The 121,417-nt window shown below is 42.5% G+C and overlaps 2 protein-coding genes and 40 non-coding genes across 43 annotated transcripts; 24 read left to right on the top strand and 18 right to left on the bottom strand.

Moving 5' to 3' along the window:
- The first annotated feature begins 1,780 nt into the window (after positions 1–1,780).
- Positions 1,781–26,009, top strand: LOC117395267 (DELTA-stichotoxin-Hcr4a-like). 2 transcript variants are annotated; one of them, XM_059006383.1, is made up of 4 exons: positions 1,781–1,873; positions 21,256–21,413; positions 24,412–24,462; positions 25,161–26,009. In XM_059006383.1, the coding sequence occupies exons 2-4, from the start codon at positions 21,277–21,279 to the stop codon at positions 25,582–25,584; spliced, it is 612 nt and encodes a 203-aa protein (XP_058862366.1). In that variant the 5' UTR covers positions 1,781–1,873; positions 21,256–21,276; the 3' UTR covers positions 25,585–26,009. The 2 variants fall into 2 exon arrangements, with proteins under 2 accessions (XP_058862366.1, XP_034771958.1); XM_034916067.2 differs by lacking the exon at positions 24,412–24,462.
- A 12,183-nt stretch (positions 26,010–38,192) lies between these two features.
- Positions 38,193–38,408, top strand: LOC131703314 (small nucleolar RNA U3). Its single transcript, XR_009309778.1, has one exon. It is a non-coding gene; the product is annotated as a small nucleolar RNA U3 (small nucleolar RNA).
- Positions 38,409–39,087: 679 nt separating this feature from the next.
- trnal-cag (transfer RNA leucine (anticodon CAG)) lies at positions 39,088–39,169 on the top strand. The gene has a single exon. It is a non-coding gene; the product is annotated as a tRNA-Leu (tRNA).
- A 298-nt stretch (positions 39,170–39,467) lies between these two features.
- trnai-aau (transfer RNA isoleucine (anticodon AAU)) lies at positions 39,468–39,541 on the top strand. The gene has a single exon. It is a non-coding gene; the product is annotated as a tRNA-Ile (tRNA).
- A 170-nt stretch (positions 39,542–39,711) lies between these two features.
- On the bottom strand, positions 39,712–39,788 carry trnas-uga (transfer RNA serine (anticodon UGA)). The gene has a single exon. It is a non-coding gene; the product is annotated as a tRNA-Ser (tRNA).
- Positions 39,789–40,399: 611 nt separating this feature from the next.
- Positions 40,400–40,481, top strand: trnal-cag (transfer RNA leucine (anticodon CAG)). Its single transcript has one exon. It is a non-coding gene; the product is annotated as a tRNA-Leu (tRNA).
- A 298-nt stretch (positions 40,482–40,779) lies between these two features.
- trnai-aau (transfer RNA isoleucine (anticodon AAU)) lies at positions 40,780–40,853 on the top strand. Its single transcript has one exon. It is a non-coding gene; the product is annotated as a tRNA-Ile (tRNA).
- Positions 40,854–41,023: 170 nt separating this feature from the next.
- On the bottom strand, positions 41,024–41,105 carry trnal-uaa (transfer RNA leucine (anticodon UAA)). The gene has a single exon. It is a non-coding gene; the product is annotated as a tRNA-Leu (tRNA).
- Positions 41,106–42,180: 1,075 nt separating this feature from the next.
- Positions 42,181–42,386, top strand: LOC131703599 (small nucleolar RNA U3). The gene has a single exon (XR_009310038.1). It is a non-coding gene; the product is annotated as a small nucleolar RNA U3 (small nucleolar RNA).
- A 716-nt stretch (positions 42,387–43,102) lies between these two features.
- On the bottom strand, positions 43,103–43,213 carry trnal-caa (transfer RNA leucine (anticodon CAA)). The gene is made up of 2 exons: positions 43,176–43,213; positions 43,103–43,148 (listed from the first exon to the last, which is right to left on the bottom strand). It is a non-coding gene; the product is annotated as a tRNA-Leu (tRNA).
- A 341-nt stretch (positions 43,214–43,554) lies between these two features.
- Positions 43,555–43,627, bottom strand: trnak-cuu (transfer RNA lysine (anticodon CUU)). The gene has a single exon. It is a non-coding gene; the product is annotated as a tRNA-Lys (tRNA).
- Positions 43,628–45,038: 1,411 nt separating this feature from the next.
- On the top strand, positions 45,039–45,244 carry LOC131703574 (small nucleolar RNA U3). The gene has a single exon (XR_009310014.1). It is a non-coding gene; the product is annotated as a small nucleolar RNA U3 (small nucleolar RNA).
- Positions 45,245–45,960: 716 nt separating this feature from the next.
- Positions 45,961–46,071, bottom strand: trnal-caa (transfer RNA leucine (anticodon CAA)). The gene is made up of 2 exons: positions 46,034–46,071; positions 45,961–46,006 (listed from the first exon to the last, which is right to left on the bottom strand). It is a non-coding gene; the product is annotated as a tRNA-Leu (tRNA).
- A 347-nt stretch (positions 46,072–46,418) lies between these two features.
- trnak-cuu (transfer RNA lysine (anticodon CUU)) lies at positions 46,419–46,491 on the bottom strand. Its single transcript has one exon. It is a non-coding gene; the product is annotated as a tRNA-Lys (tRNA).
- Positions 46,492–47,902: 1,411 nt separating this feature from the next.
- On the top strand, positions 47,903–48,108 carry LOC131703528 (small nucleolar RNA U3). The gene has a single exon (XR_009309969.1). It is a non-coding gene; the product is annotated as a small nucleolar RNA U3 (small nucleolar RNA).
- A 716-nt stretch (positions 48,109–48,824) lies between these two features.
- Positions 48,825–48,935, bottom strand: trnal-caa (transfer RNA leucine (anticodon CAA)). Its single transcript has 2 exons — positions 48,898–48,935; positions 48,825–48,870 (listed from the first exon to the last, which is right to left on the bottom strand). It is a non-coding gene; the product is annotated as a tRNA-Leu (tRNA).
- A 347-nt stretch (positions 48,936–49,282) lies between these two features.
- Positions 49,283–49,355, bottom strand: trnak-cuu (transfer RNA lysine (anticodon CUU)). The gene has a single exon. It is a non-coding gene; the product is annotated as a tRNA-Lys (tRNA).
- Positions 49,356–50,764: 1,409 nt separating this feature from the next.
- On the top strand, positions 50,765–50,970 carry LOC131703584 (small nucleolar RNA U3). Its single transcript, XR_009310023.1, has one exon. It is a non-coding gene; the product is annotated as a small nucleolar RNA U3 (small nucleolar RNA).
- Positions 50,971–51,686: 716 nt separating this feature from the next.
- On the bottom strand, positions 51,687–51,797 carry trnal-caa (transfer RNA leucine (anticodon CAA)). Its single transcript has 2 exons — positions 51,760–51,797; positions 51,687–51,732 (listed from the first exon to the last, which is right to left on the bottom strand). It is a non-coding gene; the product is annotated as a tRNA-Leu (tRNA).
- A 347-nt stretch (positions 51,798–52,144) lies between these two features.
- Positions 52,145–52,217, bottom strand: trnak-cuu (transfer RNA lysine (anticodon CUU)). Its single transcript has one exon. It is a non-coding gene; the product is annotated as a tRNA-Lys (tRNA).
- Positions 52,218–53,626: 1,409 nt separating this feature from the next.
- On the top strand, positions 53,627–53,832 carry LOC131703585 (small nucleolar RNA U3). The gene has a single exon (XR_009310024.1). It is a non-coding gene; the product is annotated as a small nucleolar RNA U3 (small nucleolar RNA).
- Positions 53,833–54,548: 716 nt separating this feature from the next.
- Positions 54,549–54,659, bottom strand: trnal-caa (transfer RNA leucine (anticodon CAA)). The gene is made up of 2 exons: positions 54,622–54,659; positions 54,549–54,594 (listed from the first exon to the last, which is right to left on the bottom strand). It is a non-coding gene; the product is annotated as a tRNA-Leu (tRNA).
- A 347-nt stretch (positions 54,660–55,006) lies between these two features.
- trnak-cuu (transfer RNA lysine (anticodon CUU)) lies at positions 55,007–55,079 on the bottom strand. The gene has a single exon. It is a non-coding gene; the product is annotated as a tRNA-Lys (tRNA).
- An 8,626-nt stretch (positions 55,080–63,705) lies between these two features.
- LOC131703600 (small nucleolar RNA U3) lies at positions 63,706–63,911 on the top strand. Its single transcript, XR_009310039.1, has one exon. It is a non-coding gene; the product is annotated as a small nucleolar RNA U3 (small nucleolar RNA).
- A 716-nt stretch (positions 63,912–64,627) lies between these two features.
- trnal-caa (transfer RNA leucine (anticodon CAA)) lies at positions 64,628–64,738 on the bottom strand. The gene is made up of 2 exons: positions 64,701–64,738; positions 64,628–64,673 (listed from the first exon to the last, which is right to left on the bottom strand). It is a non-coding gene; the product is annotated as a tRNA-Leu (tRNA).
- Positions 64,739–65,085: 347 nt separating this feature from the next.
- Positions 65,086–65,158, bottom strand: trnak-cuu (transfer RNA lysine (anticodon CUU)). Its single transcript has one exon. It is a non-coding gene; the product is annotated as a tRNA-Lys (tRNA).
- A 2,824-nt stretch (positions 65,159–67,982) lies between these two features.
- LOC131703597 (small nucleolar RNA U3) lies at positions 67,983–68,188 on the top strand. The gene has a single exon (XR_009310036.1). It is a non-coding gene; the product is annotated as a small nucleolar RNA U3 (small nucleolar RNA).
- Positions 68,189–69,343: 1,155 nt separating this feature from the next.
- trnak-cuu (transfer RNA lysine (anticodon CUU)) lies at positions 69,344–69,416 on the bottom strand. The gene has a single exon. It is a non-coding gene; the product is annotated as a tRNA-Lys (tRNA).
- A 2,823-nt stretch (positions 69,417–72,239) lies between these two features.
- Positions 72,240–72,445, top strand: LOC131703575 (small nucleolar RNA U3). Its single transcript, XR_009310015.1, has one exon. It is a non-coding gene; the product is annotated as a small nucleolar RNA U3 (small nucleolar RNA).
- Positions 72,446–77,403: 4,958 nt separating this feature from the next.
- LOC117395653 (small nucleolar RNA U3) lies at positions 77,404–77,619 on the top strand. The gene has a single exon (XR_004543586.3). It is a non-coding gene; the product is annotated as a small nucleolar RNA U3 (small nucleolar RNA).
- A 678-nt stretch (positions 77,620–78,297) lies between these two features.
- Positions 78,298–78,379, top strand: trnal-cag (transfer RNA leucine (anticodon CAG)). The gene has a single exon. It is a non-coding gene; the product is annotated as a tRNA-Leu (tRNA).
- Positions 78,380–78,677: 298 nt separating this feature from the next.
- Positions 78,678–78,751, top strand: trnai-aau (transfer RNA isoleucine (anticodon AAU)). The gene has a single exon. It is a non-coding gene; the product is annotated as a tRNA-Ile (tRNA).
- Positions 78,752–78,921: 170 nt separating this feature from the next.
- Positions 78,922–79,003, bottom strand: trnas-aga (transfer RNA serine (anticodon AGA)). Its single transcript has one exon. It is a non-coding gene; the product is annotated as a tRNA-Ser (tRNA).
- Positions 79,004–81,153: 2,150 nt separating this feature from the next.
- On the top strand, positions 81,154–81,369 carry LOC117970637 (small nucleolar RNA U3). Its single transcript, XR_009309879.1, has one exon. It is a non-coding gene; the product is annotated as a small nucleolar RNA U3 (small nucleolar RNA).
- Positions 81,370–82,047: 678 nt separating this feature from the next.
- trnal-cag (transfer RNA leucine (anticodon CAG)) lies at positions 82,048–82,129 on the top strand. Its single transcript has one exon. It is a non-coding gene; the product is annotated as a tRNA-Leu (tRNA).
- Positions 82,130–82,427: 298 nt separating this feature from the next.
- trnai-aau (transfer RNA isoleucine (anticodon AAU)) lies at positions 82,428–82,501 on the top strand. Its single transcript has one exon. It is a non-coding gene; the product is annotated as a tRNA-Ile (tRNA).
- Positions 82,502–82,671: 170 nt separating this feature from the next.
- On the bottom strand, positions 82,672–82,753 carry trnas-aga (transfer RNA serine (anticodon AGA)). Its single transcript has one exon. It is a non-coding gene; the product is annotated as a tRNA-Ser (tRNA).
- A 2,150-nt stretch (positions 82,754–84,903) lies between these two features.
- LOC117965275 (small nucleolar RNA U3) lies at positions 84,904–85,119 on the top strand. The gene has a single exon (XR_004661403.2). It is a non-coding gene; the product is annotated as a small nucleolar RNA U3 (small nucleolar RNA).
- A 678-nt stretch (positions 85,120–85,797) lies between these two features.
- On the top strand, positions 85,798–85,879 carry trnal-cag (transfer RNA leucine (anticodon CAG)). The gene has a single exon. It is a non-coding gene; the product is annotated as a tRNA-Leu (tRNA).
- Positions 85,880–86,177: 298 nt separating this feature from the next.
- trnai-aau (transfer RNA isoleucine (anticodon AAU)) lies at positions 86,178–86,251 on the top strand. The gene has a single exon. It is a non-coding gene; the product is annotated as a tRNA-Ile (tRNA).
- Positions 86,252–86,415: 164 nt separating this feature from the next.
- On the bottom strand, positions 86,416–86,497 carry trnas-uga (transfer RNA serine (anticodon UGA)). Its single transcript has one exon. It is a non-coding gene; the product is annotated as a tRNA-Ser (tRNA).
- A 21,994-nt stretch (positions 86,498–108,491) lies between these two features.
- On the top strand, positions 108,492–109,082 carry LOC131703127 (zona pellucida sperm-binding protein 2-like). Its single transcript, XM_059005993.1, has 3 exons — positions 108,492–108,591; positions 108,672–108,861; positions 108,950–109,082. The coding sequence occupies exons 1-3, from the start codon at positions 108,576–108,578 to the stop codon at positions 109,080–109,082; spliced, it is 339 nt and encodes a 112-aa protein (XP_058861976.1). The 5' UTR covers positions 108,492–108,575.
- The last annotated feature ends 12,335 nt before the right edge of the window (positions 109,083–121,417 follow it).

Genomic DNA, 121,417 nt, shown 5'->3' on the forward strand with positions numbered 1-121,417 from the left:
TCTGTACTCTGGTTTACAGTGCAGAACTATCATGAAATGGAAAAAAAAAACATTTCTTTCTAAAGAAGCCAACTCTTGGTAAGAATCAATGTTAAGTGAATTTATCATTTATATTGTTGTTTTTCCCCTGCGCAATGTGATGTTTAGCTGCAATACGTTTTGATAAATCTTTTTTTTTTTCATGTAGAATGTTTTGATGCCAGCAGAGCTGTTTTTATGATGACATTAAATGTGTAGCTAAACCAGGATAGCTGGCTGTATATATATATATATATATATATATATATATATATATATATATATATATATATATTTTTTTTTCTCGTTACTTTAAATGGACAGTCAGCTTGTCCAAGTATCACCCTACCTGCCATAACATAGCGTTTTATTATAGCATAGTGGCTGTGTATTTGCATCTATAGTGACCCGGCCTTTGCACCAGGCAGCACCAGGACGTCTGCGACCGGTTTCCCCCGCCTGAAGTACTGTACTACTTCCTATCATCGATTTATACAGACAAAAGAATATTAGAATTGAGTGAGAAACTGTGTGCTAAACTCGTTCAAAGCAGGAGTCACAGTGTCAGCACCAGTCACAGTGTCAGCACCAGTCCCAGCAGTATCAGCACCAGTCTTACCAGTCAGCAGCAGTTACCAGTCCCAGCAGTGTAAGGCAACTTAAGTAGCAGTGAACCAAATGCAAGTCAATAAAGGTATGAACCCATCTACTTATTAATATTGATGTTATATTCTTGTCCTTTTAAAATCACATTTCTGACAGTGTGAATATGGTCATTTTAGGTTGCTGTGGTTTTGCTGGGAGACAATTAGTTAATTAATTCCAGACTTAATTATTCCAGACTTTGTTTTCACTGCCTTTTGTTAATAAAAGATGATGTTGCTGCTAACAGGTCCCTCTTTAGTCTTTACATGTTTATTTGCACATTGTATGTTTGCTCGTACATATGTGTGCTCATACAAACGTTTACAAGACACTAGGCTTAAGCCTATGTTGGTTTGATGTCATACCAAGTTGAGTGGCTTACAGTGAGGGGGGGGGGCCCTAAAAGGCTAGAAATGGCCCTGACTACTGTAGGTATCAGTCGGGGGCCTGGTTGCAGTTAATAGTAACCACCCTGCATATAGTCTTAGGGAGAGCAATGTGGCTGCTTGCTGATGGCAAATCTCATTTAGAAGTAGTCTGCTCCTGTATGTTGCACTGGAATCAGAGATTGAGGAAAATAATGTATTGAAACTTCTATTTTATTTGTATTTAAAATATAAGATATACAGCAGGCCTACATATTGAGATGCTTGGAACAGAGCTCTCTCACCACTCACAGTACACTCTGCTTTACCACGTGTTCAGATTCCAGAACATTAAGAAAGATTTTGTAAATATTAATGTTATATTTTACTGTAGCTGTATTTTACTATAATCGTGTTTTCCTGTAACTGTTTGCCTTTCATTGACTGCTTTATGGGCTGGCTGGTCACTGTTCAGTTACTTCTATTTTCTACGATCACTCACGGATCCAATGTGTTACTCACTGGGAATGTAGTTATATAGTTTGTATAACAATACTGCAACGGTTCTTTGCAAACCACTTGTATTTGACCTAATGTTTAATAATTTACCTGTACTGCTTGTGGCACTTACATTTATCCACATCATTTCTTAGAAGATGAAGTTCTTAATCTGGTGTAGCCTGAGTAAATTTACACGCCCAAATACCAGGGTTATCTTCCTCTGCCGCACCCCTCGCTTGTGTAACAGTATAAAGCTGACAGTTTTGCTTCACATTTTACTTGGCTCTGCACACCTGGACTGCGCTGACATCCTCCTAGTTCCAGCTCCTGCTTCCAAAGTACAGGTTAGAAATCTGTTGGGTTTACAACCTAAACTTTGTAATGTTCATTTTAAAACACTATAATAATGAATTGTAATGCGTATAGTGCTGCAGACTAGCAGTTCACTTTGATCTGTAGCTGATTAAAATATGTGATTGTGGGTCTGTGGGTTCAGAAAGGAAGAGGAAAGTGGACTGAGTGTCTTTGTTAAGCAAACAAACAAAACAAAAACAAAACAATCTGAATGCATAACAAGTCTCGGTGAATTTAAGCTCCAGGTTTGGTTTGCTGTATTCTGCTACTGCTCTCAATTCTAACTATTTTCAGTATCTGTACTTGATTTTACTCCCGTATTCACAGTTTTTGTAATTGCTCTGATTTGAAATCATTCTTATCCATTTATTGCACTGACTACTTGCACTTAATGAAATTTACTCTTATAAGCAAATCTTTTTACTGTACGGTTAACTGCTGTTAGTCAAAATCGCTCTCAAACGTAATTATTTACTGTATTTCTTCTTATTTGAATTGGCTCCTTTTTATACTAACTTTATTGTATTTAAAACTGCTCTTATCTCTAATGTGATATTTTGTAACAATTGTAAGTCACCCTGGATAAGGGCGTCTGTTAAGAAATAAATTAATTAACAACAACAACAACAACAACAATAATAATAATAATAATAATAATAATAATAATAATAATACTCAGTGAACAGGCTACATTATGTTCAATTCCATTATAAGGCACTGTGGAAGGGTGATGGGTAATTCACTGACACTGGGGAGACAGAAAGGTGAACTTGAAACACCGCAAAGGTGCCCAGTTTTATTGAGGGTGGGTGCTTCCACATTTTAGCCCGCAGAGGGCGCTGTTGAGCATAGTCTGTCTACCAAGATGGCAGACAGAACCACAGCAATACCAGAGGCGGTACAAAGATCAAGTGCAGGTGAAAGGATAAAGGAAAATAAAACACAGTAATCAAACTACAAATAAAAGGTGCTGCACTCGGCAGCGTTTCCCCAACCGTCGCTACCCGCACGGCCTGGGTCTCCGTCCTACACTCGCTGCTCCCTCAGCCTGCTGTAAAACTACTTATGGGGTCTGCCCAAGGTTTATCCGCTACCACTACTTTTGTTTTATTTTCTTTTGGGATTTCTTTCCCAGGTTTTTCTTTCTCCCGACCGTTCTCGGTCCTGGACCAGAGCTTCCGCATGCTCAGTACATCTTAGAAGGGCAGAGCTGAGGGAACAGCAGAATGTTATTTTATAGTGCCAGCAGTCCCCCCAAGACCCGCCTCTCAGAGAGAGGGAAAGCCCACACACCCTCTCTCCCACCTCTCCATGTCATTGCCATGACCAACAGACGGATATTGAACAGCTGCTGCCCTCTTCCTGCAGCACTATGAATACACCAGAAGAGTCAGCATAGATCCGCTTTATTGTTTACATTTTGTGTTGCTTTTCAAATGGATAGAATATAAATATATAAGTTATTAAAGAGTGCAGTCTCGAACAGTTCAATGAACATCAATCTGCACCAGATCAATCTAAACCAGATCAATCTGCACCAGATCAATCTGCACCAGATCAGCAGTGTGGAGTAGTGGTTTGGGCTCTTGACTCTTGCCCGGAGGGTCGTGGGTTGAATCCCCGGTGGGGGACACTGCTGCTGTACCCTTGAGCAAGGTACATTACCTTGATTGCTCCAGTAAAAAACCCAACTGTATAAATGGGTAATTGTATGTAAAAATAAAGTGATATCTTGTAACAATTGTAAGTCGCCCTGGATAAGGGCGTCGGCTAAGAAATAAATAATAAGAATAATAATAATAATAATAATCAATCTGCACCAGGGATCTCCAACCCTGCTCCCGGAGAGCCTCTATCCTGCAGGTTTTCTGGGTGTCTTTAATGGCTAAAGATCTGGAACACCTGTTAATATGACTGATTAAGCCAATAATTGGTGCAATTAAGTAACTTTGAGCTCGGTTGAAACGAAAACCTGAAGACCCAGTAGCTCTCCAGGACCAGAGTTGGAGACCCTTGATCTACACCATTCAATGTCAGGGTTTAAATAAACTCAGAAAAACACCTGGTTTCAAGAAATGCTAATTACCACAGTGTGACAGGATGAACGCAGTGTGATGTAAAATAACAGACTCCAGTCCTTTTTCCAATTAAGTGCTTGGGTTTTATTTCCTGCAAACAGGTTACCAAAACGCACTAAAAAATAATAGAGACAAATAAACAATAGGGAAGCCGGGGTACACAACGATGTGTAACCCGACAAAATAAAGAGAAACGGGGGTTGCAGTCCCAAATAAACAAACAACAAAACAGTCCGTCTTCCTTTTGTAATCCGGGGGGTAATAAAACCAGCACTTCCGGGTTGTCGCTCCTCCGGCGTAATCCTGGAGCGTCCCGTTAGTGCTCTAAAATACAAAAATAGATGGGTTAGCAGGTAAGTCCACACAACAAAGACGACCCGTCTTCCAAATCCCTTCCTCTGTTTCCCTGCTCATTTCTCGCTCTCTCGCTCTCTCTCACACGCACTGTACCTTGCCAGAAGGAACAGAACCCTGGGCCACGCCCCCCTTTTGTACGCTCCATCCTGACCCCATTGGTCAGCGAGGGCAACCGCCGTCAACCAATACATGATTGCCACCGTGCTTCCCGACCGGGTCGATGACGTTGCACACTGCAGCTCCGCCCCCTTTCCAGGTGGCCGACTTCCACCTCCCCTGGGGATGTCTGCTCCTCCTCCCTAGCGCCCTCACCGGTCAGGAGGGAGATCTAAAACAAGAGTTCATTCTCTCTTTGTCACATATCCCACTGCTCAGAGTGGAGCCGAAGGAACACTCAGCCAAATCTACCATTCCCATTACTCCCCCCTCCCGGGAAAAATAATCCGCATTTTGGTGATCTTTCCCTGCACGATGTACCATATGATACATATAAGGTTGCAATGCCGAATACCACCGAGTTATTCGAGCACTGCTATCCTTCATGGTGCTTAACCATCTGAGTGGGGCGTGGTCCGTGACCAGATCAAATGAATGTCCCAGTAAGTAATATCTGAGGGAGTGGGTAGCCCATTTAATGGCCAGGCACTCTTTCTCCACAACCGAGTAATTGTGCTCCCGAGGAAGCATTTTTTTACTGATGTAGAGAATGGGGTGCTCCACCCCATTAACTTTCTGAGACAAGACCGCCCCCAAACCAACCTCTGACGCGTCGGTATGGAGGAAGAATCTCTTGCTAAAATCTGGCGATATTTGCGCAGGAGCCTGGCACAGTTTTTGTTTAATGGTCTCAAACGCTCCCTGACACTCCGCTGACCACTTAACTAAATTTGGCGCACATTTCTTAGTGAGGTCTACCAAGGGATTGACCATGGTGGCATACTCGGGGATAAAGCGGCGGTAATAACCAGCCAATCCCAATAGTGACCTCACCTGGGACTTGGTTTTGGGGACTGCCGCATCCACCAAAGACTGGACCTTGGTGGCCACGGGTTTCACCCGTCCGTTTCCCATGATAAATCCTAGGTACTGGGTCTCTAATTTAGCAAACGCACATTTCCTTAGGTTGGCTGTCAGCCGGGCCGCCCTTAGAGACTGAAAGATGGCTGTGAGTCGACTTACATGCTCTCTCCAGGTGGAGCTATATATAACCACATCGTCAATATACGCTGCTGCATACTCACGATGGGGATGTAACATTTCGTCCATCAGTCTCTGAAAGGCGGTGGGCGCACCATGTAGCCCAAACGGCATGGTTTTAAAATGGAACAGTCCGTCCGGAGTTGAAAATGCTGTTTTCTCACGTGAATTACGGGTCAAACGGATTTGCCAATATCCCTTCGTCAGGTCGAGAGTTGAGATAAACCTGGCCATCCCCAGTCGGTCAAAGAGTTTGTCGATCCGAGGCATGGGGTAGGCGTCGAACTTGGCGATAACATGGACCTTTCGAAAGTCAACACAGAAACGATTAGTGCCGTCCTTCTTAGCCACTATAACGATGGGACTGCACCACTCGCTTCTGGAAGGCTCAATGACCCCAAGTTCAAGCATCACCCTCACCTCGTTCTGGACGCCACTCCGCCGGCTTTCTGGGATCCGGTAGGGCCTCTCCCGAACAGTGATCCCTGGCGGAGTAATAACAGCATATTAGGTAAGGTTAGTTCTGCCGGGCACGTCAGAAAACACATCCCCAAATTTCCAAACTTACGCAATTCCACCTGCGGATCCAGAAGTAACTGTTCCCCCAATTCCATCTCGCCTGGGGCTATGAATAAGACCTACCTTGCCTTCCAGGGCTTTAATAAGTTGACATGGTAAATTTCCGTTTTATTACGGCGATCGGGCAGCCTAATTTCATAATTTACTAGTCCTACGGCCCGTATCACCTCATATGGCCCCTGCCATTTAGCACACAGTTTCGACTCCAATGACGGAAGAAGCAGCATTACTTTATCTCCTGGCCGAAAGGTTCGAATTTGTGGATTAGTATTGTAATGCTGCTGTTGCCGATGTTGAGCCGATCTAAGATTGTCTTGAGCCAAGCGACCAATTAAATCAAGATGATCCCGTAGTAGGAGCACATGCTGCACTACATTTTTAGAGTAGCTTTTGTGTTCTTCCCAACCTTCTCTCAACAGGTTGAGGATGCCCCATGGCTGCCAGCCATATAACAACTCAAAGGGGGAAAATCCCATTGAGCTCTGAGGCACCTCTCTCACGGCGAAGAGTAGGTAAGGAAGAAGAGTAGCCCAATGTTTCTGCTCCTGACTCACAAACCGTCTCAACATTTGCTTCAATGTTTGGTTAAAACGCTCCACTAGACCGTCCGTTTGGGGATGATAAACAGACGTCCTGATGGGACGTATCTTTAGAATTTTGTACACCTGCTGTAGCGTTTTGGACAAAAAGTTCGTTCCGTGATCAGTTAATATTTCTTTGGGATCCCTACTCTAGCCATAATCTGACTCAATTCTTTCGCAATTGCAGTGGCACTAGTGGACCGCAAAGGAACTGCTTCCGGGTACCGCGTTGCATAATCCACCATCACTAATATGTGCGTGTACCCAGAATCAGAAGGCAGCACTGGCCCAACTATGTCCATTGCAACACGTTCGAAGGGAGTGGAGACAATAGGCAGTGGGACCAAAGTGGCGGGGCGCACTCGACCCGGCGCTACTCTCTGGCATACCGGGCAGGTAGCTACATATTTCGCCACCTCGGTGTACAGCCTACCCAATAAAATCGAGCCAGTTTTCGGTCCCTCATTTTGTCAACACCAAGGTATCCTGCAAAGGGAACGTTATGCGCCAGCCTCATGACGTCTGGTCGACAGGACGGGGGAACCATCAACTGTTTGACAGGCTGTCCTGTGCCCGGGGCTAGATTTACCCTATATAGCAAGTGCCCCTCTACATCAAAGTGGGGATATAACAGCATCCCGATGCCGTCAACATCCTTACCCTCAATAGACCGAACCTGTTCCCAAGCGTGCACCAGTGTGGGGTTGTTGTTCTGCTCCCACACTAGGTCCGCGCTTGAGGCCCACACGTCCGGGATATTGACAGGGGCTGTCGTTTGGGACCATCAAACCCTTCCCCCGCCAGGCCCCAACCATGTCGGATCAATGTGCCTTCCCACTTTTCCCTCCGTCTCTCCTTGTGTGTTTTCCTAGGACGAAAAAGTGGAGAAAACAGTCCTGCATGGAAAGAAAAAATGGTGCCAATTACTTCCATTCCCCGGGGGTCTGCCGTGTCTACACATGTGGTCGAGGCTGCCAATGCTTTTACTAAATCCTTATATTGCGGCCAGTCTCGACCCAGAATAATCGGGTGTGGTAACTTTTCGGCCACCCCCACTACCAGGTGGCGCTTTATCGGACCTACCGATAGATATACTTTTAGGGTGGGGTATGTCGCCGTATCTCCATGGGTTGGTTTTTCCTACCTCTTGTGAGCTCTGTGAGGGGTGTAGCGTGAGTGGGGAACTGTGGTATAAACCTCCTATAATACCCCGCTAACCCCAGAAATGCTCAAACCTGTTTGAGTTTTGGGCCGAGGGTAACTGTGAAGGACCTCCACCTTCTTTTCTTGTGGCTTCAGCCAGCCCTGCCCCATAGTATACCCCAGTTACTGTGTTTCGGAGAAGGCTAACCTACATTTCTTTGAGTTAGCTGTCAATCCGGCCTCACGTATGGAGTCCAGTACTGCCTGAAGCTTTTGTAGGTGAGTCTGCCAGTCATCACTAAAGATCACGAAAAGCAGCAGGGGCTCTGAAGACCAGAATGCAGAACCACAAACTCAAATAAGCCGTCCGTGGTGGCAAACGCCGTTTTTTCGAAGGAGCTTGGGGACAACCGTACCTGCCAGTATCCCTTAGTTAAATCCAGGGTAGAGATATAGTGGGCGGTCCCCAACCGCTCCATTAGCTCATCCACCCGGGGCATGGGATAAGCATAAAATTTAGATACCACATTCAGTTTCCTGACTATGCAAAATCGAACTGAACCATCTGGTTTATCCACCATGACCACCGGGCTGCACCACTCACTGCGTGACTCCCGGATAACCCCCAAGTCCAGCATTTTACACACCTCATTGCGCATGACTTCCCGTCTAGCCTCTGGTAACCTAATGTACCTTTGCTGTACCTTTACTCCCGGTTCGGTCTCGATCCGGTGCTGGAAGAGGTGTGTTGACCCTGGGAGGTCTGAAAAGACTGCTCCGTTACCCTGTATCAGCCTATCCAGCTCGGCCTGCTGCTGTTTATTCAGTTGGCCGCCGGTGGCTACAGTCAGGGAACCCCCGGGTCGTGCCTCACTTCCAGGTCAGGTTGTCTGAAAAAAAAAACAGTCCCGGTCTTTCCAGGGTTTTAAAAGGTTAATATGATATATTTGATAAGGCTTATGCCTCCCTGGTTGATGTACCTTGTAATTAACTGGGCCTACCTTTTCTACAATTTCTACCGGTCCCCTCCATTGTGCCAGAAACTTATAGGGATTGGATGGGATGAGCACCAATACCCTGTCGCCCACCTGAAATTCACGAGCGCGGGCTCCTTTGTTATATTGACGCTGTTGTGCTCCCTGCACTTCCTGGAGATTGCTGGACACCAGATCTGCCATCTCTGCTAGCCTACCCCGCAGTAAGGTTATATCTTCAGGAACCGCTTGTCCCCTAGTTGGATCCGCCTCCCATGCTTCACGTAGCACATCCAGAAGTCCTCTGGGCTGTTGCCCAAACACAAGCTCGAATGGGCTAAACCCAGTGGACGCCTGTGGAACTTCGCAATAGGCAAACATGAGGTAAGGTAGAAAGACATCCCATTCCAGCGATTGGTTAACAGTGACCCTCCGTAACATCTGCTTCAACGTTTGGTTAAAACGTTCCACCAACCCATCAGTTTGTGGGTGGTAAACGGAAGTGCGTAAACTTTTAACCTTCAGGAGGGCACAGAGCTTTTTAAACACCAGAGACATAAAAGGGGTGCCCTGGTCGGTCAGGACCTCCTTGGGTAACCCCACCCTACAAAAAATATGTAACAAGGACTGTGCTATAACTTTGGCCGAGGTGTTCCGTAACGGTACCACCTCGGGGTAGTGTGTGGAATAGTCTACCATGACCAACACATGCTTAAAACCAGACTTAGTTTTAGGAAGGGGCCCTATTAGATCTATCCCAATCCTCTCAAATGGGACCTCTATGATCGGCATGGGGATTAGCGGGGCTTTAGGCGGTTTCTTGCCGGTCACACGCTGACACTCGGGGCATGCCACGCAAAAGTCAGCCACATCACGCCACACCCCTAACCAGTAAAACCTGTGCAGAATCCTAGCCCTCGTTTTATCTGTTCCCAAATGTCCCCCAAGTAAGTGTACATGTGCCAGGTTTAATACAGTTTTCCGCAGATTTCTCCCGTCCTTCCCTTTCTGAGACCTAGTTTTCTTTTCGCCAGTAGGTGGCATTATAACCTCATTATGGAAAGAAAAAAGCTCCCTCTCTGGTTCAGGATTCTGAAGTGAGGTGGTTGGTTGGAGATCATCCATTTCTACCTCTTGACTTGGGCTTGAGGTAGAATGTTGGGGCACCTCCACCTGCCCCAGTAACCCTGCCCCTACCCTAACCAACTCTAAAAACTGCGGACAGTTCTTTCCTATAATCATTGCAACTGGTAGGCTAGGAACTACGCCAACTTTCACTAAAAAATTTTGGCCTGCTATCTCTACCCTGATTACTACTGTGGGGTAAGGCTTAATGTTACCATGGATACATCGGATATACACATCCTTACTCTCCTGCGTATACCTCTCCAAGGGTACTAGGTCCCTTGTGACTAATGTTTCTGAACTACCAGAGTCTATCAAAGCAACCACATCTTGACCCTCCACCCGCACTGAAACAATTAAGGGATCAGTACTCACCGGGCTGGTTTGGAGACAGGGGATGCTTTTTCTGGAGATTTCTTCCTGCACTGTCTGGTGATATGTCCGGTAGTGCCGCATCTAAAACACCTGATGGCTTCCCTGTAGTCTGAGGTAGCGACAGGTTGACCCTGCTTTCCCAGATATTGCCTTCGAGGTCTCTGCGGCTCTCTCTGGAGATCACCTCGGGGTGACTCTTTCGGGGTCAGGTTGGAGGGCTGCTTGGGTGCCGTGGTCACTCTTCCCTTGGACTGGCTGATCCGGCTGTACCAAAGCCTGCACAGCGGTATAGTGTTCCAATGTGGCCATGGTGGCATCTAAAGTACTGGGGTCTGCTTCACCCACTCGTTCCCTTGCTACAGCGGGAAGGCTCCGGACAATCTTATCCATCAGCAGTAAATCAACAACCCGTCCCGCTGGGTTGAGTTCTGGGTGAAGCCACTTCTTTGCCAGGTGTAGCAGGTCAAACAACTGGGAGCGACCAGGACATTCAGGGTAGTAATGCCACTCATAAAACCGCCAGGCTCAGACCACCATGGTCACCCCCAGTCTGGCCAGGATCTCCGTCTTCAGCTTGGGATAGTCGCAAGCAGCTTCTCGGTCCAGATCAAAATAGGCTTTCTGCGCCTCCCCACAGAGGAACGGAGCTAGGATGGTTGCCCACTCCGCTTTTGGCCAGCTCTCTCGTTCAGCGGTACGCTCAAAAACCGTCAGGTAGCTTTCCATATCATCTTCTGGTGTCATTTTAGTTAGCACCTGGTTAGGTCCAGTAGGTCGATAAGACCCTATTTACTTCAGAATAATGTCCTGGAATTGTAGCTGCTGTTGCTGCATGGCTGCTAACAAATGATCTACAGTAGTGGCTAGTTCCCCTGGCCCTACTACTGCTGGGCCGACTGCTCCCTCTGTCCCCGGGATGTCTTTCCATGACATTGGGGTTAACGGGGAACATGCTGGCTGGCTGGCTGGTTGGCTTGATTCTCTGTGTGACATGCCCCACTTCTGGCACCACTTGTGGGCGTGTGGGTGCACACAGACGAAGCAGACAGTAATTTCCAATCCAAGTTTGTTTATTAAACTTCACAAAAGTAAAAAAAAAATAAACTCGCTTACTTCACAAAAGAAAATAGCATCCTGGTTGCGAGATGAGATGTAAACAAAATAAACAGTTCAAACAGGATTTGTTTAACAAAAAAACAACAATGTAAACTAACTGGACAGTTAACCACATCCAGTTGAATTAATTGGTTCCTGGGTTTTACCAGGTTGTTTGTTGGCTTCAGCTCGTCTCCAGCATGTGAAAACCAGCAGTGTCTCTTTCCTCGTTGCTGTATTCCCTTCCAACAGCACCAGCCCAGGAAAGAAGATTTCAGTCGCAAAGGCAGTTTGTAAGCTTCTGTTTTATATTCCCATTCAGTCTTGGTTGTAGATAAGCTCACACTGCTCACTGGTTGGAAGCCAACCTTGACTGGATGTGATGGCTTTCTTTTAAAGGGTGCTGATTCTCTGGTAATTGTACGGTTACAGGCTACAGGTGAGGGGCAATTAAGGCTAATGCGAATTAACCATGTTACAACCTTGATCCCCTACCTAACCTCACCTGCAGCTTGTTTACCCGTTAACTCCTTGACGTCATGGCAGGCAAATATGCTGACCACAGGTCTATCATTGTGTTATCTGCAACACCTGTGGGCTTGTTCCTAGCCTGCCATGAACGCCTCCTGCTGGTGAACCTGTGAGCTGGCTCACAAAACGTATCATGATTCTTTGATCTGGAATTGTGTTCACATTTTCATTTTCTGTGATTTTGTTTTGAAATCTCTGTTTATAATATTTGATTAAATCCATTAGACCTGAGTGTTGCGTTTCTGTTGTGCATCAGTGTGTATATATATATATATATATATATATATATATATATATATATATATATATATATATATATACAGACGTGCTCAAATTTGTTAGTACCCCTCCACAAAAAACGAAGAATGCACAATTTTCTCTGAAATAACTTGAAACTGACAAAAGTAATTGGCATCCACCATTGTTTATTCCATATTTAATAGAAATCAGACTTTGCTTTTGATTTTTTATTCAACATTATATTGTAAATAAGAAAACAAATGAAAATGGCATGGACAAAAATGATGAGACCGCTAACCTAATATTTTGTTGCACAACCTTTAGAGGCAATCACTGCAATCAAACGTTTTCTGTAGCTCTCAATGAGACTTCTGCACCTGTTAACAGGTAGTTTGGCACACTCTTCCTGAGCAAACTGCTCCAGCTGTCTCAGGTTTGATGGGTGCCTTCCCCAGACTGCAAGATTCAGCTCTTTCCATAGATGTTCGATAAGATTCAGATCAGGACTCATAGAAGGCCACTTTAGAATAGTTCAATGTTTTGTTCTTATCCATTCTTGGGTGCTTTTAGCTGTGTGTTTTGGGTCATTATCCTGTTGGAGGACCCATGACCTGCGACTGAGACAGAGCTTTCTGACACTGGGCAGTACATTTAGCTCCAGAATGCCTTGATAGTCTTGAGATTTCATTGTGCCCTGCACAGATTCAAGGCACCCTGTGTCAGGCGCAGCAAAGCAGCCCCAAAACATAACTGAGCCTCCTCCATGTTTCACTGTAGGTATGGTGTTCTTTTCTTTGAAAGCTTAATTTTTTCGTCTGTGAACATAGAGCTAATGTGATTTGCCAAAAAGCTCCAGTTTTGACTCATCTGTCCAAAGGACATTCTCCCAGAAGGATTGTGGCTTGTCAACATGCATTTTAGCAAATTCCAGTCCGGCTTTTTTATGTTTTTCTGTCAAAAGTGGGTCTTCTTCCATGGAGCCCACTTTCACTCAAAAAGTGACGGATGGTGCGATCAGAAACTGACGTACCTTCACCTTGGAGTTCAGCTTGTATCTCTTTGAAAGTTATCCTTGGTTCTTTTTCTACCATTTGCACTATCCTTCTGTTCACTCTGGGGTCGATTTTCCTCTTGCGGCCACGCCCAGGGAAGTTGGCTACAGTTCCATGGACCTTAAACTTCTTAAATAATATTTGCAACTGTTGTCACAGGAACATCAAGCTGCTTGGAGATGGTCTTGTAGCCTTTACCTTTACCATGCTTGTCTATTATTTTCTTTCTGATCTCCTCAGACAACTCTCTCCTTTGCTTTCTCTGGTCCATGTTCAGTGTGGTGCACACAATGATACCAAACAGCACAGTGACTACTTTTCTCCATTTAAATAGGCTGAATGACTGATTACAAGATTGGAGACATGTGTGATACTAATTAAAGAAACTATTTAGTTTGAAATATCACTATAATCCAATTATTTATTATCTTTTCTAAGGGGTACCAACAAATGTGTCCAGGCCATTTTAGAATATCTTTGTAGAATAAACAATAATTCATCTCTTTTCACAGCTTCTTTGCTTTATTCTATGACATATCAAAGGCATGCAAGTATACATGATAAAATAGCTTTTAATTTCATCACTTTTCAGGAGGAATGAAGCATTATTTCAATGAGCTGTAAGGGTACCAACAAATTTGAGCACGTCTGTATATATATATATATATATATATATATATATATATATATATATATATATATATATATATATATATATACACACTGATGCACAAAAGAAACGCAACACATATTTCTCAGTCAGCCTTGGTCTATCAAAACTGCAGTATACTGTGATACAGCACAATTAAGCAGGTTGGTGATTCCCAGTCCTTACATAAAATATGCCTTTACCATTAACAGAATGCATTATGCTACATGTATTATTTTACTGAACTAATATGAAATCACGGAAACATCATAACTTATAACTAGGCTTGTATTTTCTATTTTTTTTTTTACCAAATCGATGATTAATAGCGACGTTTATTTTTGAAAGAATTTACCGTTTTTTCCGATCTTTATTTTTCAATTCAAGCAGAGCATGAGTGAAATCGACCTTTATGCTTAAACGGTGAGTCATATAGCATTCGTTTGTGCTATGTTTGTACCGGTTTGTGCCGTTGAAACGAACGTTTTTGCAATTATTTTTTTCTGAGATATTAACTGTATTTTTAGGGTAGTGATGTCAGTATCGTTTGTGCTATGTTTGTGCCGGTTTGTGCCGTTCAAACAAACGTTTTTGCTATTATTGTTAATGAGATATTAGCAATATATTTTAAGGCGAGTGACGTCACTGAGCCCCCTTAAAATAACGGAATTCAACCAAACTTGTCCCATTCGTTTGTGCCGTTGAATCTAACGTTAGTGCAACTATGGTTTTTAATGATTACTTTGTAGGGGAGTTATATTGTCAACAACACACGAGAAATACATATGCATGTATGTGTTTGTTTGTACAGATGTTGGTATACCACCGCAAAATAGAATAGGCTACTTGATGCATTTCATCATACAGAATTATCCCAAAATGCAACAAAACAAGCTTTGGTGTGGTGAAATGTATTCTAAAATGAATCGCTAATTTGGAAACACGTCAGAATGTGATAAGTATTTCAATACTGCATCCCATCTAGCCTATTGCTCATTGTACCTGCCTTTTAGTTTGCAGTTGTGTTAAAAAGTCAAATCATCTATTGCTTTTGCTCTGCTGCTGCTAATAATGACCTTTACGGACAAATAATTGAAAGAGCGCCACTGTGATGATTTATTTAGTTGCAGGAAACCACGCAACTGTACGAGCATAAAGTTTATTAAAAATGAAGTGATTGGTAATGGCTGCGATTACAACAGAAACAAAAATAGTCAAACCTCTGTCTCGTTGCCAAACGTTTGTTTATTTATTTATTTATTTATTTTTAATCGAATTGATATCATCATCATGGGGAAAATATGCTCTTCTTCTTCTTCTTCTTCTTCTTCTTCTTCTTCTTCTTCTTCTTCTTATTATTATTATTACAGAAAAAATAAGTATTTGAATAAAAACGTTTGGCACATAACTCTCAGCCACAGGCAATTGTTTATGTTTGCCAATCTAAATACTCTAACTTTATATTTTCAGTTTTTATCTATTTCCTCTGCATTTTATAAACATGTCCCTTTTCAATAAATACAATTTATTTTCTGCTATATGCATACATTCAATTAAACCTTGAAAGTGCTGAAAACATTCCTTTATTTATTACACACTGTTCAATAATATGCATTTTCAATTGGCATTTAACTTTCAATGTGACATGGTTCCATTAATCGGCTGCCTTTATACTAATATAGATGGTAAAGGAATACTGCAGCTACCGGCATCAGCTCTAACCGAGGAGTTTAAGTGCACCAAGGTCAGACTGGAAATGACATTAGTAGAGTCACGCGACAAATGTGTAAGGGAGGCAGCACCTGTGCTGAAAACTGGAAGAAAGTGGGTGGCAAAGAAAGCTGTGGAGGACGCAAAGGCTGCCCTTCGAATTGGTGATATCATGGGGCAAGTTCAGCATGGAAGAGGGGGTCTTGGTCTCAGTTCAGCTCCTCCTACATGGCACAAGGCAGCCCCAGCTCAATGGAGGAAGATGGTAGTCAACAAGGTGCAAAAGCAGGAGGAGAGGATGAGGTGTATAAAGGCCATTTCCCAGGCCAAGCAGGGAGAACGGATGAGATGGGAGAGTGTGGAACAACGCAAGATTGGCTGGCAAGACCTATGGTCAATGGAACAGAGCAGGATCAATTTCCTCATCAAGTCAACATATGATGTTCTCCCATCACCACAGAATCTAAACCTCTGGGTAGGAGAGAATCCCTCATGTCCTTTGTGTTCATCACCTGCAACATTAAGGCACATTTTGACAGGATGTAAGGTGGCTCTTAGCCAAGGATGGTTTATTTGGTGCCATGACCATGTGCTGCAATGTTTGGCCTTAGCATTGGAAGACAAGCGTAACATGACCAATAAGTTGCCACCTGTTCCATCAAAACATTACACACAAAAGACAACATTCCTCCGCCCAGGAGAGCAACCACCAAGAAAAGGTGTTAAAACCAATCCTCACCCAGGACAACTGGAAGCTGCTAGAGACTGGAAAATGCTGGCAGATGTTGGTCAACGGCTTATTTTTCCACCTGAGATTGCCACCACTAACCTTCGACCAGATATTGTCTTGTGGTCTGGATCAACACACCTTGTTCACCTGGTAGAGTGGTACTGCAATGGGAGGATGCTGTAGATGAGGCGTATGAGAGGAAGAAACTGTGGTACGCTCAACTAGCCACTGAAGCGGAACAGCAAGGATGGAAAATCTGGGTTTACCCAGTGGAGGTGGGTTGTCGAGGATTTGTGGCACACTCTACAACCCGGTTTCTCAGAGATGTCGGATTTGGTGGCCAAGAGTTGAAGAACTTATCTGAAGCAGCAGAGAGGAGCAGCAACTGACTGTGGTTGAGACGGATAGATACTGGCTGGGGATCTCAAGCACAATAGAAAGAAAGAAACGCTGATGTATGGGTAAGTAAGCTGGGCTGAGTTGAATGGGTGACGGAGGGGGTGATGCTGGGACACCAGAATCGCCGTCGAGCCCTCTTGAGGTGTCGTGGGCTAGTCGACGAAACACAGAGGATGGAAGGTGCCCACTTGAAGACCCCAGAGATGTACCCTACTTTCCTCAATCCAGACAGTTGTCATGCTGATGCACTGGGGAGACAGCACTGTGGTTGATCCCCGGAGCCAGCATCGCAGCTGTTGTGTGTGCTGATGCGCTAAGGAGGCAAAATAAGCTGATCCCTGGAGCCAGCATTACACTTCAGCCATCCACACCTGACAGAAGGATATCTTCATCATCATATGGAAGGAAGCGCAAATGGATGGAGATACCTAATGTGAACTAATGTGACCTATGGATCACGTTAGTTTACTGCAAAGCTACGACTTAGTTGGTGCTTATCCTGGCGAGAGCCGAGTTCAAATCAGCATGAAGTTTTAACATCTACTCTTGTGTAATTGAAATCAAAACAATAAATAAGGAATTCCCAGAAGGGGCAGACCTTTGAGTAATGCATTAAACACCTGTGAAAATGTGGTGCAGAGGCAGCCGAAGCAATCAAGTGCACACATTGAAAGTTAATCGAACTGTCCACCCTAACTAGTGAATACTAGGAGTTATAATATAGTGTACATGTTACATTTTATCATTTAATAAAAAGGGCTTCTGTTTTAATATTTGGTAGGTGTAGGTGTTCAACAGTTACAAAAGTAACTGAAAAATAGTACATTTTCTTACAGAATAAAACATACATTGTAAAACTGAGTTTTCATCTTCATGTCCTTCAGCCACGTGTTTGTGCTGCTGCTTGGTTCTTGCAGTAATTCAGATGAAAAGTGCCAAGTATTAAACAACACTTTATACACAATACAATGACAGAAACAGTACCTTCTGTAGTAGGACAAGCATTACAAAGGTTTATAAAGCCATACTAAAAAAGTACTACAGTACCACAGAAGTAGGCAATTTTCATAGCACTAGGAAAATTATTCTGAAAATTATTTTATGAAAAATAGTGTGGTGACGGTGACGGAGATGGACATTTTGCAAACGATAACCCATGATATACTATGTAAAATGTCCGCCCCTGCCACTGCCGCCACCGATTCTGAGGCAAAATAAGCTGATCCCTGGAGCCAGCATTACACTTCAGCCATCAACACCAGCCAGAAGGATATCTACATCATCAGATGGAAGGAAATGCAAATGGATGGAGACACGATGAATCACATTAGATTACTGTAAAGCTACGTCTTAGTTGGTGCTTATCTTGGCAAGAGCCGAGTTCAAATCAGCATGAAGTTTTAACATCTACTCTCATGTAATGGAAATCATAATATATAAGTGTGGCAAAGTGCCCCGCCCCTGTGTGCATTTGTGTGTTCTGTGTATGTATGTATGCGTGCGTATGTTAATGTTGGTGTATAGATTGGTACACGGGATATAAACGGGTCTGTGTTTCACGTGTATTTAGAAAGTGTATATTTGTATTTAGGCACGGGATTGCACATCACGCACGTGCATTTAAAATATAATGTGTGGCACGGGGTTGCACGTAATGAATTCACGTGCTGGGATTCAAGTGAATAATTAATTAGTAATTGAATCCCAGCACAAACAGTATAAATAGATGCACGTTTAGTCACTCGTGGTTAGGTGTTCGGTGAGTGGAGAACGGGATTGGAGACGGAGGTGAAGTAAAATAATAATAATAGTAAAAGTAATAGTTAACGTGTTTTCACTCACCGTGTTTGTTCGTCTGTCTGTCCTGCACCGTCTGTTTAGTGTTTAGTCGTTTTGTATGTCTGTTTATTTTGACGCAAGTGCTGTGTCCTGTTTTGTGCTGTTTACAACCCTTTTATTTGTTAATAAACGCTGAGTGCAGCCATTGCACTCAGCTCATCACAACCACTGTCTTTGTTTGAATTCCTTTCTGGTCTGACGCAACCCACTCTGGCCGTCTTTGTGACACGTGGTGTCAGAAGTGGGATAGCCACGCCTCCAAGCGTCAGACCAGGAGTGGTCTGGATTACAAAAAAAAAAAAAAAAAAAAAAAAAAAGAAATATATATATATATAAAGGATTACAAATATTGTTTTTGGGGGGAAAAAAAAAGAAGAAAAAAAGTCAAATGGCAGAAGACGCCATCAAACTGCGGGGCTGGTTCCTGGAGAATGCTGGGCTGGAGGCCCATTCTCTGCCCATAGTCGTCCGGGCCCTGTGGATGATGGACAGTGAGAGATGGGAGGCCTATCAGGAGGAACACACCCCAAACACCTTGGAGGAAGGTGTGGAGTTTGTCCTCAGCTACCTGGAGGCAACCATAAATGGAACAGCAGCCCAGGTAGCAGGACCACCAGCAGAGGAGTACCTGCTGTCCCCATCTCCACCAGCAGAGGGTGAGTACCTGCTGTCCCCATCTCCACCAGCAGAGGGTGAATGCCTGCTGGTTTTGCCTTCACAGCCCAAGCGGGAGGCAGAGACGGATAAAGAGGTGAAGGACAGGGAGGAGGAGTGCCGCCTAAGGACCAGGTATCCACGGCGATGTAACAAGCCATCGCCGGGGTGCCTCCTCTGCGACCAGGATCACCTGTTCGCCCACTGTCCCTTCCGCAGTTATGGGGAGGAGCCTGAGCGTCCACAGCCCAAGCGGGAGGAGCCTGAGCGTCCACAGCCCAAATGGGAGGAGCCTGAACGTCCTACACCTGAGTGGAAGGAGCCCGAACATCCTACGCCTGAGTGGGAGGAGCCCGAACATCCTACGCCTGAGTGGGAGGAGCCCGAACGTCCTACGCCTGAGTGGGAGGAGCCCGAACGTCCTACGCCTGAGTGGGGGGAGCCCGAATGTCCACAGCCCAAGAGGGGGGAGTCGGTGCATCCACAGCCCAAAAGGGAGGAGTCGGTGCGTCCACAGCCCAAAAGGGAGGAGTCGGTGCGTCCACAGCCCAAAAGGGAGGAGTCGGTGCGTCCACAGCCCAAAGGGAGGCAAGGTGGGGCTTCCACAGCCCTGGGACCCAAGCCACCAGCAGAGGGAAAATGCCTGCTGGTTCAGCCCCAAGAGCCAGAAGGGGAGGGGTTACAGGCTCAACCCCCTGAAAATTTTTGGGGGGGAGAAGGGCAGGATGCTGGTGTCCCCCAGCAGCCTCTATTCATGCTGCTGAAGGCAGCACGGCGCGCACATGCCCAGCCGCCACAGCAGAGGGAGCCAGCACCGCCAGGAGCAGAGGAGCTGGAGCTGCCTCTGCCTCCACCACCACCAGGAGCAGAGGAGCTGGAGCTGCCTCTGCCTCCACCACCACCAGGAGCAGAGGAAATGGAGCTGCCTCTGCCTCCACCACCGCCAGGAGCAGAGGAGCTGGAGCTGCCTCTGCCTCCACCACCGCCAGGAGCAGAGGAGCTGGAGCTGCCTCTGCTGCCCGTACCTCCGCAGGGAGTACGGTGGCCGGAGCCCCAGAAAGGGGAGCTGCCGGCCACGAAGAAGGGGGAGGAGGTCTGGAGACCACTTTCCCCAGCAGCAGTTTCGCTGCAGGAGTTCTTGTGGCCGGAGCCCCACAGGAGGGAGCTGCCGGCTACGAAGAAGGGGGAGGTCGGGGGACCACCCGCCCCCGCAGCTTTTTCGCTGCAGGACGGGACCAGCATGCTGTCAGCCGTGCCACTACCGGCAGGGGAGCTGACAGCATTTCCAGCCATGGGCCCACTGAAGCCTCCCTTCCCAGCCCGAGACTTTGGCCTGGACTGCTGGGTATTTAAGGGGGGAGGTGGCCGTTGAGGCCATGTGTGCTGCGCACAAGGGGGGGTATATGTGGCAAAGTGCCCCGCCCCTGTGTGCATTTGTGTGTTCTGTGTATGTATGTATGCGTGCGTATGTTAATGTTGGTGTATAGATTGGTACACGGGATATAAACGGGTCTGTGTTTCACGTATATTTAGAAAGTGTATATTTGTATTTAGGCACGGGATTGCACATCACGCACGTGCATTTAAAATATAATGTGTGGCACGGGGTTGCACGTAATGAATTCACGTGCTGGGATTCAAGTGAATAATTAATTAGTAATTGAATCCCAGCACAACAGTATAAATAGATGCACGTTTAGTCACTCGTGGTTGGGTGTTCGGTGAGTGGAGAACGGGATTGGAGACGGAGGTGAAGTAAAATAATAATAATAGTAAAAGTAATAGTTAACGTGTTTTCACTCACCGTGTTTGTTCGTCTGTCTGTCCTGCACCGTCTGTTTAGTGTTTAGTCGTTTTGTATGTCTGTTTATTTTGGCGCAAGTGCCGTGTCCTGTTTTGTGCTGTTTACAACCCTTTTATTTGTTAATAAACGCTGAGTGCAGCCATTGCACTCAGCTCATCACAACCACTGTCTTTGTTTGAATTCCTTTCTGGTCTGACGCAACCCACTCTGGCCGTCTTTGTGACAATAAGCTAATAAATTTGCATTTGTTTGAATTTTAGCACGAGTGATACAGCGTGAAGATGGCAGTGTCAGCAGCTATAGCTGGAGCCTCGTTGCTAGGAGTAACAGCAGAGCAAATCTCCAGAAATATACAGACAAACAGAAATGTTACTATTTCAATTCAAAACAACTGTGATTTCTCTCTAACAAACCCAAGGTAAGTGATCATAATCCTACTTTTTGTTGACACCGAAGGCTGTTTGGCATTTTATTTTTTTAATTTCACTGAAGAATTATTTTTATAATAATACAGAATTTTAAAAAAGCTGTTCTGCAGGGAAGCCAAATTGTTTTATTTGTCCTATAATTACACAGAATAAATAACATTGCTTGCTTTGAAAATGAAATCGGTCTATTCTTGGTAATGCATTCATTTGATACACAGTGGGATATATGCATGGAATCTTTAGAAATTAACAATTCTAGCTCAGAAGTACACAAACATGATACAAAACCAAACACTAACAAACCAGAAAAACAACATTAAACCTATACTATATCTGCACTGTAAGCTTTTGCTTAAGAAGTTCTGTTAGCAAATTGGATAAACTGAGGGTTCCTCTCTGTTGGAACTTAAGAACATGCACGAGTGAGAGGAAGCTATTCAGCACATATACAGGCGTCCAGTTCCTAGTAGCTAGTTGACTTTGTCGAATTGGGTATTGAAGGATCCAAGTGATTCAGCATCAAAAACATGACCACCAGTACAGGGAACCTGGATTATGAGCTGCGCTTCAGAGTATTCGTTAGTGTTAACTTTGTCAACTCCTTTTAAGATTTTATAGACTTCTTCCCATCTTCTAATTCCTCTAAACCATGATGGGATTAGTCTGCTTCTCTTCACTGAACTCTCTCCAGGGCCACAGTGTCCCTCAGGTACTGTGGTGACCAGAACTGGACACAGTCCTCTAAGTGAAAGCTCACTAGTGCATTATACAACCAAATCATAACCTCCTTTGATTTAGTCATTAGTCACATTTTGTAAAGCTGTCAACTACAATAATATCGATGTAGAGAAAATCTAAAGACTTCAGCTTTTTGAGTGATGTATTGGATTAGCAAATAACTGAATTTATAATGATGTGGGAGCAGACAAAGTTACGCACCTGTATTAATTTTCCCTATTGCCAGCATGCTCTGTACACAGGTACCATTTTTATAGGACTATTAAAGCACTTTGCATTTTGTTTTACTGAGTTTCATCACAATCAGGCCCATATAGTAGATTTAATTCAATCCTGCTAGATTAGCCAGCTGCAGTTTCATTTTTATTGCATTATTTAAAATAAATATGCTATATATTGAAACACATACATGTACTGCAACACAAAGACTGTGTTCTCTTAGACATGGCTGTATTGGGCTCTGCATTGCTTCAGTCTCTCAGGCTCCTGCTTGATTTGATAGGATGATATGCAAACTGTGAATCTACAAACCAATCCTGAATCGTTCTGTCCATCTATCCAATAGAATTGTGGATTGCATCTGTCCCCAGATCCTACAGCACTTCATCAATCAGTTCTCTGTTAAACCTGTAATCGAATGGCCCACCAGTACCTACAGTGCCGTGAAAAAGTATTTGCCCCCTGTCTGATTTTCTGCATTTTTGCACATTTTCCACATTGTATTTGGTCAGATTTTTTGTGGGTTGTAGTCGTATATAGAGGGAGTCTGAGAGAAAGAATGACACCAAAGTTTGGTGTTTCTTTCATTTGTTTGGTGTGCAAGGTAATCAAACATGCAATCTTAAGGTGTGAAAAAGTTATTGCCCCCCCTAGTTAACTCAACCCAATTAAAGGGATAATAAGGGTCAGCTGTTTGAGTACTTTGGTTAACAACCAGGCCTGATTAGGGCCAGCCCTGCCCAATATAAATCTGACTAACTTACCATCAGAGTGAAGTTGTTGATGCCTATCAGTCTGGAATGGGTTACAAAGCCATTTCTAAGGCTCTGGGGCTCCACCAAACCACAGTCAGAGCCATATTGTCCAAATTGAAAAAGTTTGGGACAGTAGTGAATCTTCCCAGGAGTGGCCGTCCTGCCAAAATCTCTCCAAGAGCAAGGCGTAAAATCGTCCAGGAAGTCATAAAGAACCCTAGAACAATATCCAGGGATTTGCAGGCCTCTCTCGCCTCGGCTGAGGTCAAGGTTCATGACTCCACCATCAGATAGACACTGGGCAAAAATGGGATTCATGGCAGAGTAGCAAGGCGGAAACCATTGCTCACTAAGAAGAACATGAATGCTCGTCTCAAGTTTGCCAAAAAGCACCTGGATGAGTTCTGGAACAATGTTCTATGGACAGATGAGTCAAAAGTGGAACTTTTTGGCTGACATGGGCCCCGTTATGTCTGGCGAAAACCAAACACTGCATTCCACAGTAAGAACCTCATACCAACGGTCAAGCATTGTGGTGGTAGTGTCATGGTTTGGGGATGCTTTGCTGCAGTTATTGCTGCTAAAGGTGGTGTAACCAGTTATTGAGTCTAAGGGGGTGATTACTTTTTCACACGGGGGCATTGGGTGTTTGTGGCAAAGTGGTTAGTAAGGGGAACAGGTGTAGCGGTGATGCGATGCAGGAGTGAACAGGCAGACAACGGTATACAGTGGAAAAATAGTGCTTTATTTATAATCCAGGTCTGGTGACCGTCAACTAATAAACCCCCGACTATACACACCAATGTGTAAAGCACGGGGATAACAAAACAGGGCACAGTCCCGAACAAAAAGGAACACACGGTCACCAGTCCTGGGTGAGTGCAGTCGTGCTGGTGCTTAGTGCAAACACAAGTATTTCGTGACGGTTAGTGCAGTGGTGCTCCGGATTGTGCTGACCCTCGGCGACAGCTCCGGAGATGTGCTCTAACTGTCTGGTGAAGTAAAACATAAACAATTACAACACAGACAAACACAACACAAAAACACGTAACACGTATCTCTCTTTTCTTTATTATTGAGAGCTCCTCTCTCAGTCCTTCTCTCTCTCTCTCGAGCTTTACCCAAACAAAGGAAAAGAACAGCGTTACCCTGGCCCCTATATGTAATCCCGCATGATATCTAGGTAAACGGTTGCAGCTGCCTTATTACTTGCAGCTGCCCCTCGTTTACCTGTCAAATCAATACGGTCTTACAACAGAGTCTCGCTTCCTTCCAGGCTGACCCACTTCCCGGCCCCGGAAACGAACTGTCAGGCCAGCCCTTCCAGGTACTTCTCCTCCATTTCTTTAGCGCCCTCACAGGTCAGGAGGAAGATTTATCACCAGAACTCATTGTATTTCTGTCACAGTGTTGCATAACTTTCTCTCTTTTATCTAATATTCAGTTTTGGTTGAAGATCTAATAACATTCAGTGTTAAAAATATGCAAAAATGCTGAAAATCAGACATCAAACAATTTTTCACAGCACTGTATGTTATGGGCGGGCATTGCTGCAACATACCTTGGAAATGTTGTTACAGTTTTAGTCCAATCAAATTGAATCAGTCATATTTAATACAAGGTCACTCACAGTAACAAGGCAGTTAATATTTAGTCAATGGTACCCATAATATTCCAGCAGCTTTATGCATACATTGCTTAAATAACTTTTTAAAAAGTGCTATTTATAACAAATTAAAGTTAAAAAAAGAAAAATCAGGTAACTAATAGGCATCCAGCAAAATCCAATCATTGCTTGTATCTTTGCTGGCACAGTGAGGACAGAAGTGTGCAGTTACTGTAAACAGCTTGGCCCATTCTTCCTGCCCATTCAGAAATGACTGTTACAGAATGTACCTTTGTTACGAGCTCAGGGTTCCCCAGTAAACAGGGACAGGTACACAGGTACTCTAGCAGTACAGGTCTTTGCTTGCTAGATACAGTTCCCTCGTATGATCATTGTAATGCTGTTCTTTTTTTCATCAGGATTTACACGTTCAGTGGATATAACGTAGATCCTCCTCAGCCAACCATCAAAGAAAAAACCACAGCCGTGTGTTCCTTCAGCAAAACCAGTGATACAGCATGTGGAAGTGTGGGTGTCTTAACCTACGATGTCATCAAGAACAATGATCCTGTCGAATGCATTGCCATGATGTTTTCTGTACCATATGATTACAATTTGTATGAAAACTGGTTCGCTATAGGGGCCATTAGTGTAGGAACGTCCTGTGATCATGCCTTATACAATCAAATGTATAACGAGGGGGGGAAGGGTTTCATCAGAAAACAAGCAACAGCTGGGCTCATAGAGTTTACTGGGGAAGCTGTTGAAATAAAAGCCACAATGTCTCCCGCCGGCAGGTCAGTAATGAAGGTTGAAGTGTGGAACAAACGTACACGTGATTGAGACATACTGTGCTTGCTTTTCAATGCCCTGATATTTGCATGCATGAAATCATTCTTCTCACCTATTGCAAAAAAAGTCATATAGTGAGCACTAGATGTGTTTTACTTTTTATACTGTATAAAAGCATTTTCAACATGTATAACAAACTATGGATTGTGTTGATGCTGTTGATATAAATGAACACTGTACTGTACGTACACTTCTAACCTATATGTTCACTTTTAGCCTGTATGTACACTTATAACATGTCCTTTATTGGACAACTTGAGGTGAGGTGGTATGTGTTTTTTTTTAGTAAACTCAGTAAAAGGCATTTTTCTTCCAAAGAGATGAACTCACTAAAATAACAATTGTACAATGCAAATGAATTTTCTACTTAGCTGCTAAGCCTATTTTCATGCAGTTCTTAGTTATTAAAGCTTGTATTAATAAAGCAATGTGTTTGTTTGATTGTTTCATATCTTTGGAGACAACTTCTAAAGGTGTGGTGGGGGGGAGTTAACTGTGTATAAAATAAGTCACCTTGTGAAGTTGTGTTCTCTATCATTTATAAATGGAGAGGTTGAGTAAACTTGAGGGTGGTTTGTATACTTATGGGAAGTGAACCACTATCTTCTATTATTATTTATTTCTTAACAAACGCCCTTATCCAGGGCGACTTACAGTTGTTACAAGATATCACATTATACATTATTTCACATTATACAGATATCACATTATTTTACATACAATTACCCATTTATACAGTTGGGTGTTTATTGGAGCAATTTAGGTAAAGTACCTTGCTCAAGGGTACAACAGCAGTGTCCCCCACTGGGGATTGAACCCACAACCTTCCAGTCAAGAGTCCAGAGCCCTAACCACTACTCCACACTGCTGCCACTGGTTTAAATTCTCGAAAGCTAGATCTCCAATTCCAGATGTGGACAATGTGCTGCTTTAAAATATGAAGAATCCATTGTGCATGTTGAAGTATCTGTAGCAACTGGAATAGAGCTGCATTCTGTATCAATATAATAAATACACGAATAAGTGGGGCAGTGTGAGGAGCTCAGGGCTGATCCTAAATACACGAATCAATGGGGCAGTGTGAGGAGCTCAGGGCTGATCCTAAATACACAAATCAATGGGACAGTGTGAGGAGCTCAGGGCTGATCATGTATAGATGTCTTTGCTCAGCAAGTCCATCTGAATGAAACAAATGGACAGCAGATTGTTCATCATGAGTTAAAGCAGCTGTGATCCCATTCACTGACAGGCAGGATTACCTTGTGGAGGGTTTTCCTGTCCTGTGTGGGAACTGGTTTGCAATGTGTGTCTTTAACCACTGTGTTCCTGGGAAGATTGTTTGCACACAGCCATCCACCCCAGCATGCAAATTTGGCCATATGGTGCTAGATTCTATTTTTTTTATCAGCAACCATAGATGCTGATAGTTTCTCACTGGGTCTGGACTACTCACATGACCATTGAGGTCGGCAGCCACATGCACACTGTGCGTACCATTGGTTTGCAAAAATTCAGCTTCATCAGTGTGTTGAAGCGAAACACACATTTTAAGCATATAGAATCATGCTGTTTATTTAGTGGTAGTAATGAACAAATGGGAGCAGATAAGTTTGGTTGAATCCTTGAAAAAGAGCAATAATCTCTCTTCTCAGAAGGATCAGAGGGGAAAAAATCAGTAAAAGCACCGAACCGTCTTTCTGGCACTAATGGCAGTGGAGTTTTAAGCACCGGAAATACATTGGTGACACTGAATGTTACTACTGCATGATCTGAATGCTGCTCCCCTTTTAAAGTTTAATTAGCATTTTCATTTTATCAGTGTTGTTCTTATATTCAAATTAATTATACATGTTTCTAATCATTAACACATAATTTCCAAGTTGTGTTATTATTATTATTATTATTATTATTATTATTATTATTATTATTATTATTATTATTATTATTATTATTAATGTTTTATTTTTTACTGCCTGTGTAGATTTCTCTCTGGGATTTTCAGCTGTGTTGAACTCAGGCAGTGCCCTTGGTTGTGCATGTCATCAGAACAACTTCAACTTTGAAGGCAGTGTATTTTAATGAGATATTTGGTCATTGTTAAGACATTCAAATACAACCACTTGGAATAAATCATTTTTTAGACATACTGGAGCTGCTTTAGAATTGTACCCAGAGCTGATGGGTTGTGCTGCTGGAACTGGATCACTTGTGAATGAAATTCCATTTTACATTCAGTGACATGCTCTCTTCAAAGGAAAAAAAACACTATCACATGGTAAAGCTAAAACCTATAGAGGATTATTTACTTCCCAATGTATGTTTTAATTACACTTCTAGACTGCCAGGTGCATTAAACGTGAAATAAAAAATGATTTTACATGAGGGACGTGTATGGAGAAAGAAAAGATCCACATGTTTAAAAAAAACTTCTAATATTTTTTATTTAGAAAAATGTTTGCATTTATAACAATCTGCCATTAATCAATTAGCATTGCCCCTTTATGCATGCCTTTAAAATCATTGCTCCAGCACTGGCTTATTGTTCAGCACAAACACCCAGAGGAATCTTAGAAGCAGAACAATTCAAGTTATTTACTATGGATTGAATTCATGAATTCTGATATGCGCCAGAAATGGGGATTTGGTTACTAATTAAGAATTAGACCAAATAACATTAAAATCATACACATTTTCATCCCTGAACCACTGCTTATCCAAGGCAGTGTAGCTTTCAGATTATAAAAATCCCTGCTGTGAGTTTCCTTGTTATGACAAAAGCACAAGTTGATAGGGAATGCTTCACAAAGCTCTGCTCAAAGCACTCATCTGTATGATAGGAAAGTAAAAGAACTTCTGCTCTCACCTGTTGACGTAACAGGCAGCCACTGCTCCACAATGTCACCACCATGTGATAGCATTGAGGATTCACACATTACTAAAAGCAACAGTAACATCTTTCATTTAGCTTCTCATGAAGAAATTGGTAATTGTCATAGTGTACAAACAATGGGAGCATATGTAACACTAGTGGATTATAGGGCAGCAGTGTGGAGTAGTGGTTAGGGCTCTGAACTCTTGACTGGAGGGTAGTACAAACTGCTGCTGTACCCTTGAGCAAGGTACTTTACCTAGATTGCTCCAGTAAAAACCCAACTGTATAATGGGTAATTGTATGTAAAAATAATGTGATATCTTGTAACAATTGTAAGTCGCCCTGGATAAGGGTGTCTGCTAAGAAATAAATAATAATAATAATAATAATAATAATAATAATAATAATAATAATAATAATAATAATAATATGTTACTACAATATTGTTCATTTGTCTCATTCAATCTCTAGCAGGGGAGGCCAATCAAGGCGCCGGAGGGCCACTCCACTGCAGAGGTGCCTTCAATGAAGCAAACATTTGTAACATTCCCCAAAGTTTCTAAACTTTTTTTTCTGTTGGTGGTCTGCTGGTGGTTAACATTAGCGACAGAGTGGAACGGCTACGAGAAGATTAGTTTGACTCTGGGGCGATGTGACAGAATGGCTGGGCTGTGACGTCAGGTCAGAAGCAGGAAGGAAACACACCAGTACTGCAGATCAAAGTAAATGATGCGGCGCGCCATTTATTCAAATACAAAAATAAATAAAAGGTTTAAACAAAAAGAAACTTGCTCACAGAGCACAAATAAATATTTTAAATAAAACAAATCACAAACACAAAATATAAATACAGGTCAGGCTGGGCAGTCGCTGTCACTGTTCCTGTATATTTTAAAGCTTGTTTTCTCTCTCCTCGCTCTCTCCAATCTCGCTCCTCATACACCCACCCCGAGGGTAGAGAGCTGCAGGCTCTTATGCAGGTGACCATCTCCCGATTATCAACAAAATTAATCACTTAATTAAATTCGGGAGATGGCCACTTGTCTTGCGTCCTTCTTGACACCACTACAATATTTGCAATTTTAGAAAACCCAATGTGTTGCTCATCAGTTAAAATCACACACATTTGCTGAATTGTGAAAAAAGATATTAAAAATAACTTTGTACCCCATTCAGATGGGCGCTTGTTTGTTTTCTGAGCTAAAATCATTTGCCAGCCCTGGCAAGCACAATGCACAGCGTATCACGTTTTAACGCGTACCGCAAAATATCACCACACCGGTAATTAGTTCAAGGGGTTTTCATTTAATTTCAAAACCCACAGCCTACTTTTAAATACATTCTTTTTTCAACATCAGTGAATTATTAAACAAAATAAAACCAAATGTAAAAATAACAACAGACACGTACTGTACAGAGCGATCTTTAGCAGATGCTGGAGAGGGGGGAGTTAGGCTACATGGATATTGTTTTTGATAGTGTAACGTGGGGTTGTCTATCACGGGACCTGGTTACAACCATCACGTCAGTGATAATAGGAAATAACCTTTTGTTTAAAGATATCCCCTAAACAGCAGTTTAAAAGAAACCTTAGCTTCACAACTCAACAGCTGTAAACAAAAAAAAAAACTCTTTATTGCAGCATGAAATCAAATTAAAACTTTGCTTTGTTTTTGTGTTACTGTTTTTTCACCAACAGCAATTATTTCCACTTGGGGAGAAAAGCTGGAAGTCTAAATTTGAACACTCAAGACTTTAACATTTCAAGCTACACATCGGTACTCAATCGGCACTTTCACTGCACAAAAAAGTCAATAGCAGTGTAAACAGTTTTTCTAGTACAATTAACACAGTATTTCTTTCATTTACTGTTTCATTTTAACACCTCTTTTTCTCTTTTTTAGAAAAAAATCGACACAAAAAACACTCTTTAGCTCAGTCCAATCCAGTGCCACAATCTGTCTTCAAAAAAAAAAAAAAAAGTTCACTGGAAAGGTCTGTTTTAGAATAGTGTTCAGTAGCACAGTTCGTTTTAAATAAAAAAAACAAGAAAATCAATAGCAGTTCTGTTGTAAGAAAAAATGAATAAAAAAAAAAATGTTTGCAGAAAATGTATGTTCTTCAATAAAGTACGTCAGAATGTACAATCTTACACAGTCCCGTTTCAAACAGTTCAAAAGGCAGTATTGAGAGGAACGGTAGTTCCTCGTACAAGTTAGAAAAACTTTGAAACTCTAAACAGCTCAGAGTTTAGCTGTTTTCATCATGTTGCAGCGGCAAAACTAAATCACTTAAAATTACCATCTGTACCAGTATCAAAAGTCTGAAACTTTCTTACCTCAAATGTGAAAAAAACGTACATACCTCTTATACACAATGAGATATAAGTCGTCAAACTAAGGTAAAATTGTTATTCTCCTTCCACTTCCGTCTACTTTTTAAGGGTGTGTAGCGTCTATTCAAACAGAAAAGCTAAATAACTGGACATCTACCAATCATGTGATTCCACATGTTGGTCAGCGTCAAAACAAACCAGGGTGTGCAGGCAGTTTGATATCTACACCATTTATATTAAACACATTATTTATGTTTTAAAACAGCACATATCGCAGGAGGGAAAAAAATACAGTGGATTGAACTTGCAACATGACGTGTTTGGTGAGCACACGACTTTAGCCGGCTGCGCCACTGCACAGTTGTTGAAATGCATTCATTTTTTAAGCTTACATCCAAGCCTGACCAGCTTTCGCTGAAAACACAAAGGAGCTACTCGATTCTAGAAATTTTCGATTTCCTGTTTGAAAATTTCTAGTTTCCTGTTTGTTTGGTAGATACCATATAATGGAATTTCACACAAGAGTGGCATGTAGCTTCCTTGTCTAAATCTCTGATCTCTGATAAATTGTAGTTCCTCGTTTAATTAAAAATAAATAAAGGAATAATTTATTTGGTAGAAATAAATAAATGATTTAAACAAATGCATTGAGGAATAAATACATTTAGAAATAAATATTTTAAAATAAATAAATGTAGAAATGAATACGTTTATATTATAAGTGTATAAATAAAGAGCAAAGAAAGTCACCGAGTTTGAAACATTTAATGGTAGCTACTGAGTCAACATTTACATAGTAACGTTTACAAACAATCTTTTAAAATGTAACAAACAAACAAGCAGACAAAACTGATTAAAACAAAACAAGTTTGAATGACAAATTCGGCAACATTGTCGAGTTTTGTAAACATTTAAAACTTGTATGCTTTGTTCATACAGTAATTAAACGGACTGTGTTGTATAGCGCTATGCTGACTTTGAAAAACTAAATGTTAAAAACAGAATTTAATGCAAGTGACAAAACCGTTTTTCTTTACACACACTAAATTATATATGCGCGCGCACGCAAGCATGCTCTCTCACACGCACACGCACACACACACGCACACGCACTCTGACACACACAAATGATCTGGTCCATGAGCAGAAAACTAGTTATTTTTTAAAGGCCAGCATGGGCAGCAGTGTGGAGTACTGGTTAAGGCTTTGGACTCTTGACCAGAGGTCGTGGTTCAATACCAGGTGGGGGACACTGCTGCTGTGCTAAAATAAATAATAATAATGGTACATCTTGTTACAGTTGCAATACTCGTGCTTTGTCTTTGTTGTGTAAAAACCTGTCCATATGCAGAAACTGCTTGTGCTGCATCCACAGAATTTGATGGAATTGACAAAAAACAGTGTGCAATTTTTGACATGTTTCGGAATCTGATTTCATACCTCAGGCAGAAATCAACAATATTTACATTTTTCACGGTAGGCAATCAAATACATGAAATCGTGAGTTTTCCGTGGCCTTATACAACGAGACACAAGTAATCCGTCGCTTGCAGCATCTATGGAGTAGCGGTTAAAGCACTTTGTTCTTGATTGGACGTTTGTGAGTTCAATCACATGTGGGGGACACATTGCTGCTTTATCTAGATTGGTCCAGTAAAACACCCGACTGTATAAATGGGTAATTGTATGTCACAATTGTAAGTTGGCCTGGATAAGTGTGCCTGCTAAAATAAAATAAAAAAATAATAATAATTGGTACTTGGATGGGAGACTGCCTGACAATACCAAATACTTCAAACTTTTCTTTGAAGTTTTACTTGTATTATTAACAAATATTAGATTCAACAGCAAAAATGAGCTGATTTACTTTTAATTTATTGAAATGGACCGCAAAGGGTATTAATCACTATTGAAATAATTGCATAAGAGAAGTTATAAATATATTTATTTCATGCCTCCACCGCTGTTTTAATTGCATTTGGATCATTCCAGACACCACCTGATATGTGAGTGCAACAAACTCAGCAATGCATTGATCATTAACACATTTTAAAAACACAAAACATCAGTCACAGCATGCATTATATTCAGGCCGGGACATTTCAATTTGATGTGAATTAGCAGATTGTAACATTAACAGAAGTGACATTACATTTGACTGTATTATGGCTACGTCTGTCTTCTTTTCATACATTTACACGTAAAACACAAGGCTGAAGTTGGCTTATTCGCCAGCTTATTATTTGCAAGCTTTTAAGTGCATAAATGTATTAGTCTATGTTGAAGAAGTAACCTTGCATTTAAAGGGTTAAATCACTTTGGGCTGCCGATTTCTCTGCCGGTACCTGACAAGGGGCAACCCCTCTGCAAGCCCCACTTATATTTAGCGCGGCCCAACGTGGTTTACTGGGGAAGAACAGCGGGCAAACATGCTACATATGCCAATCGCTCAGCTTCTTATTCGCTCTTTATGTATCTACATTGAATAAGTAGCCTTGCATTTAACGGGTTAAATCACATTGGGCCACCAATTTCTCTGCAGGTACCCAGTGAGGGGCACCCCCTCTGCAAGCTACACTTGTATTTAGATACATAAAGAGCAAATAAGAAGCTGAGCGATTGGCATATGCGGGAAGTGTACTCGCTGTTCTGCCCTAGTAAACCACGCTGAGCCAGGATAAATACAGGTGTAGCTTGCAGAGGGGGTGCCCCTCGCTGGGTATCTGCAGAGAAATTGGTGGCCCAACGTGATTTAACCCGTTAAATGCAAGGCTACTTATTCAATGTAGATACATAAAGAGCAAATAAGAAGCTGAGTGATTGGCATATGTAGCATGTTTGCCCGCTTCCCCAGTAAACCACGTTGGGCCGCGCTAAATATAAGTGGGGCTTGCAGAGGGGTTGCCCCTTGTCAGGTACGGCCAGAGAAATCAGCGGCCCAATGTGATTTAACTAGTTAAATTCAAGGCTACTTCTTCAAGGTAGACAAATACATTTATACACTAAAAGCCAGCGGATAAGAAGCTGAGCGAATGAGAAGCCAACTTCATCCTCGTCTGTAAAACCACAGACGTGTGAAACGTTTGTATGTAAATGGAATGTGTGTATAGTAAAAAAAGTGCTCTATTCCAAAACAGCAGTGTTTCTACCTCATTATACCTGGACTCTTGACCGGAAGGTTGTGGGTTCAATCACGGGTGAGGGACACTGCTGTTGTACCCTTGAGCAAGGTATTTTACCTAATATAGATAACCTGGATAAATTGGTAATTGTATGTAAACATAATGTGATATAATTGTGACTATTGTAAGTTGCCCTGGATAAGGGTGTCTGCTAAAAGATAAATAATAATAACTTAAATGCAATCTGTTGAACTATTTGCACTTGACTTGGTATTTGTATATTCTAAAATATAAGAATTTGCATTTGAATTTCAATTCATGGGAAAGCTTCAAAAATATTTCAATTTTAAACACTTTTCAATAATAATGCTCATAATAAAGTAGGGAGACTTCAGTATTGCTGGTAAAGTTGATCAACCTGAAAGATGCAAACTAAAGGACACTTTATAGAACTTCATGTTTATTAAACATAACAAACAAAACAAGTAAAAATAATAATTGTGCAATACACACATATATAAATATATATATATATATATATACAGTGCCTTGCGAAAGTATTCGGCCCCCTTGAACTTTGCGACCTTTTGCCACATTTCAGGCTTCAAACATAAAGATATGAAACTGTAATTTTTTGTGAAGAATCAACAACAAGTGGGACACAATCATGAAGTGGAACGAAATTTATTGGATATTTCAAACTTTTTTAATAAATAAAAAACTGAAAAATTGGGCGTGCAAAATTATTCTGCCCCTTTACTTTCAGTGCAGCAAACTCTCTCCAGAAGTTCAGTGAGGATCTCTGAATGATCCAATGTTGACCTAAATGACTAATGATGATAAATAGAATCCACCTGTGTGTAATCAAGTCTCCGTATAAATGCACCTGCACTGTGATAGTCTCAGAGGTCTGTTTAAAGCGCAGAGAGCATCATGAAGAACAAGGAACACACCAGGCAGGTCCGAGATACTGTTGTGGAGAAGTTTAAAGCCGGATTTGGATACAAAAAGATTTCCCAAGCTTTAAACATCCCAAGGAGCACTGTGCAAGCGATAATATTGAAATGGAAGGAGTATCAGACCACTGCAAATCTACCAAGACCTGGCAGTCCCTCTAAACTTTCAGCTCATACAAGGAGAAGACTGATCAGAGATGCAGCCAAGAGGACCATGATCACTCTGGATGAACGGCAGAGATCTACAGCTGAGGTGGGAGACTCTGTCCATAGGACAACAATCAGTCGTATACTGCACAAATCTGGCCTTTATGGAAGAGTGGCAAGAGGAAAGCCATTTCTTAAAGATATCCATAAAAAGTGTCGTTTACAGTTTGCCACAAGCCACCTGGGAGACACACCAAACATGTGGAAGAAGGTGCTCTGGTCAGATGAAACCAAAATCAAACTTTTTGGCAACAATGCAAAACGTTATGTTTGGCGTAAAAGCAACACAGCTCATCACCCTGAACACACCATCCCCACTGTCAAACATGGTGGTGGCAGCATCATGGTTTGGGCCTGCTTTTCTTCAGCAGGGACAGGGAAGATGGTTAAAATTGATGGGAAGATGGATGGAGCCAAATACAGGACCATTCTGGAAGAAAACCTGATGGAGTCTGCAAAAGACCTGAGACTGGGACGGAGATTTGTCTTCCAACAAGACAATGATCCAAAACATAAAGCAAAATCTACAATGGAATGGTTCACAAATAAACATATCCAGGTGTTAGAATGGCCAAGTCAAAGTCCAGACCTGAATCCAATCGAGAATCTGTGGAAAGAACTGAAAACTGCTGTTCACAAATGCTCTCCATCCAACCTCACTGAGCTCGAGCTGTTTTGCAAGGAGGAATGGGCAAAAATTTCATTCTCTCGATGTGCAAAACTGATAGAGACATACCCCAAGTGACTTACAGCTGTAATCGCAGCAAAAGGTGGCGCTACAAAGTATTAACTTAAGGGGGCTGAATAATTTTGCACGCCCAATTTTTCAGTTTTTTATTTGTTAAAAAAGTTTGAAATATCCAATGAATTTCGTTCCACTTCATGATTGTGTCCCACTTGTTGTTGATTCTTCACAAAAAATTAGAGTTTCATATCTTTATGTTTGAAGCCTAAAATGTGGCAAAAGGTCGCAAAGTTCAAGGGTGCCGAATACTTTCGCAAGGCACTGTATATATATATCATCATCATTTATGTCTGTTTTTCACAAACCTGGTCCTGCGGGGCCACTGTGTCTGCTGTTTGTGTTCCAACTGAGTTCTCATTTATTAAATTGATCCCCCAATAGAACTAACAATTAGTGACTTAATACAATGTTAGAAATAACTTGAAATATCCAACGCTTTTGGCTGCTTTCACAAACCCTGATCAGCACTAATCTTGGACTACCTTACCTGAGTTAACATTAGGTAGTCCTAGATTAGTGTTAATTGAGACCTGTGCAGCCAGCCATTACTACAAATAATTCAAATGCTCTGATTAGACATTTTATTCATTCAATTGAGGGTTGAATTCGTAATTTAAAGCTCAGTTGGAACACAAATCAACAAACACTGGGTCCTCAGGACCAAGATTGGGAAACACTGTTTTATGTAATTTGCATCCTATATTGGTACATACCTGTTAATTATTATGAACTACGTGATTACTGTGTTTATGATTATGTTGTTATTATATAAACTGCTTTCCTTGTATGTCACCTTGGATAAAGGCCTCTGCCAAATTCATGTTAATAAATTAACATTTGTTGTATGGGAAAGTATTTGAAGTCCATTTAGCACTTGTCAAATATTTAGTTTGGTAGTAAATGTATCACATTTGCATTTGTATTAAGCAAATTCGCAAGAACATTGACATTGTCACTGGTCTCATCAATTTCCTACTATCTGGAAAACACAAGTATGCTCAAAACCATAACCATCACATTCAACAAAGGAGTCACCCATACCTTTCAACATTTATGCTCAAAGTTTGAAATCATGGATAGAGTCTACATTGTTCGAGAGCAGTTCCCAGTCATTGGTGCTCATGCAATCACCATTCTCAAATGTCAGGGGCTGACTCTAAAAACAGTTATGATGGATCTTGGTAATTCCATTTTCTCCTATGGACAAAGTTTCATTGCACATTCCACAGTTACTTCCTTCCAGAATACTTCCATATTCTAGTGTGCTTGTTCAGAATATGCGTGAATCGTGAAAACGTCTTGCCAATATGTGAACAAAGCCAGCATTCACTTTATTGATCACCATGTGGATTAACCGATATTGGAACACAGATGATTGTGTTAAAGATGTTAATAGACTTTTAATGTACACGTTTTAGAGCTAAACGTTTGTTGAGACAGTTCAAGCGCTGTAGCAGTGTTTAACTATTTCCTGGATGTTTGCCTTTTGGTCTTACTCTGGAAAAAGTAATAATAATAATAAAAAGTAGGCAAAATCATTTTTTGAGAAACCGCATTTGGGAGAAAAACTAACAGTTTGGAAACACATTTGCAAAGGCATTGGATTCTATTGTGGTGTTTCCGAACTGTTGAACGTTTCTCATTACATGCAGGTTTACTGGCTTGACAAAAAGGCGATTGACGAAAAGAATGCGGCCTGGATAGCAAAATCGCGTCCAACTGAAATAGCTCAGTTGGGAGAGCGTTAGACTGTAACGGTCCCTGCTTCGATACCGGGTTTTTGTAAACAGCACGACTAGGGTTATTTGTTCTTAATTAATTTTTTGAATTAAAAAAAGCACACTTTTTCTTTAGTGTAATTGGAGGAAATAAAAACGTATTATAGTGCAATTTTCTAATGCGATAAAGAAAGGCAAAAAGCATCATCTCTGCGTGGGCTTGAAACACCAAAATTTCGATTAACAGCCGAACGTGCTAACCGATTATGGTGTTTTATTAGATAACACCCTGGGAGCTCAACAGAACAGTGTGTATGCATATTGCTAAAATGGAAACCAAATATACACGATTCAAATGGGAATCGTAATCAGATTTTAAGCACAAATTTGATAGACTTCACAGTGCAAAGGAGGAAGGCAGACAATGCAAATGAGGCAACTGGCTCCTACTTTTTAAATCATACGAGAAACTTGAACCCAATTAAGCTTTTAACCGCCTGCAGTTTGGAATGAGTTTGAAATGTTGTTGTAACACCTCACTGGGCAACAGCAATTGCATTATATGAAAGCTCCTGTTTATTTGTCAGTGGCACAGCTACCGGTGCCACTCAGAGTTGGAGGGAGACGGTCGGCCACTTGCCCATAAAACAATACTTTCCGGGATCATTTCTATAGTGATTTGCCAGCGAAATGCGTTTATAAAGTGTTTGGACTCGCTATCCACGAGGAAGAGTGAGAGTGTTCGTTTTTGAGCCTGAAGGAGACAGCGAGTGTTGTTTTTTGGCCAACTGCTCCCTGTTATTGATGACCGCTCCAGTGTTCCTTAGGGGGCTGGAGGAAGCGGACACGTTCTGAGTGGGTATCTTACCAAAAGGTACGCAAGACGAACTACAGTTGCAAAGCACTGCTGCTTTTTCGATGATTGATTAAAACTATCAATCTGACTGAAAACACGGATCACATTAATTGTGATCGGTTTGATACCAATAGGCTTACATGGCAGGTATTGTGTATAGACAATGTCATATACACAGAAATGAACACGGACAGTGTTTTTTTAATGGCTGACTCATTTTAATGTTCGAGAGATCTAGGTGTACTGGACAAATATACTGGATTTTTTACATGTCGTAATTGTGCCGCGTGTGATAATGCGTTTGAAACTAGAGATAATGTGAGATAATGTCTGTTAATGGCGGATAGTTTACAAATGTACTCAATTATGTTACAACTTTTGTGTCTACGAAACATATCTGTAACATTTATGTAATGCCTGTGTGGTTTTTTCATGAAGTTAATTTGCTAACAGACTGTTCTGATTTGTTTCTAACCGTGAAGCGATCGCTCTGTTTGCCATATATTTTCTGTCTGTAAGAGGAGTGTCCTTGTGATCCCATATAGAATGTAACGAAACAGGTCGCCCTCCTTAATATAAACAGATAAAGAATAAGTTCACGCACACACCACGTGATTTACTGTAGCGTCAGACATTGGAGGTTCAGCAGTGTACTGCAGTGTTGTGCATAGTCGTCGGTGTAAGTCAGGATGGCCGAGCGGTCTAAGGCGCTGCGTTCAGGTCGCAGTCTCTCTGGAGGCGTGGGTTCGAATCCCACTTCTGACAAATCTGTTTGTTTATTTATTTTTTAAAACGTCCACCGAATGCTTGGTAATTTGATTTGTTTTTCTTGTTAGTATTCAAATCGCAAGGTCGTTAAATGAGAGAAAGTCACCGCAAGCCTGCACCTCACCACATCCTTCACACTGTTAAACTGCCTCATTATGACGAGGCCTCTAATTATGCCTTTCCAATACTTTGAATGTGTTATTGTTCAGTTTAACATGAGAACATCTTGGTAGAACAATCATAATGTCCGCAGGACTTATTTTCCTCGGGTTCTAGTATCAAGTTTTGAGTGTGTGGCCGGTTAGCTCAGTTGGTTAGAGCGTGGTGCTAATAACGCCAAGGTCACGGGTTCGATCCCTGTACGGGCCACTGCTTTTCTTCTTTAAAGAAACCACAGCATTTGTAATGGTGCCAAAATGAACATTCTTTAACAAAATGAACCGAAGCGATATGAAGTACAACCACTAATATTTCAGACTTCCTGAGCTTTAAACATGTATTAACAATGAACACGTACAATCAATTAAAAACAAAGCTTACGTAGTCGGCAGGATTCGAACCTGCGCGATTCGAATGGATTTCAAGTCCATCGCCTTAACCACTCGGCCACGACTACATGCTCGCACGGTTAGTTGTGAAAATATCCAAAAGAAGTTGTGATCGGTTTGATACCAATAGGCTTACATGACTAGTATTGTGTATAGACAATGTCATATACACAGAAATGAACAGGGACAGTGTTTTTTTAATGGCTGACTCATTTTAATGTTCGAGAGATCTAGGTGTACTGGACAAATATACTGGATTTTTTACATGTCGTAATTGTGCCGCGTGAGATAATGCGTTTGAAACTAGAGATAATGTGAGATAATGTCTGTTAATGGCGGATAGTTTACAAATGTACTCAATTATGTTACAACTTTTTTGTCTACGAAACATATCTGTAACATTTATGTAATGCCTGTGTGGTTTTTTCATGAAGTTAATTTGCTAACAGACTGTTCTGATTTGTTTCTAACCGTGAAGCGATCGCTCTGTTTGTCGTATATTTTCTGTCTGTAAGAGGAGTGTCCTTGTGATCCCATATAGAATGTGACGAAACAGGTCGCCCTCCTTAATATAAACAGATAAAGAATAAGTTCACGCACACACCAGGTGATTTACTGTAGCGTCAGACATTGGAGGTTCAGCAGTGTATTGCAGTGTTGTGCAAAGTCATCGGTGTAAGTCAGGATGGCCGAGCGGTCTAAGGCGCTGCGTTCAGGTCGCAGTCTCTCTGGAGGCGTGGGTTCGAATTCCACTTCTGACAAATCTGTTTGTTTATTTATTTCTTAAAACGTCCACCGAATGCTTGGTAATTTGATTTGTTTTTCTTGTTAGTATTCAAATCGCAAGGTCGTTAAATGAGAGAAAGTCACCGCAAGCCTGCACCTCACCACATCCTTCACACTGTTAAACTGCCTCATTATGACGAGGCCTCTAATTATGCCTTTCCAATACTTTGAATGTGATATTGTTCAGTTTAACATGAGAACATCTTGGTAGAACAATCATAATGTCCGCAGGACTTATTTTCCTCGGGTTCTAGTATCAAGTTTTGAGTGTGTGGACGGTTAGCTCAGTTGGTTAGAGCGCGATGCTAATAACGTCAAGGTCGCGGGTTCGATCCCCGTACGGGCCACGGCTTTTCTTATTTAAAGAAACCACAGCATTTGTAATGGTGCCAAAATGAACATTCTTTAACAAAATGAACCGAAGCGATATGAAGTACAACCAGTAATATTTCAGACTTCCTGAGCTTTAAACATGCATTAACAAAGAACACATACAATCAATTAAAAACAAAGCTTACGTAGTCGGCAGGATTCGAACCTGCGCGGGGAAACCCCAATGGATTTTAAGTCCATCGCCTTAACCACTCAGCCACGGCTACATGCTCGCACGGTTTTCCGTGAAAACAGCCGTATTATTGTCAAAAGAAGCAAACGACACCCGCAGTAATGCTGCAGATGGCAGTATAGGCTAAATAATGAACCCAAGTCAAATGCCTTTGTTGAAACTCTATCAGATTTGTACAAGTCAAGCACACTTGGGAAATAATAATACAATATCCTTTCGGCCAACGTTCATAATAATGAATACATCCTTATTTCAAAATACGTAGCTATTTAACTGATCTTTTCAAAACACCCATACACAAAAGATTTATTTCTACTGAAAAATTAACTTGCTTCATGGCTGCTGCTACAGCACTCGGGCACGTTGTGCCTAGCGTTAGCGGACATAGGAGATAAGAAGACCTACAAAATATCACGCGCTGCAGTTTTTCAGTCCGGGGATTATTACAAATGAGCAGACTGTGCATTAAAATACACATGCATGGTGGGCGTCTCTGTTACAAAGAATTGTCACACTTTGTATTTATCTCCATAATGCGCCGGGACAAAATACGCAGATACTTTAAAATTATTTGGAGAATGCGGGCATCGATCCCGCTACTTCTCGCATGCTAAGCGAGCGCTCTACCATTTGAGCTAATTCCCCTTTAACGGTGCCAGGGATTCTCATAGGCTTCATCGCAGCTTGATACGAGCAAATCAGATTGTCAGTTGTTTTTTAATTTTTATTTTGGCAATGTAGTCTGTGATTGCAAATTTAAAAAGAATAATAATTTAATTAACTAAATAGCAAATATTTCGACTAGAGGTATGTTTTCAATTTCTTTAAAAAGTAGTGTCAGCTCGTTTATTCAGTCGCTTATAAATCCACAATCTGTGTCCCGATGCAGCAGCGCTGTGTGCTGTGGCTCGAGCTTGTTTGACGAGGCAGACGATGCAAAAATGCCAATACTTGCTTTTGTATCACGCGACAAACTTAAGGTATGCTTTAACGGCTTGGCTGTCTCGAGTTAGTTTGTATTGTTAATGTAACACCTCGTTGTTGCCCAGTCATTGTTTCATATGAAGTAGAGCTTGCCAGTTGGGGGCGACGGTCTGCTAATAAAATTTAAGACTATATTTGCAAGGATCATTTCTAGAATGAAACACGTTTTGAAGGGATTGGTCTCGGTATCCACCAGGAGGAGTGGCAGTGTTTTCTTCTCAGCACCGAGCTGACAATGACTGTTGTTATCGGGAACCTACTCGCTGCAAGGAATGACCACTTCAATCTTCAGTCGGGGGTTGCTGAAGGAAGGGGACACATTTTGAGTGTGTATCTCATTCAGGTAGAAACGTAGAAAAAAGAAAGCATCAAGCCCACAATTGTTCACTTGTTTAAATCAATAACCACATTTAAATTGATCATTGCTAATGTCAAAACAATTTATGAACACTTTAAATAGGGCTTGACTAATATAAAAATATAGCAATGTCTATTGCACTACGCAGGACTAGATTGAGTTTAAAATAGACATTACATCTGAAAATAACTTGTGCTTACCCCCACTTACAAGGAAGCTGTCAACCTTTGTATTCGTCCTCATAACGTGTTAGAAAATGTAAACAGCAGTTGGAGAATACCGAAGTCGATCATCCTAGCATGTTAAACGAGGGCATTTCTCATGTAAGCTACTTCCACTAATAGATCGTTTATACTGTTCTCAATGGTCCGCATCCCAGCCTGAGACCACGATCCAGTGGCAGTCGGAGATGTTTTTCAAAGTAATATGTTATTTGAAATATTAAAACAATCTTTAGTTAAATAACACATGTTTCTACACAAAATATTTTTCAGTGACTTCTACAAGTAGCCAGTTTACAACAAAAATGCAATCTGTGTTAGGAACGCTATTTTAGTCAGATTTAAAATGGAAATTAAAATGGTATTGAGTGCTGACAAGAGTTTGGTATCAGCTGTTGATTTCCTTGAAACAATCCTTTATAGTAAAATGAACAAATTGATTCATTTAAAAAATAAGTAAAAGAGAACTGTCAGAAGTGGGATTTGAACCCACGCCTCCATTCGGAGACCAGAACACACAATTCTTTGGAAAGACAGCGTCCTTGAGTCTGGGGCCTTAGACCACTCGGCCATTCTGACAAGCTGCGTTTGCTTTAGTAGAAAACCGCATTATTTCATTTCAGCACAGACTAGGTATTGTATCAAGGCCCGATTGGGTTTATTACGCACATACTAACTTGCTCCATGAATGATGTAATGACAAGTGTAAAAAAAGAAACAGATTGAAGCCAACCAACAAAAGTAAGATTCTTTATTTCAATATCGGTATAGCTTTAAAGGATGCACGCATTTTACAATTGCAATTGCTATATGACAATGACCAATAAGTAATTGTGTTGCAATACTTTATACAATGTAAACAGAATCAGACATTGCTCCGTTGCCTCGAAGAAACATCTACAATTTGTATTTAAAAAGGACGCCAAACGTGGGGCTCGAACCCACGACCCTGAGATTAAGAGTCTCATGCTCTACCGACTGAGCTAGCCGGGCTGTCGGGAGAAAGTTTCTTTCTTTGAGGCGGGGTGAGAGAGGAAGTACCGACAGGTGCGTGGGACCTGAGATTCGGTGTGCTGCTGCTGTAGATGAGTGTTCTGGAGACGCGCTGTGTCTGTGTCTGCGGTGTTACAGCCGTGTGAGTATATTCCAGAAGTAGTGTGTTGGATAATTCGAGAGCTAGTCTGTTGAATAAAGCTCTGAGACGTGTGGTTAAATCCCGGTCTCATCAATTTTGTTTTGTTAGATTAAAAGTGTTCCAGCAGCAGGTAAATGTCCCCACACCTTTTGGTTCTGTTTACTTATGCTACACCGCTGCTAAACCTGAACGTTGCTGCTAATTATCTTAACTAAACTTGTATTGTTGTTGAATTGCTCTATTATAGCTAAACCTGTAATGTTGCAGCTAACGTTCCTAATACTGTTAAAACGTGTGTGTATTAACAATCTGGCTTTTTTTGTTGTACCCTTGCTGCGAAGAGCTGTTTCCAATCACCTAGCACGCTTAAAGAAAAGTGTAATCGCTGCTATATGTTGGTCTAATACCCCATGCTTTTAAAATGTGGCTATTGGCTGGCTTTATTCAATTTCCCCTAAACAAAAGCCTTATTTCTACTGAAAAACTAACTTGCTTCATGGCTGCTGCTACAGCACTCGGGCACGTTGTGCCTAGCGTTAGCGGACATAGGAGATAAGAAGACCTACAAAATATCACGCGCTGCAGTTTTTCAGTCCGGGGATTATTACAAATGAGCAGACTGTGCATTAAAATACACATGCATGGTGGGCGTCTCTGTTACAAAGAATTGTCACACTTTGTATTTATCTCCATAATGCGCCGGGACAAAATACGCAGATACTTTAAAATTATTTGGAGAATGCGGGCATCGATCCCGCTACTTCTCGCATGCTAAGCGAGCGCTCTACCATTTGAGCTAATTCCCCATTAACGGTGCCAGGGATTCTCATAGGCTTCATCGCAGCTTGATACGAGCAAATCAGATTGTCAGTTGTTTTTTAATTTTTATTTTGGCAATGTAGTCTGTGATTGCAAATTTAAAAAAATAATAATTTAATTAACTAAATAGCAAATATTTCGACTAGAGGTATGTTTTCAATTTCTTTAAAAAGTAGTGTCAGCTCGTTTATTCAGTCGCTTATAAATCCACAATCTGTGTCCCGATGCAGCAGCGCTGTGTGCTGTGGCTCGAGCTTGTTTGACGAGGCAGACGATGCAAAAATGCCAATACTTGCTTTTGTATCACGCGACAAACTTAAGGTATGCTTTAACGGCTTGGCTGTCTCGAGTTAGTTTGTATTGTTAATGTAAAACCTCGTTGTTGCCCAGTCATTGTTTCATATGAAGTAGAGCTTGCCAGTTGGGGGCGACGGTCTGCTAATAAAAGTTAAGACTATATTTGCAAGGATCATTTCTAGAATGAAACACGTTTTGAAGGGATTGGTCTCGGTATCCACCAGGAGGAGTGGCAGTGTTTTCTTCTCAGCACCGAGCTGACAATGAGTGTTGTTATCGGGAACCTACTCGCTGCAAGGAATGACCACTTCAATCTTCAGTCGGGGGTTGCTGAAGGAAGGGGACACATTTTGAGTGTGTATCTCATTCCGGTAGAAACGTAGAAAAAAGAAAGCATCTAGCCCACAATTGTTCAGTTGTTTAAATCAATAACCACATTTAAATTGATCATTGCTAATGTCAAAACAATTTAAGAACACTTTAAATAGGGCTTGACTAATATAAAAATATAGCAATGTATTTTGCACTACGCAGGACTAGATTGAGTTTAAAATAGACATTACATCTGAAAATAACTTGTGCTTACCCCCACTTACAAGGAAGCTGTCAACCTTTGTATTCGTCCTCATAACGTGTTAGAAAATGTAAACAGCAGTTGGAGAATACCGAAGTCGATCATCCTAGCATGTTAAACGAGGGCATTTCTCATGTAAGCTACTTCCACTAATAGATCGTTTATAGTGTTCTCAATGGTCCGCATCCCAGCCTGAGACCACGATCCAGTGGCAGTCGGAGATGTTTTTCAAAGTAATATGTTATTTGAAATATTAAAACAATCTTTAGTTAAATAACACATGTTTCTACACAAAATATTTTTCAGTGACTTCGACAAGTAGTCTGTTTACAACAAAAATGCAATCTGAGTTAGGAACGCTATTTTAGTCCGATTTAAAATGGAAATTAAAATGGTATTGAGTGCTGACAAGAGTTTCGTATCAGCTGTTGATTTCATTGAAACAATCTTTTATAGTAAAATGAACAAATTGATTCATTTAAAAAATAAGTAAAAGTGAACTGTCAGAAGTGGGATTTGAACCCACGCCTCCATTCGGAGACCAGAACACACAATTCTTTGGAAAGACAGCGTCCTTGAGTCTGGCGCCTTAGACCACTCGGCCATTCTGACAAGCTGCGTTTGCTTTAGTAGAAAACCGCATTATTTCATTTCAGCACGGACTAGGGTTGTCTATTGTATCAAGGCCCGATTGGGTTTATTACGCACATACTAACTTGCTCCATGAATGATGTAATGACAAGTGTAAAAAAAGAAACAGATTGAAGCCAACCCACAAAAGTAAGATTCTTTATTTCAATATCGGTATAGCTTTAAAGGATGCACGCATTTTACAATTGCAATTGCTATATTATAATGACCAATAAGTAATTGTGTTGCAATACTTTATACAATGTGAACAGAATCAGACATTGCTCCGTTGCCTCGAAGAAACATCTACAATTTGTATTTAAAAAGGACGCCCAACGTGGGGCTCGAACCCACGACCCTGAGATTAAGAGTCTCATGCTCTACCGACTGAGCTAGCCGGGCTGTCGGGAGAAAGTTTCTTTCTTTGAGGCGGGGTGAGAGAGGAAGTACCGACAGGTGCGTGGGACCTGAGATTCGGTGTGCTGCTGCTGTAGATGAGTGTTCTGGAGACGCGCTGTGTCTGTGTCTGCGGTGTTACAGCCGTGTGAGTATATTCCAGAAGTAGTGTGTTGGATAATTCGAGAGCTAGTCTGTTGAATAAAGCTCTGAGACGTGTGGTTAAATCCCGGTCTCATCAATTTTGTTTTGTTAGATTAAAAGTGTTCCAGCAGCAGGTAAATGTCCCCACACCTTTTGGTTCTGTTTACTTATGCTACACCGCTGCTAAACCTGAACGTTGCTGCTAATTATCTTAACTAAACTTGTATTGTTGTTGAATTGCTCTATTATAGCTAAACCTGTAATGTTGCAGCTAACGTTCCTAATACTGTTAAAACGTGTGTGTATTAACAATCTGGCTTTTTTTGTTGTACCCTTGCTGCGAAGAGCTGTTTCCAATCACCTAGCACGCTTAAAGAAAAGTGTAATCGCTGCTATATGTTGGTCTAATACCCCATGCTTTTAAAATGTGGCTATTGGCTGGCTTTATTCAATTTCCCCTAAACAAAAGCCTTATTTCTACTGAAAAACTAACTTGCTTCATGGCTGCTGCTACAGCACTCGGGCACGTTGTGCCTAGCGTTAGCGGACATAGGAGATAAGAAGACCTACAAAATATCACGCGCTGCAGTTTTTCAGTCCGGGGATTATTACAAATGAGCAGACTGTGCATTAAAATACACATGCATGGTGGGCGTCTCTGTTACAAAGAATTGTCACACTTTGTATTTATCTCCATAATGCGCCGGGACAAAATACGCAGATACTTTAAAATTATTTGGAGAATGCGGGCATCGATCCCGCTACTTCTCGCATGCTAAGCGAGCGCTCTACCATTTGAGCTAATTCCCCATTAACGGTGCCAGGGATTCTCATAGGCTTCATCGCAGCTTGATACGAGCAAATCAGATTGTCAGTTGTTTTTTAATTTTTATTTTGGCAATGTAGTCTGTGATTGCAAATTTAAAAAAATAATAATTTAATTAACTAAATAGCAAATATTTCGACTAGAGGTATGTTTTCAATTTCTTTAAAAAGTAGTGTCAGCTCGTTTATTCAGTCGCTTATAAATCCACAATCTGTGTCCCGATGCAGCAGCGCTGTGTGCTGTGGCTCGAGCTTGTTTGACGAGGCAGACGATGCAAAAATGCCAATACTTGCTTTTGTATCACGCGACAAACTTAAGGTATGCTTTAACGGCTTGGCTGTCTCGAGTTAGTTTGTATTGTTAATGTAAAACCTCGTTGTTGCCCAGTCATTGTTTCATATGAAGTAGAGCTTGCCAGTTGGGGGCGACGGTCTGATAATAAAAATTAAGACTATATTTGCAAGGATCATTTCTAGAATGAAACACGTTTTGAAGGGATTGGTCTCGGTATCCACCAGGAGGAGTGGCAGTGTTTTCTTCTCAGCACCGAGCTGACAATGAGTGTTGTTATCGGGAACCTACTCGCTGCAAGTAATGACCACTTCAATCTTCAGTCGGGGGTTGCTGAAGGAAGGGGACACATTTTGAGTGTGTATCTCATTCCGGTAGAAACGTAGAAAAAAGAAAGCATCTAGCCCACAATTGTTCAGTTGTTTAAATCAATAACCACATTTAAATTGATCATTGCTAATGTCAAAACAATTTAAGAACACTTTAAATAGGGCTTGACTAATATAAAAATATAGCAATGTATTTTGCACTACGCAGGACTAGATTGAGTTTAAAATAGACATTACATCTGAAAATAACTTGTGCTTACCCCCACTTACAAGGAAGCTGTCAACCTTTGTATTCGTCCTCATAACGTGTTAGAAAATGTAAACAGCAGTTGGAGAATACCGAAGTCGATCATCCTAGCATGTTAAACGAGGGCATTTCTCATGTAAGCTACTTCCACTAATAGATCGTTTATAGTGTTCTCAATGGTCCGCATCCCAGCCTGAGACCACGATCCAGTGGCAGTCGGAGATGTTTTTCAAAGTAATATGTTATTTGAAATATTAAAACAATCTTTAGTTAAATAACACATGTTTCTACACAAAATATTTTTCAGTGACTTCGACAAGTAGTCTGTTTACAACAAAAATGCAATCTGAGTTAGGAACGCTATTTTAGTCCGATTTAAAATGGAAATTAAAATGGTATTGAGTGCTGACAAGAGTTTCGTATCAGCTGTTGATTTCATTGAAACAATCTTTTATAGTAAAATGAACAAATTGATTCATTTAAAAAATAAGTAAAAGTGAACTGTCAGAAGTGGGATTTGAACCCACGCCTCCATTCGGAGACCAGAACACACAATTCTTTGGAAAGACAGCGTCCTTGAGTCTGGCGCCTTAGACCACTCGGCCATTCTGACAAGCTGCGTTTGCTTTAGTAGAAAACCGCATTATTTCATTTCAGCACGGACTAGGGTTGTCTATTGTATCAAGGCCCGATTGGGTTTATTACGCACATACTAACTTGCTCCATGAATGATGTAATGACAAGTGTAAAAAAAGAAACAGATTGAAGCCAACCCACAAAAGTAAGATTCTTTATTTCAGTATCGGTATAGCTTTAAAGGATGCACGCATTTTACAATTGCAATTGCTATATTATAATGACCAATAAGTAATTGTGTTGCAATACTTTATACAATGTGAACAGAATCAGACATTGCTCCGTTGCCTCGAAGAAACATCTACAATTTGTATTTAAAAAGGACGCCCAACGTGGGGCTCGAACCCACGACCCTGAGATTAAGAGTCTCATGCTCTACCGACTGAGCTAGCCGGGCTGTCGGGAGAAAGTTTCTTTCTTTGAGGCGGGGTGAGAGAGGAAGTACCGACAGGTGCGTGGGACCTGAGATTCGGTGTGCTGCTGCTGTAGATGAGTGTTCTGGAGACGCGCTGTGTCTGTGTCTGCGGTGTTACAGCCGTGTGAGTATATTCCAGAAGTAGTGTGTTGGATAATTCGAGAGCTAGTCTGTTGAATAAAGCTCTGAGACGTGTGGTTAAATCCCGGTCTCATCAATTTTGTTTTGTTAGATTAAAAGTGTTCCAGCAGCAGGTAAATGTCCCCACACCTTTTGGTTCTGTTTACTTATGCTACACCGCTGCTAAACCTGAACGTTGCTGCTAATTATCTTAACTAAACTTGTATTGTTGTTGAATTGCTCTATTATAGCTAAACCTGTAATGTTGCAGCTAACGTTCCTAATACTGTTAAAACGTGTGTGTATTAACAATCTGGCTTTTTTTGTTGTACCCTTGCTGCGAAGAGCTGTTTCCAATCACCTAGCACGCTTAAAGAAAAGTGTAATCGCTGCTATATGTTGGTCTAATACCCCATGCTTTTAAAATGTGGCTATTGGCTGGCTTTATTCAATTTCCCCTAAACAAAAGCCTTATTTCTACTGAAAAACTAACTTGCTTCATGGCTGCTGCTACAGCACTCGGGCACGTTGTGCCTAGCGTTAGCGGACATAGGAGATAAGAAGACCTACAAAATATCACGCGCTGCAGTTTTTCAGTCCGGGGATTATTACAAATGAGCAGACTGTGCATTAAAATACACATGCATGGTGGGCGTCTCTGTTACAAAGAATTGTCACACTTTGTATTTATCTCCATAATGCGCCGGGACAAAATACGCAGATACTTTAAAATTATTTGGAGAATGCGGGCATCGATCCCGCTACTTCTCGCATGCTAAGCGAGCGCTCTACCATTTGAGCTAATTCCCCTTTAACGGTGCCAGGGTCTCATAGGCTTCATCGCAGCTTGATACGAGCAAATCAGATTGTCAGTTGTTTTTTAATTTTTATTTTGGCAATGTAGTCTGTGATTGCAAATTTAAAAAAATAATAATTTAATTAACTAAATAGCAAATATTTCGACTAGAGGTATGTTTTCAATTTCTTTAAAAAGTAGTGTCAGCTCGTTTATTCAGTCGCTTATAAATCCACAATCTGTGTCCCGATGCAGCAGCGCTGTGTGCTGTGGCTCGAGCTTGTTTGACGAGGCAGACGATGCAAAAATGCCAATACTTGCTTTTGTATCACGCGACAAACTTAAGGTATGCTTTAACGGCTTGGCTGTCTCGAGTTAGTTTGTATTGTTAATGTAAAACCTCGTTGTTGCCCAGTCATTGTTTCATATGAAGTAGAGCTTGCCAGTTGGGGGCGACGGTCTGCTAATAAAAGTTAAGACTATATTTGCAAGAATCATTTCTAGAATGAAACACGTTTTGAAGGGATTGGTCTCGGTATCCACCAGGAGGAGTGGCAGTGTTTTCTTCTCAGCACCGAGCTGACAATGAGTGTTGTTATCGGGAACCTACTCGCTGCAAGGAATGACCACTTCAATCTTCAGTCGGGGGTTGCTGAAGGAAGGGGACACATTTTGAGTGTGTATCTCATTCCGGTAGAAACGTAGAAAAAAGAAAGCATCTAGCCCACAATTGTTCAGTTGTTTAAATCAATAACCACATTTAAATTGATCATTGCTAATGTCAAAACAATTTAAGAACACTTTAAACAGGGCTTGACTAATATAAAAATATAGCAATGTCTTTTGCACTACGCAGGACTAGATTGAGTTTAAAATAGACATTACATCTGAAAATAACTTGTGCTTACCCCCACTTACAAGGAAGCTGTCAACCTTTGTATTCGTCCTCATAACGTGTTAGAAAATGTAAACAGCAGTTGGAGAATACCGAAGTCGATCATCCTAGCATGTTAAACGAGGGCATTTCTCATGTAAGCTACTTCCACTAATAGATCGTTTATACTGTTCTCAATGGTCCGCATCCCAGCCTGAGACCACGATCCAGTGGCAGTCGGAGATGTTTTTCAAAGTAATATGTTATTTGAAATATTAAAACAATCTTTAGTTAAATAACACATGTTTCTACACAAAATATTTTTCAGTGACTTCGACAAGTAGTCTGTTTACAACAAAAATGCAATCTGAGTTAGGAACGCTATTTTAGTCCGATTTAAAATGGAAATTAAAATGGTATTGAGTGCTGACAAGAGTTTCGTATCAGCTGTTGATTTCATTGAAACAATCTTTTATAGTAAAATGAACAAATTGATTCATTTAAAAAATAAGTAAAAGTGAACTGTCAGAAGTGGGATTTGAACCCACGCCTCCATTCGGAGACCAGAACACACAATTCTTTGGAAAGACAGCGTCCTTGAGTCTGGCGCCTTAGACCACTCGGCCATTCTGACAAGCTGCGTTTGCTTTAGTAGAAAACCGCATTATTTCATTTCAGCACGGACTAGGGTTGTCTATTGTATCAAGGCCCGATTGGGTTTATTACGCACATACTAACTTGCTCCATGAATGATGTAATGACAAGTGTAAAAAAAGAAACAGATTGAAGCCAACCCACAAAAGTAAGATTCTTTATTTCAATATCGGTATAGCTTTAAAGGATGCACGCATTTTACAATTGCAATTGCTATATTACAATGACCAATAAGTAATTGTGTTGCAATACTTTATACAATGTGAACAGAATCAGACATTGCTCCGTTGCCTCGAAGAAACATCTACAATTTGTATTTAAAAAGGACGCCCAACGTGGGGCTCGAACCCACGACCCTGAGATTAAGAGTCTCATGCTCTACCGACTGAGCTAGCCGGGCTGTCGGGAGAAAGTTTCTTTCTTTGAGGCGGGGTGAGAGAGGAAGTACCGACAGGTGCGTGGGACCTGAGATTCGGTGTGCTGCTGCTGTAGATGAGTGTTCTGGAGACGCGCTGTGTCTGTGTCTGCGGTGTTACAGCCGTGTGAGTATATTCCAGAAGTAGTGTGTTGGATAATTCGAGAGCTAGTCTGTTGAATAAAGCTCTGAGACGTGTGGTTAAATCCCGGTCTCATCAATTTTGTTTTGTTAGATTAAAAGTGTTCCAGCAGCAGGTAAATGTCCCCACACCTTTTGGTTCTGTTTACTTATGCTACACCGCTGCTAAACCTGAACGTTGCTGCTAATTATCTTAACTAAACTTGTATTGTTGTTGAATTGCTCTATTATAGCTAAACCTGTAATGTTGCAGCTAACGTTCCTAATACTGTTAAAACGTGTGTGTATTAACAATCTGGCTTTTTTTGTTGTACCCTTGCTGCGAAGAGCTGTTTCCAATCACCTAGCACGCTTAAAGAAAAGTGTAATCGCTGCTATATGTTGGTCTAATACCCCATGCTTTTAAAATGTGGCTATTGGCTGGCTTTATTCAATTTCCCCTAAACAAAAGCCTTATTTCTACTGAAAAACTAACTTGCTTCATGGCTGCTGCTACAGCACTCGGGCACGTTGTGCCTAGCGTTAGCGGACATAGGAGATAAGAAGACCTACAAAATATCACGCGCTGCAGTTTTTCAGTCCGGGGATTATTACAAATGAGCAGACTGTGCATTAAAATACACATGCATGGTGGGCGTCTCTGTTACAAAGAATTGTCACACTTTGTATTTATCTCCATAATGCGCCGGGACAAAATACGCAGATACTTTAAAATTATTTGGAGAATGCGGGCATCGATCCCGCTACTTCTCGCATGCTAAGCGAGCGCTCTACCATTTGAGCTAATTCCCCTTTAACGGTGCCAGGGTCTCATAGGCTTCATCGCAGCTTGATACGAGCAAATCAGATTGTCAGTTGTTTTTTAATTTTTATTTTGGCAATGTAGTCTGTGATTGCAAATTTAAAAAAATAATAATTTAATTAACTAAATAGCAAATATTTCGACTAGAGGTATGTTTTCAATTTCTTTAAAAAGTAGTGTCAGCTCGTTTATTCAGTCGCTTATAAATCCACAATCTGTGTCCCGATGCAGCAGCGCTGTGTGCTGTGGCTCGAGCTTGTTTGACGAGGCAGACGATGCAAAAATGCCAATACTTGCTTTTGTATCACGCGACAAACTTAAGGTATGCTTTAACGGCTTGGCTGTCTCGAGTTAGTTTGTATTGTTAATGTAAAACCTCGTTGTTGCCCAGTCATTGTTTCATATGAAGTAGAGCTTGCCAGTTGGGGGCGACGGTCTGCTAATAAAAGTTAAGACTATATTTGCAAGAATCATTTCTAGAATGAAACACGTTTTGAAGGGATTGGTCTCGGTATCCACCAGGAGGAGTGGCAGTGTTTTCTTCTCAGCACCGAGCTGACAATGAGTGTTGTTATCGGGAACCTACTCGCTGCAAGGAATGACCACTTCAATCTTCAGTCGGGGGTTGCTGAAGGAAGGGGACACATTTTGAGTGTGTATCTCATTCCGGTAGAAACGTAGAAAAAAGAAAGCATCTAGCCCACAATTGTTCAGTTGTTTAAATCAATAACCACATTTAAATTGATCATTGCTAATGTCAAAACAATTTAAGAACACTTTAAACAGGGCTTGACTAATATAAAAATATAGCAATGTCTTTTGCACTACGCAGGACTAGATTGAGTTTAAAATAGACATTACATCTGAAAATAACTTGTGCTTACCCCCACTTACAAGGAAGCTGTCAACCTTTGTATTCGTCCTCATAACGTGTTAGAAAATGTAAACAGCAGTTGGAGAATACCGAAGTCGATCATCCTAGCATGTTAAACGAGGGCATTTCTCATGTAAGCTACTTCCACTAATAGATCGTTTATACTGTTCTCAATGGTCCGCATCCCAGCCTGAGACCACGATCCAGTGGCAGTCGGAGATGTTTTTCAAAGTAATATGTTATTTGAAATATTAAAACAATCTTTAGTTAAATAACACATGTTTCTACACAAAATATTTTTCAGTGACTTCGACAAGTAGTCTGTTTACAACAAAAATGCAATCTGAGTTAGGAACGCTATTTTAGTCCGATTTAAAATGGAAATTAAAATGGTATTGAGTGCTGACAAGAGTTTCGTATCAGCTGTTGATTTCATTGAAACAATCTTTTATAGTAAAATGAACAAATTGATTCATTTAAAAAATAAGTAAAAGTGAACTGTCAGAAGTGGGATTTGAACCCACGCCTCCATTCGGAGACCAGAACACACAATTCTTTGGAAAGACAGCGTCCTTGAGTCTGGCGCCTTAGACCACTCGGCCATTCTGACAAGCTGCGTTTGCTTTAGTAGAAAACCGCATTATTTCATTTCAGCACGGACTAGGGTTGTCTATTGTATCAAGGCCCGATTGGGTTTATTACGCACATACTAACTTGCTCCATGAATGATGTAATGACAAGTGTAAAAAAAGAAACAGATTGAAGCCAACCCACAAAAGTAAGATTCTTTATTTCAATATCGGTATAGCTTTAAAGGATGCACGCATTTTACAATTGCAATTGCTATATTACAATGACCAATAAGTAATTGTGTTGCAATACTTTATACAATGTGAACAGAATCAGACATTGCTCCGTTGCCTCGAAGAAACATCTACAATTTGTATTTAAAAAGGACGCCCAACGTGGGGCTCGAACCCACGACCCTGAGATTAAGAGTCTCATGCTCTACCGACTGAGCTAGCCGGGCTGTCGGGAGAAAGTTTCTTTCTTTGAGGCGGGGTGAGAGAGGAAGTACCGACAGGTGCGTGGGACCTGAGATTCGGTGTGCTGCTGCTGTAGATGAGTGTTCTGGAGACGCGCTTTGTCTGTGTCTGCGGTGTTACAGCCGTGTGAGTATATTCCAAAAGCAAAGTGTTGGATAATTCGAGAGCTAGTCTGTTGAATAAAGCTCTGAGACGTGTGGTTAAATCCCGGTCTCATCAATTTTGTTTTGTTAGATTAAAAGTGTTCCAGCAGCAGGTAAATGTCCCCACACCTTTTGGTTCCCTTTCAAGTCGAAAATAACCATCAAGGTATGGGACATTGCCGTCAGGCAGTAGGGATTGGCTGAGCTTTATGTCAAAGCTGCCGATAGGCCTCCGCGCAAGCTGCCGTGTAAGCCCACCCCCCTGGGAGCTTACTATACGCAGCGCGCGGAGAGTCACTTCCTCTTTTGCCTTCAGCATCAGTAGCGGTAGGACTTAGAGCTAATTTAACTGATTGTACTCACTAAGCTTAGGCTTGAGAAGCTGGTTTTTCCCCTTCTCCGAGTTTATTTCAGTTATTATTGTTATTATTGTGTATTTGTATTATTTTAGGATATATTTTGTGTTTACATTATATATTCCTTTTCGCTTTGCTTCGGCATTGCGTTCTTCGTGGTCTCCCCGTCTTTCTTTTATTATTTACTGTGTGGGTTTTTTATATATATATATTCTATATATATCGTATTATTGTGTAATTATATATTTATTATATATTACATTGTGTGTCGGACGCGTGTTGCGTTGGCCTTGGCCACGCGCAATTGCATCCTCGGTCTAGCTTAGGCTAGACCGTGTGTGTGTGCGGGTAGTCTGCTCTGCAGTGTTCCCCCCCCCGCGGCGCGTTCCCGCCACGTGGTATTGCACTACACTCCCTTACCTTCTGCAGCGTCCACAAAAAAAAAAAAAAAAGTTTTCCCTTCACTATACAGAGGAAGACAACCACCAACGTGCAAAATCCCCAGCACCTTCAGGTAGGTATTGCACAGCACCAGACACTGTACCAGCACTTTGCGTCTCCGCTTGGCGGGTCAGCTGACGCTTAGGCGTCTGTGCTTGCGTTCCACGCTCGGCACTCGCGCTCCGGCGCTCGCGCTCCGGCGCTTTTGGTGTCAGCGCTTGTGCGCTTGGTGCAGCGCTTCGGCGCTTTGTGCAGCGCTTCTGCGCTTGGTGCTTAGTGCTTCTGCACTTGGGGCTCAGTGCTCGACGCTCGACGCTTCGGCGCTCGGTGCTCGACGCTCGGTGCACGTTCCCATCAACGTCGGTGCTCGACGCTCGGTGCTCGACGCTCGGTGCACGTTCCCATCAACGTCGGTGCTCGACGCTCGGTGCTCGACGCTCGACGCTTCGGTGCTCGACGCTCGGTGCTCGGCGCTTGGCGCCTCGACGCACGCACCCTCGACGCTCGACGCACGCGCCTCGACGCTCGGCGCTCGACGCTCGGTGCACGCACCCTCAACGCACCTCGGTGCTCGACGCTCGACGCTCGGTGCTCGGCGCCTCGACACTCGACGCTCGACGCACGCACATCAGGTGCTTGACGCTTGGTGCCCAGCGCTTCGGTGCTCGACGACGCGCACCTCGCTCTCGTCTTTGACGTCAATATGTCTGGGTTCCACCGTTGTGTGACCTGTCAGGCCAAGTTGCCTGCCAGCGACCCTCATGAGGACTGTGTCGCATGTTTAGGGCCGGACCATGCAGCATCTGCCCTGGCAGACAGGGCATACTGCCAGCTATGTGCAGGGTTTCAAACACGCACCCTACTCCAGAGAGCTAGGAAGGCGGTGGGAGGTTGTTCCCCATCTTCGGGCTCGTCCCACACCGTCTCGGCCCCACCATCGTCTATCGTGTCGCTGCCGGCGACGTCTCAGCCTATGAGCCCATCTTCCCAGCTTACAGCTGGTCAAAGGTCACCAATTAGGCGTGCTCGGGAACGTTCCCGCAGCCCCTCCTCTCGCGGGGCTCGCCCCCGTCGAGAGTCGCGATCCAGATCTCGATCGCCTCGCCGGAGAAGACACTCCCGCTCCCCTCGAAGGGGTAGACGGCATCAAGACACATCTGGGGTGGCTGAGCTCACCTCCAAGATGTCGCAGTTCATGGAGCTCATGATGGGACAACAATCCCTCCTCATGACTCTAGCGAACGTGGCGCCTCGGGCCCCAGAGATGGTTACCGGACCCAGCGCTAGTCAGCCGATGGTTCCTCCACCAGTTCCCCAGGAAGTAGAGTGGGACGCCGATGCTGTCTCAAGGGACGCATCTGATGCAGACCCGCTCTTTGAAGACACAGAGCCTGAGGTGGCATCCCAGCACTCTGTGCAGGACGACCCTGAAGTGCTGGATACTAATGACCCTATCTGGTCAGTGGTGGAGAGGGCAGCCCGCCATCTAGGCGTGGACTGGCCCGCATCAGAGCCAACACGTCGCTCTCTGTTTGAATTGCCATCGGCTCCGCCCCTTCAGTCCAGGATGCTCCCGGCATTCCCGGATTTTATTAAGGAGGTGCAGTCCACCTGGGGAGCACCGGCCTCCGCCCCTGCGACTTCTCGCAAGGCTTCGGCCTTCACCATGCACGGGGCGAGCAAAGCTGGGCTGGCGTGGTTTCCGCCAGTGGGCGCCACGTTCGCCGCGCTAGTAAAGACGCCGACACTTTCGGGGCTGGCTAAGGACCCTTCCTGCCCTAACAGGCAGTGTAGGATTACGGAGGCCCACCTAAAAAAGGGTTATGCCGCGGCTACAGAGGCAGTTAGACTGTCCAACGTGGCCAGCCTCCTGACAGTCTACCAGGCGGCGCTGATTCGCGACCTGCCTGAGTCCCCACCCGTCGGGCTCAGGACCGAGCTGGGTGCAGTTGCACAGCTTTTGGTCAGGCTGGCTCAGCTAAATGCGCGAGCACAGGGCAGGAGCATTGCTTCCCTAGTAGTAGCAAGGAGGCAGCTATGGCTCTCACAGGCCAGGGTACAGGAGCCTGATAAGGCCCCGTTGTTAGATGCTCCTATATCCCCGGGGCACACGTTTGGCCCAGCGGTGGAGGAGATGCTGCAACGCTCCGTCAAGGCGCGTGAGGCGTCGCAGCAGTTGGCTAAGATGTGGCCAAGCAAGCCTTTCCAGCCAAGGCGGCCGCAGGAGCGCCAATGGCGCAGGGTGCCGCCGCAGCAGCAGGCGCACCCACAGGGCAGTAAAACCGCCCCCTCGGGGTTTGCAGCACGCAGCCAACCCGCATTTGCGAGACCGCAGCGCGGAGGGTGGCGCCCCAGAGGAGGTAGCAGACCACGTCCTCGTGGCTCTGGTCAGGCCCCTCGTGAGCGAGCGCAGCCTAAGCAGCCCTGAGAAACCCCGGCAGCCGTTAACCCACCCCTACACTGTTCCACAGCTCCTGTTCTGGCAACAATGCACCAATGACATCTGGGTGCGCAAAACTATAATCACCGGGTACACCCTTCAATTCCGGTTAAAACCCCCCCCCTTCAGGGGAGTGGTGGTAACTGCAGTGAAGGACTCGGTTCAGTCCTCAGCTCTAAATGCAGAAATACAGGCATTGCTCAAGAAGCGTGCCATTCAACTAGTAGACCCTGCTCTGACCGACCAGGGGTTCTACTCCAAATACTTCCTTGTGCCAAAGAAGGACGGCGGGCTCCGCCCTATTCTAGACCTGCGTGTACTGAACAAATACCTACGGGTGTTGTCGTTCAAGATGCTTACGCACAGGCACATTGTCCAGTCTGTCCGGCAGGGTGACTGGTTTACCACCGTAGACCTCACAGATGCGTACTTTCACGTTCCCATCTGTCCGGGTCACAGGAAGTACCTACGTTTCGCATTTCAGAGCAGGGTCTACGAGTTTTGTGTCCTGCCATTCGGCCTGTCTCTAGCTCCTCGAACCTTTTCGAAGTGTATGGACGCCATTTTAGCCCCCTTGCGGGTTCAAGGCATTCGACTGCTGAACTATCTGGACGACTGGCTCGTCTGCGCGCAGTCAAAGGAGCAGTTGGCACAGCACACAGTGATGGTTACAGACCATCTTCAGCGGCTAGGTCTGAAGGTCAATCCAGACAAGAGCCGCCTCGTGCCCAGCCAACAGACCGAGTTTTTGGGTCTGCATCTGGACTCAGTGTCCATGGAAGCGACCCTATCGACACAAAGAGTTGCCTCATTAGAGCGGTGTCTCTCCCTATTCAGGTTGAGAGAAACAGTCAGCATGGAGCTCTGTCAGCGCATGCTGGGGTTGATGGCTGCCGCCTTGCAAGCCCTTCCTTTGGGCTTACTACACCAGAGACCTCTGCAGGCCTGGTTCAATGCCTTCGCGTTTCACCCGCGGAGAGACAAGCACCGCAGGCTGAGGGTATCCCGAACCTGCTGGGAAGCATTACGCTGGTGGAGAGTTCAGTCGAACATCCGCCAGGGCGTGCGCTTGGGTCCCATCTTCCGAAGGGAAGTTATCACAACCGACGCTTCCAACCAAGGTTGGGGAGCAGTCTGGAACGGGACAGGGACCCGTGGAGCGTGGTCAGGACCCTGGAGGTCAGCCCACATCAACGCTCTGGAACTCAGAGCAGTGGACCTCGCCCTTCGGCACTTCTTGCCAGTGCTTCTAGACAAGAACGTGTTAGTGCGGTCAGACAACACCACAGTAGTGGCGTATATCAATCGCCAGGGCGGATTGCGGTCCCCAGGTCTTCACCGGATGGTAATGCGGCTGTTGCTCTGGGCTCAACCGCGGTTAGCCTCTCTGCGTGCAGTTCATCTGCCGGGCAGAGTCAATTACGCAGCGGATCTCCTGTCCAGAGGAGGTCCTCTTGCGGGCGAATGGCGTCTTCAACCTCGGGTGGTAGAGCGCATTTGGGACTGGTTCGGCACAGCGCAAGTCGATCTCTTCGCTTCACGAGAGACCACGCACTGCCCCCTATGGTTCTCGGTGAAGGACCTCGACAGCCCCCTAGGAGTCGATGCACTGGCTCACGAATGGCCGCCAGGGCTCCTGTACGCATTTCCACCGATTTCGATGCTCCCCGCCTTCTTGGAGAAGGTCAGGGTAGAGCAAGCGACAGTGATTCTGATCGCTCCTCGGTGGCCTCGGAGGATTTGGTTCACGAGTCTGGTGCAGTTGTTGCACGGTCGCCCGAGGGAGCTCCCTCTGCGAGCGGACCTGTTGTCCCAAGCCCAAGGAGGGCTATGGCATCCGAACCCCAAGCTCATGCAGCTATGGGCTTGGCCCCTGAGCGGGAGCGCCTGTCAGCCTTAGGGCTTTCGACGGCGGTTATATCGACCATTCAAAGTGCGAGGGCACCCTCCACTCGGTCGCAATATACGTATAAGTGGCAATTATTTCAGGGTTGGTGTCTGGCTGAGGGCCATGACCCGGTCTCCTGCCCTATGGCAGTGATATTACAGTTTCTGCAGAAGCTGTTAGACGAGGGTAAGTCTCCCTCTACACTTAAAGTGTATTTGGCCGCTATTTCGGCTTGCCACGTACGCATTGACGGGTTATCACCTGGTTGCCATTTTTTGGCATCTCAGTTTCTGAAAGGCGCAAGACGCTTGCGGCCTCCAAGAACGACCAGTTTACCGTTGTGGAGCCTTGATGTGGTGCTGGAAGCCCTTGCCAAGGCGCCGTTTGAGCCTCTCCACAGCGTGGATATGAAGCTCATATCTATTAAGACTGCGTTTTTGCTGGCTGTGGTATCAGCAAAACGCGTGAGCGAGTTACATGCACTGTCAGTGCATCCTTCTTGTACTCGTTTTGCAGGAGACGGTTCTAAGGTCTCCATGCGCCCTAATCCGGCCTTTTTACCAAAGGTTATATCCCCGTTCCACATGAACCAGTCAGTCGAGTTGATGGCGTTCCATCCTCCTCCTTTTTCTTCCCCAGAGGAAGAGCGGTTACACATGCTCTGCCCTGTGAGGGCATTGAGGTGTTATATTGACCGCACAAGGACTGTGAGGCAGACAGAACAGTTGTTCATATACCATGGTTCTAGATCTTTGGGTCAGCCGCTGTCTAAACAGCGCCTTTCCCACTGGATAGTGGATGCTATTAAATTAGCGTATGAATCTGCAGGCCTTCCTCCACCAGGGCAGTTGAAGGCGCATTCTACCAGGGGTATGGCGACATCCTGGGCCCTCTTTCGAGGGGTGCCGGTGTCTGATATTTGCGCGGCAGCCAGTTGGGCTACGCCGCATACTTTCATGAGGTTTTACAGGCTAAATGTGCTGGAATCCAGGTTGCGGACGTCTAGAGTAGGTACAATATGGTGTGACTATTCCACCTTGGGACAGGTGTCATTGCGAGCATAGACGCTGAGGCGCAGCTCCGCATATGTGTAGATGTACTGCCTACGCAGTTGCGTTATGACGTAAGTCTGTCCTACTGCCGAGAATCCTCCCTCGCGACGGCTTGGGTACACTGTTCCCATACCTTGATGGTTATTTTCGACTTGAAAGGGAACCATAGGTTGCGGATGCAACCCCGGTTCCCTGAAAGAGAAAATAACCATCAAGCCGCGAGGTCGCTCTGGAGGCCTTCACGGCCTGAAGGGCAAAAGAGGAAGTGACTCTCCGCGCGCTGCGTATAGTAAGCTCCCAAGGGGGCGGGCTTACACGGCAGCTTGCGCGGAGGCCTATCGGCAGCTTTGACATAAAGCTCAGCCAATCCCTACTGCCTGACGGCAATGTCCCATACCTTGATGGTTATTTTCTCTTTCAGGGAACCGGGGTTGCATCCGCAACCTATCGTTCTGTTTACTTATGCTACACCGCTGCTAAACCTGAACGTTGCTGCTAATTATCTTAACTAATCTTGTATTGTTGTTGAATTGCTCTATTATAGTTAAACCTGTAATGTTGCAGCTAACGTTCCCTAATACTGTTAAAACGTGTGTGTATTAACAATCTGGCTTTTGTTGTTGTACCCTTGCTGTGAAGAGCTGTTTCCAATCACCTAGCACTCTTAAAGAAAAGTGTAATCGCTGCTATATGTTGGTCTAATACCCCATGCTTTTAAAATGTGGCTATTGGCTGGCTTTATTCCATTTCCCCTCCTTGTTTTTAGTACAACTTTAATACATTTTATTGTTAGTTATTTGAACTGATTTATGTGAATCATGGATCATTGTAATAAAGCTTTGTGAATTGTTATTCTGCCTTTGTCATTCTGTTGTCATTCCTATTCCAAACCTTTTAATTAATTTTTAGTAGTGTCGGTATTAGGACTCTCACTGGGTGTCACTGGGTGTGGCTGCTACAATCCCATATAGAATGCGACAAATCAGGTCGCCCTCCTTCATATATACAGAAAAAGAATAAGTACACACACACACGAGTTGATTTACTGCAGCGTCAGACATCGGAGGTTCAGCAGTGTACTGCAATGTTGTAAAAAGACATGTCTAATTCAGGATGGTTGAGCGAGCTATGGCGCTGCGTTCAGATCACAGTTACCCTGGAAGCGTGGGTTCGAATTCCATTTCTGAAAGCTCTGTTTGTTCATTAACCACTCAGCCACGGCTACATGCTCTCACGGTTTTCCGTGAAAACAGCCGTATTATTGTCAAAAGAAGCAAACGACACCCGCAGTAATGCTGTAGATGTCAGTATAGGCTAAATAATGAACCCAAGTCAAATGCCTTTGTTGAAACTCTATCAGATTTGTACAAGTCAAGCACACGTGGGAAATAATAATACAATATCCTTTCTGCCAACGTTCATAATAATGAATACATCCTTTTTTCAAAATACGTAGCTATTTAACTGATCTTTTCAAAACACCCATACACAAAAGCCTTATTTCTACTGAAAAACTAACTTGCTTCATGGCTGCTGCTACAGCATTCGGTCACGTTGTGCCTAGCGTTAGCGGACATAGGAGATAAGAAGACCTACAAAATATCACGCGCTGCAGTTTTTCAGTCCGGGGATTATTTCAAATTAGCAGACTGTGCATTAAAATACACATGCAGGGTGGGCGTCTCTGTTACAAAGAATTGTCACACTTTGTATTTATCTCCATAATGCGCTGGGACAAAATACGCAGATACTTTAAAATTATTTGGAGAATGCGTGCAACGATCCCGCTACTTCTCTCATGCGAAGCGAGCTCTCTACCATTTGAGCTAATTCCCCTTTAATAGTGCCACCGATTCTCATAGGCTTCATCGCAGCTTGATAGAAGCAAATCAGATTTGTTTGTTTATTATTATTTTGGCAATGTAGTCTGTGATTTGCAAATTTTAAAAAAAATTGAATTAACTAAATAGCAAATATTTCGACTAGAGGTATGTTTTCAATTTCTTTAAAAAGTAGTCTCAGCTCGTTTATTCAGTCGCTTATAAATCCACAATCTGTGTCCCGATGCAGCAGCGTTGTGTGCTGTGGCTTGAGCTTGTTTGACGAGGCAGACAATGCAAAAATGCCAATACTTGCTTTTGTATCACGCAACAAACTTAAGGTATGCTTTAACGGCTTGGCTGTCTCGAGTTAGTTTGTATTGTTAATGTAACACCTCGTTGTTGCCCAGTCATTGTTTCATATGAAGTAGAGCTTGCCAGTTGGGGGCGAAGGTCTGCTTATAAAAGTTAAGACTATATTTGGAAGGATCATTTCTAGAATGAAACATGTTTTGAAGGGATTGGTCTCGGTATCCACCAGGAGGAGTGGCAGTGTTTTCTTTTCAGCACCAAACTGACAATGAGTGTTGTTATCGGGAACCTAATCGCTGCAAGGAATGACCACTTCAATCTTCAGTCGGGGGTTGCTGAAGGAAGGGGACACATTTTGAGTGTGTATCTCATTCCGGTAGAAACGTAGAAAAAAGAAACCATCAAGCCCACAATTGTTCAGTTGTTTAAATCAATAACCACATTTAAATTGATCATTGCTAATGTCAAAACAATTTAAGAACACTTTAAATAGGGCTTGACTAATATAAAAATATAGCAATGTCTTTTGCACTACGCAGGACTAGATTGAGTTTAAAATAGACATTACATCTGAAAAAAACTTGTGCTTACCCCCACTTACAAGGAAGATGTCAACCTTTGTATTCGTCCTCATAACGTGTTAGAAAATGTAAACAGCAGTTGGAGAATACCGAAGTCGATCATCTTAGCATGTTAAACGAGGGCATTTCTCATGTAAGCTACTTCCACTAATAGATCGTTTATACTGTTCTCAATGGTCCGCATCCCAGCCTGAGACCACGATCCAGTGGCAGTCGGAGATGTTTTTCAAAGTAATATGTTATTTGAAATATTAAAACAATCTTTAGTTAAATAACACATGTTTCTACACAAAATATTTTTCAGTGACTTCGACAAGTAGCCAGTTTACAACAAAAATGAAATCTGTGTTAGGAACGCTATTTTAGTCCGATTTAAAATGGAAATGAAAATGGTATTGAGTGCTGACAAGAGTTTGGTATCAGCTGTTGATTTCCTTGAAACAATCCTTTATAGTAAAATGAACAAATTGATTCATTTAAAAAATAAGTAAAAGTGAACTGTCAGAAGTGGGATTTGAACCCACGCCTCCATTCGGAGACAAGAACACACAATTCTTTGGAAAGACAGCGTCCTTGAGTCTGGCGCCTTAGACCACTAGGCCATTCTGACAAGCGGCGTTTGCTATAGTAGAAAACCGCATTATTTCATTTCAGCACAGACTAGTGTTGTCTATTGTATCAAGGCCCGATTGGGTTTATTACGCACATACTAACTTGCTCCATGAATGATGTAATGACAAGTGTAAAAAAAGAAACAGATTGAAGCCAACCCACGAAAGTAAGATTCTTTATTTCAATATCGGTATAGCTTTAAAGGATGCACGCATTTTACAATAGCAATTGTTATATGACAATGACCAATAAGTAATTGTGTTGCAATACTTTATACAGTGTGAACAGAATCAGACATTGCTCCGTTGCCTCGAAGAAATATCTACAACTTGTATTTAAAAAGGACGCCCAACGTGGGGCTCGAACCCACGACCCTGAGATTAAGAGTCTCATGCTCTACCGACTGAGCTAGCCGGGCTGATGGGAGAAAGTGTTTTTCTCTGAGGCGGGGTGAGAGAGGAAGTACCGACAGGTGCGTGGGACCTGAGATTCGGTGTGCTGCTGCTGTAGATGAGTGTTCTGGAGACGCGCTGTTTCTGTGTCTGCGGTGTTACAGCCGTGTGAGTATATTCCAAAAGTAAACTGTTGGATAATTCGAGAGCTAGTCTGTTGAATAAAGCTCTGAGACGTGTGGTTAAATCCCGGTCTCATCAATTTTGTTTTGTTAGATTAAAAGTGTTCCAGCAGCAGGTAAATGTCCCCACACCTTTTGGTTGTGTTTACTTATGCTACACCGCTGCTAAACCTGAACGTTGCTGCTAATTATATTAACTAAACTTGTATTGTTGTTGAATTGCTCTAATATAGTTAAACCTGTAATGTTGCAGCTAACGTTCCCTAATACTGTTAAAACTTGTGTGTATTAACAATCTGGCTTTTGTTGTTGAACCCTTGCTGGGAAGAGCTGTTTCCAATCACCTAGCACTCTTAAAGAGAAGTGTAATCGCTGCTATATGTTGGTCTAATACCCCATGCTTTTGAAATATGGCTATTGGCTGGCTTTATTCAATTTCCCCCTCCTTGTTTCTAGTCCATCGCCTTAACCACTCGGCCACGACTACATGCTTGCACGAGTATTTGTGAAAATATCTAAAAGAAGTAAACGAAACCAGTAGTAATGCTCTAGATGGCAGTATAGGCTAACTAATGAACCGAAGTCAAATGCCTTTGTTGAAACTGTCAGATTTGTAGAAGGCAAGCACACGTGGGAAATGTAAATACAATATAATTTTTGTTAACGTTCATAATAATGAATACATCTTTATTTCAAAATACGTAGCTATTTAACTGATCTTTTCAAAAAACACCCCCATCCACAAAAACAAAGTAGTTATTCATTTGAACTGAAAAATGGACTTGCTTCATGGCTGTTGCCAGAGCACTCGAGCACGTTCTGGCTAGCGTGAGCGGACTTAGCAGATAACAAGATCTACAAAATATTTCATGCTAATAAAACATACCATAATTATGTTCGTTTTTATTATACATGGCGACTTACAGAGACTAGGGTGTGTGAACTATGCATCAGCTGCAGAGTCACTTACAGTTACATCTCACCCGAAAACGGAGCACAAGAAAGTTAAGTGACTTGCTCAGGGTCACACAATGAGTCAGTGGCTGAGGTGGGATTTGTACAGGGGGACCTCCTCGTTACAAGCCCTTTATCTTTAACCACTGGACCACGCAGCCTCCTATAACAAAATCACACCTCAGATTTGACTCGAACCCACAATTCCTGGCTTAGGAGGCCAGTGCCTTAGCCATTAGGCCACAAGGGCTGACACGCATCACACATTTGGTAGTACTAAAGAAAGTGGGAACAATAGTATCGTGGTTTAATACATCAAATCCAAGCCATCATTGGTGTTCAAACACAGCAGAGTGTTACATTGGGAAAGGGCCGTACTTGTCAGTACGTATTTGACATTCATGTGGGAAGATTTAAGATTGTGAAGAAGTTTAAATATGCTGCGTATTTGCGCATTGGGAACCTTACATAATTAGGTTTCTGATTAATGCCACTTCTTACGGACAGTAATCAAGGTGACGATACAAGACCAGAGCCAATAAAACAGTTATTTTCCTGTGTGCTTGTTCAGAATATGCGTGAATCGTGAAAACGTCTTGCTAATATGTGAACAAAGCCAGCATTCACTTTATTGATCACCATGTGGATTAACCGCTATTGGAACACAGATGATTGTGTTAAAGATGTTAATAGACTTTTAATGTACACGTTTTAGAGCTAAACGTTTGTTGAGACAGTTCAAGCACTGTAGCAGTGTTTAATTATTTCCTGGATGTTTGCCTTTTGGTCTTACTCTGGAAAAAGTAATAATAATAATAAAAAGTAGGCAAAACCATTTTTTGAGAAACCGCATTTGGGAGAAAAACTAAGAGTTTTTCTTTAACTGATCTTTTCAAAACACCCATACACAAAAGCCTTATTTCTACTGAAAAACTAACGTGCTTCATGGCTGCTGCTACAGCACTCGGGCACGTTGTGCCTAGCGTTAGTGACATAGGAGATAAGAAGACCTACAAAATATCACACGGTGCAGTTTCTCAGTCCGGGGATTATTACAAATTAGCAGACTGTGCATTAAAATACACATGCATGGTGGGCGTCTCTGTTACAAAGAATTGTCACACTTTGTATTTATCTCCATAATGCGCCGGGACAAAATACGCAGATACTTTAAAATTATTTGGAGAATGCGGGCATCGATCCCGCTACTTCTCGCATGCTAAGCGAGCGCTCTACCATTTGAGCTAATTCCCCTTTAATGGTGCCAGGGATTCTCATAGGCTTCATCGCAGCTTGATACGAGCAAATCAGATTGTCAGTTGTTTTTTATTTTTATTTTGGCAATGTAGTCTGTGATTGCAAATTAAAAAAAAATAATTTAATTAACTAAATAGCAAATATTTCGACTAGAGGTATGTTTTCAATTTCTTTCAAAAGTAGTCTCAGTTCGTTTATTCAGTCGCTTAGAAATCCACAATCTGTGTCCCGATGCAGCAGCGCTGTGTGCTGTGGCTCGAGCTTGTTTGACGAGGCAGACGATGCAAAAATGCCAATACTTGCTTTTGTATCACGCGACAAACTTAAGGTATGCTTTAACGGCTTGGCTGTCTCGAGTTAGTTTGTATTGTTAATGTAACACCTCGTTGTTGCCCAGTCATTGTTTCATATGAAGTAGAGCTTGCCAGTTCGGGGCGACGGTCTGCTAATAAAATTTAAGACTATATTTGCAAGGATCATTTCTAGAATGAAACACGTTTTGAAGGGATTGGTCTCGGTATCCACCAGGAGGAGTGGCAGTGTTTTCTTCTCAGCACCGAGCTGACAATGAGTGTTGTTATCGGGAACCTACTCGCTGCAAGGAATAACCACTTCAATCTTCAGTCGGGGGTTGCTGAAGGAAGGGGACACATTTTGAGTGTGTATCTCATTCCGGTAGAAACGTAGAAAAAAGAAACCATCAAGCCCACGATTGTTCAGTTGTTTAAATCAATAACCACATTTAAATTGATCATTGCTAATGTTAAAACAATTTATGAACACTTTAAATAGGGCTTGACTAATATAAAAATATAGCAATGTCTTTTAAACTACGCAGGACTAGATTGAGTTTAAAATAGACATTACATCTGAAAATAACTTGTGCTTACCCCCACTTACATGGAAGCTGTCAACCTTTGTATTCGTCCTCATAACGTGTTAGAAAATGTAAACAGCAGTTGGAGAATACCGAAGTCGATCATCCTAGCATGTTAAACGAGGGCATTTCTCATGTAAGTTACTTCCACTAATAGATCGTTTGTACTGTTCTCAATGGTCCGCATCCCAGCCCGAGACCACGATCCAGTGGCAGTCGGAGATGTTTTTCAAAGTAATGTATTATTTGAAATATTAAAACAATCTTTAGTTAAATAACACATGTTTCTACACAAAATATTTTTCAGTGACTTCGACAAGTAGCCAGTTTACAACAAAAATGCAATCTGTGTTAGGAACGCTATTTTAGTCCGATTTAAAATGGAAATTAAAATGGTATTGAGTGCTGACAAGAGTTTGGTATCAGCTGTTGATTTCCTTGAAACAATCTATAGTAAAATGAACATATTTATTCATTTAAAAAATAAGTAAAAGTGAACTGCAGAAGTGGGATTTGAACCAACGCCTCCATTCGGAGACCAGAACACACAATCGTCCTTGAGTCTGGCGCCTTAGACCACTCGGCCATTCTGACAAGCGGTGTTTGCTATAGTAGAAAACCGCATTATTTCATTTCAGCACAGACTAGTGTTGTCTATTGTATCAAGGCCCGATTGGGTTTATTACGCACATACTAACTTGCTCCATGAATGATGTAATGACAAGTGTAAAAAAAGAAACAGATTGAAGCCAACCCACGAAAGTAAGATTCTTTATTTCAATATCGGTATAGCTTTAAAGGATGCACGCATTTTACAATAGCAATTGTTATATGACAATGACCAATAAGTAATTGTGTTGCAATACTTTATACAGTGTGAACAGAATCAGACATTGCTCCGTTGCCTCGAAGAAATATCTACAACTTGTATTTAAAAAGGACGCCCAACGTGGGGCTCGAACCCACGACCCTGAGATTAAGAGTCTCATGCTCTACCGACTGAGCTAGCCGGGCTGATGGGAGAAAGTGTTTTTCTCTGAGGCGGGGTGAGAGAGGAAGTACCGACAGGTGCGTGGGACCTGAGATTCGGTGTGCTGCTGCTGTAGATGAGTGTTCTGGAGACGCGCTGTTTCTGTGTCTGCGGTGTTACAGCCGTGTGAGTATATTCCAAAAGTAAACTGTTGGATAATTCGAGAGCTAGTCTGTTGAATAAAGCTCTGAGACGTGTGGTTAAATCCCGTCTCATCAATTTTGTTTTCTTAGATTAAAAGTGTTCCAGCAGCAGGTAAATGTCCCCACACCTTTTGGTTGTGTTTACTTATGCTACACCGCTGCTAAACCTGAACGTTGCTGCTAATTATATTAACTAAACTTGTATTGTTGTTGAATTGCTCTAATATAGTTAAACCTGTAATGTTGCAGCTAACGTTCCCTAATACTGTTAAAACTTGTGTGTATTAACAATCTGGCTTTTGTTGTTGAACCCTTGCTGGGAAGAGCTGTTTCCAATCACCTAGCACTCTTAAAGAGAAGTGTAATCGCTGCTATATGTTGGTCTAATACCCCATGCTTTTAAAATATGGCTATTGGCTGGCTTTATTCATTTTCCCCCTCCTTGTTTCTAGTCCATCGCCTTAACCACTCGGCCACGACTACATGCTTGCACGAGTATTTGTGAAAATATCTAAAAGAAGTAAACGAAACCAGTAGTAATGCTCTAGATGGCAGTATAGGCTAACTAATGAACCGAAGTCAAATGCCTTTGTTGAAACTGTCAGATTTGTAGAAGGCAAGCACACGTGGGAAATGTAAATACAATATAATTTTTGTTAACGTTCATAATAATGAATACATCTTTATTTCAAAATACGTAGCTATTTAACTGATCTTTTCAAAAAACACCCCCATCCACAAAAACAAAGTAGTTATTCATTTGAACTGAAAAATGGACTTGCTTCATGGCTGTTGCCAGAGCACTCGAGCACGTTCTGGCTAGCGTGAGCGGACTTAGCAGATAACAAGATCTACAAAATATTTCATGCTAATAAAACATACCATAATTATGTTCGTTTTTATTATACATGGCGACTTACAGAGACTAGGGTGTGTGAACTATGCATCAGCTGCAGAGTCACTTACAGTTACATCTCACCCGAAAACGGAGCACAAGAAAGTTAAGTGACTTGCTCAGGGTCACACAATGAGTCAGTGGCTGAGGTGGGATTTGTACAGGGGGACCTCCTGGTTACAAGCCCTTTATCTTTAACCACTGGACCACGCAGCCTCCTATAACAAAATCACACCTCAGATTTGACTCGAACCCACAATTCCTGGCTTAGGAGGCCAGTGCCTTAGCCATTAGGCCACAAGGGCTGACACGCATCACACATTTGGTAGTACTAAAGAAAGTGGGAACAATAGTATCGTGGTTTAATACATCAAATCCAAGCCATCATTGGTGTTCAAACACAGCAGAGTGTTACATTGGGAAAGGGCCGTACTTGTCAGTACGTATTTGACATTCATGTGGGAAGATTTAAGATTGTGAAGAAGTTTAAATATGCTGCGTATTTGCGCATTGGGAACCTTACATAATTAGGTTTCTGATTAATGCCACTTTTTACGGACAGTAATCAAGGTGACGATACAAGACCAGAGCCAATAAAACAGTTATTTTCCTGTGTGCTTGTTCAGAATATGCGTGAATCGTGAAAACGTCTTGCTAATATGTGAACAAAGCCAGCATTCACTTTATTGATCACCATGTGGATTAACCGCTATTGGAACACAGATGATTGTGTTAAAGATGTTAATAGACTTTTAATGTACACGTTTTAGAGCTAAACGTTTGTTGAGACAGTTCAAGCACTGTAGCAGTGTTTAATTATTTCCTGGATGTTTGCCTTTTGGTCTTACTCTGGAAAAAGTAATAATAATAATAAAAAGTAGGCAAAACCATTTTTTGAGAAACCGCATTTGGGAGAAAAACTAAGAGTTTTTCTTTAACTGATCTTTTCAAAACACCCATACACAAAAGCCTTATTTCTACTGAAAAACTAACGTGCTTCATGGCTGCTGCTACAGCACTCGGGCACGTTGTGCCTAGCGTTAGTGACATAGGAGATAAGAAGACCTACAAAATATCACACAGTGCAGTTTTTCAGTCCGGGGATTATTACAAATTAGCAGACTGTGCATTAAAATACACATGCATGGTGGGCGTCTCTGTTACAAAGAATTGTCACACTTTGTATTTATCTCCATAATGCGCCGGGACAAAATACGCAGATACTTTAAAATTATTTGGAGAATGCGGGCATCGATCCCGCTACTTCTCGCATGCTAAGAGAGCGCTCTACCATTTGAGCTAATTCCCCTTTAATGGTGCCAGGGATTCTCATAGGCTTCATCGCAGCTTGATACGAGCAAATCAGATTGTCAGTTGTTTTTTATTTTTATTTTGGCAATGTAGTCTGTGATTGCAAATTAAAAAAAAAAAATTTAATTAACTAAATAGCAAATATTTCGACTAGAGGTATGTTTTCAATTTCTTTCAAAAGTAGTCTCAGCTCATTTATTCAGTCGCTTAGAAATCCACAATCTGTGTCCCGATGCAGCAGCGCTGTGTGCTGTGGCTCGAGCTTGTTTGACGAGGCAGACGATGCAAAAATGCCAATACTTGCTTTTGTATCACGCGACAAACTTAAGGTATGCTTTAACGGCTTGGCTGTCTCGAGTTAGTTTGTATTGTTAATGTAACACCTCGTTGTTGCCCAGTCATTGTTTCATATGAAGTAGAGCTTGCCAGTTGGGGGCGACGGTCTGCTAATAAAAGTTAAGACTATATTTGCAAGGATCATTTCTAGAATGAAACACGTTTTGAAGGGATTGGTCTCGGTATCCACCAGGAGGAGTGGCAGTGTTTTCTTCTCAGCACCGAGCTGACAATGAGTGTTGTTATCGGGAACCTACTCGCTGCAAGGAATGACCACTTCAATCTTCAGTCGGGGGTTGCTGAAGGAAGGGGACACATTTTGAGTGTGTATCTCATTCCGGTAGAAACGTAGAAAAAAGAAACCATCAAGCCCACAATTGTTCAGTTGTTTAAATCAATAACCACATTTAAATTGATCATTGCTAATGTCAAAACAATTTAAGAACACTTTAAATAGGGCTTGATTAATATAAAAATATAGCAATGTCTTTTGCACTACGCAGGACTAGATTGAGTTTAAAATTGACATTACATCTGAAAATAACTTGTGCTTACCCCCACTTACAAGGAAGCTGTCAACCTTTGTATTCGTCCTCATAACGTGTTAGAAAATGTAAACAGCAGTTGGAGAATACCGAAGTCGATCATCCTAGCATGTTAAACGAGGGCATTTCTCATGTAAGCTACTTCCACTAATAGATCGTTTATAGTGTTCTCAATGGTCCGCATCCCAGCCTGAGACCACGATCCAGTGGTAGTCGGAGATGTTTTTCAAAGTAATATGTTATTTGAAATATTAAAACAATCTTTAGTTAACCTCTCAAAACCCCAGCCCCTCACAGACAATTTCCGCCTGGGAGGCTGTGCCCTTAAATAAATCACAATATCTTCCAAAGTATAGACAGCACAGGCATGGTTAAGGGCTTGAATTCAAGGTAACCCTTTGGGCATCAAGACTAAAACCTCAGGTGTGATAAAAGTCTTACTCAGTACCACACTGGAAGGAGATATCCAGAAAAAATACATAAAAAAACAACAAACGCTTTTCATTTTTTTATGTTCTATAGTCATTTTTTCAACTTGTAGCATATGAAAAGAGACAGATTTTTTTCCAGTGCTTCACCAATATGTCTAATATACTGGGTAAAAATTTGGAACTGTTTGAACAAAGGGATCAAATTCTACAGGAGTTTTTACAAAGCTAAGCCCAAGGGTCCCAAACCTCTCCAAAAATAAACATTGTGTAAATCTTTATGTCAATTGATATACTAAGTTCTAAAAGGGATGTTATCTTCTGGCACCTCACAGGCTAGCCATTGCCACAAGCATTTGCCTTTGAAAGGTTTTTTTTTTTTTTTTTCCCTTATCTCATTCAAGAGGTGGGCGTGTTTGTTTGCACATCAATTACTCTGTGATGTATTGGGTTACAAACACAGTAAAGGCATGAATGGAACGCTTGTGACCTCCCCTACAACGTGATCAGGGAGATTTCATCGTCATGAAGGTTGTAAGACCACAGCAGCAAAACGCAAGCTAGTCGATTGCTTTTGTTTTGAATGCATGGGGGTACTAGACACATTGCGAATGGGATATCTCAGCGGTGAAATGACGGATTCGAAAAATTCCTTCGCTGTTTGACCGTAGGAAAACAACGATTTTGATATCGAGTCAGCTTTTTTCTCTTTTGCTTTTGTAATAATATTAAAAATGAGTTATGAAATATAATATTTACGTGCAGTTCCGTGTTCCGCCGGCGGGACAAGAGGGGCGTAAAAATAACACATGTTTCTACACAAAATATTTTTCAGTGACTTCGACAAGTAGCCAGTTTACAACAAAAATGCAATCTGTGTTAGGAACGCTATTTTAGTCCGATTTAAAATGGAAATTAAAATGGTATTGAGTGCTGACAAGAGTTTGGTATCAGCTGTTGATTTCCTTGAAACAATCTATAGTAAAATGAACATATTTATTCATTTAAAAAATAAGTAAAAGTGAACTGCAGAAGTGGGATTTGAACCAACGCCTCCATTCGGAGACCAGAACACACAATCGTCCTTGAGTCTGGCGCCTTAGACCACTCGGCCATTCTGACAAGCGGTGTTTGCTATAGTAGAAAACCGCATTATTTCATTTCAGCACAGACTAGTGTTGTCTATTGTATCAAGGCCCGATTGGGTTTATTACGCACATACTAACTTGCTCCATGAATGATGTAATGATAAGTGTAAAAAAAGAAACAGATTGAAGCCAACCCACGAAAGTAAGATTCTTTATTTCAATATCGGTATAGCTTTAAAGGATGCACGCATTTTACAATAGCAATTGTTATATGACAATGACCAATAAGTAATTGTGTTGCAATACTTTATACAGTGTGAACAGAATCAGACATTGCTCCGTTGCCTCGAAGAAATATCTACAATTTGTATTTAAAAAGGACGCCCAACGTGGGGCTCGAACACACGACCCTGAGATTAAGAGTCTCATGCTCTACCGACTGAGCTAGCCGGGCTGATGGGAGAAAGTGTATTTCTCTGAGGCGGGGTGAGAGAGGAAGTACCGACAGGTGCGTGGGACCTGAGATTCGGTGTGCTGCTGCTGTAGATGAGTGTTCTGGAGACGCGCTGTTTCTGTGTCTGCGGTGTTACAGCCGTGTGAGTATATTCCAAAAGTAAAGTGTTGGATAATTCGAGAGCTAGTCTGTTGAATAAAGCTCTGAGACGTGTGGTTAAATCCCGGTCTAATCAATTTTGTTTTGTTAGATTAAAAGTGTTCCAGCAGCAGGTAAATGTCCCCACACCTTTTGGTTGTGTTTACTTATGCTACACCGCTGCTAAACCTGAACGTTGCTGCTAATTATATTAACTAAACTTGTATTGTTGTTGAATTGCTCTAATATAGTTAAACCTGTAATGTTGCAGCTAACGTTCCCTAATACTGTTAAAACTTGTGTGTATTAACAATCTGGCTTTTGTTGTTGAACCCTTGCTGGGAAGAGCTGTTTCCAATCACCTAGCACTCTTAAAGAGAAGTGTAATCGCTGCTATATGTTGGTCTAATACCCCATGCTTCTAAAATATGGCTATTGGCTGGCTTTATTCAATTTCCCCCTCCTTGTTTCTAGTCCATCGCCTTAACCACTCGGCCACGACTACATGCTTGCACGAGTATTTGTGAAAATATCCAAAAGAAGTAAACGAAACCAGTAGTAATGCTGTAGATGGCAGTATAGGCTAACTAATGAACCGAAGTCAAATGCCTTTGTTGAAACTGTCAGATTTGTAGAAGGCAAGCACACGTGGGAAATGTAAATACAATATAATTTTTGTTAACGTTCATAATAATGAATACATCTTTATTTCAAAATACGTAGCTATTTAACTGATCTTTTCAAAAAACACCCTAATCCACAAAAACAAAGTAGTTATTCATTTGAACTGAAAAATTGACTTGCTTCATGGCTGTTGCCAGAGCACTCGAGCACGTTCTGGCTAGCGTGAGCGGACTTAGCAGATAACAAGATCTACAAAATATTTCATGCTAATAAAACATACCATAATTATGTTCGTTTTTATTATACATGGCGACTTACAGAGACTAGGGTGTGTGAACTATGCATCAGCTGTAGAGTCACTTACATTTACATCTCACCTGAAAAACGGAGCACAAGGAGGTTAAGTGACTTGCTCAGGGTCACACAATGAGTCAGTGGCTGAGGTGGGATTTGTACCGGGGGTCCTCCTGTTACAAGCCCTTTATCTTTAACCACTGGACCACACAGCCTCCTATAACAAAATCACACCCCAGATGGGACTCGAAACCACAATCCATGTCTTAGAAAGCCAGTGCCTTAGCCATTAGGCCACAAGGGCTGACGCAAAAAGCACATTTGGTAGTAATAAAGAAAGTGGGAACAATAGTATCATGGTTTAATACGTCATATCCAAGCCATCGTTGGTGTTCAAACACAGCAGAGTGTTACATTGGGAAAGGGCCGTACTTGTCAGTACGTATTTGACATTCATGTGGGAAGATTTAAGATTGTGAAGAAGTTTAAATATGCTGCGTATTTGCGCATTGGGAACCTTACATAATTAGGTTTCTGATTAATGCCACTTCTTACGGACAGTAATCAAGGTGACGATACAAGACCAGAGCCAATAAAGCAGTTATTTTCCTGTGTGCTTGTTCAGAATATGCGTGAATCGTGAAAACGTCTTGCTAATATGTGAACAAAGCCAGCATTCACTTTATTGATCACCATGTGGATTAACCGCTATTGGAACACAGATTATTGTGTTAAAGATGTTAATAGACTTTTAATGTACACGTTTTAGAGCTAAACGTTTGTTGAGACAGTTCAAGCGCTGTAGCAGTGTTTAACTATTTCCTGGATGTTTGCCTTTTGGTCTTACTCTGGAAAAAGTAATAATAATAATAAAAAGTAGGCAAAACCATTTTTTGAGAAACCGCATTTGGGAGAAAAACTAAGAGTTTGGAAACACATTTGCAAAGGCATTGGATTCTATTGTGGTGTTTCCGAACTGTTGAACGTTTCTCATTACATGCAGGTTTACTGGCTTGACAAAAAGGCGATTGACAAAAAGAATGCTGTCTCGATAGCAACATCGCGTCAAGCTGAAATAGCTCAGTTGGGAGAGCGTTAGACTGTAACGGTCCCTGCTTCGATACCGGGTTTTTGTATACAGCACGACTAGGGTTATTTGTTCTTAATTAATTTTTTGAATTAAAAAAACAGCACATTTTTTCTTTAGTGTAATTGGAGGAAATAAAAACGTATTATAGTGCCATTTTCTAATGCGATAAAGAAATGCAAAAAGCATCATCTCTGCGTGGGCTTGAAACACCAAAATTTCGATTAACAGCCGATCGTGCTAACCGATTATGGTGTTTTATTAGATAACACCCTGGGAGCTCAACAGAACAGTGTGTATGCATATTGCTAAAATGGAAACCAAATATACACGATTCAAATGGGAATCGTATTCAGATTTTAAGCACAAATTTGATAGACTTCACAGTGCAAAGGAGGAAGGCAGACAATGCAAATGAGGCAACTGGCTCCTACTTTTTAAATCATACGAGAAACTTGAACCCAATTAAGCTTTTAACCGCCTGCAGTTTGGAATGAGTTTGAAATGTTGTTGTAACACCTCACTGGGCAACAGCAATTGCATTATATGAAAGTCCCTGTTAATTTCTCAGCGGCACAGCTGCCGGTGCCACTCAGAGTTGGAGGGAGACGGTCGGCCACTTGCCCATAAAACAATACTTTCAGAGATCATTTCTATAGCGATTTGCTAGCGAAATGCGTTTTTAAAGTGTTTGGACTCGCTATCCACGAGGAAGAGTGAGAGTGTTCACTTTTGAGCGTGAAGGAGGCAGTGAGTGTTGTTTTTTGGCCAACTGCTCCCTGTTATTGATGACCCCTCCAGTGTTCCTTAGGGGGCTGGAGGAAGCGGACACGTTCTGAGTGGGTATCTTGCCTAAAGGTACGCAAGACGAACTACAGTTGCAAAGCACTGCTGCTTTTTCGACGATTGATTAAAACTATCAATCTGACTGAAAACACGGATCACATTAATTGTGATCGGTTTGATACCAATAGGCTTACATGGCAGGTATTGTGTATAGACAATGTCATATACACAGAAATGAACACGGAGTGTGTTTATTAAGGGCTGACTCATTGAAACGTTCGAGAGATCTCGGTGTACTGGACAAATATACTGGATTTTTTCCATGTCGTAATTGTGCCGCCTGTGATAATGCGTTTGAAACTAGAGATAATGTGAGATAATGTCTGTTACTGGCGGATAGTTTACAAATGTACTCAATTATGTTACAACTTTTGTGTCTACGAAACATATCTGTAACATTTATGTAAGTCCTGTGTGGTTTTTTCATGAAGTTAATTTGCTAACAGACTGTTCTGATTTGTTTCTAACCGTGAAGCGATCGCTCTGTTTGCCGTATATTTTCTGTCTGTAAGAGGAGTGTCCTTGTGATCCCATATAGAATGCGACGAAACAGGTCGCCCTCCTTAATATAAACAGATAAAGAATAAGTTCACGCACACACCAGGTGATTTACTGTAGCGTCAGACATTGGAGGTTCAGCAGTGTACTGCAGTGTTGTGCAAAGTCGTCGGTGTAAGTCAGGATGGCCGAGCGGTCTAAGGCGCTGCGTTCAGGTCGCAGTCTCTCTGGAGGCGTGGGTTCGAATCCCACTTCTGACAAATCTTTTTGTTTATTTATTTCTTAAAACGTCCATCGAATGCTTGGTAATTTGATTTGTTTTTCTTGTTAGTATTCAAATCACAAGGTCGTTAAATGAGAGAAAGTCACCGCAAGCCTGCACCTCACCACATCCTTCACACTGTTAAACTGCCTCATTATGACGAGGCCTCTAATTATGCATTTCCAATACTTTGAATGTGTTATTGTTCAGTTTAACATGAGAACATCTTGGTAGAACAATCATAATGTCCGCAGGACTTATTTTCCTCGGGTTCTAGTATCAAGTTTTGAGTGTGTGGCCGGTTAGCTCAGTTGGTTAGAGCGTGGTGCTAATAATGCCAAGGTCGCGGGTTCGATCCCCGTACAGGCCACGGCTTTTCTTCTTTAAAGAAACCACAGCATTTGTAATGGTGCCAAAATGAACATTCTTTAACAAAATGAACCGTAGCGATATGAAGTACAACCAGTAATATTTCAGACTTCCTGAGCTTTAAACATGTATTAACAATGAACACATACAATCAATTAAAAACAAAGCTTACGTAGCCGGCAGGATTCGAACCTGCGCGGGGAAACCCCAATAGATTTCTAGTCCATCGCCTTAACCACTCGGCCATGACTACATGCTCGCCCGGTTAGTTGTGAAAATATCCAAAAGATGTAAAAGGCTCCCGCAGTAATGCTGTAGATGGCAGTATAGGATAACTAATGAACCCAAGTCAAATGCCTTTGTTGAAACTCTGTCAGATTTGTACAAGGCAAGCACACGTGGGAAAAGTAAATACAATATTCTTTCTGTTAGCGTTCATAATAATGAATACATCTTTATTTCAAAATACGTAGCTATTTAACTGATCTTTTCAAAACACCCCCATCCACAAAAACAAAGTAGATATTTATTTCAACTGAAAAACTGACTTGCTTCATGGCTGCTGCCAGAGCACTCGAGCACGTTCTGGCTAGCGTGAGTGGACTAAGCAGATAACAAGATCTACAAAATATCACATGCCAATAAAACTTACCATAATTATGTTCATTTTATTATTATTTATTTAGCAGACGCCTTTATCCGTGGCGACTTACAGAGACTAGGGTGTGTGAACTATGCATCAGCTGTAGAGTCACTTACATTTACATCTCACCTGAAAAACGGAGCACAAGGAGGTTAAGTGACTTGCTCAGGGTCACACAATGAGTCAGTGGCTGAGGTGGGATTTGTACCGGGGGACCTCCTGTTACAAGCCCTTTATCTTTAACCACTGGACCACACAGCCTCCTATAACAAAATCACACCCCAGATGGGACTCGAAACCACAATCCATGTCTTAAAAAGCCAGTGCCTTATCCATTAGGCCACAAGGGCTGACGCAAAAAGCACATTTGGTAGTAATAAAGAAAGTGGGAACAATAGTATCATGGTTTAATACGTCATATCCAAGCCATCGTTGGTGTTCAAACACAGCAGAGTGTTACATTGGGAAAGGGCCGTACTTGTCAGTACGTATTTGACATTCATGTGGGAAGATTTAAGATTGTGAAGAAGTTTAAATATGCTGCGTATTTGCGCATTGGGAACCTTACATAATTAGGTTTCTGATTAATGCCACTTCTTACGGACAGTAATCAAGGTGACGATACAAGACCAGAGCCAATAAAGCAGTTATTTTCCTGTGTGCTTGTTCAGAATATGCGTGAATCGTGAAAACGTCTTGCTAATATGTGAACAAAGCCAGCATTCACTTTATTGATCACCATGTGGATTAACCGCTATTGGAACACAGATGATTGTGTTAAAGATGTTAATAGACTTTTAATGTACACGTTTTAGAGCTAAACGTTTGTTGAGACAGTTCAAGCACTGTAGCAGTGTTTAACTATTTCCTGGATGTTTGCCTTTTGGTCTTACTCTGGAAAAAGTAATAATAATAATAAAAAGTAGGCAAAATCATTTTTTGAGAAACCGCTTTTGGGAGAAAAACTAAGAGTTTGGAAACACATTTGCAAAGGCATTGGATTCTATTGTGGTGTTTCCGAACTGTTGAACGTTTCTCATTACATGCAGGTTTACTGGCTTGACAAAAAGGCGATTGACGAAAAGAATGCTGTCTCGATAGGAAACGCGCGTCAAGCTGAAATAGCTCAGTTGGGAGAGCGTTAGACTGTAACGGTCCCTGCTTCGATACCGGATTTTTGTAAACAGCACGACTAGGGTTATTTTTTCTTAATTCATTTTTTGAATTAAAAAAACAGCACATTTTTTCTTTAGTGTAATTGGAGGAAATAAAACGTATTACAGTGCCATTTTCTAATGCGATAAAGAAATGCAAAAAGCATCATCTCTGCATGGGCTTGAAACACCAAAATTACGATTAACAGCCGAACGTGCTAACCGATTATGGTGTTTTATTAGATAACACCCTGGGAGCTCGACAGAGCAGTGTGTATGCATACAGCTAAAATGGAAACCAAATATACACGATTCAACTGGGAATCGTAGTCAGATTTTAAGCACAAATTTGATAGACTTCACAGTGCAAAGGAGGAAGGCAGATAATGCAAATGAGGCAACTGGCTCCTACATTTTAAATCATACGAGAAACTTGAACCCAATTTAGCTTTTAACCGCCTGCAGTCTGGAATGAGTTTGAAATGTTGTTGTAACACCTCACTGGGCAACAGCAATTGCATTATATGAAAGCTCCTGTTAATTTGTCAGCGGCACAGCTACCGGTGCCACTCAGAGTTGGAGGGAGACGGTCGGCCACTTGCCCATAAAACAATACTTTCAGTGATCATTTCTATAGCGATTTGCTAGCGAAATGCGTTTTTAAAGTGTTTGGACTCGCTATCCACGAGGAAGAGTGAGAGTGTTCACTTTTGAGCGTGAAGGAGGCAGTGAGTGTTGTTTTTTGGCCAAATGCTCCATGTTATTGATGACCCCTCCAGTGTTCCTTAGGGGGCTGGAGGAAGCGGACACGTTCTGAGTGGGTATCTTGCCTAAAGGTACGCAAGACGAACTACAGTTGCAAAGCACTGCTGCTTTTTCGACGATTGATTAAAACTATCAATCTGACTGAAAACACGGATCACATTAATTGTGATCGGTTTGATACCAATAGGCTTACATGGCAGGTATTGTGTATAGACAATGTCATATACACAGAAATGAACACGGAGTGTGTTTATTAAGGGCTGACTCATTGAAACGTTCGAGAGATCTCGGTGTACTGGACAAATATACTGGATTTTTTCCATGTCGTAATTGTGCCGCCTGTGATAATGCGTTTGAAACTAGAGATAATGTGAGATAATGTCTGTTACTGGCGGATAGTTTACAAATGTACTCAATTATGTTACAACTTTTGTGTCTACGAAACATATCTGTAACATTTATGTAAGTCCTGTGTGGTTTTTTCATGAAGTTAATTTGCTAACAGACTGTTCTGATTTGTTTCTAACCGTGAAGCGATCGCTCTGTTTGCCGTATATTTTCTGTCTGTAAGAGGAGTGTCCTTGTGATCCCATATAGAATGCGACGAAACAGGTCGCCCTCCTTAATATAAACAGAAAAAGAATAAGTTCACGCACACACCAGGTGATTTACTGTAGCGTCAGACATTGGAGGTTCAGCAGTGTACTGCAGTGTTGTGCAAAGTCGTCGGTGTAAGTCAGGATGGCCGAGCGGTCTAAGGCGCTGCGTTCAGGTCGCAGTCTCTCTGGAGGCGTGGGTTCGAATCCCACTTCTGACAAATCTGTTTGTTTATTTATTTCTTAAAACGTCCACCGAATGCTTGGTAATTTGATTTGTTTTTCTTGTTAGTATTCAAATCACAAGGTCGTTAAATGAGAGAAAGTCACCGCAAGCCTGCACCTCACCACATCCTTCACACTGTTAAACTGCCTCATTATGACGAGGCCTCTAATTATGCATTTCCAATACTTTGAATGTGTTATTGTTCAGTTTAACATGAGAACATCTTGGTAGAACAATCATAATGTCCGCAGGACTTATTTTCCTCGGGTTCTAGTATCAAGTTTTGAGTGTGTGGCCGGTTAGCTCAGTTGGTTAGAGCGTGGTGCTAATAATGCCAAGGTCGCGGGTTCGATCCCCGTACAGGCCACGGCTTTTCTTCTTTAAAGAAACCACAGCATTTGTAATGGTGCCAAAATGAACATTCTTTAACAAAATGAACCGTAGCGATATGAAGTACAACCAGTAATATTTCAGACTTCCTGAGCTTTAAACATGTATTAACAATGAACACATACAATCAATTAAAAACAAAGCTTACGTAGCCGGCAGGATTCGAACCTGCGCGGGGAAACCCCAATAGATTTCTAGTCCATCGCCTTAACCACTCGGCCATGACTACATGCTCGCCCGGTTAGTTGTGAAAATATCCAAAAGATGTAAAAGGCTCCCGCAGTAATGCTGTAGATGGCAGTATAGGATAACTAATGAACCCAAGTCAAATGCCTTTGTTGAAACTCTGTCAGATTTGTACAAGGCAAGCACACGTGGGAAAAGTAAATACAATATTCTTTCTGTTAGCGTTCATAATAATGAATACATCTTTATTTCAAAATACGTAGCTATTTAACTGATCTTTTCAAAACACCCCCATCCACAAAAACAAAGTAGATATTTATTTCAACTGAAAAACTGACTTGCTTCATGGCTGCTGCCAGAGCACTCGAGCACGTTCTGGCTAGCGTGAGTGGACTAAGCAGATAACAAGATCTACAAAATATCACATGCCAATAAAACTTACCATAATTATGTTCATTTTATTATTATTTATTTAGCAGACGCCTTTATCCGTGGCGACTTACAGAGACTAGGGTGTGTGAACTATGCATCAGCTGTAGAGTCACTTACATTTACATCTCACCTGAAAAACGGAGCACAAGGAGGTTAAGTGACTTGCTCAGGGTCACACAATGAGTCAGTGGCTGAGGTGGGATTTGTACCGGGGGACCTCCTGTTACAAGCCCTTTATCTTTAACCACTGGACCACACAGCCTCCTATAACAAAATCACACCCCAGATGGGACTCGAAACCACAATCCATGTCTTAAAAAGCCAGTGCCTTATCCATTAGGCCACAAGGGCTGACGCAAAAAGCACATTTGGTAGTAATAAAGAAAGTGGGAACAATAGTATCATGGTTTAATACGTCATATCCAAGCCATCGTTGGTGTTCAAACACAGCAGAGTGTTACATTGGGAAAGGGCCGTACTTGTCAGTACGTATTTGACATTCATGTGGGAAGATTTAAGATTGTGAAGAAGTTTAAATATGCTGCGTATTTGCGCATTGGGAACCTTACATAATTAGGTTTCTGATTAATGCCACTTCTTACGGACAGTAATCAAGGTGACGATACAAGACCAGAGCCAATAAAGCAGTTATTTTCCTGTGTGCTTGTTCAGAATATGCGTGAATCGTGAAAACGTCTTGCTAATATGTGAACAAAGCCAGCATTCACTTTATTGATCACCATGTGGATTAACCGCTATTGGAACACAGATGATTGTGTTAAAGATGTTAATAGACTTTTAATGTACACGTTTTAGAGCTAAACGTTTGTTGAGACAGTTCAAGCACTGTAGCAGTGTTTAACTATTTCCTGGATGTTTGCCTTTTGGTCTTACTCTGGAAAAAGTAATAATAATAATAAAAAGTAGGCAAAATCATTTTTTGAGAAACCGCTTTTGGGAGAAAAACTAAGAGTTTGGAAACACATTTGCAAAGGCATTGGATTCTATTGTGGTGTTTCCGAACTGTTGAACGTTTCTCATTACATGCAGGTTTACTGGCTTGACAAAAAGGCGATTGACGAAAAGAATGCTGTCTCGATAGGAAACGCGCGTCAAGCTGAAATAGCTCAGTTGGGAGAGCGTTAGACTGTAACGGTCCCTGCTTCGATACCGGATTTTTGTAAACAGCACGACTAGGGTTATTTTTTCTTAATTCATTTTTTGAATTAAAAAAACAGCACATTTTTTCTTTAGTGTAATTGGAGGAAATAAAACGTATTACAGTGCCATTTTCTAATGCGATAAAGAAATGCAAAAAGCATCATCTCTGCATGGGCTTGAAACACCAAAATTACGATTAACAGCCGAACGTGCTAACCGATTATGGTGTTTTATTAGATAACACCCTGGGAGCTCGACAGAGCAGTGTGTATGCATACAGCTAAAATGGAAACCAAATATACACGATTCAACTGGGAATCGTAGTCAGATTTTAAGCACAAATTTGATAGACTTCACAGTGCAAAGGAGGAAGGCAGATAATGCAAATGAGGCAACTGGCTCCTACATTTTAAATCATACGAGAAACTTGAACCCAATTTAGCTTTTAACCGCCTGCAGTCTGGAATGAGTTTGAAATGTTGTTGTAACACCTCACTGGGCAACAGCAATTGCATTATATGAAAGCTCCTGTTAATTTGTCAGCGGCACAGCTACCGGTGCCACTCAGAGTTGGAGGGAGACGGTCGGCCACTTGCCCATAAAACAATACTTTCAGGGATCATTTCTATAGCGATTTGCTAGCGAAATGCGTTTTTAAAGTGTTTGGACTCGCTATCCACGAGGAAGAGTGAGAGTGTTCACTTTTGAGCGTGAAGGAGGCAGTGAGTGTTGTTTTTTGGCCAAATGCTCCATGTTATTGATGACCCCTCCAGTGTTCCTTAGGGGGCTGGAGGAAGCGGACACGTTCTGAGTGGGTATCTTGCCTAAAGGTACGCAAGACGAACTACAGTTGCAAAGCACTGCTGCTTTTTCGACGATTGATTAAAACTATCAATCTGACTGAAAACACGGATCACATTAATTGTGATCGGTTTGATACCAATAGGCTTACATGGCAGGTATTGTGTATAGACAATGTCATATACACAGAAATGAACACGGAGTGTGTTTATTAAGGGCTGACTCATTGAAACGTTCGAGAGATCTCGGTGTACTGGACAAATATACTGGATTTTTTCCATGTCGTAATTGTGCCGCCTGTGATAATGCGTTTGAAACTAGAGATAATGTGAGATAATGTCTGTTACTGGCGGATAGTTTACAAATGTACTCAATTATGTTACAACTTTTGTGTCTACGAAACATATCTGTAACATTTATGTAAGTCCTGTGTGGTTTTTTCATGAAGTTAATTTGCTAACAGACTGTTCTGATTTGTTTCTAACCGTGAAGCAATCGCTCTGTTTGCCGTATATTTTCTGTCTGTAAGAGGAGTGTCCTTGTGATCCCATATAGAATGCGACGAAACAGGTCGCCCTCCTTAATATAAACAGAAAAAGAATAAGTTCACGCACACACCAGGTGATTTACTGTAGCGTCAGACATTGGAGGTTCAGCAGTGTACTGCAGTGTTGTGCAAAGTCGTCGGTGTAAGTCAGGATGGCCGAGCGGTCTAAGGCGCTGCGTTCAGGTCGCAGTCTCTCTGGAGGCGTGGGTTCGAATCCCAGTTCTGACAAATCTTTTTGTTTATTTATTTCTTAAAACGTCCATCGAATGCTTGGTAATTTGATTTGTTTTTCTTGTTAGTATTCAAATCACAAGGTCGTTAAATGAGAGAAAGTCACCGCAAGCCTGCACCTCACCACATCCTTCACACTGTTAAACTGCCTCATTATGACGAGGCCTCTAATTATGCCTTTCCAATACTTTGAAAGTGTTATTGTTCAGTTTAACATGAGAACATCTTGGTAGAACAATCATAATGTCCGCAGGACTTATTTTCCTCGGGTTCTAGTATCAAGTTTTGAGTGTGTGGCCGGTTAGCTCAGTTGGTTAGAGCGTGGTGCTAATAACGCCAAGGTTGCGGGTTTGATCCCCGTACGGGCCATGGCTTTTTAAAGAAACCACAGCATTTGTAATGGTGCCAAAATGAACAATCTTTAACAAAATGAACTGAAGGGATATGAAGTACAACCAGTAATATTTCAGACTTCCTGAGCTTTAAACATGTATTAACAATGAACACATACAATCAATTAAAAACAAAGCTTACGTAGTCGGCAGGATTCGAAAATGCGCGGGGAAACCCCAATGGATTTCAAGTCCATCGCCTTAACCACTCGGCCACGACTACATGCTCGCCCGGTTAGTTGTGAAAATATCCAAAAGAAGTAAACGGCTCCCGCAGTAATGCTGTAGATGGCAGTATAGGCTAACTAATGAACCCAAGTCAAATGCCTTTGTTGAAACTCTGTCAGATTTGTACAAGGCAAGCACACGTGGGAAAAGTAAATACAATATACTTTCTGTTAACGTTCATAATAATGAATACATCTTTATTTCAAAATACGTAGCTATTTAATCCTAACAGAAACAATAGGCTTCCCAGCCATCAGCTTGGAAGCAGAATGGAGATCAAATCGGACGAATAACGAGTGCAAAATGGAATGCGGAAATCAATGTAAAGGCAGTTTAAATAAGAGCAGCTGCAATACATTAAATAGAGTTATATTTAAGAGCAAGCAGTAACTGCAGTAGAGTATTTAATTATGGATGGACCAAACTTGCAGGTCGCCACTGTCACATTTTCCAGGAAATCACGGCTAATACTGAGAAAGAAAACAGATGATAACCTAACAGAAAACTAGTGAAAAACACTGCACTGATTAACTGAACGGGTCAAACGTAGCCTACTGAATTGCTGAATTGTTGGGGGGAGCGTGGCGCATCCAGCTGAGGCGCTTCATCTGAATTGCAGGGTGTGCCTTATAGCCTGGAGATCGCTGGTTCCAATCCAGACTATGCCATCGCCGACAGGAACGCCGAGGGGGCGGCGCACAGTTGGCAGAGTGCCACCCGGGTTGGGAGGGCTTAGGTCAGCTTGGTAATCATTGTCTCAACAAGCTCCAGCAACTCCTGTGGCGACCGGTCTCCTGCGAGTTGTGGGCGGAACTGCGTTTCCTCCAACACCGCTACAGCCAGGTGCGGTTGTCTTTGCTGTTGCAGTGTGACAAGAGGAGGGTGGCTGACGGCGTTTGTTTCAGAGGATGCGCATGATGAGTCTTCGTTCTCCCGAGTCGATACGGGAAGCTGCAGCAGCGCCATAAAAAAAACAATTGGATATTCCAAATTGGGAGATTTTTTTAAAATATTACAAAAAAATAAATTAAATAGTTAAGCTTCAAAAAATCTATTTTTGACTGAGCGAGTTAAGTGTGTACGGTATCCTGACAACACAGCACGTTGAAAACACAGAAAAGACGCTGAGAAAAAAAAAAAAAGTTTTCTATTTCCTGTTTAATTAAGAAAATACAATAAAAAAAGATTATTCTCTTACTTGTCTTCCTGCCATATCCCCTCTTTTTTGGTCAAATATTGAATATATTCGTATTCAATTTCAAACGACTGTTCTTTGTTCCCATGATGCATCTGTGATGGGCTGGGTTTTAGCGATCGCGATAATTTCTGATATTTTACAGTGGCTGGACTTTATAATAATAAAAAATGAAAAAGGGTAACGAGCGACAAATGCATTAATTTCTGTCGATTTGTTCTATTTTAATGGGTTATAATTTTACAAATTTAAAAGACATTCATTAAGAAAAGATAAAACTAATTTAATCACTTTTAAGAATTATGTTTTTATTGACAGAAATATATTTGATGTATGTGTGTTTGGCATGAAATCAAATAAAGTCCCATTGGATTTTGCTTGAAAAGAGGAAACACAAAAGATGTTTTTTTAGTTTTTTTTTTTTTTTTTTTTAAATAAAGCATTTATTCAACATGTTTGTTTTTTTTACAAAAATACAACACAATACAACACGGAATGTTTTTTTTTTTTGTTAAAAGAATGACAAAAGTTAAAATATTTTTTCGTTTTGTTTTCTGTTTGTTGTTGGGCTGCCATCTTGGTAAGAGCTTGTCAATTGTCGCATGTGAACAAAGCCCCTACCAAAATGTCCAGTACAGTACAGTACCGTGCTGTTAGATTAACCTGGACTGTATTGAATTAGCTGGCTCTCAGATCCCCAGTACAGTACCGTGCTGTTAGATTAGACTGGACTGTATTGAATTAGCTGGCTCTCAGATCACCAGTACAGTACCGTGCTGTTAGATTAGACTAAACTGTATTGAATTAGCTGGCACTCAGATCTCCAGTACAGTACCGTGCTGTTAGATTAGACTGGACTGTATTGCATTAGCTGGCTCTCATATCTCCAGTACAGTGCTGTTAGATTAGACTGGACTGTATTGAATTAGCTGGCTCTCAGATCCCCAGTACAGTACAGTGCTGTTAGATTAGACTGGAATGTATTGAATTAGCTGGCTCTCAGATCCCCAGTACAGTACAGTGCTGTTAGATTAGACTGGACTGTATTGAATTAGCTGGCTCTCAGATCCCCAGTACAGTGCAGTGCTGTTAGATTAGACTGGACTGTATTGAATTAGCTGGCTCTCAGATCCCCAGTACAGTGCAGTGCTGTTAGATTAGACTGGACTGTATTGAATTAGCTGGCTCTCAGATCCCCAGTACAGTACAGTGCTGTTAGATTAGACTGGACTGTATTGAATTAGCTGTCTCCCAGATCCCCAGTACAGTACTGTGCTGTTAGATTAGACTGGACTGTATTGAATTAGCTGGCTCTCAGATCCCCAGTACAGTGCTGTTAGATTAGACTGGACTGTATTGAATTAGCTGGCTCTCAGATTCCCAGTACAGTACCGTGCTGTTCGATTAGACTGGACTGTATTGAATTAGCTGGCTCTCAGATCATGAGTACAGTACAGTGCTGTTAGATTAGACTGGACTGTATTGAATAAACTGGCTCTCAGATCTCCAGTACAGTGCTGTTAGATAAGACTGGACTGTACTGAATTAGCTGGCTCTCAGATCCCCAGTACAGTGCTGTTAGATTAGACTGGACTGTATTGAATTAGCTGGCTCTCAGATCCCCAGTACAGCACAGTGCTGTTAGATTCGACTGGACTGTATTGAATTAGCTGGCTCTCAGATCCCCAGTACAGTACAGTGCTGTTAGATTAGACTGGACTGTATTGAATTAGCTGGCTCTCAGTTCCCCAGTACAGTACCGTGCTGTTAGATTAGACTGGACTGTATTGAATTAGCTGGCTCTCAGATCCCCAGTACAGTACAGTGCTGTTAGATTAGACTGGACTGTATTGAATTAGCTGGCTCTCAGATCCCCAGTACAGTACCGTGCTGTTAGATTAGACTGGACTGTATTGAATTAGCTGGCACTCAGTTCCCCAGTACAGTACCGTGCTGTTAGATTAGACTGGACTGTATTGAATTAGCTGGCTCTCAGATCCCCAGTACAGTGCTGTTAGATTAGACTGGACTGTATTGAATTAGCTGGCTCTCAGATCCCCAGTACAGTACCGTGCTGTTAGATTAGACTGGACTGTATTGAATTAGCTGGCTCTCAGTTCCCCAGTACAGTACCGTGCTGTTAGATTAGACTGAACTGTATTGAATTAGCTGGCTCTCAGATCCCCAGTACAGTACAGTGCTGTTAGATTAGACTGGACTGTATTGAATTAGCTGGCTCTCAGATCCCCAGTACAGCACAGTGCTGTTAGATTCGACTGGACTGTATTGAATTAGCTGTCTCCCAGATCCCCAGTACAGTACTGTGCTGTTAGATTAGACTGGACTGTATTGAATTAGCTGGCTCTCATATCTCCAGTACAGTACAGTGCTGTTAGATTAGACTGGACTGTATTGAATTAGCTGGCTCTCAGATCCCCAGTACAGTACAGTGCTGTTAGATTAGACTGGACTGTATTGAATTAGCTGGCTCTCATATCTCCAGTACAGTACAGTGCTGTTAGATTAGACTGGACTGTATTGAATTAGCTGGCTCTCAGATCCCCAGTACAGTACAGTGCTGTTAGATTAGACTGGACTGTATTGAATTAGCTGGCTCTCAGATCCCCAGTACAGTACATTGCTGTTAGATTAGACTGGACTGTATTGAATTAGCTGGCTCTCAGATCCCCAGTACAGCACATTGCTGTTAGATTCGACTGGACTGTATTGAATTAGCTGGCTCTCAGATCCCCAGTACAGTACAGTGCTGTTAGATTAGACTGGACTGTATTGAATTAGCTGGCTCTCAGATCCCCAGTACAGTACCGTGCTGTTAGATTCGACTGGACTGTATTGAATTAGCTGGCTCTCAGATCCCCAGTACAGTACAGTGCTGTTAGATTAGACTGGACTGTATTGAATTAGCTGGCTCTCAGATTCCCAGTACAGTACCGTGCTGTTAGATTAGACTGGACTGTATTGAATTAGCTGGCTCTCAGATCATGAGTACAGTACAGTGCTGTTAGATTAGACTGGACTGTATTGAATAAACGGGCTCTCAGATCTCCAGTACAGTGCTGTTAGATAAGACTGGACTTTACTGAATTAGCTGGCTCTCAGATCCCCAGTACAGTGCTGTTAGATTAGACTGGACTGTATTGAATTAGCTGGCTCTCAGATCCCCAGTACAGTACCGTGCTGTTAGATTAGACTGGACTGTATTGAATTAGCTGGCTCTCAGATCCCCAGTACAGTACAGTGCTGTTAGATTAGACTGGACTGTATTGAATTAGCTGGCTCTCAGATCCCCAGTACAGTGCCGTGCTGTTAGATTAGACTGGACTGTATTGAATTAGCTGGCTCTCAGATCCCCAGTGCAGTACAGTGCTGTTTTTAAAATCCATAAAAATGTTGTAAATCTTAAATTCCTGAGATCTAACACTTATGAAAATGAATGAACAAAATAAACAAATAAATACATAAATGAAAAAATCAATACACAACTTTATAAACAAATTCCTAAAATTACACAAATTCAGGCAATCCAACACCTTTAAAAAAAAAAAAAAAGTACAAAGTAACACGGAACAGTCCATTATAGTTAGTATAGGGGGTGATTGGTCTAAGGCTATTGTGCATATTATTATCATTATTATTATTATTATTATTATTATTATTATTATTATTATTATTATTATTATTATTATTATTATTATTATTATTATTAATACAGTATTATTACTAGTCCAAACTCCCTCACCCCTCTCTTTGACTGCACCTAAATGGATCAGTCCCTTCAAAAAAAAAAAAATAGTCATTTTGCACTGAAATTAAATAAAATACATGCAATTTCAAAGTAAAAAGAAAAAAGTTTCAAATTGTAACATCTGAAACACATTTTGTATATATATATATAATCTTTAAACATCTTAAAACAGTTGCAGAATATTTTGTAGTGATTTTCATAGCAATTAAGAAAATCAAAGAGAGAGAGAGAGAGAGAGAGAAAGAGAGAGAGAGAGAGAGAGAGAGAGACATAAAACTGGGAAAAAAAAGGCAAAACACTTTAAAAGAAGTGTAATTTGTAATTCATTATGAACAGAGCTGCACAGAGCAGGTCTGTAGGAAACTCAACACTGCATAGCTGCACAGAGCAGTTCTATAGGAAACTCAACACTGCAGAGCTGCACAGAGCAGGTCTATAGGAAACTCAAGACGGCAGAGCTGCACAGAGCAGGTCTATAGGAAACTCAACACTGCAGAGCTGCACAGAGCAGGTCTATAGGAAACTCAACACTGCAGAGCTGCACAGAGTAGGTCTATAGGAAACTCAACACTGCAGAGCTGCACAGAGCAGGTCTATAGGAAACTCAACACTGCAGAGCAGCACAGTGCAGGTCTATAGGAAACTCAACACTGCAGAGCTGCACAGAGCAGGTCTATAGGAAACTCGACACTGCAGAGCTGCACAGAGCAGGTCTATAGGAAACTCAACACTGCAGAGCTGCACAGAGCAGGTCTATAGGAAACTCAACACTGCAGAGCTGCACAGTGCAGGTCTATAGGAAACTCAACACTGCAGAGCTGCACAGAGCAGGTCTATAGGAAACTCAACACTGCAGAGCTGCACAGAGCAGGTCTATAGGAAACTCAACACTGCAGAGCTGCACAGAGCAGGTCTATAGGAAACTCAACACTGCAGAGCTGCACAGAGCAGGTCTATAGGAAACTCAACACTGCAGAGCTGTACAGAGCAGGTTAAAAGGAAAGACAGATCAACACTGCAGAGCTGTACAGAGCGAGTCTATAGGAAAGACAACATTTCATTTTTTTATATAACTTTTTAGATTAGTTCCTTTTAAAACAGTGCTTTCCCTGGGTCTCTCTCAAACACTTTCAATGAGACTCCCTATCGCACAGCAGTTTCAATGAGACTCCCTATTACACAGCATTTTCAATAAGACTCCCTATCACACAGCAGTTTCAATAAGACTCCCTATCACACAGCAGTTTCAATGAGACTCCCTATTTCACAGCAGTTTCAATAAGACTCCCTATTGCACAGCAGTTTCAATAAGACCCCCTGTCACACAGCAGTTTCAATGAGACTCATCCTATTTCACAGCAGTTTCAATGAGACTCCCTATTGCACAGCAGTTTCAATAAGACTCCCTATCACACAGCAGTTTCAATGAGACTCATCCTATTTCACAGCAGTTTCAATGAGACTCCCTTTTGCACAGCTGTTTTAATGAGACTCCCTATTGCACAGCAGTTTCAATGAGACTCCCTATCGCACAGCAGTTTCAATAAGACTCCCTATCGCACAGCAGTTTCAATAAGACTCCCTATCGCACAGCATTTTCAATAAGACTCCCTATCGCACAGCAGTTTCAATAAGACTCCCTATTGCACAGCAGTTTCAATAAGACTCGTTATCACACAGCAGTTTTAATAAGACTCATTATCGCACAGCAGTTTCAATAAGACTCCCTATTGCACAGCAGTTTCAATAAGACTCCCTATCGCACAGCAGTTTCAATAAGACTCCCTATCGCACAGCAGTTTCAATGATACTCCCTATCGCACAGCAGTTTCAATGATACTCCCTATCGCACAGCAGTTTCAGTAAGACTCCCTATTACAGAGCAGTTTTAATAAGACTCCCTTTTGCACAGCTGTTTTAATGAGACTCCCTATTGCACAGCAGTTTCAATGAGACTCCCTATCGCACAGCAGTTTCAATAAGACTCCCTATCGCACAGCAGTTTCAATAAGACTCCCTATCGCACAGCAGTTTCAATAAGACTCCCTATCACACAGCAGTTTCAATAAGACTCCCTATTGCACAGCAGTTTCAATAAGACTCCCTATTGCACAGCAGTTTCAATAAGACTCCCTATTGCACAGCAGTTTCAATAAGACTCCCTATCACACAGCAGTTTCAATGAGACTCCCTATCACACAGCAGTTTCAATGAGACTCCCTATTGCACAGCAGTTTCAATAAGACTCCCTATCACACAGCAGTTTCAATGAGACTCCCTATTGCACAGCAGTTTCAATAAGACTCATTATCGCACAGCAGTTTTAATAAGACTCATTATCGCACAGCAGTTTTAATAAGACTCATTATCGCACAGCAGTTTCAGAGCAGAGCTGGTCTATAGGAAACTCAACACTGCAGAGCAGTAATTGAATCGTAATATCTTTTCAATATAGACTTTAAGGGGAAATTCACAAATGCTCTTCACATGGTTTCAGGAAAAAGAAAGTGAAGGGTGAGAGAGAGGGAGAGGGTGAGAGTGAGGGAGAGAGAGAGGAGAAAGAGGGACGCGTCTGGACAAACGCCTCTGGACTTCCCGTTTGCTTCTTTCAAACAATCCAACTTGTAACAACGAATAGTGGAGTCTTCGTTTTCATATTTCTCCCAGTAGTCTTGCTCTTTAACTTTCGTCAATGTGGACTCAGCTTCGTAACTTTTGGTTTGACTTTTATCTGGACTGATGTAACTGTTGTCTTGCTGTTGTCCTTTCTTTCCATCCAAGCCTTTAGATTTGTCCGAATTCCCCCCGCTTGCCTTGCCCGATTTGGGGAACCACCATCTCGTTCTGGTGCTGAAGGTGTAAGTGACGCGGGCTTTCGGATAGTAAGGCATCATGGGGCAGGGAGCGAAATCGATTTCTCTCAAGAACCTCAAATCTAGACCTTTCCTCTCCTCGGGACCGGCGCAGAGGAGCTCGGAGCTGGAGATCCGGACCTGACGGAACCATTCCCAGAGAGGGCGGGCCTGGCAGGAGCAGCTCCAGGGGTTTCCGTTGAGTCTGAGGAACTGCAGGGATGAGAGATCGGAGAGGGCCGAAGCAGGGAGGTCTGTTAGGGCGTTGTTGAAGAGGAAGAGGGTGGTGAGGTGACCCAGGTCCCTGAAGGCTTTGCGGTTGACCTGTCGCACTCGGTTCTCGTGGAGGAGGAGCCTGTCCAGGTTGACCAGCCCTCTGAAGACATTTTCAGACAGGACTCGGATTTGGTTGCCGTGGAGGAAGAGGTGAGTGAGATTCACCAGGTCTGAGAAGAGATTGTCCTGAGAGGGGGAGAGAGAGGGAGGGGGAAGGGGAGGGACAGAGATTGATATTTGGCACATGAAAATTCAGTACTACCAAAAAGTTGTATGTTAAATTATATAATTAAAATTATTTGTGTTATAGCTCTCCTGTATGTATCTGCCTCCTGTCACCCCTTCCCCCCCAGGAGCAGGGTTGAGACAGACTGTATTAGATAGGATAGAGGGGGCTCTCCAGGAGCAGGATTGAGACACACTGTATTAGATAGGATAGAGGGGGCTCTCCAGGAGCAGGGTTGAGACACACTCTATTAGATAGGATAGAGGGGGCTCTCCAGGAGCAGGATTGAGACACACTGTATTAGATAGGATAGAGGGGGCTCTCCGGGAGCAGGGTTGGAGACACACTGTATTAGATAGGATGGGGGGGGATGGGGGGGGGGGCTCCAGGAGCAGGGTTGGAGATGCACTGTATTAGATAGGATGGGGGGGGGGGGGGCTCCAGGAGCAGGGTTGGAGGCGCACTGTATTAGATAGGAGGTCTCTCTCTCTCTCTCTCTCTCTCTCTCTCTCTCTCTCTCTCTCTCTCTCTCTCTCTCTCTCTCTCTCTCTCTCTCTCTCTCTCTCTCTCTCTCTCTCTCTCTCTCTCTCTCTCTCTCTCTCTCTCTCTCTCTCTCTCTCACCTGGATGTGTTGCAGCAGGTTGTCCTGCAGGTAAAGGAACTGCAGGCTGTAGAGTTTTTTGAAGATGTTTCCGGGCAGGGTCCCCAGCTGGCAGCGGTATATGTGCAGGCTCTGCAGCTTGTCCAGCCCCCGGAAGGAGTCAGGATGGAGGGTGCGCAGGGAGGGGTTATCCCCCAGGTCCAGCTCCTCCAGATCTCGCATGTCGCTGAAGGAATCGGGTTTGATGGAGCTGATGTTGTTGGAGTAGAGCCACAGGACCTGATGAGAGGGAGAGAGAGAGAGGTGGGGGAGAGAGAGGAAGATCATTTTCAAGCTCAATTTCAAGTTACAGTCAAACATGTATTAAGAGACCTGCACTCAAGGGACAGTCAAATAGTATCTCTTAAAAGATGGACCCCCCCATACATTTTCTATTTGTCTCCAACATCCTACCTTCCTGTAATTATATATGTATGTTTAAAAAACTCTGTAAAAGACTACATATATGAACAAAATTGGGGGTTGTAGAAGCAGTGAGACAGGGGCTGTCTTAAAAACAATTGGGCATTCCAAATTGGGGAGAAATCACGGGGTAAAAATAATTGACGATTCCAAAAAAAAAGAAATTAAACTTTGATATGCTTTGATGTTAACATTTGAGGGGGTGACTGCTTGAAAAGGCATTTGTGACGGGGGACTGCCCCGTCTTTAAGAACGTGGTTGGGACTGGCAGGGAGGGGGTTAAATTCCTCCGTGCCAGGAAAACATGTGAGAATGTGGCTGGAGCCCTAATTGAATAATCAGCAATTATTTATTAATTGGGCTCCAGCCACAGGGGATAAAAGCTAGGGGAGAGGCCCTGGCTAGGGGGAGTGTTCTAGAAGGAGAAGAAACAAGAGTGTTTTGTGTGTGCTGGGTTTCTGTTTGTTTGTTTTTGAATCCAGTGAAGGCAAAGCCCAGCCTGGAAACCTTTATTTTTGTAAGTTTTGCTTTTTTTGTTTTGTGTTTATTTTATGTTTAAAACCTTTTTGTTTGGCCCTTGTGCCGGTTTATTTTGTATTTTTGTTTATTAAAAACTTTATTTTTGAACATTTAAACTGTCTCTGAGTCTCAACCTCAGTCATTTTATTATTATTATTATTATTTATTTCTTGGCAGATGCCCTTATCCAGGGCGACTTACAAATCTTACAAGATATCACATTATACGATATTTCACATTATACAGATATCACATTATTTTTACATACAATTACCCATTTATACAGTTGGGTTTTTACTGGAGCAATCTAGGTAAAGTATCTGCCCAAGGGTACAACAGCAGTGTCCCCCACTGGGGATTGAACCCACAACCCTCCGGTCAAGAGTCCAGAGCCCTAACCACTACTCCACATTTCCTGTCACAGCATCCCTCAGACAAACGGTTATAAACTTCTATCTATCTTTCAGTCTCCAGAATTCCAGGGAGTAATTTGTTGATTCATTCATTAGTTCATCCCTTTACACTTCCAAACGAGTCACTCGTTCTCGCTTTCCCTCTTGCTGTTCTTTCTCTCACTTCCTTTTCCTCCCTCCCTCTCCCTCCCACTCTCTCATTAGTTTGTTTAATTTATTTATTTACACATTCATTCACAATTTGAGTGATTCACTATTGCCCTGCAAGCTGTTTGAAAACCAGAATGATTGGTTTACATCATAGACACGCAGAGACACAGGTGCACATTCTGAAACACGCACACAGTGACACATGCACAGAGAAATACGCACACTGACACACAGAGAGACATGAACACACATACACACAGGGAAACACACAGCAGTTTCAATGAGAATCCTATGACACAGCATTTTCAATGAGACTCCTATGGCAAAGCATACATTCTACTGTTTAGCAGACTCTGATATTTTATTTCTTAGCAGACACCCGTATCCAGGGTGACTTACAATTGTGATATTATTATTTACATACAATTACCCATTTATACAGTTGGGTTTTTTAATGGAGCAATCTACGTAAAGTACCTGCTTGTTCAAGGGTACAGCAGCAGTGTGTGTGTCCCCACCTGGGACTGAACCCACACAAGAGCCTCCGGTCAAGAGTACAGAGCCCCCCTGACCACTACTCCACACTGCTGCTCCAGATATTGATTGAGACATCTGAAATCTATTTATAATACACAGCAGCAGATACTGATATTGATTAAGCATGTCTGAAATCTCTTTATAATACACAGCAGCAGATACTGATCTTGATTGAGCATGTCTGAAATCTCTTTATAATACGCAGCAGCAGATACTGATATTGATTGAGCATGTCTGAAATCTCTTTATAATACACAGCAGCAGACCCTGATATTGATTGAGCATGTCGGAAATCTCTTTATAATACACAGCAGCAGACCCTGATATTGACTGAGCATGTCTGACATTTCTATCAAACGGAAAACGACTAAAAATAAGGAATACTAAAAGGACCATGTTCGCAAACTCAAAACAAGCGATACAAAGAAATACATACATAGACTAACCCCGTATATTTAATAATATAATATAGATTGTGTTGAATATATATGTGAATGATCAAATATATAACATTTCAAAGTACATAAATGAATATTTGAAAAGAGATGAAAAAAAATAAACAAACGAAGTCTATCTGCTCATTTATGTTATTAGTTGCTCCTCACTGCGTGTTAAACTTAACAAAGACTTAAAATAAATGACAATAAATAAATAAATCAAACACGTCATTGTCAATGTAAATCCATACTGCTATAAGATTCAGTATTTATTTTTACTTACCTTTGACATTTCGAGTACGGGAACCGCTTCGTAAATTCGACCGAGTCCCCATTTCTACTCTGTGCCGGGTGTATTCGTGTGCGGCGCTGCTGCTGCTATCTCTCCGCTGGAGTCTGGTGCTCTCTTTCGGCTCGACTGCGCCTATTATAGAGGGCCACTGCCTACGAAGCACTTGGGGGCTGCGACGGGAAACCCACACGGGCCAAGCCGGGGCATTGTGCGCTAAAGGCGGGGGACAAAACCCGGCACTGTGCCCGCTGACGGAGCTCAGAAGCGAGGGAGGGGGGAGGAGACTCCGAGGAGGTCTATAAAAAGTTCAATTTCTCCGCTAAATATCAAAAGAAAAGAGGAAGGGATGAATGAAGAAAGGATGAAAAGAAGACGTCTGCGTCAATTTTTAATGCTATTCCAAATTAATACGGATCTTTTTTTTTTTACTTTGAAGGTTATGCGCTCTAAGACACGGCTCACACCGCCGTTCACTCGCAGACTGACAGGCGCTCCGATACGGCAGGAAAGTTATAGGGGAGCCGCTGCAGGATTGAGGCTCTCTTTAGGATCATGGGTTAACAACTCCTGCACTAGATGGATGGACAGACAGACAGCTAGCAAGCAACTACTTTACCTCCTAGATTGTTCCAGTAAAAACCCAACTGTATAAAAGGGTGGCAGAATTTGTATACATTTGTGATTCTTGAAATGTGTATTATTATTATTATTATTATTATTTTATGTAGGCTGTGTGTGACAACTGTAAAATAAATAATAGGCTACTAATGTAAAAATAATGTGATATCGTCATCTCAACACTTAATGTTTCATGAGTATATATTGTTATTTTCCTTGTATAACACTGTACAACTGCTGCGTCTGTGTGTGTGTGTGTGTGTGTGTGTGTGTGTGTGTGTGTGTGTGTGTGTGTGTGTGTGTGTTTTACTGGTAATAGACAGGACTGTTTCTCGCCTTTTGGGGGCCCTAAGCAGGATTTGGTTTGAACCCCCCCAAAAAAAAAAAACAGTTGAACAAACCTCTTGCAGATCCTGTTCATGTTACAAAGGTAAAAGTTATCATCTTACAAAGCCTGGAGACTGTTCGTGTAAACTGCAAAGCAATATTAAGTCTCTTGGATGATGATGTTAATGTTAAAATTTGATGACCCATATTATTTCAAAGATCAAAACTAATTGTCTCCCAGCAAAACCACAGCAACCTACAATGACCATATTGACACTGTCAGAAATATGTGATTTTAAAAGGACAAGAATATAACATCACTATTAATAAGTAGATGGGTTCATACCTTTATTGACTTGCATTTGGTTCACTGCTACTTAAGTTGCCTTACACTGCTGGGACTGGTAACTGCTGCTGACCGGTAAGACTGGTGCTGATACTGCTGGGACTGGTGCTGACACTGTGACTCCTGCTTTGAAAGAGTTTAGCACACAGTTTCTCACTCAACTTTAATATTCTTTTGTCTGTATAAATCGACGATAGGAAGTAGTACAGTACTTCAGGCGGGAGAAACCGGTCGCAGAGGTCCCGGTGCTGCCTGGCGCACAGGCCGGGTCGCTATAGATGCAAATACACAGCCCGAGATTATAGTAATGTGAAGAAATAAAAAATAACATTTTATATATATATATATATATATATATATATATATATATATATATATATATATATATATATATATATCAATTTTACACTCTTAAAAAAGAAAGTGGGTACATTTTTTATTATTATTTTGGTCTTCACAATTAAGAATTGAGTCGATTTTTACCGAGGGCCTCGGCTGCCTCAATGTGTACACTGTGACTACGCGCCTGGGCACAGCCAGCATGCAAGCAAGCTACAGCAATAAAAACGGAGCTAAATCAAATAATACAATACCTTTCTCATGTTGTTTTTCTTCCTCAGTTTTTTTCTTTTTACGCTTCTTCGCGCCAGATTGGTACATTCTTGATCTTTTTTCAGTCACAATTTGTTCGCAATCCTCAAAGAAGCCACCGGAGGCAGATATCACCGTGTAACAATTTTTTTTTTTTTTTTTTTTTTTGGTTCCTGGGTAGTAAGTGTTATTTTCTAATTGCTTATGCCTCAAAAGTATAGAAAATGGCTATTATTCCCCACAAACTTTGCTTTTGTGACCAGGACAGTGATATTTTGAAATTTACCTATTTTCCAGAACATTCCAGATAGATTCAGTGCTGAGTAAACTTGGAGTAACTTCTAGAACTTTCTAGAACTTTCCAGTAATATAAATAGTAGTATAAATACAGGGGCCTTAAGCCCACCAGTTCAGTTTAGTTCCAGCTGCCTAAGTGGATACATATCTGCATTTTTCTGAGATGGCATCAAGAGGCTGCAAGCATCCGGCAGACGCATTTTGCTATGTCTGCGGCAAATTTATCAAGACAAGAGTGAAAAAGTACTCCGTGGAAGCATCTGCTAAGATGTGTGAGGCCTACAAGGCATATTTTGGCATGCCTGTCGGGGATCAAGACAAACCCTGGGCACCTCATTTCACCTGCGAGCACTGCAAAAAAAACTCTGGAAGGTAAGATGGACAATTATTGCTCGGAATTTTATGTTATAAAATTTGTTAAAATTTTTAAAATTGTAAAAGTTTTTAATTTTAAAATGTTTTACAATTTTCAATGTTATTGAATAAATATATCATATATGAAAAATGTTGCGAGAATCTCTTACACATTAGTCATGGGTGAAATAAATGTATTTTTGTAGGATGGTACAGAGGGGAAAAGAGAGCCATGAAGTTCGCTATCCCAAGAATTTGGCGGGAACCCACTGACCACTCAAGCAACTGCTACTTCTGCATGATGGACCCTTCCAAATGTCGGACTGGCAAGAATGCACCTGCTATCACGTATCCGGACCTTCCTTCATCCATCGCCCCGGTGCCACACTGCCATGAGCTCCCCGTACCCACTCCTCCGGAGAGAGAGAGCAGCCGTCTTTAGAAGTAAAGAGAAGGGTCTTTCAGGTACCTTCAAGACTTCTTCCCTAAGCTGTCTGAGGCAAAGTTCAAAGCCGGTGTCTTCGTCGTACCACAGATAAAGAAGATCCTGGAGTGCATTGAATTCCCCAAGAAGCTCATTAGTAAGGAGAAATCGGCTTGGAACAGCTTTGTCGCAGTGGTTCGGGGCTTCCTGGGCAATCACAAGGCCGAAAACTATGTGGAGCTGGTTGAGACTCTGGTGAAGAACTACGGCACAATGGGCTGAAGGATGTCCCTCAAAGTCCATATCCTTGATGCTCATCTTGATAAATTCAAGGAGAACATGGGAGCGTACTCGGAGGAGCAAGGTGAGCGCTTCCACCAGGATATAATGGACTTTGAACGCCGCTACCAAGGACAGTATAACGAGAACATGATGGGAGACTACATTTGGGGGCTGATTCGTGAAAGTGATTTACAGTATAATCTTAAATCTCGAAAAACTACTCACTTCTAAATCTTTTGTAGTCATTTTTGTATTACTTTAGTATAAATACATGTTAATTTGGATTCATATGTTGTTTTATTCTGACTTTATGTGAACCAAAAGACACAAATTCGTCCGTTTTCTCATTGGAAAAAGGTACATTTCAAAATATCACTGTCCTGGTAACAAAAGCAAAGTTTGTGGGGAATAGTAGCCATTTTCTATACTTTTGAGGCATAAGCAATTAGGAAATAACACCTACTACCCAGGAACAAAAATTGTGTTACATAGTGATATCAAGACGACGGAACAAGCCTGCTTGCTGCTACAAAAGCGGCACTATACTGAACTTTGCCGATGCGTTAGGAATAGACACCATTCATTTATTCATGCTTTTACATATCAACTAATTGCATTCCGCATTTACAGAACATACATGATTATCGTGAACATTTGATAAAATCAAACAATCAAAAAATTCCACTGACTCACACTGCTTTCACTTTTTACCATTTACTTCTTAGCCCTTAGCTTGCGTCTCAAAGCGTGATGATGTTGGTTTTGTTGACTCAGTTGCTATGGGAACGTTTAAAACTCCGCGACAAACTTTACTCAAATGCACAGCTGTACAGAACACACCCCCTCAGGCATGTGCTGTCTATTCACGGGAACAGACTACTGAACCAGTTAGTTCAGAAGATCGCTGGATACACAATAAACAATCTGACAATTTCACAAATAAACCCGTTTGTGTTCAAACCTATGAGAGGTGGAATGTAACAAAAATGTGAACTGCAAAAGCCGGAGCGTCAAACATCAACGACAAAGTTCAACATTTGAATTGAAGTAACAGCTGTCAAATAGACAAAACTCAACATTCGAAGATAATATGCCAAATTGAATATGCTCAACACACTAATTGAATTAATTATACATAAAAGAATGAATGTAATTAAGCTCAATAATTGAAATGGGAACTTCAAATCTTAAATAAATTGATTACAATTCAAATTTCCAGCACGCCCTCCGATTTGTGTTTAGTCTGTTCTAAATCAATACTGCGCGTCGTATTTCAGGTTAAGCGCTGTGCTTTCCATTTGCCACTTGGTCATTCTCTTCCCCGGGACTGCCCCTGTCATGGCAAATCTGACATGCTAAAGAGATGCTTTGCACTGTTTCTTAAATCAAGTGGCCTCAAATAAATTGTCTACTTTAATATCTGCTTAGCCTACCTATCAGTCTGGGGAAATTGTAAAAATGGGTAATTGACTTGTGGATGTTAACATCAGAACTCGAGCTGTCATTCTCCTCCCCTCAAACTGGCGCAGGCAACACACCTGCCTGGATTCCTGCATGATATAAATGTGTTTCTTCATTTGCGCGGCCTGCTTTTTATTATTCATTGGGGTTTGTTTACTACATGCCTCCATAGCTGAGCCTTTAATCAGACAGTCCTTGTCGGTGACAGTCCAGTTTGTTCCGCACGTACTTCTTCCAAACTTAAATTCAAAGTACAATCTTCTAAATGGGTTATTATTATTATTATTATTATTATTATTATTATTATTATTATTATTATTATTATTATTATTATTATTTATTTTAATTAACGTACTGATTGAAAATTAGAGGACTAATATAAAAGAGGTGCGCTCATCAATTGCAGCTAATCAGCTCCCATTAGCACCTGAACCTCTTTATAAACACATTGCGCTCTAAGGAACACCAAACTCAGCTACTGACGGTTGTGTTTTTATTATTGTTTCTTTATAACGGTGAAAGAAGTTCACGGTCGGGGCTGTCTTAGATTTGGGTAATTGTTGATCTTTTCTCTACTTTAGAAACGTTCATTTTATTGTGTGTTTCTCACTTGCGTGTTTTTTTTTTCAATGCAGAATAACATTGCTGTTAGCAGTGTTAGTCACTGAAGTTTGGACGCAGAACCCGCCTCTAGGTACGATAACGGTCACTTCAGCAGACCTGTTCTTTTATCTTCCTGTTTATTTGCCGGTTGTGTGTTTACGTATCGTTGTCTTCTGCAGGGTCGGTGAGGACAGAATGTCAAGGGATCGTTATGATGATGTTGGATAAGTCTTTTGTTGGAAAGTATTTTCGTATCAATGTGATTGGTGAGTGATCATTTTTCTTGAATAGAAAGCTTTTGATGTATAAAGCCTGTTGACTCGTAATGTAATAACCTGAATTAAGTACAGAGCACTCCCGCGCTGTATGGCATCAACCAGGCTTCGTTTTTTTTTTTTTTCAAATACAGGGTATGAAACTCTTGCGTTGCTGATCACACTAAATAATAGACCTGTGCTGCTACAACCTTGGTCAGATTTGTTGACTGCAAGTGCGCAGAATTAGAAATTATTTACTCTAAACCTATTGTTCCGAATGGGTGTATAATTCTAGAAATATAAATAGTTTTTTAAAAAATTGCGAAAAGTAGATGGGACGGGGTGGTGGGGGTGTTCACTTTGTTATATCTCTACATTGTTTGATCATGTGTACAGTTTCTTAAAAGGCCAACTGAATTTCTTTCTATAGACAATAAGGGGGCGCTTGTGTCCCTCTCTCCAAGACTGGCTGCTCAGTGTGGATATAGCTTAACTGTTGACTTCTTGGGAAATGCCAAGGTCCTTGCTTCTGTGCTGAGTTGCTTTGCTCAGAACACAGTGAGTCATCATTTTATTTCTTGTAAACCTGTTTCTAATGGTGACATGCTGGGACTAACTTTAGCCTTTGTTTCCAGAATGAGACGTACAAATCAGTGTCTTCTCAAACAGTGCTATGACTTCAGCTTCCTCCTATGTTCAGAGCATGACATGCCGCTATTCTCCATGGGTGGAGAGGGAGATTCTGTGTGAAAGAAACTACATGGAGGTAAGGGCTGTCAGGATGTGATAATGCTGTTTCAGTATAACTTGTTGGGTTGTGTGGGTATGTTAATTGTCATTACAGAAGTGCTTCACTCATGACTAATTTCAATATTCTTTAGGTTTCTGTGAGAAGAGGTGTGCCACTTATTGAGCCAAACTTTGTTCAAGATGATCCTGATTGGTCCCTTGCATACCCTGAGGTAGAATCATGTGACTTTGCATTTGCTTCATTCACATCCCCTTGGTCTTGCCTAATTGAGGTCTACTCTACTGTCTCATCTAGTTGAAGCAAAATCTAACGGCCCCATTAACTTTAACCTGTCTCCCAAGAGGGTGGTCATATTGGAATTGTGTAACATTTAAGGCATTGGCTTTGTATACATATATTCTGTTATTTGTTTTGGTAAAACCATGATTGTGGTGAAGTTAACACTTTCTTGTCTGTGTGCAAGCCTTGTATTTCAACCACTGAGGTAGTGGCTTCATATGTGCAGGGTTATAAACCCTTCATGATAAATGTGTCCTGATATACCTTTTTTGAAGTCTGCTGTATAGGAGCAATTTCAAGTATTGTCCTAAAGTTTGTTACACTGATATATTAAGGTCCAGTACAAATGAGTGGCTACAAACTATGCCTGTATCCGATCCAGACCACATGCTTTCACATAGGCTCTTTCGTACGCAGTTGTATTTGAGGATTCTCTGTTCCATTAGAGATGTTTGGTGATCATATAACGGTTTCAGTGATACATTGTTAATTTCACCCTTCAGTTTTAGTTCATGTTTTATTAAACAAGCCATCTGCTGTGACAAATCCTTTAGACTGGGGATGCTTTGTGTTCAAACTCCCTATTCTAATGTGTTTTTTTTTTCTTTGCTAGGCAACTGCTGCTGACAACAGCATCTGGAAAATTGTGTTCCATCTCCCAGCAAATAGAAAGACAACCATGACTGTTGCTCAGGCCATGACAAATGGCTATGGCATAAACACTACACCAACTCGAATTCTGGTTAGAGCTGCATACAACTCCACAGAAAGCCAGCCTCAGGTGGTAAGTAGTCTAGGCTTCATTGTTCTCCAGTACAGTATATCCAGACTACGAAGGTAGACAAGTCTTGCTTTTGTTTTGGTAAAATTCCCCCTCCCCTCTAACAGATCCAAACTGTACCAATGGCTGTGCTAAGGTCAACCACCTTTTATAAGCAAAGATGGATGGTCATGATGGTGGACACTGCAGTTACATGTCCTACTGGTGAGTAAGCTTATGGAGGGTAACGGTGCTCAAGAACTGTTCTACGTTTAAGTGAATTTTCTATACCAAGTCTATGGTGTTCCTTTCTGTCAGATGGAACAGCCTTCACAGAACAGATGATTACATGGAATGTTCCCCGTGTTCTACCTCCTCTTGTTCCAACACCACAAATTACTACCCTTGATGTTCAAATGGGAGTTGATGGCCGCAAGCTTGACCCTGCAACGAATCATAATGGAGATTATAAACTGGATGTCGGTCCCCAGCTAATCACTGTAAAAATTCCTGTGGGAGCTGATGGTGGATATTACAAGGTATGTAGAAGTTCAACATCTTCTAAATCCTTCTCATTTTAAAGCTTTCCTCCTAAGATGCTTCTGTGCTTTCAGAGCCATGTATTGGACAACACCTATGTGATCTCTTACTCTATTGAACCAATGCTGGAGCATACCTGGCAAGATGGGCCTGAGAAGACCAAGTACACAGTACTTCATCCAATAACCACTCCTTTCATGCCTCGGCCACCAGTTGTCACAAACAGTATGTAGAACTTGTCCACATGCAGTAAATCAAAGGGATTTGTTGCAATGCTCCACTTCATAGCCTTCATTTTAATTGCATGCTTTAATTTCAGACACTGTTCCTAAAGCCAGAGTGTTCAATGTGACCCTGGGGACATTCCTGCCTGATGTGGAGCTGGTCAAAATTATAGTTGGATCAGAGACGTTAACTGTGCCAGAAGCCAACCTAAAAGGTTATAATGTCCAGGAGCATGTCTTTCCCAATGGATCCAAGACCTACACTCTCCAGGTGCCATTTGAGGACCCCAATGTGAAGCAAAAGGTAACATCCCACCTGTTCAACCATCCAATTGCCCTTTGAAAACACTTGCTTCTTGTGGATGTGTTGCTTGCTGTCTGACTTTGGGTTTAATCCTACAAACCATTGCTTTTCTTTCAGGTAACTCCTCCAGACACCAGAACCTACATTCTGCCCCTGACCTACTTGCTGAATATAGTGCCAGAGAATACACCCTTTACTCATCCTGCTGTAGTTGAAGCCATTCTCAAAGACATCAGTAAGTGCCTGACTGTTTGTGGTCTACAATTACCCTTTTCTGACCAATCCAGTCCATTGCCCTGACAACTGCTCTTCCTCTTGCAGTTCTACCTACAGTAACTGGCTACTGTGATGGTGCTGCATTCTATACCATGGTAACATATGGCAACATGGGTCGCAACTGGGTTCCTTTTGTGGGCTCAAGAGAACTTGGTGGAAGTCTGCTTGCCCTGTACAAGTATAATGCCAACGCTACCAATTTCTGGATGACTGCCATACAATTCAGTTGATGCCACATATGAAGTAAGTGATGAAACTTTAATGTGTTTTTAGTTGTCTTGGGTTCAACACATTACTGACCTGATGTATTGTCTCTGTAGGTGATCAGTTCTTCAGGCATCAGAAGCAGGCTTGACTTGACCTTGAAGGATATTGAGACCATGGTTGTGGTGGCTGACTTTTCTCTGTCCTGCAGTTTCCCTACAAAGATGATTGGTAACTCTCCTGCAGACCAAGCATTCTTTAGAATTAGCTGTTTTTGAGATTGGCCAAAGGTTGCATGGAGTGGTATTGAAGCTATAATCTGTTTCCTTAGCCTGGATCCAAATGCTGTGTTTCAGATTGCTTCACCAATGGAACTATGGCAGCTCTTGCTGTGAAAGTGGAATCTGTCCCCAGCTTGTCTCCAAGTCAACTAACTCTAAGGGATCCGAGTTGCCGGCCTCTTCAGTCTGATGCTATCAATGCGGTTTTCTACTTCAATGTCAACTCCTGTGGCACAACTAGAAGGGTTAGTATTGACACATTTAAAACCATATTTTGAGGAGGTTCAACATATTGACAAGTTGGCCACAACACCCATGGATCAATCTGGGGAGCCATGGTGACTGGTGTTTCCATCAGCTGAATCACTTGCATGAATTGTGTACGTCTGAAGGATGCCACCTTTGTATTGAACTGCTTGTCCAGTTGACAAAGGTGCTGTGACACATGACTCTTGGTTATGGCATTGCATGTGCTGCCTATAGACCTTTTTGGGTCAATGGCAGTGAACTGGAAGGAGCGTACTAACTCGGGAAGATCCCGTGGTTAGTATGTAGGATGGGACTAAACTAGTACACGAGTTAATACCAATTGCAGCTCAAGAGTTGCCAGCTGTGTATTCAAATGTGTATTTGCAACAAATCCAAAATAACTGCTGTTGCCCTCTTAGCGGTTACTAAAACAATACCAAATTAGTCTAGCAGTTTCTGTAGACAGACTTGTGGTATCAAACTAACTGTAACAAACATAATCTAACTGTAATATTCATAATCACTGCTTTTTATTTTTAAATTGTGAAATTGGTACAAAGTTAGTACACAGCTGGGGATGATCCTGAGTACCATATTAGCTAGTCTGCAACTTGGTATGCAGCTCCATACTAAATCTACAAGTTCATTGCAACCTGAGCCTTTTGTGATTTCTCTTCCAGTTTGACAACAACCTCCTGACTTATGAGAATGAAGTGCTGTTCACATCTTACCGGTAAGGATTGCAATCAAATTGAGTATCCTTGTGGTTGAGCCTGAAACTCTCCTAACCTCATCTTCTCTTTCCAGGTTGAGAGTTGCCTGTCACTACCTGGTCAATGACACCAAGGTAGTGCAGTTCTTGTACCAGAATAATCCTGCACCTGTAGTCCAGCCTGGCTTGGGGGACCTTGCAGTCATCATGCGGCTTGCATTGGGTATGACTTGGCAATTTAAATAATATAGATGCTCTAGTAGTGTGTTTCCACCTATAAAATTCTCCCTTGCATCTCTGCAGATTCAACCTACAATGACTTCTATGGCGCTCAGGATTACCCTGTTGTGAAGTACTTGCGAAGACCCTTGTATTTTGAGGTAGAGATCCTGTACAGCAGGGATCCACAGGCTGAATTGTTTTTGGAGAACTGCTGGGCAACCTATTCTGCTGACAGGAATAGCTCTCCAAAGTGGGATGTTGTTGTGGACAGGTAAGATGCTGGAATATGATATTTCTGCTACAAAACCTAGGGATTGGAGTTGTGGCTGATGTGCTCCTGACCTACTTTCTCTTTCTAGTTGTGAGAACTCTGCAGATGAGTACTTGACCGTCTTTCACCCAGTCTCCAGCAATGCAAGAGTGCTGTTCCCTTCCCATCTGAAGAGGTTTGAAGTGAAAATGTTTTCCTTCAAGCGGCCTGGGATGCACTGAAAGGACAGGTAAAGTGGAGTGTTAGGATGGGGATCTTGTACCACAATGCATGGTTTGGATTGCTTTGCAAGCAGCAAATAGTTGCTGTTCTCAAATCTTTAGTGAGTTGGAATGAAAACATGTAACTACACTTTTGCAAGAAACACTTATGATGCAATATATTTGTTTTTCAATTCAGTAATCCTCATTGGATGATGGTACTGCCTGATCTATTGATGCTTGTTTTGCTTGACAAGGTGTGCTGTCTTTCAGATTTACTTCCACTGCAGTGTTGTGATATGTGATTCAAACCGGCCATCAGACAGCCTCTGTAGCAGACGGTGCATTCCAGGGAAACAGAGGCTTGGTAAGAGCTCTGTCTAAGAAGGGGGGTACATTTTGCATGCTTTTTTGTCCGTTTGATTTGATGGACTCCTCCTAATTCCTCCTGTAGGTCGCAGTGCTGAAGGGATGGATGGTGGTGCATTAAAGGTGTTTGTGTCTTCTGGCCCAATTGAGCTGAAGAGAGATGGGTCCCTTCACTTTATGCCTAGAAGTGGTAATATGCATGATGTGAACACAATTGCAGTTCAAGTAAAATATAACACTTTTTATTCCTCTAACTATTTCTTTGTTCTCTTGCAAGCCAATTCAATGTGTGGTCCCTTCTGGGAGCTGCAATGGGTGTGTGTTCAGTGGTTATCTTCGTAGCTGGAGTTGTATCTTTCTGGAAACTGCCAAAAAGTGTGTATTGATAAATAAAAATCTTACTTGTAAAAGCTTCTTTTTTGTGCTTGACTAATTCTACCATTGATATGTCAGAATGGTCATGTCAATGGGATTTCCTCCTCTTTGCTGTAGCAAATGCTTTGATTTTCCCTGATCAGGCCATTCTCAATATGGTGTGTTACTCAAGGACCCTTCACTAATTCACTGTGTGAACCCGGGGGCAAAGACTTTCCTCCTCCATTGAGCTGTAACACTATTTTTATATTGAACAGTAACAGGGCAATTACTATACTTTCAGTTATTTAGTATGATAAAATTTAAGGAAGAACCCCTGCCCCCTCATTGGTCCCTTTTATTAAATATGTATTAGGTAACAATTTTCATATAGAAATTCTATTTCAGTATACAATTTATATATTGTCATGAACCAGGCTTCAACAAGAAACAAACTAGAGCCCTGCATCACTGATTTAAGAATATATGTTTAACTGTTAATTATTTTGAAGCCTCGTGTGTAGAAATAGTAATGGAGGGGGGGTTCATTTGAAAACAAAAGCTGGTGTAAAGTTAAAAGCTGTCCACCAAAGCCAGGCTTGTCCACTTTCCCTTATGTTGGGCCCTTCTCCCTGACAGATTCTCTTGTCTCTTTTAAATTTACATTGTGGTGGCTTCATAAATGATTTTCCCACTTGTTAGTTTTTGTAGGCTAGGTATCCTCTACATTACGACTCATCATACAGTCACTGTGCTTCACATCACTTCCAGCTCTTAACTTCTAGAATAATTCCAGGTGTGTAAACTTCCCAATCTTCAGAATACAGTAAGCTTGTATTAACTTACATCCAATAATAAAACTAGTGGAAAATCCTTCCAATACAGCAATATGTTCCATACCAGGAACTCCTTTCAAAAGTAGAAACTAATTGTCTTCAGTTGAACTGTATTTGCTGCTGCTCCTCCTCACTGTGTCATCTGTGTTCTTTATTGTTTACTTTCCACACTGAATTCTGTAATTCATTAGCTATAAAGAAAACTACCACTTGAGGGTGCAGTGCATAGAAAAGGAGCACATACCAATCCATAAATCATAATAATTATACACGCCTAAATAAACTAAAATAAGAATACATTCCTGTGACGAGATAAAGCGATCCCGTGCTGTAAGCCTTCCTCCCAGCCGCCAGCGGGCTGTGAGCCAGCCTAGAAGGCCCCAACAGAGATGGTGTGACATGGCAGTTCCACCTTTGGGGCGGAAGTCCCAAAAGGACGGTCACCATCTTTGTTGAGGGCAACAACACGGAATGTCCTGCAAAGTCCCAGAATTGGGAGGAGATTAAAATTGCTGATTGGTGTTCCGCAGCACATAAAATGGGGCTGTGTTGTAGCAGTCGAGGGTGGTATCTGAAAGCACAAAGGAGTGTGGGAGAGGTACTGAGGGATAAAACCAAACAAATGCTCACTGTGACTTTTTTGACAGACATAAACAAACTAATTCAAAAGAGAGACGACCAACCAGGAGGTTGGACACCAGAATGGCCAGAAAGGCAAGGACAGCCACCCAGAGTCTGGATAATTTTACTTTGTTGTTTGTTTTGTCTCTCCACATTTCAGTTAGCGTTTCTCTTTTGTTTGGACATTTTCTTTTGTTTGTTGTCCTGATTACCACTGTTTGCGGACACTAATAAAGGAAAAGAAAACAACTTGTGTCATATCATACCATTGTCTGGACTTGATTATTTTTACACCTCCACCCAACTCAGCTGTCCGTGACAATTCCTTTTTTTAATAATCAAAATTCCAGTTCAGCTCCTACATAAGTTTTTGCAAAAGCAATTATTTTTGCTAACATTTCAGGTTCTAAAATCACTATTTCCAGCAGTGCAGTTCCTTCCTGTCTGTATTGGTCATACTTTAGGGCCCATGGGAAGCCTGTGGCAGGCATGCATTCTGGTTACCATGTGACTCCTTGTTTATTGGGACAATTCAGGCTTTTCCAATTGCAATGCATTGTGGTACATTCTACACCTCTTGGGCACTGTTCACAGCAGGACTACACTTCCCATAATGTATTGGGGTGTGAGTTGAAGAGCCTAAACTATCCCAGTGTGTTCTAGTGTGCATGAAGTCATATGGTAACCCTGCCCGTGAAGGCCTGTTTCAGAGTTCTGCCCCATGCAGTCTCCCTTACTTTGAAAGCTCAGTGCTGACAGGTATGCATATTATAAAACACACACATGCAAAGAACAGAATTCTAGAAACAAACTTTATTATACAGTTCTGTACATATACATGCAAAATATAAAACATTAATATATCTCTTACATTTTTGCTTAGTGTAGTTTGTATTACTCCCGTTAGATAAAAAAAAATCGAATACAGTGGCTAATGCAGCCTCCAGCGTTCAGCCACAAAACGGTAAAACTGCAAACAAACTACAATTCCCAGAATCCCTTGCCAGTTTCTGTAGTCCCATGTGTGATGCCATAGGTCTGGCTGCCTCTGAGTTGTGATTACACAGGCATAATCTACGTATTAGATTCCTTCTTGCTTTGACATGCTACTTTCAATATGCAAGTTTAGGGTGAAATTATCAATACTCCTTATATATACCTTGTTCTAGCATCACAAAAAAGTGCTTCTTAACAACATGTTGTTCTCTTCATGTTTGAGTGTGTGAGTTATTGGAACTGAATTCACTACACTGGAAACCCCGTGTGTAGTACGGGGGGTGTAATGTGTTTATATTATAAAGAAGACGGAGAGTTTGATGCGAGACTCGATCAGACACAGGCACATTCATATTACACTGTGTAACAATTATTTTTTTTTATTTTTATTTTTATTTTTTTATTTTTTGGTTCCTGGGTAGTAAGTGTTATTTCCTAATTGCTTATGGCTCAAAAGTATAGAAAATGGCTATTATTCCCCACAAACTTTGCTTTTGTGACCAGGACAGTGATATTTTGAAATGTACCTATTTCCAGTGAGAAAACGGGTGAATTTGTGTCTTTTCGTTCACATAAAGTCAGAAAAAAACAACATATGAATCCAAATTAACATGTATTTATACTAAAGTAATACAAAAATGACTACAAAAGATTTAGAAGTGAGTAGTTTTTCGAGATTTACGATTATACTGTAAATCACTTTCACGAATCAGCCCCCAAATGTAGTCTCCCATCATGTTCTCGTTATACTGTCCTTGGTAGCGGCATTCAAAGTCCAGTATATCCTGGTGGAAGCGCTCGCCTTGCTCCTCCGAGTACGCTCCCATGTTCTCCTTGAATTTATCAAGATGAGCATCAAGGATATGGACTTTGAGGGACATCCTACAGCCCATTGTGCCGTAGTTCTTCACCAGAGTCTCAACCAGCTCCACATAGTTTTCGGCCTTGTGATTGCCCAGGAAGCCCCAAACCACTGTGACAAAGCTGTTCCAAGCCGCTTTCTCCTTACTAGTGAGCTTCTTGGGGAATTCATTGCACTCCAGGATCTTCTTTATCTGTGGTCCGACGAAGACACCGGCTTTGACCTTTGCCTCAGACAGCTTAGGGAAGAAATCTTGAAGGTACTTGAAGGCTGCCGACTCCTTATCTAGAGCTCTGACAAATTGTTTCATAAGGCCTAATTTGATGTGCAGTGGTGGCATCAGCACCTTCCGGGGGTCCAAGCCGTACTCATCATACTTCAAGGCGTCGAGCAAGGTCTTGATGCTGTTGTAATCCTCTTTGAGGTGCACCGAGTGAGCCAGGGGAAGAGACGGGTACTTGTTACCATTATGGAGCAGCACGGCTTTGAGGCTCCTGGATGAGCTGTCGATGAAGGACAGTATAAAGAGAACCTGATGGGAGACTACATTTGGGGGCTGATTCGTGAAAGTGATTTACAGTATAATCGTAAATCTCGAGAAACTACTCACTTCTAAATCTTTTGTAGTCATCTTTGTATTACTTTAGTATAAATACATGTTAATTTGGATTCATATGTTGTTTTTTTCTGACTTTATGTGAACGAAAAGAAACAAATTCGCCCGTTTTCTCATTGGAAATAGGTAAATTTCAAAATATCACTGTCCTGGTCACAAAAGCAAAGTTTGTGGGGAATAATAGCCATTTTCTATACTTTTGAGGCATAAGCAATTAGGAAATAACACTTACTACCCAGGAACAAAAATTGTGTTACATAGTGTTATTAAACCTGCTATCAGACTCTCCGGCGCCGTCACTCTGAGTGCTCTTTGAAACAGACTGAGTTCGTATTTATATTCATGTTGGGTTAATCAGAGATGACTATCGGCGGCCCGTCTGTGGTACTACCGGAGATTTTAATTGCACAGTTTGTACCGCTCTGTGCAGCGCCGTCCCGTTTGTAACACGGTACGTGAACTGCATTCTGCTAAACAAAACATCACAACAGCAGCAGCAGCGCCATCTACTGGACAAAACCCAGACATGCACGTTAAAACAATTATCCAGTTCAATATCTACAAAGACTAAACAAGAAACTATTAGCGAAGCCCTGAAAAAGTAAATATTATACAAAACGGTTTAAAATCAAATGTTTAATTGTTAATAAAACCATTTTTAGATACTGTGGAACTACTTCTCTCAGTGGAAGGTAACACAAATAAAAATTATTAAAATAAGGTTTAAAGTCTTCTTTATTTACCAACAACACCACACTCATAGCCCCATTTAATAAGAGCAATAATACACTCCAGGGTCTGTGTGTTATCATGAGATATATCACCACTTCCTGGGCGGTTGAAGAACTCAACTTCGTCTAGTGCCTCCCAACGCACCCAAGGCGTGGTGATATTACCTCTTGATAATTATTATTATTATTATTTATTTCTTAGCAGACGCCCTTATCCAGGGCGACTTACAATTGTTACATTATTTTTACATACAATTACCCATTTATACAGTTGGGTTTTTACTGGAGCAATCTAGGTAAAGTACCTTGCTCAAGGGTACAACAGCAGTGTCCCCCACTGGGGATTGAACCCACAACCCTCCGATCAAGAGTTCAGAGCCCTAACCACTACTCCACACTGCTGTGTGTGTGATAACACACACACACACTGTCGTGTATTACTGCTTCATTAATGTAGTCATTAGGTTTATATGTCACATTACTTTGTTGTCACTGTATTGATTTAGATATTCTGGTTGGATACCTCAGAAGCCAGCGGAACAGCGTTTCTCCGACCCAGCGAAGGAAGTGTTTGTCCCGGATAACCTCTCCCGTGATGATCGGCGCTGCCATGACAACCCATGACATCACCCGCAGAAGTTACAACACCTCGAGTCATTTTTTGTAGCACAGTATTAACGTGTTATTGTTTTCACAAAATAACATCAATAAGATTATCAAATCACCTGCTAGTGTGTACTAAACAAAACCTCAATATCACTGAATTGATACAGAGACAAGCCATGGCACCAGCAAGGGGTTACAATGAAATTAATAAATAAATTACGACATGAAACAAAAATACATGTGGGTATATTTTAATCAAAAATCCATGTGTCCATAATTCTGATTATTTATCTAAATAATCTTACAGCTAATTCTTTACAAATGATCAATTTCTATATTTCCCAGAGTGCTAATATGGTGTTATAATTTAACATATTAATGGCTTTTAGAAATCATCTATGCTAGTCTGCCCCTCAAACAATTTTAAATATAATTTAGATTTAAATGGCAGGTAGTATATAAATCAATTTCTAAAACAGGTCGCATTTTGTAATTTAAATAGGACTACTTATGAGCTACCAAAACGTATTTTTGCTTCATGTCGTTATTAATGTATTTACTTATTTATTTGGTTAAACTTTAATCCAGCCTTACATTTGAACTTCTATGTATGAATTACTGACGAGTAATATTTGTGATTCGATTACTCTAGCAGATGAACTGATAATGTATGGATGTTATTTTGTGAAAACAATACAGTATTAAAAAAAGAAATACTGCAACATTTAATAAATAAATAAATTATACACCAAACTGTAGCACATTTCTTTAGTCTTAATATCATAACAAATATACTTATTATAAATATGTACCTCCTTTTATTTGTTGGAAAACGGTCTGGAACTGAAGTAAAGGATTTTTTTTAATACAGTGCTGTTTGAATATTTAAAATATGGTTCCCTTTCAAGTCGAAAATAACCATCAACATGAGATATTGCCGTCAGGCAGCACCGGTAGGCTGAGCTTTTATAGCAAAGCTGCCGATAGGCCCCCACGCCAGCTGCAGTGTAAGCCCGCCCCCCTGGGAGCTTACTTAACTGCGCGCGCGGGGATGCACTTCCTCTTTTGTCTTCAGCCTTGGTACGGTAGGTAATAGATAATAGAGCTTGTTAACTGATTGTACTCGATAAGCTTTACGCTTGAGAAGCTGTTTAATTACCCCTTCTCTGAGTTTTTTTCAGTTATTGTGTTATTTAGGATTATATATATTTCTTTAATATATTTTTCCTTTCGCTTTGCTTCGGCATCGCGTCTTCGTGGTCTCCCGTCTTCCTTTTCTTATTGTTATTATTATAATATATAATTATATTATATTTATTATTTGGGTTTTTGTGTATATATATATATATATATATATATATTGTTATATATATTTTTTATTGTATATTGTTTGGGACGCGTGTGCGTTGGCCTTAGGCCACGCGCATTATTGCAGCCTCGGTCTTGCTTAGGCTAGACCGTGTGTGTGTGTGTGTGTGCGTGCAGCCTGCATTGCAGTCTCCCCCCCCCACCGCGGCGCGTTCTACCGCCACGTGGCTGCTATTGAGTATAGCCCCACTGTTTTACACCATACGTAGTGTCTGCTGCAGCGTCCAAACAAACAAAAAAAAAAAAAAAAGTTTTTTTCCCATACAGTATAAGGAAGACGACCACCAAGTGCATTAACTGTTGCCCTTATAAGCAGCACAACACCTTGTCTTTCGAGACTCAGACACAGTACTAGAGCACATAGCGTCTCCGCTTTGCGGGTCAGCTGACGTGGATCGTCTGGTGCAGTACACGCGCTCCGGCGCTTTCGGTGTCAGCGCTTAGGCGCCTGGTGTAGCGCTTCGGCGCCTAGTGCTTGGGCTCAGTGCACGCAACGCACCTGTGCACGCACCTCGATGCTCGGTGCTCGGTGCCTCGGTGCACGCACCTCGACGCTCGGTGCCTCAGTGCACGCACCTCGACGCTCGGTGCTCGGTGCCTCGGTGCACGCACCTCGACGCTCGGTGCTCGGTGCACGCACCTCGACGCTCGGTGCTCGGTGCACGCACCTCGACGCTCGGTGCTCGGTGAACGCACCTCGACGCTCGGTGCTCGGTGCCTCGGTGCACGCACCTCGACGCTCGGTGCTCGGTGCCTCGGTGCACGTACCTCGACGCTCGGTGCTCGGTGCCTCGGTGCACGCACCTCGACGCTCGGTGCTCGGTGCCTCGGTGCACGCACCTCGACGCTCGGTGCTCGGTGCACGCACCTCGACGCTCGGTGCCTCGGTGCACGCACCTCGACGCTCGGTGCTCGGTGCACGCACCTCGACGCTCGGTGCTCGGTGAACGCACCTCGACGCTTGGTGCTCGGTGCCTCGGTGCACGCACCTCGACGCTCGGTGCTCGGTGCCTCGGTGCACGCACCTTGACGCTCGGTGCTCGGTGCCTCGGTGCACGCACCTCGACGCTCGGTGCCTCAGTGCACGCACTTGACGTTTGTCTTTTCAGTGCTTGGTGCACGCGCCTCAACGCACCTTAAAGCTGTTCTCTTGGTGCTCAGTGCTTAACGCTCGGCGCTCCTATTACTGGCACGGTACGCTTCGGCATACAACGTGCTGCACCATGTCATTTCACCGCTGTGTCACCTGTCAGACGAAGTTACCGGCTAATGACCTGCATGAGGACTGTGTGTCCTGTCTGGGGCCGGAGCTTGCGGCATCTGCTTTGGCAGACAAAGCTTTTTGCACGTTATGTGCAAGCTTTCAGACGCGCACTCTGCGTCGTAGGGCGAGGAGAGCAGTCGGGGATCGCTCCCCTTCATCTGGGTCGTCACACACCCTTTCCACCCCGCAGCCTTCTTTGGCTTCCCCGCCAGCGAAGCTGCCTTTTTCCAGGAGTTCGCCTTCCCAGGTTACCCCTGGTCAACGATCTCCTGACGTTAGGCGCAAGAGAGACCGCTCCCACAGCCTTTCTGTAAGGCGAGGCCCTTCTCCTCGCGGCGAACGCCCCCGTCAGATCTCGAGATCCCGCTCTAGATCGCCCCGAAGGAGAGGATGTTCCCGTTCTCCTCGTCGCGACAGGCGTGGTGGTGTAACTGAGCTTACTATTAAGATGTCTCAGTTTATGGACCTTATGATGGGGCAGCAATCGCTGCTCATGTCCCTGGCCACAGCTCGGGCCGCAGAGGAGCCAGTCAGACCGGCTGTCAACCAGCCAATCATCCTACCACAACCCCTGTCCGTTCCAGTTGCGCAACAGGACGCATGGGACGTGGATGCTATCTCTCGAGATGCATCAGAGGGTGAGCCTCTCCATGGAGAGGATAGTGTGGAGGCAGAGCTCACGTCCCACCACTCAGAGTCTGAGATGGAGGTAGGCGTAGATGACTCTTTATGGTCCTTAGTAGAGCGGGCGACTCGCCACCTGGGCTTAGAATGGCCTGCCACTGAAGAACCTAGGCGCTCTCTTTTTGAGTCGCCTTTGGCACAGGGCCAGCAGTCTAGGATGCTTCCGGCCTTCCCAGACTTTGTTAAGGAGGTGCAGTCCACTTGGGGGACTCCAGCCTCCGCCCCGGCAACCTCGCGTAAGGCGGCTGCCTTTACCATGCAAGGTGTGAGTGAAGCGGGTCTGGCGTCATTTCCGCCAGTTGGCGCTGCGTTCGCAGCGTTGGTGAAGTCACCAACACTCTCTGGGTTGGTGAAAGACCCCACCTGCCCTAACAAGCAGTGCGGGATCACTGAGGTGCACCTCAAGAGGGGCTATTCGGCGGCAACAGAGGCAGTTAGGCTGTCCAATCTGGCCAGCCTCCTCTCAGTTTATCAGGCTGCGCTAATAAAGGATCTCCCAGACTACCCTTCAGTGTCTCTGAGAGCGGAGTTGGGGCTAGTTGCCCAGCTGCTGGTCAAGCTAGCCCAGCTTAACGTGCGGGCCCAGGGCAGGAGCATCGCGTCTCTGGTGGTGGCCAGACGACAGCTCTGGCTCTCGCAGGCGAGAGTCCAGGAGCATGACAAAGCTCCATTGTTGGATGCCCCAATTACACCGGGGCACACATTTGGCCCAGCGGTGGAAGAGATTCTGCAAAGCTCAGCTAAGGCTAGAGAGGCATCACAGCAGTTGGCTACGATATGGCCGCGTAGGCCTTTCCAGGTCAAACGCCCACAAGAACATCAGTGGCGTAGAACACCACCGCAACACCAGCCCCGTCCAGGGGGTACTAAGACCTCCCCGGCGGATACAGCAGCGCGTGGCCAAATCCCAAGGGGACGACCGCAGCGCACAGGGTGGCGACCTAGAGGAGGCGGCAGACCACGCCCTCGTGGCTCTGGCCAGGCCCCTCATGAGCGAGCGAAGCCTAAGCAGCCCTGAGAAAACCAGGCAGCCATTAACCCAACCCTATACTGTTCCACAGCTTCTGTTTTGGCAACAATGCACCAGCGATATCTGGGTGCGCAAAACTATACTCACTGGGTACACCCTTCAGTTCCGGTTAAACCCCCCCCCCCCCCTTCAGGGGGGTGGTGGTAACTGTGGTGAAGGACGTGGTTCAGTCCTCAGCTCTGAATGTGGAAATACAGGCATTGCTCAGGAAGCTTGCCATTCAACTAGTAGACCCTGCTCTGACCGACCAGGGGTTCTACTCCAAGTACTTCCTTGTGCCAAAGAAGGACGGCGGGCTCCGCCCTATTCTAGACCTGCGGGTACTGAACAAATACCTACGGGTGTTGTCGTTCAAGATGCTCACGCACAGGCACATTGTCCAGTCTGTCCGGCAGGGCGACTGGTTTACCACCATAGATCTGACAGATGCGTACTTTCACGTTCCCATCTGTCCGGGTCACAGGAAGTATCTAAGATTCGCATTCCAGAGCAGGGTCTACGAGTTTTGCGTCCTGCCATTCGGCCTGTCTCTAGCTCCTCGAACCTTTTCGAAGTGTATGGACGCCATTTTAGCTCCTTTGCGGGCTCAAGGCATCCGACTGCTGAACTATCTGGACGACTGGCTCGTCTGCGCGCAGTCAAAGGAGCAGCTGGCACAGCACACAGTGATGGTTACAGACCATCTTCAGCGGCTAGGTCTGAAGGTCAATCCAGACAAGAGCCGCCTCGTGCCCAGCCAACAGACCGAGTTTTTGGGTCTGCATCTGGACTCAGTGTCCATGGAAGCGACCCTATCGACACTAAGAGTTGCCTCATTAGAGCGGTGTCTCTCCCTATTCAGGTTGAGAGAAACAGTCAGCATGGAGCTGTGTCAGCGCATGCTGGGGTTGATGGCTGCCGCCTCGCAAGCCCTTCCTTTGGGCTTACTACACCAGAGACCTCTGCAGGCCTGGTTCAATGCCTTCGCGTTGCACCCGCGGAGAGACAAGCACCGCAGGTTGAGGGTATCCCGAACCTGCTGGGAAGCATTACGCTGGTGGAAAGTTCAGTCGAACATCCGCCAGGGCGTGCGCTTGGGTCCCGTCTTCCGAAGGGAAGTTATCACAACCGACGCTTCCAACCAAGGTTGGGGAGCAGTCTGGAACGGGACAGGGACCCGTGGAGTGTGGTCAGGACCCTGGAGGTCAGCCCACATCAATGCTCTGGAACTCAGAGCAGTGGACCTCGCCCTTCGGCACTTCTTGCCAGTGCTTCTAGACAAGCACGTGTTAGTAGGGTCAGACAACACCACAGTAGTGGCGTATATCAATCGCCAGGGCGGATTGCGGTCCCCCGGTCTTCACCGGATGGTAACGCGGCTGTTGCTCTGGGCTCAACCGCGTTTAGCCTCTCTGCGTGCAGTTCATCTGCCGGGCAGAGTCAATTACGCAGCGGACCTCCTGTCCAGAGGAGGTCCTCTTGCGGGCGAATGGCGTCTTCACCCTCGGGTGGTAGAGCGCATCTGGGAATGGTTCGGCACAGCGCAAGTCGATCTCTTCGCTTCACGAGAGACCACGCACTGTCCTCTATGGTTCTCGGTGAAGGACCTCGACAGCCCCCTGGGGGTGGATGCACTGGCTCACGAATGGCCGCCAGGGCTCCTGTATGCCTTTCCACCGATTCCGATGCTCCCCGCCTTCTTGGAGAAGGTCAGGGTAGAGCGAGCGACAGTGATTCTGATCGCTCCTCGGTGGCCTCGGAGAATATGGTTCCCGAGTCTAGTGCAATTACTGCACGGTCGCCCGAGGGAGCTCCCTCTGCGAGCGGACCTGTTGTCCCAAGCTCAAGGAGAGCTTTGGCATCCGAACCCCAAACTCATGCAGTTATGGGCTTGGCCCCTGAGCGGGAGCGCCTGTCAGCCTTAGGGCTTTCGACTGCAGTTATATCGACCATCCAGAGTGCAAGAGCCCCCTCTACTAGGTCGCAGTATGCGTATAAGTGGCAGTTGTTTCAGAGTTGGTGTCTGGCTCAGAGCCACGA

The sequence above is a fragment of the Acipenser ruthenus genome, chromosome 32 (assembly GCF_902713425.1).
Source record: "Acipenser ruthenus chromosome 32, fAciRut3.2 maternal haplotype, whole genome shotgun sequence".
Lineage (NCBI taxonomy): Eukaryota > Metazoa > Chordata > Actinopteri > Acipenseriformes > Acipenseridae > Acipenser > Acipenser ruthenus.

What these genes read in the sequence shown, in the direction of transcription:
- LOC117395267 (XM_059006383.1), top strand. Translation starts at nt 21,277, where the DNA reads ATGGCAGTGTCAGCAGCTATAGCTGGAGCCTCGTTGCTAGGAGTAACA. An exon ending in TTCTCTCTAACAAACCCAAG is followed by an intron (nt 21,414 to 24,411) that starts GTAAGTGATCAT and finishes GCTTCCTTCCAG; the next exon opens with GCTGACCCACTTCCCGGCCC. An exon ending in TGTCAGGCCAGCCCTTCCAG is followed by an intron (nt 24,463 to 25,160) that starts GTACTTCTCCTC and finishes TTTTTTCATCAG; the next exon opens with GATTTACACGTTCAGTGGAT.
- LOC131703127 (XM_059005993.1), top strand. An exon ending in TGGGATGTTGTTGTGGACAG is followed by an intron (nt 108,862 to 108,949) that starts GTAAGATGCTGG and finishes TTCTCTTTCTAG; the next exon opens with TTGTGAGAACTCTGCAGATG.